At 45.2% G+C, this 129,149-nt stretch overlaps 2 protein-coding genes, 1 long non-coding RNA gene and 1 pseudogene across 4 annotated transcripts; 1 reads left to right on the forward strand and 3 right to left on the reverse strand.

The window, feature by feature from the left end:
• Window positions 1-3,227: 3,227 nt before the first annotated feature.
• Window positions 3,228-18,723, forward strand: LOC311120323 (uncharacterized protein; the record flags this gene model as incomplete). The annotated part of the gene is made up of 16 exons (XM_084194945.1): window positions 3,228-3,324; window positions 4,279-4,397; window positions 5,178-5,294; window positions 7,517-7,561; window positions 8,416-8,442; window positions 11,914-11,985; window positions 12,468-12,530; window positions 12,629-12,655; window positions 12,812-12,892; window positions 13,232-13,312; window positions 15,315-15,411; window positions 16,293-16,429; window positions 16,576-16,695; window positions 16,826-16,967; window positions 17,782-17,884; window positions 18,037-18,723. 16 exons carry the CDS (start codon window positions 3,228-3,230, stop codon window positions 18,104-18,106), a joined length of 1,398 nt encoding a protein of 465 aa, XP_084051071.1. The 3' UTR covers window positions 18,107-18,723.
• Window positions 18,724-28,579: 9,856 nt separating this feature from the next.
• LOC311120325 (2-hydroxyacyl-CoA lyase 1-like) lies at window positions 28,580-53,618 on the reverse strand (annotated as a pseudogene). Its single transcript has 24 exons — window positions 53,520-53,618; window positions 53,090-53,177; window positions 45,893-45,968; window positions 45,662-45,734; window positions 45,396-45,473; window positions 45,121-45,219; window positions 44,713-44,821; window positions 43,778-43,913; window positions 43,325-43,430; window positions 41,484-41,543; window positions 37,588-37,673; window positions 37,357-37,429; window positions 37,091-37,168; window positions 36,816-36,914; window positions 36,408-36,516; window positions 35,664-35,799; window positions 35,183-35,289; window positions 33,133-33,216; window positions 32,291-32,392; window positions 31,742-31,896; window positions 30,675-30,833; window positions 30,254-30,359; window positions 29,954-30,160; window positions 28,580-28,742 (listed from the first exon to the last, which is right to left on the reverse strand). The product of its transcript is annotated as a 2-hydroxyacyl-CoA lyase 1-like (transcript).
• A 6,834-nt stretch (window positions 53,619-60,452) lies between these two features.
• Window positions 60,453-67,465, reverse strand: LOC311120334. Its single transcript, XR_014612148.1, has 3 exons — window positions 67,384-67,465; window positions 62,805-62,887; window positions 60,453-60,485 (listed from the first exon to the last, which is right to left on the reverse strand). It is a non-coding gene; the product is annotated as an uncharacterized lncRNA (long non-coding RNA).
• A 1,858-nt stretch (window positions 67,466-69,323) lies between these two features.
• LOC311120320 (serine/threonine-protein phosphatase 6 regulatory ankyrin repeat subunit A-like) lies at window positions 69,324-111,721 on the reverse strand (the record flags this gene model as incomplete). The annotated part of the gene is made up of 21 exons (XM_084194942.1): window positions 69,324-69,746; window positions 69,952-70,043; window positions 70,172-70,254; window positions 70,349-70,431; window positions 70,558-70,703; window positions 70,917-71,082; window positions 71,938-72,157; window positions 72,381-72,498; window positions 72,721-72,808; window positions 73,291-73,492; window positions 74,382-74,456; window positions 74,633-74,659; window positions 74,876-74,987; window positions 107,402-107,542; window positions 107,876-107,944; window positions 109,378-109,524; window positions 109,793-109,907; window positions 110,097-110,175; window positions 110,563-110,775; window positions 111,011-111,153; window positions 111,634-111,721. The coding sequence occupies 21 exons, from the start codon at window positions 111,719-111,721 to the stop codon at window positions 69,454-69,456; spliced, it is 2,700 nt and encodes an 899-aa protein (XP_084051068.1). The 3' UTR covers window positions 69,324-69,453.
• Window positions 111,722-129,149: the final 17,428 nt, after the last annotated feature.

The following is a 129,149-nucleotide window of genomic DNA, read 5'->3' on the forward strand; positions in this document are numbered from 1 at the left end:
AAATGTAGCCAATTATTTCATTACTACATTTAGCTAACATTAGATTGTTAATCCAGAGATTCTTACCTTTGCCTCGATTCAGCAGTCTGTCCAGATCATCATGGCATGTGTAGTTCTTTATGATCGCCACATTACCAGCTAATTAGCATTTCATTTGTTGGGGGAAAATACAGGCGAATATACTGATAAAAGTCACCTTGTCCGAGAGAGATTTACATGGTTATTAAAACGGTAAGCCTTCATGAAACACAGCCCTTATCTTAAGGGTTTCTAAAACTGGAACCATTGGAACCATTTCCCTGTTTGACCGCTAGGTTTTATGGGTGTTTAAGGAAAACAGATTGAAGAGAGAGTTCTGCATCTCAGAACACCTGTGTGTAAACGGAAGAGGATCCCACAAACGTGTCGTCACTGAAAAATACTGTCGGCTGCAACTGTTAAAACAGTGTTCAGTAAATGTGTATTTTGCGTTTGATAGATTACACCAAGCAGGCATGGAAAGGGGAAATTTGTGAAAGTAATTAATTTGTGTGTGTATGCGTGCATGTGAAATTTTGGCCAATGAAACTGACAGCAAAATTCAAGAGAGTCATGTCAATCACCTACAGTCGTGGCCAAAAGTTTTGAGAATGATACAAGTATTGGTCTTCACAAAGTTTGCTGCTTCTGTGTTTTTAGATATTTTTGTCAGATGTTACTATGGTATACTGAAGTATAATTACAAGCATTCCATAAGTGTCAAAGGCTTTTATTGACAATTACATTAAGTTTATGCAAAGAGTCAATATTTGCATTGTTGACCCTTCTTTTTCAAGACCTCTGCAATCCGTCCTGGCATGCTGTCAATTCACTTCTGGGCCACATCCTGACTGATGGCAGCCCATTCTTGCATAATCAATGCTTGGAGTTTGTTTGTCCACCCGCCTCTTGAGGATTGACCACAAGTTCTCAATGGGATTAAGGTCTGGGGAGTTTCCTGGCCATGGACCCAAAATGTCGATGTTTTGTTCCCTGAGCCACTTAGTTATCACTTTTGCCTTATGGCAAAGTGTTCCATCATGCTGGAAAAGGCATTGTTCGTCACCAAACTGTTATTGGATGGTTGGGAGAAGTTGCTCTCGGAGGATGTGTTGGTACCATTCTTTATTCATGGCTGTGTTCTTAGGCAAAATTGTGAGTGAGCCCACTCCCTTGGCTGAGAAGCAACCCCACACACTATTGGCATGACACAGGACTGATGGTAGCGCTCACCTTGTCTTCTCCGGACAAGCTTTTTTCCGGATGCCCCAAACAATCGGAAAGGGGATTCATCAGAGAAAATGACTTTACCCCACTCCTCAGCAGTCCACTCCCTGTACCTTTTGCAGAATATCAGTCTGTCCCTGATGTTTTTCCTGGAGAGAAGTGGCTTCCTCACTGCCCTTCTTGACACCAGGCCATCCTCCAAAAGTCTTCGCCTCACTGTGTGTGCAGATGCACTCACACCTGCCTTCTGCCATTCCTGAGCAAGCTCTGCACTGGTGGTGCCCCGATCCCGCAGCTGAATCAACTTTAGGAGACGGTCCTGGCGCTTGCTGGACTTTCTTGGGCGCCCTGAAGCCTTCTTCACAACAATTGAACCTCTCTCCTTGAAGTTCTTGATGATCCAATAAATGGTTGATTTATGTGCAATCTTACTAGCAGCAATATCCTTGCCTGTGAAGGCCTTTTTGTGCAAAGCAATGATGACGGCACGTGTTTCCTTGCAGGTAACCATGGTTAACAGAGGAAGAACAATGATTTCAAGCACCACCCTCCTTTTAAAGCTTCCAGTCTGTTATTCTAACTCAATCAGCATGACATAGTGATCTCCAGCCTTGTCCACATCAACACTCACCTGTGTTAATGAGAGAATCACTGACATGATGTCAGCTGGTCCTTTTGTGGCAGGGCTGAAATGCAGTGGATTTTTTTGGGGGGGATTAAGTTCATTTTCATGGCAAAGAGGGACTTTGCAATTAATTGCAATTCATCTCATCACTCTTCATGACATTCTGGAGGATATGCAAATTGCCATCATAAAAACTGAGGTAGCAGACTTTGTGAAAATGTATATTTGTGTCATTCTCAAAACTTTTGACCACGACTGTACACAGAAATATACTGAACAAGAATATTAATGCAACATGCAACAATTTCAACGATTTTACAGTTCATAGAAGGAAATCAGTCAATTGAAATAAAATCATTAGGCCCTAATCTATGGATTTCACATGACTGGGCAGGGGTGCAGCCATTGGGAGAAAGGTCCACTCACTGGGGAACCAGGCCCAGCCAATCAGAATGAGTCTTTCTTCAAAAAAGCACTTTATTACAGACAGAAATACTGCTGATAATTCAAGACTTTAACTTTCATTTATTTAAATTGATACTGGCGTCTATATTGCTCCCCTGCCATGCCCAAGATTCAAGTGCCTCTTTGTAAATGCCTGGCCATTCATTTTGCTGCAGAGGCTGATAAAACCAATGGGGTGGTCTAATCGATATATATCCTCAGAGACCGATGCTGTAGTGAATGCTGTGTGACACTATTCATTGCGTATCCATGTGGTGCGTAAACCTTATTTTTCTGATAATAATCGTATAATCTAACAAATGTGTTGGATTATATTTTTTACAGTGACAACCGGTCACAGGTGTATTTGTGATTTGCGTGCATTCATGACAGAACCGTGTTTATTTTTCCTTGTCTTGTGCGACATGTACAAGGTCATCTACCTTGTGAAATTATGTTCTGTTTATTTGCTACAGTTGTGAAGTGACCACATAGTATTTATTTATACAGTGGTCATCAAGAGGCAAGTGTTTGTACTGTAGAGAGTATGGTCTTTCCAATGTCATTCCGGCCATGTAGTATATTTTGTAGTCTTGTATCCGTATGAGCGGAGAGGGAAACGATTAAGAAAGGCATCCCTTGCAGTAGTAAGATTCTAATATTGTCACAAAGGGCAGCTGACAGGCTGCCTTCTGTAATTTTAGTGTACACTGATGCAGGAGTGGGCAATGGTTGGCAGGCACCCCCCTCCTAAAGGCGCAGGGATACTGAGAGAGAGAGAGAGAGGGAGAGAGAGTCAGAGAGAGTGAGAGAAAGTCAGAGAGAGTCAGAGAGAGTGAGAGTGGAGTCATTTTGCTGTGGCTCTTCAGTAAACCCAAGTTAGAGACAGACAGGGTATTGTATTTACAGCAGCATGATCCTCATCACATTTGGACTCTATCTTCCACTATTGTTTTGTTATGTCCTGTCTCAGTCTTCTTTCCTGGACAATATTCTCTCATTCCCAGCAGGTAAGAGAGCCAGCCGTGTGTGTGTGTGTGTGTGTGTGTGTGTGTGTGTGTGTGTACATGCGCACACTCATGCATGTGTGTGTTTATATGTGTGTCTGTGTGCGTGCAGGAATATGTCATGCATGGTTTTGACAAGCTGCAGTCCGACCCTGGGTAAACTCAACATCATGTCTTATCACGATTGTCTCTGCACTTTGAAGTGTCTGTTGCTGTGTATTTTCCTGTAATTTATGGAATATGAAATGCTGTCAGAATGGAAATGTCTCTATAAATAGCGTCTGTCTACAGTTCCTGACAGGGAGGAAGGCATATGGTGCCTCATATCTGTATTCAGCCAGAGCCGGGAGCAGCTCTCTCCAGTGTGGATGCCGTGATGTCACTACACTCATCATGTTACTGTCATGTTACAGTTCCCTGTGTGATTTCAGTTCTTATTATATTCTAGTTATTATTTGTCTGATTTGTAGATGTATTTCAGTTTTTGTAGTATATACCTATATAGATACCATGTGTAGCTTCTAGTGTCTGCAATAACCTGCCAGACAGTGCATTTCCATACATTTACAGATTACTTTCAGTTCAGCTGATGTTTGTTGTGAAGGGGAGGATCTGCTGATTGAGTGGATTTGAACTAGGCAGCTGCAACACCAGTTCTTTGGCAATGCCCCTATGCAGGAGATTTTCCTTTATGGCTTGTTAGTGAGGTGTTGTCTGGTCTCTGCCTCAACAGGACGCAGTAACATACAGATTATTATACACACCTTACCATACACTTTGATGCTGTTAGAAATAAGCAAACATTGGGTTTTCTTTAAGCCCCTTCAACCAGTTTTGACACTGACTCTATTCGTTTAATTTCCCACTGATGTCTACATGACAAACCCCCTCTGCGGGGTCGGTGTGTATTTACTTCCCATGTGACTGACTTACCATACTGTCCACTACTTTCCCCAGCTCTCCAACAACAACCTGCCTTGGACCAGCAGAGGAAATTCAACCCCTGCTGTTTACTGAGTCCGCCCCCGCCCCCCCTGTTCCCTCCTCCCCCCTCACTGTGGCAACGCGGTGGTCATGTGAGTCCAAAGTCATGTGACTTGTCCTTGTGGAGTGTATGATTGTTGATTTGTCCTTGGGTGCTATCCAAACCTCACTCCCTGGCTATGTTCCAAATTGCACCCTTTTCCCTACATAGCGTACTACTTTTGATAGGGCTATGGTCAAAAGTAGTGGACTATAATGTATAGGGAATAGCGTGCCATTTGTGACTTAGCCTCACTCTTGCCCTCCTCTGCCCCTGACTAAGAGCAGTAGGGATTTCTGATGATAGAGTAGGTGTGTGCAGGAAGCGATGGATTAACTGGTCTCCCACCGAGTGCTGACTGCAGATCAGGGTTGATGAGGGGATACGACCTTAGAGGGTCCTCTTAGAGATACAACCCTCAGCCTATCCTGTTAGAGGGTCCTTAGAGATACAACCCTCAGCCTATCCTGTTAGAGGGTCCTTAGAGATACAACCCTCAGCCTATCCTGTTAGAGGGTCCTCTTAGAGATACAACCCTCAGCCTATCCTGTTAGAGGGTCCTTAGAGATACAACCCTCAGCCTATAGCCTAGACTGTAAACTCAAGAGGAGTGATGACCAGGAGTTTACGCTGAATGATTGTGTACAATCTCTAATTCAAACTGACAGATGACATGACACACAGCTGTCATTTTGATTGGCAAATAGTGTATAAGTGATCCACAATCTTAATTGTACTGTAATTGTACTTCAGTACCGCAAATAACTACTGATCATTTTATTATTAAATAAAGCAATTATTAAATGGAAGTGTTTTTGTTTGATTGGTTTAGAATGAAGAGTCCGATAATGGAGGAAAACATGGTGAAGATCCAGATCCAGGGACGGAGCTGAAAGGTCCCACCTGTGTCCCAGGCCCCCCAGGCCCCGATGGACCCCCCGGTCCTCAGGTAGGTAAACTTATCCACCCCGCAGCTGTCTCATGTTAACATTGTCATCCCGCTGGCTTCATCACTTTGTCTTTATAAGCCAGATATTTGGAAGAGTATTTAATCAGGGCTTATCAGGTGGACACCTCAGTTAGTTGCCTGAGCTTCCTTACTTTTCAGAAATGGCGGTATACAGGTGTTGGGGGTTGGCTATGTCCTCTATAGGCCCCTAGCAGCGCTTTACCATCTGAGACCCGTGTGAGTTCCTTCTCCTCCCTTCCTGTTGTACCTCTAGAGCTGGAGACAGGGACGGGGATGGGGACGGGGACGGGGACGGGAACGGGGACAGGGATGGAGACGAGAACGGAGACGGGAACGGGGTCAGGGACAGGGATGGGGACGAGAACGGAGACGGGAACGGGGTCAGGGACAGGGACGGAGACTGGGACGGAGACGGGAACAGGGATGGGGACGGAACGGGGATGGGGACGGAGACGGGGACGGAGAATTGGGATTACATGGAGCCCTCCAACACAGCATCCCATTAACACTCCACATTTAGACACGACGCAAATAGACTTTTTCCACTGGCTGCCACGGCTCTCTGTCCCTCCACACACCATTCTTAGAAACATCCCAAACAGCCCGGTCTGCTTGGAAAGGCATATTGAGTGGAGGGAGTACATTCCTGTATCGCCTTGTATACACAACAACCTGGTTAGGCTGCATGTGATTCATTTCCATGTGTTTCTGTGTGGAGGGTGGGTGGGTGGTGGTGGTGTTGCTGTGTGGAGGGTGGGTGGGGGTGGGTGGTTGTGGTGTTACTGTGTGGAGGGTGGGGGGTGGTGTTACTGTGTGGAGGGTGGGTGGTGGTGGTGGTGTATCTATGTGCGAAGGGTGGGTGGTGGTGTTGCTGTGTGGAGGGTGGGTGGGTGGTTGTGGTGTTGCTGTGTGGAGGGTGGGTGGTGGTGGGTGGTGGTGGTGGGTGGGTGGTGGTGGTGTTGCTGTGTGGAGGGTGGTGGTGGTGTTGCTGTGTGGAGGGTGGGTGGGTGGTGGTGGTGTTACTGAGTGGAGGGTGGGTGGTGGTGGGTGGTGGTGTTGCTGTGTGGAGGGTGGGTGGGTGGTGGTGGTATTACTTTGTGGAGGGTGGGTGGTGGTGGTGTTGCTGTGTGCGGAGGGTGGGTGGTGGTGTTGCTGTGTGGAGGGTGGGTGGTGGTGGTTGGTTGTGGTGTTGCTGTGTGGAGGGTGGGTGGGTGGTGGTGGGGTTGCTGTGTGGAGGGTGGGTGGTTGGTTGTGGTGTTGCTGTGTGGAGGGTGGGTGGTGGTGGTGGTGTTGCTGTGTGGAGGGTGGGTGGGTGGTGGTGTTGCTGTGTGCGGAGGGTGGGTGGTGGTGTTGCTGTGTGGAGGGTGGGTGGGTGGTTGTGGTGTTGCTGTGTGGAGGGTGGGTGGTGGTGGTGTTGCTGTGTGGAGGGTGGGTGGGTGGTGGTGTTGCTGTGTGGAGGGTGGGTGGGTGGGTGGTGGTGTTGCTGTGTGGAGGGTGGGTGGGTGGTGGTGTTGCTGTGTGGAGGGTGGGTGGGTGGTGGTGTTGCTGTGTGGAGGGTGGGTGGGTGGTGGTGTTGCTGTGTGGAGGGTGGGTGGGTGGTGGTGTTGCTGTGTGGAGGGTGGGTGGGTAGTGGTGTTGCTGTGTGGAGGGTGGGTGGGTGGGTGGTGGTGTTGCTGTGTGCGGAGGGTGGGTGGTGGTGGTGTTGCTGTGTGGAGGGTGGGTGGGTGGTGGTGGTGTTGCTGTGTGCGGAGGGTGGGTGGTGGTGTTGCTGTGTGGAGGGTGGGTGGGTAGTGGTGGGTGGTGGTGGGTGGTGGTGGTGTTGTAATGTAGCAGATCCTATAGTAATCCCAGAGTCCTATAAATTGCCAATTGCCTAGATGGCATTCTGTCAGGGAGAGGAGAGCATGGTTAGCAGACCCTTCAGATTGTTTTTCACATCAGTATTCATGCACAATTCATGCACAATTTAGCCTATACAGCATGGCACCAGAGTTAGCTGACTGCAAATGAAGCTAACAAGCACATTTAGTGTCAATATTGATCCTGTACCTGCTAATTGATATTACAGGATATTATGAAGGGAATTCAGAATATTATTGGGATTGTAAATAATCTGTCGATTGCCCCCCCCAAAAAAATTTTTTTATAATAATAACATGTTCTAATTGTTTATATATCTGATTATTGTTGACCTTCTACAGGGTCCAGCTGGGCTACCAGGTCTGAAGGGACCAAAAGGAGAAAAGGTAAGTGTCATTTATAAAATACATTTTTTTTTTACATTAGATGTTTAGTGACTGATTGAAAGTTGTCATTATACGAAGAGGAAAGGGCTTGTATGAAAAGCACTAGTTATAACTGTATGTCTCTGTCTCTGTCTCTGTCTCTGCCTCTGTCTCTGTCTCTGTCTCTGCCTCTGTCTCTGTCTCTGTCTCTGTCTCTGTCTCTGTCTCTGTCTCTGTCTCTGTCTCTGTCTCTGTCTCTGCCTCTGCCTCTGCCTCTGTCTCTGTCTCTGCCTCTGCCTCTGTCTCTGTCTCTGCCTCTGCCTCTGTCTCTGTCTCTGTCTCTGTCTCTGTCTCTGTCTCTGTCTCTGCCTCTGCCTCTGTCTCTGTCTCTGTCTCTGTCTCTGCCTCTGCCTCTGTCTCTGTCTCTGTCTCTGCCTCTGTCTCTGTCTCTGTCTCTCTGTCTCTGTCTCTGTCTCTGTCTCTGTCTCTGTCTCTGTCTCTGCCTCTGTCTCTGTCTCTGCCTCTGTCTCTGTCTCTCTACCTCTGTCTCTGTCTCTGTCTCTGTCTCTGTCTCTGTCTCTGTCTCTGTCTCTGTCTCTGTCTCTGTCTCTGTCTCTGTCTCTACCCCTGTCTCTGTCTCTGTCTCTGTCTCTGTCTCTGCATCTGCCTCTGTCTCTGTCTCTGTCTCTGTCTCTGTCTCTGTCTCTGTCTCTGTCTCTGTCTCTGTCTCTGTCTCTGTCTCTGTCTCTGTCTCTGTCTCTCTACCTCTGTCTCTGTCTCTGTCTCTGCCTCTGTCTCTGTCTCTGTCTCTGTCTCTGTCTCTGTCTCTGTCTCTGTCTCTGTCTCTGTCTCTGTCTCTGTCTCTGTACCTCCAGGGAGAACTGGGACGACCTGGACAAAAGGTGAGGGCGTCCATTGATCATTCTATTAGCTCTGCTAAGTGGATTTGCTCAAAAATGAGATCCAGTCCCTTCTCAGTCTGTCTGGTGGGCTGTAACTCACGTCCCCGCCGCCCGCCTGTCCGCCCGCTGCCTGGTTATGAACATTATGAAATGCAGAGGAAGACTAGCAGCACAACCTTGCCAGGATGCTAGGATAGCTAGGACACAGAGAGAGCCGCTGAGATAGAAGATGTATAGAAGCATTCTGCTGAGTTGGAGTGGAGAGTGGATGAACCTCCCACCCCGTCCCATGTCTCCTCTAACAGATGGGGAAGTATTGGTCACCCTGTTAGCTCCTGAAATCCATCCAGCTTCACTAGGCCCTGTTCAGGAGGGTGCATCGTTACAGCACCTTCACATAGAGATGTGTTGCATAGAAAATAGATGATTGTAGGTCGTATAGAATAGGGAATTCGAACTCACTCTATCTATTTGATTTATATCTGCAACATTCTGAACATTTAATCCCTCCGAATACACCCCCACTTTCCTGTCATGTGGTCCATCCCCGTTCCCATTGGTATTGGAGGATGGATCCATCTATACGTTCACTGCCCTGCTCTGTGAGCTGCGGGGCTGGCTGTGTGCAGCAGCAGCATTGCAGTGCAATTTAGCTTAGTGCTCGAGCCAGACCATAAATCATTTTATTTCCCACAAGCAGCGGGCCTCCTGTTCTATATGCGGCCTATCATTTCATTAAAGAGGGCAGAGTGACAGCCCTTGTTAAAGTCCTTCTCTCTCTCCACATGGCGGACCAGGGTAAAAACACTACACAGGTTGTCATGTCAACATCCCCACCAGCTCATGGAATTCTCTGTAACCATTCAGAACAATAATGTTTGTAACTCATGCTACATGTTACTTCTACTTTTACGATATTACACACGAAAAGATGATACTGCACAGTACACAGTTTACATGGAGAGCTGCTGATTCATTCAGTTGAATGGTTGTGTTCTAGCGTCTTGTATTTTTGTTTTTTTTGTTTATGACGCTAGGTCAGCTGGTAATTCTTTATATGGCCGTCTTCATGGCCTGTGTTTTCTAGTCAGTTCAGAACTTCTGGTCTGGTTAAAGTAGTGTTTTAAAGGTTCTGATATGGCTCAGCTATTCTCACATATACCCTATGTACCGTACACAGGAGGCTGCTGAGGGAGGACAGCTCATAATAATGGCCTTAATGGTACAAATGGAATGTCATCAAACTAATGGAAACCATGGAAACCATGTGTTGGATGTATTTGATACCATTCCACTGATTCCACTCCAGTCATTACCATGAGCCCGTCCTCCCCAATCAAGGTGCCACCAACCTCCTGTGGTACTATGTGTGATAACTGTAAAAGGTATGCTAAATCAGTCGTTCCCAAAGGGGGAGTACTGCAGGGGGTCTGCAGCCAGATCAAAAAAATATATCATAATAATAAAAATAACAAAAATCTATGAATATTGCTAGCAACAACAGCTTAAACGAATTTTGCACAACCGATCTGTGAAAAGAGTTTAGACTAGAGGGTGCAATTTATGTTCTTAAGCGTTAGACGCACAACATGGGCCGGGGAGGCTCACAGGGATATTGGTATCCACAGTACTCCATCAATAATACATTTGTTTAACTAAATTCTTATTTTATTCCCCCAAATTGTTGTTTTGAACATGAGTGCACTGTAATTTAAGCCAAAAACTGCAACATGGCAAAATGTGTAGAATTCACTGTTGATTTCGTCACATTTTTTAGATTTAGTTTTAGTCTTAGACCTACATTTAATTAGATCAAGTGTTAACAGGCGATAGCCGACACCTCATAGCTGATGTTTTGGCGGTGTCAGAGGTGGAACTGTGTTAGAGCTGTCAAATCAGTGAACGGCAGCTACTCATGTGGTCATTGTCACGAACATCCGTTCCACTGGCGTTAGTAGTTCAGAATGAGAATGTGTAGGCTATATAGAAATGACACTCACATTGAAAATCATTCAACTAAATAATGAGGATTTACACAGACTGACCAGGTGAATCCAGGTGAAAGCTATGATCCTTTATTGATGTCACTTGTTAAATCCACTTCAATCAGTGTAGATGAAGGGGAGGAGACAGGTTAAAGAAGGATTTTTAAGCCTTAAGACAATTGAGACATGGATTGTGTATGTGTGCCATTCAGAGGGTGAATGGGCAAGACAAAATATTTAAGTGCCTTTGAACGGGGTATGGTAGTAAGTGCCAGGTGCACCTGTTTGTGTCAAGAACTACAATGCTGCTGGGTTTTTCACGCTCAACAGTTTCCCATGTGTATCAAGAATGGTCCATCACCCAAAGGACATCCAGCCAACTTGACACAACTGTGGGAAGCATTGGAGTCAACATGGGCCAGCATCCCTGTGGAACACTTTCGACACCTTGTAGAGTCCATATCCCGACGAATTGAGGCTGTTCTGAGGGCAAAAGGGGCTGCAACTCAATATTAGGAAGGTGTTCTTAATAAACATTATTGTTTCTAGTTGAGGTTAGTTACAAGTGTTCTGGCTTCGCATCAGTTCAAAAAAGATTGAAGAATGACTGAAGAGACCACCTGGGAGCTGTGTGGGAGAGCCGGGCAGATCAGCCAATCAGATTGAAGAATGACTGAAGAGACCACCTGGGAGCTGTGTGGGAGAGCCGGGCAGATCAGCCAATCAGATTGAAGAATGACTGAAGAGACCACCTGGGAGCTGTGTGGGAGAGCCGGGCAGATCAGCCAATCAGATTGAAGAATGACTGAAGAGACCACCTGGGAGCTGTGTGGGAGAGCCGGGCAGATCAGCCAATCAGATTGCGCAACTGAAAGATGTCAACTCTGCCAATGAGAGGGTTGCATGAAATATTCTGCATTCATGCTCTGATTGGACAAAACAGATGAAAAGGAGCTTCATTTCAAATTAAATGTCCATTAATCTCACATGGAATTCTCGTCTGGCCACATTTTTGTCAACTAAAGTTAAAACGAATTTGTTACAGTTATTGGTTTTTTTTCCAGGGCATCTCGTCTCGTTATCGTCATAGTTTTAGTCAGGAAAAATAAGTTGTTGACAAGTATTTTTCGTCATAGTCATTGTTGACGAAATGTACACTTGTTGTACTAGAATTGCAAGAAATTAGCTTTAAAATGTTATCTATGCCCAAAGGCAAAATGTGTAGAATTGCAGGTAATTAGCTTTTTTTCTCTGACGCTAAGAGGGGGGCCTTTAAAAATGTGTTTCCCGTTGCCCAAGACTTGAAGTCATAGTAAAACTGCTTGTATGCTATTTGTAGTGCACTCTAAAGTAGGACTTGCATTCTGATATTATGAGGGGTCCCCGATTAATTTTCTATCACAATCCCCCACGCAAAACATAATAATGTGGGATCCTCTGTGCTAAATGACCGTATAATGTGTTAAATTATGTTGTGGCCCATCAGGGTCGGACGGGGCCTCCAGGTCTCCCGGGGCGCCAGGGACCAGCCGGGTGGCCAGGACCAAATGGGCCCAAAGTGAGTAAGTCCTATTTCATAGTGCCCATATATCAATATGGTATTTTACCGTACCATAGTATGGTGAAAAAAATAACATTAAAAAATGGTATGTGTGTTCCTGTACGTACAGGTGTTAGATCTTAATTTGGCCTGTTTCGTCACAGGAGTAAAATAATCCTGCAGCAGGAGGATTTGATTATTTTCTAACGAGAAATGAGAATAGTTTTGATAGGCTACAGTAGACTATATATTAGGATCTAGTAAGAGAAAGAGAAAGGGTTTTCAGTGAATTTATGTAAATCACGAGGCTCATTTGAATTTCCTACGGTGCAGGAAAATTCTCTGCGACAACAGAGTGATCAAATTAAGATACCACGTCTGTATGATATGATGTGTAAAGGTAGATGAAGACTGTGTTATCAGAGCCATGTCTCTGTGTGTGTGTGTGTGTGTGTGTGTGTGTGTGTGTGTGTGTGTGTGTGTGTGTGTGTGTGTGGCAGGGGGAGAAGGGAGATGGTGGATTGATGGGATTACCTGGAGTAAGAGGACCTCTTGGACCTAAGGTCTGTGAAGCTTCATCTTTCCCCGAGAAAATTGTCTGATTTCAACCATAAAGTTATTCATATTGTCTATACTTCAGACTTCTGATCTTCCTTCCTAGGGTTTACCCGGATACAAAGGAGAAAAGGTGTGTGATTACTTCAAATGTGTTAGACTGCTTTCTTTTATTCTATTACATTACATAACCATATCTCAGTTCCACTGGGTTGGTTCAACAACACTGTTTGTCTGTTTTCAGTGTTTACAGTTGGCTGTACAGTTGTTTTGTCTCCTGTCTCATCAGGGTTCCCGTGGTGACCGTAGTGAGGCTGGGAGGAAGGGAGACAAGGGCACAATGGGCTTCCCTGGAATGCTTGGACAGAAAGTGAGACATACATCTTGTGATCTCTTGATCTAGACATTATCTGATGTTTATCAGCTGCTGGGGTTGATGTGGAGGAGGAGGAGGAGGAGGAGGAGGAGGAGGAGGGGGGGAGCAGGTGAAGGAGGAGTGGGAGTAGGAGCGGGGGGGGGGGGGGGGGGCAGGAGGAGGTCATTGTAGGTGAAGTGTAGTGGAGGTTCATTGAACAACAGGATAGAACCAGAATCAACTGGCCCTCCATAATAACTCAATAACACAATTCTAAATTGGACCACAGTTATTTATATGATGTACCAGTATATGTTGTTATTGATGGAGTGCTGTGGTTTGTTATGTCTTTAGGGTGAAATGGGTCCAAAGGGAGAACCTGGAATCTCAGGGAATAGAGGACCGACGGGCAGACCAGGGAAGAGGGGCAAACAGGTGAGATATACTTTATTAAACAGGTGAGATATACTTTATTAAACAGGTGAGATATATTCTTTATTAAACAGTTGAGAGATATACTTTATTAAACAGGTGAGATATACTTTATTAAACAGTTGAGATATACTTTATTAAACAGGTGAGATATATACTTTATTAAACAGTTGAGATATACTTTATTAAACAGGTGAGATATATACTTTATTAAACAGTTGAGAGATATTCTGTATTAGGATCTTATTTGGATCTTAATGATGTAAAACAGTGCCTTGCAAAAGTATTCATCCCCCTTGGCGTTTTTCCAATTTTGTTGCATTACAACCTGTAATTTAAATGGATTTTTATTTGGATTTCATGTAATGGACATACACAAAATAGTCCAAATTAGAACTTGTTTCAAGAAATTCTAAATAAATAAATAACGGAAAAGTGGTGCGTGCGTATGTATTCACCCCCTTTGCTATGAAGCCCCTAAACAACATCTGGTGCAACCAATTACCTTCAGAAGTCACATAATTAGTTAAATAAAGTCCACCTGTGTGCAATCTAAGTGTCACATGATCTGTCACATGATCTCAGTATTTATACACCTGTTCTGAAAGGCCCCAGAGTCTGCAACACCACTAAGCAATGGGGCACCACCAAGCAAGCGGCACCATGAAGACCAAGGAGCTCTCCAAACAGGTCAGGGACAAAGTTGTGGAAAAGTACAGATCAGGGTTGGGTTACAAAAAAATATCAGAAACTTTGAACATCCCACGGAGCACCATTAAATCCGTTATTTAAAAATGGAAAGAATATGGCACCACAACAAACCTGCCAAGAGAGGGCCGCCCACCAAAACTCACGGACCAGGCAAGGAGGGTATTAATCAGAGAGGCAACAAAGAGACCAAAGATAACCCCGAAGGCGCTGCAAAGCTCCACAGCGGAGGTTGGAGTATCTGTCCATAGGAGCTGGGCTTTACGGAAGAGTGGCCAGAAAAAAGCTATTGCTTAAAGAAAAAAATAAGCAAACATGTTTGGTGTTCGCCAAAATTCATGTGGGAGACTCCTCAAACATATGGAAGAAGGTACTCTGGTCAGATGAGACAAAAATTTAGCTTTTTGGCCATCAAGGAAAACGCTATGTCTAGCGCAAACCCAACACCTCTCATCACCCTGAGAACACCATATTTTTCATCGGCAGGGACTGGGAAACTGGTCAGAATTGAAGGAATGATTGATGGCGCTAAATACAGGGAAATTCTTGAGGGAAACCTGTTTCAATCTTCCAGAGAATTAAGACTCGGACGGAGGTTCACCTTCTAGCAGGACAATGACCCTAAGCATACTGCTAAAGCAACACTCGAGTGGTTTAAGGGGAAACATTTAAATGTCTTGGAATGACCTAGTCAAAGCCCAGACCTCAATCCAATTGAGAATCTGTGGTATGACTTAAAGATTGCTATACACCAGCGGAACCCATCCAACTTGAAGGAGCTGGAGCAGTTTTTCCTTGAAGAATGGGCAAAAATCCCAGTGGCTAGATGTGCCAAGCTTATAGAGACATACCCCAAGAGACTTGCAGCTGTAATTGCTGCAAAAGGTGGCTCTACAAAGTATTGACTTTGGGGGGGGGGGTGAATAGTTATGCACGCTCAAGTTTTCAGTTTTTTGTCTTATTTCTTGTTTGTTTCACAATAAAAAAATATTTTGCATCTTCAAAGTGGTAGGCATGTTATGTAAATCAAATGATACAAACACCCAAAAAATCAATTTTAATTCCAGGTTGTAAGGCAACAAAACAGGAAAATGCCAAGGGGGGTGAACACTTTCGCAAGCCACTGTATCACATGCTGTTAGAAGCTGTGATTAAAAAAAGTTTTGCCGCTCTTTGAGCAACATACTGTAACTTCAAATCACTATGATGTGGTGACATGTTTTGACCGCTGAAGGTTTACCATATGTTTGTCTGTCGATGTTTTTACATGTGTTGTTTATCTTGTCTGATTTATCAGGGAGGGAAGGGCGACAATGGGATTATCGGCCCTCTAGGTCCAGCAGGTCCTCAGGGGCCCCCCGGCCACCCTGGTCCCCCAGGTCTGCCAGCCTCAGGTAAGGACCTCTCCACCACCTCCTCCATCGGCTCTTCCATCTGAGCTTGGCTGCTTTAGAGCCAGCTGTAGGGCTAGGGAGTGTGGCTGGGCTAACATGCTAATCTGTTGCCAGTCTGTAGATGCATGTTGAGTGTGTAGCTGGATGAATTCTAGGGAAGAGCATTGAGTCAGATTTAGAGTTATTGGTTTGTTCATTGTTGGAGGCTCTGCCCATTTTCTGGACTCTGAAGGCTAGTTTATCAGACCTAGATTATTAAACCTGGTCCTGTAATAAAAAGCATGCCCAATGGAGAATCTCACTGGAAAGTACATTTGAGGTTTAATGTGCGGTTTGGAAATCGTCCATATGTCCTGTCAGTGTGAGAAGCTTCAGGGATGGGTGTGAAGCTGTAGGCAGGCAACCTCCCGTGTCAGCATCTGCGAAAGGAAGCAGACATTAAAACACAGCAGGAGGTAACACCAGAGAGCTTATTTAGCTTCAGAGGAACCTGATCCCCCCCTTTCTATCCCCCCCCTGAGGTGAAACAGATGCCCAGAGGGGGTGGGGTGGCAGGGGGACACTGGGATGGGACGGATGATGAAGCCATGACATCATGTCCTTAAAACGGATTCATAGAGGGCCAAGAAGCTCCTTACATATTTACAAACATTATGTCACCATGTAATTAAACTGTGACAGCCGGTGTCTTGTTCAGGTTTCTGCTCAAATTGAGTTGATTGCTTTACCAACTTGATAGATAGACAAGGGGGCCCGGATAGTGCATTTATAACATACAGTCCCTGTGAATATGGTACTCTGTGCTTGTGTAATGTGTACATCACTTTTGTACATATGCCTACATCGATAATATATGATCTAAAGATGTATTTCTTGTTCAGGACTCTACGTGGTCGGAACGAAAGGTGAGAGGGGGCTACCAGGTCTTCCTGGAACTTGCAGCTGTAACTCTGTTAGTATTAACAGCCCACAGTTTGATGAACATAGTTCCAGGAGCGACTACGCCAAAGTGCCAGCGGTGAGCATGCAACACATGATCAACATTATTGCGAATCATAAACTTGCCTCAGCTAAGGCACTTGATAGACCAAATTAGTCTTTGTTGTCTCACCCAGAATGAGTCTTTATTGTGTCTCACCCAGAATGAGTCTTTGTTGTTTACAGATATTTGTGGTAAACAATAAAGAAGAACTAGATCGTCTTCATACGGACAACGCCCTAGCCTTCCGGAAAGACCAGAGATCACTTTACTTCAAAGACACCAACGGATGGCTGCCGATTCAGGTACCTCACCCGATGCACTATCTTCTAAACGTGATATGTCTAAGTGCTTACAGTATTGCCTGGCGAGGTTCATCTTTAAGTTACAGTTTTATTTAATTTTCTTTGTTTTAGTTTCTAATCTCTGTAATAGACTCCTTTCTTCCAGCTGACACCGTTCCAGTCTACGGAGAACGCTCCGGAACAGGAGGGTTACTGTGGCGACGGGATCGTTCAGATTCCCAACGGGGAGGAATGTGACGACGGGAATAGGATTGTCACCGACGGCTGCGTCAGTAAGTCACGTTATCATAGTGGATGAACAAGATCTGTGGTTTGGTTCTGCCGATGGTTCCGTTTGTTGGAGCCTGGAGTTGTGGGTTCGATTACCGCATGGGAAGTTGATTTGGATGAAGTAACTTACTAAATGATAATGCTATTGATGACATACAGAAGCACCGGTCTGGTTTGGATGGCAATTTATCTGTCTCTCTGTCCGTGTCTCTGTCTTTCTCTCTGTGTCTCTCTCTCCGTCTCTCCATGTCTCTGTCTCTCTCTCTGTGTCTCTCTCTCTCTGTGTCTCTCTCTCCGTGTGTCTCTCTCTCCGTGTCTTTCTCTCTGTGTGTCTTTCCCTCCTTGTCTCTCTTTCTCTCTGTGTCTCTGTCTCTCTCTCTGTCTCTCTGTGTGTCCCTCTCTCCCTGTGTCTCTCTCTCCGTGTGTGTCTCTCTCCGTGTGTCTCTCTCTCTGTGTGTCTCTCTCTCTGTATCTCTCTCTCTGTGTCTCTCTGTCTCTCTCTCTCTGTGTGTCCCTCTCTCTGTGTGTCTCTCTCTGTGTGTCTCTCTCTCCGTGTCTCTGTCTCTCTCTCCGTGTCTCTCTCTCTCTGTCTCTCTGTCTCTCTCTCTCTGTGTGTCCCTCTCTCTGTGTGTCCCTCTCTCTGTGTCTCTGTGTCTCTCTCTGTGTGTGTCTCTCTCCGTGTCTCTCTCTCTGTGTGTCTCTCTCTCCGTGTGTCTCTCTCTCCGTGTGTCTCTCTCACCGTGTGTCTCTCTCTCTCTGTGTCTCTCTCTGTTTTTCTCCCTCTCTGTTTCTCTCTCCATCTCTTCCTCCTGACAGAGTGTAAACATGCTTACTGTGGAGATGGTTATCGTTACGACGGGGCCGAGGAATGTGATGGAAAGGACTTTGGCTATCAGACATGCAACTCATATCTCCCAGGGTTAGTAGGACTACTGTCTTGATCCATTCTTGTCTGCTTTTCATATCTTACTGTATGTAACCTCATAACTGTGTGTTCCCTATGGAGCAGTAACACTGTCTGCCATTGTCATGATTAGTTGACAGAGGGTTCTATTTCTCCTTGATTCCCAGGTCTTATGGTCGTCTCAGATGCACTCCGTACTGTGTCATTGACTCTACAAACTGCAATTATTTCACATGAAGAGGAACCTGGACACAGCAGTGGGATCCTTCATGTCTTGTTTGCTTTGGCACTAAACAGGATGTCGGTAATGCAAAAAAAAAAAAAAAAAAGAAGAAAGATCAACAACAACACTGCAAACAAGAGACTCAAAAAGGAAGTGGTGACAAACTGGACTAAACCTGACAAAATGACTAAAACTACACACACTAACTCTGTTGAATCGCTGCTGAAGCCATGTAGTTCCCGAGGAGGTGGGGGTGGCGAGTAAAATGCCCCCTCACCCATTCACAGGAAACGCACAGGACAATTTCACTTTGTCTTAAATAAAACTCAACCCAAGACTGAAGAGGCTCCGCCCACACCATACCTGATAGGACCAGGGCCTGCCGCTGAACGAGAGGCGGTCAAATGAGAGAAGTGACAGACAGCCAATAGGAGAGCTCTGAGAAAGAGAGAGAGACTCGTGGGTGGAGCCGGAAGCCATATTTACCTCGACGTAGCACTGTTAAAGAAAAGAGAACCAGGTCTGGACAATCAGAAGCAGGATGCTGTGTATTTTACTGCAATGTGAATGACGTAATATAGCATTTGCATGAGGCTGAGATTGCTGTGTGACCATGGCAACAGATGTCACTACCTAGGCATGTTACCAATCACAATACTTACTATCGTTGTCATGAGCTTTGTGCTGTGTATATATAGTAGGTAGACGTCTCCAATTGTACGTAGGGAGTATATTGTATGTTATAATTTCACTAATCAGGACAGGAGGGGCATGTCATAATGATACTGTATTCAGGAGGATTCTGAGAGCCTTGTTCAATAGAGGCAGATCTTAAGCCTTGTTCTGTATGTTCTTAAGAGGTAGATCTTAAGCCTTGTTCTGTATGTTATGAAGAGGTAGATCTTAAGCCTAGGTCAGTCTGTACTGAAGAGGTAGATCCTCTTCAGAAGAACAGTAAAGCTATGTACTGTACAGTAGTAGCATAAAGCCAAGATGGCCGCTTGTGGAAATAGCAGCCAAGCTGACAGACCGGGATCCCTCACCACCTGGTAGAACTGAGCAGGGGCCTTGTCCCAAATTACACCCTATTCCCTATATAGTGCACTACTTTTGACCAGAGTCCTATGGGCCTTGGTCAAAAGTAGCGCACTATATAGGGGATAGGGTGCCATTTGGGACAGCCAGGCCTGTGCGCTCTATTAGCTTGTGATAGCACTGGACTGTAGTTCAAGAGGGCCGTTCAGAATCTGAACATTGTGGACATGGTCAGCTTTGCTTTAGTTTAGATTGACATTTCCACGATTTAACTCAGGAACCACTAACATAATGTAGCTGTGGTCGTGCGGTTTTCACAGACATCCTCCCTTATATCCACTGTAGACCACAGATGAGACCACCGAGTCTGTGCTGCACACTGACTGTTACACTGTCCCTCTCCTCACTCAGAAGTGCTTACTGTACACGTTGATGACTCATGCCATCAGTCCTCTAGGTATGGAGGAGGGCCTCAGTGCACTACGGTCTGCAGGGAGATATGACACGTGAAGGCTGGCAAACTGTTATTATTACCACTACTACATTTTCTCCAATAATTTCCTCATTGCAGAACAGGAAACCGTTTTAGCTGCTATTTGGTAGGAAGTGAATTCCGATAGTTAGATAGATAGGGTGGGAAACCTTAGGACAGTCTACGGTGCCTCAGTTAGAAAGCTCTGGACACATCTTTCTGTATCATATTGTAGCAGTACTCCTCTTGATACCTCTTTATCCAGCCTGCCTGCTTAAATAACTGGAGAAGAGCTACTGCACCACTCAGTGGTGAACTGAACACTACACAGTGCCTTGCAAAAGTATTCATCCCCCTTGGCGTTTTTCCTATTTTGTTGCATTACAACCTGTAATATTACATTGATTTTTATTTGGATTTCATGTAATAGACATACACAAAATAGTCCAAATTGGTGAAGTGAAATGAAAAAAATAACTGGTGCGTGCATATGTATTCACCCCCTTTGCTATGAAGACCCTAAATAAGATCTGGTGCAACCAATTACCTTCAGAAGTCACATAATTAGTTAAATAAAGTCCACCTGTGTGCAATCTAAGTGTCACATGATCTGTCACATGATCTCAGTATTTATACACCTGTTCTGAAAGGCCCCAGAGTCTGCAACACCACTAAGCAAGAGGCACCACCAAGCAAGTGGCACCATGAAGACCAAGGAGCTCTCCAAACAGGTCAGGGACAAAGTTGTGGAAAAGTACAGATCAGGGTTGGGTTATAAAAAAATATCCGAAACTTTGAACATCCAACGGAGCACCATTAAATCCATTATTAAAAAATTGAAAGAATATGGCACCACAACAAACCTGCCAAGAGAGGGCCGCCCACCAAAACTCATAGACCAGGCAAGGAGGGCATTAATCAGAGAGGCAACAAAGAGACCAAAGATAACCCTGAAGGAGCTGCAAAGCTCCACAGCGGAGATTGGAGTATCTGTCCATAGGACCACTTTAAGCTGTACACTCCACAGAGCTGGGCTTTATGGAAGAGTGGCCAGAAAAAAGCCATTGCTTAAAGACAAAAATAAGCAAACACGTTTGGTGTTCGCCAAAAGGCATGTGGGAGACTCCCCAAACATATGGAAGAAGGTACTCTGGTCAGATGAGACTAAAATTGAGCTTTTTGGCCATCAAGGAAAACGCTATGTCTGGCGCAAACCCAACACCTCTCATCACCCCGAGAACACCATCCCCACAGTGACGCATGGTGGTGGCAGCATCATGCTGTGGGGATGTTTTTCATCGGCAGGGATCGGGAAACTGGTCAGAATTGAAGGAATGATGGATGGCGTTAAATACAGGGAAATTCTTGAGGGAAACCTCTTTCAGTCTTCCAGAGATTTGAGACTGGGACGGAGGTTCACCTTCCAGCAGGACAATGACCCTAAGCATACTGCTAAAGCAACACTTGAGTGGTTTAAGGGGAAACATTTAAATGTCTTGGAATGACCTAGTCAAAGCCCAGACCTCAATCCAATTGAGAATCTGAGGTATGACTTAAAGATTGCTATACACCAGCGGAACCCATCCAACTTGAAGGAGCTGGAGCAGTTTTGCCTTGAAGAATGGGCAAAAATCCCAGTGGCTAGATGTGCCAAGCTTATAGAGACATACCCCAAGAAACTTGCAGCTGTAATTGCTACAAAAGGTGGCTCTACAAAGTATTGACTTTGTGGGGGTGAATAGTTATGCATGCTCAAGTTCTGTTTTTTTGTCTTATTTCTTGTTTGTTTCACAAGAAAAAATATTTTACATCTTCAAAGTGGTAGGCATGTTGTGTAAATCAAATGATACAAACCCCTCCAAAATCCATTTTAATTCCAGGTTGTGTAAGGCAACAAAATAGGAAAAATGCCAAGGGGGGTGAATACTTTCGCAAGCCACTGTAGTTGTAGTCTGCATTTCTTCCTGTATTCCCTCAATAGAATAAGAGAATGTTTCAGGATAAGCTGTTCTTTACCACAAGCTGTGGGTTGCCGTGCCAACGGAGGCCGACCTTTAACCTCACCCACACTTTGGGGAGTTAGGAAAATATTGTTGCTCATGTAAAAATTGATGTATACAAATGTGTAATTTCAAGACTGTTCTAATATTACATCTGCATGTTAGTGGTACTGTAACTTACAAGTTTAAAATGCAACCGATTTGCCAAAGATGGCTGTGAATGAAGCCTACATGCTATAAATAAATATTAGTCAGTTAACTCTCGACAAGGTATATGCTTTAAAGAAATATTGATGGTTCTTGTTAATATAACTGTATAACTTTAATGACTGAATATTACGTCAACTTTTGTATGACAGGTATAACTGTATTATCCATTGCACCATGTATAAACACATTAAATATCAATTTGTTTGGCTAATATAATAGTGTACTGTATACTGTAGGTACACTGGTAGCATGTGGTAACATTACACAATGCTTGGTGGTGGTGAATGCGCTCGCATATCAGGATTTCAGAACTCCTCTGATTTCATCATTCAGACATGTTTGACACAGTCATGCATTATTGAGAACCAAATAAAGATCAGAAAATGGAAGCTGTTGACTGTTACAAGCTATTCACTCTGCCAAGGAACTCAAATCAAATGTTCAAATCAAATTTTATTGGTCACATACAGGTAGACCATCATTGTAAATAAGAATTTGTTCTTAACTGACTTGCCTAGTTAAATAGAAAAAAATACACATTGTTGACCAGAGTCAATACTCTCTAGTTAGTGTCAGGGCATTTGGTTGGACTGACCGGCTGACTGACTGACATGGGGCTGAGAGTCAGGGGTTTGTCAGCATCCCTGAGTGGAGGAGGCTCCTCTGTCGTTGACAGTGATTGGATTGTGTGTGGTGGGCAGCAGACTGATAATGATGGAGATGCTATTGACGTTCTCTCAGGGAGGAAGAGCACACACTGCACAGCAGTGGACCTGCATCAAGCAGAGTAAAGACGTTGTCAGCAGGCAGCTGCTCACGAACTGCTGTGTCTGTGGGACTCTGCTATTTCATGTAGTGACAGGACATCAATATCCTCAGAGAGCCTTGAACTGAACACACCACAGCTAGAGTTGTCATTCAACACTCCCCGTTTGGCCTAGTATTCTATAGTCAGCCTGTAGGCCTACCTCACGAGCAGTAAAGTTATTCTGTGACGTTTTGTAAATGCCCTAATCAGATGAATAACTGAAATGCAAAACAAAAATTGTATTTTTTATTTAACCAGGTATGGTCTCTCAGAATGAGCTTGATCTGAGTTGGCAACCATAATCATGATACCTGTCTTTACATTAACTCACCCTGTGTGTGTGTGTGTGTGTGTGTGTGCGTGCGTGCGTGCGTGCGTGCGTGCGTATGTATGTATATATATAGACCTGAGGCAGAACATTGAGGGCTCAGGCCATGGCAGAGAGCCAGGGTATAGGACAGGAGTAGGTAGGATATGTTTGAAGCTGGCTGCAGTTCTGCCTTCCCCTCTGTCTCTAACTCCATTACCATGCCATATTTCTCTCCCATTATTTCATTAAGGTTCATTTGCCTGCAGAGATGCCCAAGTAAAAGCTTACATATGCTTTTCTTTATCCTACCACTCTGGGTTTCCAAACCAGACCAATGTGATTTGTGGGCAGTGCACAGATGTCTCTCTGTAGATGCCTGTGGAAATGAAGCAGCGAATGCAGCCGATTCTATTATCATCTTAATGAAGAGTTCTGAAGTTGACAAAAGAATGAAGAGGATTTTTTCCCTATAGCCATTTTGTGCTCTGTGTGACCCTAAAATACCCCCATTTGAGACGGCCAGTATGGGTGATCTGCATCAGTTTAACCTGGTGGGGGGGGGGGCTTTGACCTCTGACGCATCAGGATGCCTGAGTGAGACATGGGTGGTGGCAGGTCATGAAATAATGAACACAGTCACTGGCTTTTTGTTCCCAGAGAAAATGTATTATTTGAGAGCAGGTTGGGATGGGTTAAGTTATGGCTGTGGTGACAAGGGGAGGAGGGCGTGGGGGGGGCTGGGGAGGCCTCAGGGCAGGAAGCAGGCTGTCCACCCAGTCCCAGTGGAAATCCCTGACCTATAGGGAGGAATGACAGGCATGCAGGGTGCTGTGGGCCAATCCCTGACCTATAGGGAGGAATGACAGGCATGCAGGGTGCTGTGGGCCAATCCCTGACCTATAGGGAGGAATGACAGGCATGCAGGGTGCTGTGGGCCAATCCCTGACCTATAGGGAGGAATGACAGGCATGCAGGGTGCTGTGGGCCAATCCCTGACCTATAGGGAGGAATGACAGGCATGCAGGGTGCTGTGGGCCAATCCCTGACCTATAGGGAGGAATGACAGGCATGCAGGGTGCTGTGGGCCAATCCCTGACCTATAGGGAGGAATGACAGGCATGCAGGGTGCTGTGGGCCAATCCCTGACCTATAGGGAGGAATGACAGGCATGCAGGGTGCTGTGGGCCAATCCCTGACCTATAGGGAGGAAGGACAGGCATGCAGGGTGCTGTGGGCCAATCCCTGACCTATAGGGAGGAATGACAGGCATGCAGGGTGCTGTGGGCCAATCCCTGACCTATAGGGAGGAATGACAGGCATGCAGGGTGCTGTGGGCCAATCCCTGACCTATAGGGAGGAATGACAGGCATGCAGGGTGCTGTGGGCCAATCCCTGACCTATAGGGAGGAATGACAGGCATGCAGGGTGCTGTGGGCCAATCCCTGACCTATAGGGAGGAATGACAGGCATGCAGGGTGCTGTGGGCCAATCCCTGACCTATAGGGAGGAATGACAGGCATGCAGGGTGCTGTGGGCCAGGCAGGGACACATAGCCACACATTGGAAATGCACTAACGTACGCACACATACAGTGAGGGAAAAAAGTATTTGATCCCCTGCTGATTTTGTACGTTTGCCCACTGACAAAGACATGATCAGTCTATAATTTAATGGTAGGTTTATTTGAACAGTGAGAGACAGAATAACAACATAAAAATCCAGAAAAATACATGTCAAAAATTTAATAAATTGATTTGAATTTTAATGAGGGAAATAAGTATTTGACCCCTCTGGAAAACATTACTTAGTACCTGGTGGCAAAACCCTTGTTGGCAATCACAGAGGTCAGACGTTTCTTGTAGTTGGCCACCAGGTTTGCACACATCTCAGGAGGGATTTTGTCCCACTCCTCTTTGCAGATCTTCTCCAAGTCATTAAGGTTTCGAGGCTGACATTTGGCAACTCGAACCTTCAGCTCCCTCCACAGATTTTCTATGGGATTAAGGTCTGGAGACTGGCTAGGCCACTCCAGGACCTTAATGTGCTTCTTCTTGAGCCACTCCTTTGTTGCCTTGGCCGTGTGTTTTGGGTCATTGTCATGCTGGAATACCCATCCACGACCCATTTTCAATGCCCTGGCTGAGGGAAGGAGGTTCTCACCCAAGATTTGACGGTACATGGCCCCGTCCATCGTCTCTTTGATGCGGTGAAGTTGTCCTGTCCCCTTAGCAGAAAAACACCCCCAAAGCATAATGTTTCCACCTCCATGTTTGATGGTGGGGATGGTGTTCTTGGGGTCATAGGCAGCATTCCTCCTCCTCCAAACACGGCGAGTTGAGTTGATGCCAAAGAGCTCGATTTTGGTCTCTTCTGACCACAACACTTTCACCCAGTTCTCCTCTTAATCATTCAGATGTTCACTGGCAAACTTCAGACAGCCCTGTATATGTGCTTTCTTGAGCAGGGGGACCTTGTGGGCGCTGCAGGATTTCAGTCCTTCACGGCGTAGTGTGTTACCAATTGTTTTCTTGGTGACTATGGTCCCAGCTGCCTTGAGATCATTATAATATAATAATATAATATGCCATTTAGCAGACGCTTTTATCCAAAGCGACTTACAGTCACGTGTGCATACATTTTTACGTATGGGTGGTCCCGGGGATCGAACCCACTACCCTGGCGTTACAAGCGCCATGCTCTACCAATTGAGCTACAAGATCCTCCCGTGTAGTTCTGGGCTGATTCCTCACCGTTCTCATGATCATTGCAACTCCACGAGGTGAGATCTTGCATGGAGCCCCAGGCCGAGGGAGATTGACAGTTCTTTTGTGTTTCTTCCATTTGCGAATAATTGCACCAGCTGTTGTCACCTTCTCACCAAGCTACTTGGTGATGGTCTTGTAGCCCATTCCAGCCTTGTGTAGGTCTACAATCTTGTCCCTGACATCCTTGGAGAGCTCTTTGGTCTTGGCCATGGTGGAGAGTTTGGAATCTGATTGATTGATTGCTTCTGTGGACAGGTGTCTTTTATACAGGTAACAAGCTGAGATTAGGAGCACTCCCTTTAAGAGTGTGCTCCTAATCTCAGCTCGTTACCTGTATAAAAGACACTTGGGAGCCAGAAATCTTTCTGATTGAGAGGGGGTCAAATACTTATTTCCCTCATTAAAATGCAAATCAATTTATAACATTTTTTACATGCGTTTTTCTGGATTTTTTTGTCGTTATTCTGTCTCTCACTGTTCAAATAAACCTACCATTAAAATTATAGACTGATCATTTCTTTGTCAGTGGACAAACGTACAAAATCAGCAGGGGATGAAATACTTTTTTCCCTCACTGTGCGCACACACAATACAGGGGCCTTATTCCAATCAGTGGCGGTCGGTGCCGTTTAAGATGAGGGATAAGTATAAAACATTTTATGAGCATGGCCTTATTTCTATTACAGCATATTGGATGATTGTCATTCATATTCCATTCACCCAGCTCAATGTAACATTGATAGGTTTAGGCTACTCTAATTTTCCCTATACCCATCATGAGGTTGCTACAACCTAGCCTATGAATGAAAGTTTACAACGTAGGTGCACAGGTCGAGAGAAATTTGAGTAATCAAGGTGACAGAGTGACACATTCAATACCGCCTTGCACACTCTTGCCTGCATCTAGCTGATATAGGGTGTAATCATTAGTCCAACAGTTGCAAACAAGAGTTTCTATTGGACAAATTAATGTATGTTTATCCCCTTTTCGTTGTTTGTTTCCGTTTAAGAAATTTTTTTCAACAGAATCTGCGGAATGAATACACTCGATCACACAGTTCACTTCCATAGCAGCCATTTACAAACAGTGTGACTTTGATCGTTAGATAATTCCTTCTCGCATCTAGGCGCTCTCCTCATCTCACCTTTTTTACATTTTTTTAAACATTTTGTCATTTAGCAGACGCTCTTATCCAGAGCGACTTACAGTTAGTGAGTGCATACATTTTCATACTGGCCCCCTGTGGGAAACGAACCCACAACCCTGGCGTTGCAAGTGCCATGCTCTACCAACTGAGCTACAGGGGACTACAGGGGACTTTTCCCTTCGCTTGTGGACTTCAGTGCACAACACATCAGCTGTCTATGACCAGGCGAAAATAAATTGTTCCAAGCCAAACCTTCATATCATAACCACTACACACAGCCTACATTGTTGACACCATATTAGCTCACGTCAATTAGCAGTTACACCCCAGTGGCAATAAATTAATAAAACCAAAAGCTTACCTTGACTTGGAAGAGTTCCAGTGTTGGAAAGCCATAGCTAGCTAGGTAACATAGCATCCCTCTCTGTTTGAGCCGGGTGTTTGAGTAGGCTAAACTAGCTAGCTAAGTAAGTGAAAGTGGATAAAAATTATATATAGCTAGCGCTCTCTCTTGCTTCTTTATTTTTTTAGAAATGAATTTGTTCAATACTGTTCAACTATTGTCTTTCTCTCTCTTTGAGTCAACTACTTACCACATTTTATGCACTGCAGTGCTAGCTAGCTGTAGCTTATGCTTTCAGTACTAGATTCATTTTCTGATCATTTGTTTGGGTGGACAACATGTCAGTTCATGCTGCAAGAGCTCCGATAGGTCAGAGGACGTCCTCTGGAAGTTGTGTAAATTTATGGAAGGGGGTGAGAACCACGACCCTCCTAGGTTTTATATTGAAGTCAATGTACCCAGAGGAGGACGGAAACTAGCTGTCCTCCGGCTACACCATGTTGCTACCCTACAGAGTTATGTTGAGGCCACTGTCGACCTTCATTGCAACACTGTGTTTTAATCGATTATTTGGTGACGTGAATATATTTAGTATAGTTTTATCTAAAAAGGTTAACTTTTTTTATGTTTCACTATATTTTTATGAAATTCACTGAGGAGGATGGTCCTCCCCTTCCTCCTCTGAGGAGCCGCCACTGATTCCAACCCAATGTCACACAGACTGACATGGCACACATTTCTCATTAACCAATGACAGCCATGATGTTTCCTTGACAGGGGAACCCTGAAGAGGGGTAAGAGGTTAGTTTGAGGAAGGAGTTGCGTTGGACCACATGCTACACATGAGCTCATTTTCAGCTGGTGAGCCATACCATTCTAATACCAGCAGTTACCTGGGTATTGTTGGGGACAAGTCACAGGAAATTGACTGAGGGACTGGGGAGATCTTGAACAGGACCCAGAATAATTTCCTATACTCCCAAAGGAACTGGGAAAGCGTCCTATATTCTACAGCTCTGAAAGACATTGACATCACTTTATCATTTTCTAAAATAACTTCTATTATCTTGTAGTTTGTCTGCAACAAAGTTTATTTTCAATTCCACTTGTACAAGTATAGTAAATAAGCCAAAGACAAATATACCTGACATTTTGTCACAAATCTACATCTTAATCATGGTATAAATTTACAAAATCAAAAATGTAATACTACCGTGTAGTAAATGTGACTTGATTAAAACATTTCATAGAAACATTATTTTTTAGATACAAAAACACATTAAATGAGTGACAGCTGTCACTGTCTCCTAACACCATGTTATAGAGAGAGAAACTTCACTGACAAGGGCTGCATACCAAATGGCACCCTATTCCCTATTTAGTGCACTACTTTTGACCAGGGCCCATAGAAAATGAACCTTATAGAGAAGAGGTTGCCATTTGGGACGTACCCAATTTCTCCATCAGGTGGGAGAAGGAAGCAGGTCTTCCTCACTGTCCCATACAGCAGACCTCTCCTCTTGGGGCTACAGGTTGGAGCGAGTCAGCCATGGAAACTCCTAAGAGACACAGACAGACAGACAGACATACAGACAGACAGACAGACAGACAGACAGACAGACAGACCATGGACAGTCAGGAGAGGAATGATAAATGACGTGGTTGGATGCAGTCAGGCTCATGTGTCAAACTCATTCTACGGAGGGCCGAGTGTCTGCAGGTTTTTTCACTCCTCCCTTTTACTTGATTGATCAATGAAGGACACTGATTAGTTAGGAACGCCCTTAACCTGGTTGTCTATGTCTTAATCGGACAGGAAATAACAGAAACCAACAGACACTAGTTTGACAGCCCTGTTCTTAGGCAACATTAGCATTCAACATTCAGGTGAAGTGAGCTGACCGTAGCTACCTTGATGGTACAAAAAAGGTTCCATCTAGAACCTAAAAGGGTTCTTCGGCTGTCCCCATAGGGGAACCCTTTGAAGAACCCTTTTTGGTTCCAGGTAGAACCCTTTAGGGGTCCATGTAGAACCCCTTTCCACAGAGGGTTCTACATTGAGGGTTATACCTAAAATAATTGTCCTATGGGGACAGCCAAAGAACACTTTTGGAACCCTTTTTTATTAAGACTGTATATATATATATATATATTATTTTTTTTACCCCTTTTTCGTGATATCCAATTGGTAGTTACAGTCTTGTCCCATTGCTGCAACTCCCCTACGGACTCGGGAGAGGCGAAGGTCGAGAGCCATGCATCCTCCGAAACACGACCCTGCCAAGCTGCACTGCTTCTTGACAGACTGCTCGCTTAACCCGGAAGCCAGCCGCACCAATGTGTCGAAGGTAACACCGTCCAGCTGGCGACCGAAGTCAGCTTGCAGGTGCCCGGCCTGCCACAAGGAGTCACTAGAGCGATGGGACAAGGAAATCCCGGCTGCCCAAACCCTCCCCTAACCCGGACGACGTTGGGCCAATTGTGCACCGCCTCATGGGTCTCCCGGTCAAGGCCGCTTGTGACAGCCTGGGATCGAACCCAGGTCTGCAGTGACGCCTCAAGCACTGCGATGCAGTGCCTTAGACCGCTGCGCCACTCGGGAGGCCCCATTAAGAGCGTATTTGATGACTGCAGCCTTCCAGGACCAGAAATAAACAACACTTTCTTACACATTATAAACACTTTCCTACACTAGATACACATCATAAACAACACTCGAACTGGCTTTGAGGTCTTGATTTGAATTTGCCTGGTATAGACCAGGGAATACCTGTTGCTTCCTGTCTGAGGAGGGGTCTATGAGGACGTTGAGGAGACTAGGTCTCTCCCAGTCACTGAGGCTGAGCTGTAAGGCACTACGCAGCTCCTCCTCTGTCCGCACCAGGAACCCTCGTCCTCCAAAGGCCTTCATGATCTCGTCATTGCGGGCTTCAGGCAGCAGGGTCACAGGGGGGAGAGGAGAAGATGACCAACATACCTTCACTAGAGGGAATCCTGACCTGGACATAACCAGTCAGAGTAGGCCCAGTCCCACATTGACCTTTAAACCCAAACCCCTATGTACTCACACAGTGGTCAGATCTCCCATCTTCCCCATCATTTCCCACGTCGCTGCGTCCACTCCGCTGTAGATCCCATTGTTGTTGACCACGATGATGACCACTGGGAGTTTATACCTGGTCAGAGGGAAGAGCATCAATGACCTGGGAAAGCATCAATGGCCAGGGAAAGCATCAATGGCCAGGGAGAGCATCAATGACCAGGGAGAGCATCAATGACCAGGGAGAGCATCAATGACCAGGGAGAGCATCAATGACCAGGGAGAGCATCAATGACCAGGGAGAGCATCAATGACCAGGGAAAGCATCAATGACTAGGTTAGGTGGTTGACACTTAGGGAAAATTGATAAAAATTGTATTCTCCTATGCACCGGACCGGTGAATACTACAAGCACGTTTTGCTATGCGAGAGAGACCTTGACTGAACCAACCTGCACATGGTCTCCACCTCCATCCCAGAGAATCCAAAGGCACTGTCCCCCTCCACACACACCACCCTCTGGCCTGTGTTCTGGTTCCTCTGCACTACTGCAGCCGCGATGGCAAAGCCCAGACCCACCCCCATCGTCCCGAAGGTACCAGCATCCAACCTGCACACACACACACACACACACACACACACACACACACACAGACACCAGGCTGCGTTAATAAGAGTTCAGTGTGTGTAAAGGTACCATAGTTGGTGTGTGTGTGTGTGTATGTGTTAAGTAGGAAGCAATGAACAACATCTGGGGGGGTAAGATAATAAAAGAGTCCATCTAGTCAGCCTGTCAGTCAGCACTACATTGAGAAGTCCTCCAGTCAGCCTGTCAGGCAGCACTACATTGAGAAGTAATTTAGTCAGCCTCTCAGGCAGCACTACATTGAGAAGTAATCCAGTCAGCCTGTCAGGCAGCACTACATTGAGAAGTAATTTAGTCAGCCTCTCAGGCAGCACTACATTGAGAAGTAATCCAGTCAGCCTGTCAGGCAGCACTACATTGAGAAGTAATTTAGTCAGCCTGTCAGGCAGCACTACATTGAGAAGTAATCCAGTCAGCCTGTCAGGCAGCACTACATTGAGAAGTAATTTAGTCAGCCTCTCAGGCAGCACTACATTGAGAAGTTATCCAGTCAGCCTCTCAGGCAGCACTACATTGAGAAGTTATCCAGTCAGCCTGTCAGGCAGCACTACATTGAGAAGTAATTTAGTCAGCCTCTCAGGCAGCACTACATTGAGAAGTAATTTAGTCAGCCTCTCAGGCAGCACTATATTGAGAAGTCATCCAGTCAGCCTGTCAGGCAGCACTACATTGAGAAGTCATCCAGTCAGCCTGTCAGGCAGCACTACATTGAGAAGTCATCCAGTCAGCCTGTCAGGCAGCACTCCATTGAGAAGTCTTCTCAGGGAGAACTATCAACAGATCCCAACTCATTCCTACTTGTCTTCAGGGCAAAGGCACAGGATACTTGGCGGATTTGACCTTTGATCTCTGTGTGAGGCGGCATGCCTTGCCTGTGTCGAGGAAGGTAGTTGTTCAACATGGTGCGCCCGATGTCCATGGTGTTGGCCCCCTCACTCACGATGACACAGTCGTGGGGCAGCAGCTGGGAGATGTGGTGGAACACTTGGTAGTAGTTCATGGGTGTTGTCGACTGTAGAGCTAACGCCTGGAGAGAGAAACACAATCAAATCAGGGGTGGTAGGTACCCAAACAGCAAAGTTGTTGGACCTGACCGGACGGGATCATACATGCCTATGACAAGACTCAGAATACATCTGTACCATAATGTCTTCTACCTGTTGGATTTAAGAACAATACTACATCTGTACCATAATGTCTTCTACCTGTTGGATTTAAGAGCAATACTACATCTGTACCATAATGTATTCTACCTGTTGGATTTAAGTGCAATACTACATCTGTACCATAATGTATTCTACCTGTTGGATTTAAGTCAAGTTATTTCACAGATAACAAAGAGTCAGTAATACAGACACAAAGGCAGAATCTAACTTGCTTAGGTCACAGATCACAGGTCACAGACGGACACACCAACACACCTTTGTCACCTTTGTCATAGCAACCATCTTCTCTTTCAACGTGGTCCACCATTCTGTATCAGCTGGATACCTCCTGCCATCTTTGTGAACGTACTCCAGGAGCTGAACGTAAAGATGAGGAGTAGAAACTAAACAAACTGAATAAAGTACAGATGTAGGATCTTAATTTGATCACCTTGTTGCAGGAGAACTTTCCTGCAATGCAGGACATTTAAAACGTGTAGTGTATTTGAGGTTTAAAAAGGCTTCTGAAGTTTGTACTCTTAGAAATGTCAGACATCATTTTCCCTATCAACCCTTACATAAATGTCCATTAATTATAATCCATATAATAACTCACATTGCTGTGCTGCAGGACAATCAATGCTTGTTTCTTAAAAAAAGAATATGCAGATATAGGGCAGATATTAGATGCCTGTGTTGTGTTATCTGCTTGACAATAGCACTGATTTCCCCCAGGACTGAGTTGTGTTACCTGCTTGACAATAGTATTGATGTCCCCCAGGACTGAGTTGTGTTACAGGCTTGACAATAGTATTGATGTCCCCAGGACTGTGTTGTGTTACCTGCTTGACAATAGCATTGATGTCCCCCAGGACTGAGTTGTGTTACCTGCTTGACAATAGTATTGATGTCCCCCAGGACTGAGTTGTATTACCTGCTTGACAATAGTATTGATGTCCCCCAGGACTGAATTGTGTTACCTGCTTGACAATAGTATTGATGTCCCCCAGGACTGAGTTGTGTTACCTGCTTGACAATAGTATTGATGTCCCCCAGGACTGAGTTGTGTTACCTGCTTGACAATAGTATTGATGTCCCCCAGGACTGTGTTGTGTTACCTGCTTGACAATAGTATTGATGTCCCCCAGGAGAGCAGCAGCAGGTTGCACGTTGTTCCCCATCTCCTCAGCACACAGATCAACCTTGACATTGACCTTGACATAAATAACGTATGTGGAACGTTACTACAACATACCAGCAACGACACGACAGGAAGAGCGCCGTGCGTGACACATGTAACAGCAGCTGGAGGAGTGGCCAAACCTCAAGCTAAACACAACAGAAATAACCAGGCACCACCACATAATGCTAAGGCTGACACACACACGTTCCCTTTTATAAACCGGGTGACTCGAGCCCTGAATGCTGATTGGCTGAAAGCCGTGGTATATCTGACCGTATAACATGGGTCACGTTGAGGGAGGAGGTCAGAGACCTGGCCGTGTGGTGCCAGGATAATAATAATATGCCATTTAGCAGACGCTTTTATCCAAAGCGACTTACAGTCATGCGTGCATACATTTTTGTGTATGGGTGGTCCCGGGGCTCGAACCCACTACCTTGGCGTTTCAAGCGCCGTGCTCTACCAGTTGAGCTACAGAGAACTACAGTTGAGCTACAGATAACAACCTCTCCCTCAACGTGACCAAGACAAAGGAGATGATTGTGGACTACAGGAAAAAAAAAAGAGGACTGAGCACGCCCCCATTCTCATCGACGGGGCTGTAGTGGAACAGGTTGAGAGCTTCAAGTTCCTTGGTGTCCACATCACCAACGAACTATCATGGTCCAAACACACCAAGACAGTCGTGAAGAGGGCACGACAAAGCCTATTCCCCCTCAGGAGATTGAAAAGATTTGGCATGGGTCCTCAGATCCTCAAAAAATTATACAGCTGCACCATCGAGAGCATCCTGACTGGTTGCATCACCACCTGGTATGGCAACTGCTTGGCCTCCGACCGCAAGGCACTACAGAGGGTAGTGCGTACGGCCCAGTACATCACTGGGGCCAAGTTTCCTGCCATCCAGGACCTCTATACCAGGCGGTGTCAGAGGAAGGCCCTCAAAATTGTCAAAGACTCCAGCCACCCTAGTCATAGACTGTTCTCTCTGCTACTGCACGGCAAGCGGTACCGGAGTGCCAAGTCTAGGTCCAAAAGACTTCTCAACAGCTTCTACCCCCAAGCCTTAAGACTGCTGAACAGCTAATCATGGCTACCCGGACTATTTGCACTGCCCCCCCACCCCATCCTTTTACGCTGCTGCTACTCGGTTAATTATTTATGCATAGTCACTTTAACTCTACCCACATGTACATATTACTTCAACTACCTCAACTAGCCGGTGCCCCCGCACATTGACTCTGCACCGGTACCCCCCTGTATATATAGCCTCCCTACTGTTATTTTATTTTACTTCTGCTCTTTTTTTCTCAACACTTTTTTTGTTGTTGTTTTATTTTAACTTTTTTGTTAAAAATAAATGCACTGTTGGTTAAGGGCTGTAAGTAAGCATTTCACTGTAATGTCTGCACCTGTTGTATTTCGGCGCATGTGGCCAATAAAATTTGATTTGATTTGATTTGAAATGTATTTTGACTGTTCGAATTACGTTGGTAACCAGTTTATAATAGCAATAAGGCACCTCTGGGGTTTGTGGTATATGGCCAATATACCACGGCTAAGGGCTGTATCGAGGCACTCCGCGTTACATCGTGCTTAAGAACAGCCCCTAGACGTGGTATATTGGCCATATACCACACCCCCTCGGGCCTTATTGCTTAAATATAGATGTACTGTACAGAACTAAGACAGCCATGACATTATTTGAAGAGACCACAAAGACTTACAAATACTTATAGAGAAGCTATATAATTGATAGACTAAATCCAATAGACTGAGTCAAATACCTTTATACCTGGTTACAATGAACTGTAGTTCACTATGAAATGACCTGTGACTAGGGTTGCAAAATTACAGTTACTTTCCCAAAATTCCCAGAAATCCCTGTTGGAAGATTCCAGAAATCAGAACGGAATAAGCAGAAAATCTGGAATCCGAAAAAAAGAAGGAAAAAAAAGAAACCCTACTGGTGACCTTTGACCTAGCTGGATGACCTTTACTTGGGGGTCAAACCTGGGGGGAAGGCCAAAGTGCAGGATCCAGTTGAGTCTGGCACCAAGTAGGCACCACAACATCAGACTGGAGCAGAGCTCTGCAGTCCCCACCAAGACCATAGAACCAGGAGGATAGGAAGAGAGGAGGAGGAGGAGGAAGAGAGGAGGAGGAAGATAGGAAGAGAGGAGGAGGAGGAGGATAGGAAGAGAGGAGGAGGAGGATAGGAAGAGAGGAGGAGGAGAGCAGGGACAAAACAAAATGTAATGAAAAGAGGCTAGTTATAGGAGTAGTGTAGTTGTTTGATTGACACCAGTTTACATTGACATGACCTGGCCAGGAGAGACTAGTTATAGATAGGGATTTCAGGACTTTCCTGGTCCATTCAAATGGTCAGGGAAATTATTGGTCCTACTTATACAGTCAATGGTCTGTACATGAATATGATGCCAGCTGAGAGAAGGAGAGGCTGACCTGGAGCGGGCAGCAGCAACACAGTTGGGGTGATCGTCAGGCAGCACCCCTTTACCCATGGGGGTGGGCAGGAAGGGCAGGTCACACCCCTCCACCAGCTCCTTCAGAGCCCCCTCTGCTCTTCAATGGGCTGCACCTGCAGAGGGACACAGACAGAGGGCACTGCCACATGGATTTCAACAGACTGGCCTTCACAACTGGGATGCATTCAGCTGAGCAAAACGTTGTGCAACGTTCAGATAGAAATATAGCATGTAGAACGAACGTGCCTCTCTCGGACAGGTAGAATGAGAAATCATGTCAACAACATTTGTCGACTGAACGTGGCCCAGTTTTCAACTGAACCGTGGTACAGTGCTATATGTGTTACAGTGCGTCTCACCTGGCTATTGATCTCTCCTGGACAGACGCACGTAACATAACTGGAAGTAGCGTCTGTCAACAGAATGGGATGTGACAACTTTGTTCCGGTACGCTGATTTTTCACCACTAATCATTTGGACAAATCCCGATTTCGCAGGTGCTCGCATCTTTTCAATTTCAGAACGGGAGGGGACATTTGGCCCATAAACTTGCCTGAAACTTGCAGAGAGTTTCCGTTTAGGGGGGTGGAGAGTTCGCAAGTGGCGTTAGTATCTTTCTCTTAACATCTCCCCAGACCTTATCCAAGTATCTGACACAATTATGCAAGATTTTAGTTCTGTTTCCCCCAGATTATATGGCTATTAAAAAAGCAATGCCTACCTTTGCCAATGATGAGTAAAGGCCGTTTGGCTCCTTTCAGGACCGCCAGTGCTTCTGTGATCGCCATATGGTCAGCCATACTCACAGGAGGAGGTGGACTACAGGGCACCTCTCTGACAAAGGTAATAATAAATAATAGGTCAAACATTAAACATGTTACCTAGCAACTGTATTGCATATGTAAATAAATCATGAAGGTCTATCGAGGCTTATTGCTATTCTCTGATGAGAATATTTTGATATAGTGCTATATTTTCAAAGTAATTTAATTTCTGGTTCACTTCAGACGTTAAAAGGTATAACAAAATAAAATAAAAATGACTACGGTGATGTGAATTCAGAGGTATACATATTCAACAGTAACGCATTAGTATACATTTTAAATGGATGAAAGACAGTGATGGCCACTAACCTGGCTCTGCTCCTGTCCAATTTAGCATTGACCATGTCCCCAGATATGTCTACGTATACAGCACCTGGACGTCCATACATGCTAGTGCGTGCTGCCTTAGACAGACCAAACACCCTTCCATTCAGATCAATTAAGGCTGTGCTGTGCTCTTATGAAGCAGTTAAGGTACCTTGCTAAGCTGGAAAATTAGAGGTCAGAAAACAGACAATTGCAGGTGATACCAAATGATATGAAGAGGACTACACAGAGGGAGTCAGAGTAGACTGTATACCTTCTCTACCACTGAGGAGATCATATCCAGACTGCTAGACCTAGCAGAGAACTTACTGTACAATCTGCATGCCTCCACCTGACAGAGAAAGAGGACCACAAATAACAAATGATTTCCTCTTTCAGCAATTAAACTGCTAGGGCCAGTTTCCCAGACAGAGATTCTCTATTGAGTTTGCTTTTTAGGTCATGACTAGGCTTAATCTGTGTCCCGGGATACCATCCCCTAATGTTCAATAGTCATAAATGTCATGGTTGAATCGGTACCTGTGGAAACTCTTGAAACGCCCCAGTGGTCTCTTGGTTTTTATCAGAGGAGCCTCCAATAACAATCACAGGCCTACAGAGAGAGAGGTATCACACAATGACATCAACTGACAAGCTGAGATAGTTTGGAGTCCTCAGATCATTTTTTGCAGTGTGCGGATAGCATCCCTTCTTTTGAAAGGCCACTGAACATGAGTAGTAGGGTCTTCTGTTTGTGGAGTTCTAGCATACCAGCAGTTCATGTTAGCATTGGCCATTGCACCAAGTGAATGGATGAGTCCCGGTCCAGACACAACCAGACATGCACCTGGACTGGAGAGGAACAGACAGACAGAGGGAAAGACAGGAAGACAGGCAGACAGACACACAAAGGGTCAGACAGACAGGCAGACATAATTAGCAATGCAAAAAAGCTATGAAACTGACCCTCACACACTACACGCTCCTGTAGTCTATGTAAGGGTAGTTAATATCACATGATTTGGGGAGAGCTGGTTTAGTAATAAAAAGGTGGCTTAGGGCTTGTTCATTGCGCATTCCCACATACTTGATTCCTGAGGCTTGAGCTGCCATAGCTACTTCAATGACTGGAACACCAACTATTCCAAACATATATTCTACATTCTGTAGAGAGATACATGTAGATACAGTATATTTACATTTTTTAAAACATTTTTAGTCATTTAGCAGACGCTCTTATCCAGAGCGACTTACAGTTAGTGAGTGCATACATTTTCATTCTGAATTGTATATGAATTGTTACAATGTAGTTTAGATTTTCTTTGCATTGACACACACATTGGCATGCATCAACAAGGGTGTTAACACAGAGCTGCCAACTCTCACGCTTTCGCCGTGTGACACACGTTTTTGCCTGTTTTCACACGCACTCACGCCACACATCCAATTTCTCAAGCAAAAAAAATCGGCAGAGACTCGTTCGTTCCTTTTTTCAAACTCCCCGACGGTAGATGGCGCTGATGAGCGCCAATGAACCATATGTGCTGCACCCCGAAGTTAGCGACAGAAGAAGAGATACCATTGCCGTGAAAGTCAACATAAGATGAGCAGGTCACTACCTTTTTTTTTTTTTTGTCATTTAGCAGACGCTCTTATCCAGAGCGACTTACAGGAGCAATTAGGGTTAAGTGCCTTGCTCAAGGGCACATCGACAGATTTTTCACCTAGTCGGCTCGGGGATTAGAACCAGCAACCTTTCGGTTACTGGCACAACGCTCTTACCCACTAAGCTACCTGCCGCCCTGAAGAAGTCTGATAAGAAGCTGAGCTGAGACTAGGTATGTAACAATGAAATGTCGTCCAATTGAATACTCACTCTCTTAAACTTTAAATCTTGAAATAAATTATTTGTTTGTGCGTGTGAACATGATTTAGTGTGGTGAATGTAAACTCAGCTGATTTCGAACAGGTAAGATGTATTCCAAAGAATTTAACATAAATACAGGAAATGTGTGCAATAGAAGTAGGTATGTTTTTGTAACTGAGAGTAGAGTTATTAAACCAACATGACCATTTTAATTGTTTAAGGTTTCAAAGATGTCCCGTAAGAGACCTTTGCCAGGACAAAAGCGAAACCTTTTATTTTATTTAAAGAACCAGCCAAGTGAGAAAAGACAGACAAACACACTGACAGAACAGCCAGAACGATTGATAGAAACGACAGGACAACAGACAGAGGAGCAACACAAAGGACAGAGAGAGCAGGAGACAGGACAGACTGACAAACAAGCAGAGGAGCAACAGACAGGACAGATTGACGCACATGCAGAGGAGCAACAGACAGGACAAATAGAACAACCAACAGGGCAGATGGAAGAAGACACAGAGGGACAGAAAGAAGAGACCCCCCCAATCCAACAGCAGGGCCAGAAGAGTCGTGCTCTGGCTGGAGCAGCAACATATAGATCCATTTTCAAAAATGAGTGGACCTCTTCATGGCCATTTATTACCAGAGGGAGCCTCAACACGCACTACTGGTGTGCAGTCTGCCGTATTGAAAACTCATGTTGCCACCAGGGTGTGACAGATGTAGTGCGCCATATAAAAAGCAAAAGGCCACCAAGATAAGCAACGAGCTCTCCTGTCCACAGCCACAATATCCCAATATGCAATGGCCGTTCCATCTGTTGGGGGTATGTCTGCACAAGAGGTTAAGGTATGATATGTGTAATGATTCTGTCAAGGTTCAATCAAGAGTTTTGTGTTCTAGTTGATCACGGTAAAGTCATGGTTGATAGTTTTGACTAATTTGTGGTTTGTATTTCAGTGTAATACAGTCCAGTTTTCTTAATTTGAGATCTTAGTTGCTGAATGTGTTTTTTACCTGTGCCCTATTATCGCAGGCGTCTATTTTAAATAAACTATGGTCTTTTGGGAGCATCAATAAAGGTTGACCCACACTGCTCAGGCAGGGGAAACTGCTGGGGTTGGTGAGGGGGACGGGCAGGAGAAAGACTTGAAACCCCAGGCTGCAGTAAACTCGCTCTGATAGATTCTCCTATCTCTGAACCAATCTGCTTAATAAGGTCACTAAGCTGACTCGGAGGCATCCCATTATCACCGAGTACTGTGGATGATGGTACTTCAAAAGACAGAGGTGGGATACCCTGGTCAGGTGGAACAAACAGCCTACCCCTCCCAGTGCTTGCAAACTCAGGACTAGCAAACGCTCTACTCCCAGGAGCTGACTGTACAATTGGTGTAAATGGAAGGACACCCCTCCCTCTACCCACACTAAAATCCCCAGCATAACACGTCTTATGGATTTGAGAATCTTCCATGGCTCAACAGAGCACTAAAATACAATGTAATTTAGTGCATTCAAATACCAAAAAAAATAAATGCAATAAACAAATTCATCCAAAACATACAAATAAGCACGAATACCTGTATCTAATGAATATGCTACATTCACTTTCACTGTTTACAGTATATATTCACTTACAGTAAGCCATCAACAAATTCACATGCGCAGGTCGTGCACCTCATCCACATGCACAGCTCCGGCGGTCGGCTTGAGCTGACCAGTCGGCAGGTCACGTAATTAGGACACTGCCACAACTGGAATTCTGATGGTTGGATAATTTTTATTCGACCTGCACACGAAGAGACAACACACAATATGTTAGCTCTTGGTGCAGCCACAGCTCTCGGGCACCTTGCTAGTTGAAGGTCAGGCAAAAGAGAACAGGTGCTGCATGCACACATTCAGTGCCTAACAACACACTATACAATACAAGTAAAATGATATACAACATAATTCTGACAAAATAAATGACATACCTGTACACGAAGAGACAACACACAATAGCTTAGCCCTTGGTGCAGCCACAGCTCTCGGGCACCTGCGTGAGCACATAGAAACTCACTGTCTAATCAGAGACTTCAACACATTAGTTCCCACAATGAGTTCATCAACCTGCCCATCAACAATAAGCACTGGGACTACATAACAGAAGCCATAAAGTTGCATTTTTAAGTCACACATGCCCACTGGGCTAGTTTGTTCCCACCACAACCCACCAGGATGATGTCTGAAGGAGCTAGAAAGTTCCCCTCTACCACTCCTGCCTCCCTCAACCGAGGTACAATATCTGCGCGCAGAGTAGTAGCCATGGACCCACTATCTAACATCCCCTTCAGCTCAACTTTATCCTGTACTAGCACAGTGGTGTAAAACAAACTGTCATTCTGAGTAATTCTCATTGTGTTCTGAAAAATGACTGTGTTGTTCTTGGGTACTGACTCACAAAAGTAAGAATAAACAGATTGGATATCATCATCAGTGGAGGAAAAATAAGAATGCCCCACATTGCCCTCATTTAGCAGACGCTCTTATCCAGAGCGACTTACAGTTAGTGCATACGTTATAAAAAAATGTCATACCCCCCGTGGGAATCGAACCCACAACCCTGGCGTTGCAAACACCATGCTCTACGAACTGAGCCGGCCATTCCCTCCACTACCCTAGGCGACGCTGGTCCAATTGTGCGCCGCCCCATGGGTCTCCCGGTCGCGGCCGGCTACGACAGAGCCTGGATTCAAACCAGGATCTCCAGTCCCCCAGGACTGTGTTGTGTTACCTGCTTGACAATAGTATTGATGTCCCCCAGGAGAGCAGCAGCAGGTTGCACGTTGTTCCCCATCTCCTCAGCACACAGATCAACCTTGACATTGACCTTGACATAAATAACGTATGTGGAACGTTACTACAACATACCAGCAACGACACGACAGGAAGAGCGCCGTGCGTGACACATGTAACAGCAGCTGGAGGAGTGGCCAAACCTCAAGCTAAACACAACAGAAATAACCAGGCAGCACCACATAATGCTAAGGCTGACACACACACGTTCCCTTTTATAAACCGGGTGACTCGAGCCCTGAATGCTGATTGGCTGAAAGCTGTGGTATATCTGACCGTATAACATGGGTCACGTTGAGGGAGGAGGTCAGAGACCTGGCCGTGTGGTGCCAGGATAACAACCTCTCCCTCAACGTGACCAAGACAAAGGAGATGATTGTGGACTACAGGGAAAAAAAAGAGGACTGAGCACGCCCCCATTCTCATCGACGGGGCTGTAGTGGAACAGGTTGAGAGCTTCAAGTTCCTTGGTGTCCACATCACCAACGAACTATCATGGTCCAAACACACCAAGACAGTCGTGAAGAGGGCACGACAAAGCCTATTCCCCCTCAGGAGATTGAAAAGATTTGGCATGGGTCCTCAGATCCTCAAAAAATTATACAGCTGCACCATCGAGAGCATCCTGACTGGTTGCATCACCGCCTGGTATGGCAACTGCTTGGCCTCCGACCGCAAGGCACTACAGAGGGTAGTGCGTACGGCCCAGTACATCACTGGGGCCAAGTTTCCTGCCATCCAGGACCTCTATACCAGGCGGTGTCAGAGGAAGGCTCTCAAAATTGTCAAAGACTCCAGCCACCCTAGTCATAGACTGTTCTCTCTGCTACCGCACGGCAAGCGGTACCGGAGTGCCAAGTCTAGGTCCAAAAGACTTCTCAACAGCTTCTACCCCCAAGCCTTAAGACTCCTGAACAGCTAATCATGGCTACCCGGACTATTTGCACTGCCCCCCCACCCCATCCTTTTACGCTGCTGCTACTCTGTTAATTATTTATGCATAGTCACTTTAACTCTACCCACATGTACATATTACTTCAACTACCTCAACTAGCCGGTGCCCCCGCACATTGACTCTGCACCGGTACCCCCCTGTATATATAGCCTCCCTACTGTTATTTTATTTTACTTCTGCTCTTTTTTTCTCAACACTTTTTTTGTTGTTGTTTTATTTTTACTTTTTTGTTAAAAATAAATGCACTGTTGGTTAAGGGCTGTAAGTAAGCATTTCACTGTAATGTCTGCACCTGTTGTATTTCCGCGCATGTGGCCAATAAAATTTGATTTGATTTGATTTGAAATGTATTTTGACTGTTCGAATTACGTTGGTAACCAGTTTATAATAGCAATAAGGCACCTCTGGGGTTTGTGGTATAGGGCCAATATACCACGGCTAAGGGCTGTATCGAGGCACTCCGCGTTGCATCGTGCTTAAGAACAGCCCCTAGACGTGGTATATTGGCCATATACCACACCCCCTCGGGCCTTATTGCTTAAATATAGATGTACTGTACAGCACTAAGACAGCCATGACATTATTTGGAGAGACCACAAAGACTTATAGAGAAGCTATATAATTGATAGACTAAATCCAATAGACTGAGTCAAATACCTTTATACCTGGTTACAATGAAATGTAGTTCACTATGAAATGACCTGTGACTAGGGTTGCAAAATTACAGTTACTTTCCCAAAATTCCCAGAAATCCCTGTTGGAAGATTCCAGAAATCAGAACGGAATAAGAAGAAAATCCGAAAAAAAGAAGGAAAAAAAAGAAACCCTACTGGTGACCTTTGACCTAGCTGGATGACCTTTACTTGGGTGTCAAACCTGGGGGGAAGGCCAAAGTGCAGGATCCAGTTGAGTCTGGCACCAAGTAGGACCACAACATCAGACTGGAGCAGAGCTCTGCAGTCCCCACCAAGACCATAGAACCAGGAGGATAGGAAGAGGAGGAGGAGGAGGAAGAGAGGAGGAGGAGGATAGGAAGAGAGGAGGAGGAGGATAGGAAGAGAGGAGGAGGAGAGCAGGGACAAAACAAAATGTAATGAAAAGAGGCTAGTTATAGGAGTAGTGTAGTTGTTTGATTGACACCAGTTTACATTGACATGACCTGGCCAGGAGAGACTAGTTATAGATAGGGATTTCAGGAGTTTCGTGGTCCGTTCAAATGGTCAGGGAAATTATTGGTCCTACTTATACAGTCAATGGTCTGTACATGAATATGATGCCAGCTGAGAGAAGGAGAGGCTGACCTGGAGCGGGCAGCAGCAACACAGTTGGGGTGATCGTCAGGCAGCACCCCTTTACCCATGGGGGTGGGCAGGAAGGGCAGGTCACACCCCTCCACCAGCTCCTTCAGAGCCCCCTCTGCTCTTCCATGGGCTGCACCTGCAGAGGGACACAGACAGAGGGCACTGCCACACGGATTTCAACAGACTGGCCTTCACAACTGGGATGCATTCAGCTGAGCAAAACGTTGTGCAACGTTCAGATAGAAATATAGCATGTAGAACGAACGTGCCTCTCGGACAGGTAGAATGAGAAATCATGTCAACAACATTTGTCTACTGAACGTGGCCCTATTTTCGACTGAACCGTGGTACATTTACATTTTAGTAATTTAGCTGACGCTCTTATCCAGAGCGACTTACATGAGCAATTAGGGTTAAGTGCCTTACTCAAGGGCACATCAACAGATTTTTCACCTAGTCGGCTCGGGGATTAGAACCAGCGACCTTTCGGTTACCGGCACAACGCTCTTAACCACTAAGCTACTTGCCGCCCCGGCTGTGGTACAGTGCTATATGTGTTACAGTGCGTCTCACCTGGCTATTGATCTCTCCTGGACAGACGCACGTAACATAACTGGAAGTAGCGTCTGTCAACAGACTGGGATGTGACAACTTTGTTCCGGTACGCTGATTTTTCACCACTAATCATTTGGACAAATCACGATTTCGCAGGTACTCGCATCTTTTCAATTTCAGAAGGGGAGGGGACATTTGGCCCATAAACTTGCCTGAAACTTGCAGAGAGTTTCCGTTTAGGGGGGTGGAAACTTCGCAAGTGGCGTTAGTATCTTTCTCTTAACATCTCCCCAGACCTTAACCAAGTATCTGACGCAATTATGCAACATTTTAGTTCTGTTTCCCCCAGATTATCTGGCTATTAAAAAAGCAATGCCTACATTTGCCAATGATGAGTAAAGGCCGTTTGGCTCCTTTCAGGACCGCCAGTGCTTCTGTGATCGCCATATGGTCAGCCATACTCACAGGAGGAGGTGGACTACAGGGCACCTCTCTGACAAAGGAAATAATAAATAATAGGTCAAACATTAAACATGTTACCTAGCAACTGTATTGCATATGTAAATACATCATGAAGGTCTATCGAGGCTTATTGCTATTCTCTGATGAGAATATTTTGATATAGTGCTATATTTTCTAAGTAATTTAATTTCTGGTTCACTTCAGACGTTAAAAGGTATAACAAAATAAAATAAAAATGACTACGGTGATGTGAATTCAGAGGTATACATATTCAACAGTAACGCATTAGTATACATTTTAAATGGATGAAAGACAGTGATGGCCACTAACCTGGCTCTGCTCCTGTCCAATTTAGCATTGACCATGTCCCCAGATATGTCTACGTATACAGCACCTGGACGTCCATACATGCTAGTGCGTGCTGCCTTAGACAGACCAAACACCCTTCCATTCAGATCAATTAAGGCTGTGCTGTGCTCTTATGAAGCAGTTAAGGTACCTTGCTAAGCTGGAAAATTAGAGGTCAGAAAACAGACAATTGCAGGTGATACCAAATGATATGAAGAGGACTACACAGAGGGAGTCAGAGTAGACTGTATACCTTCTCTACCACTGAGGAGATCATATCCAGACTGCTAGACCTAGCAGAGAACTTACTGTACAATCTGCATGCCTCCACCTGACAGAGAAAGAGGACCACAAATAACAAATGATTTCCTCTTTCAGCAATTAAACTGCTAGGGCCAGTTTCCCAGACAGAGATTCTCTATTGAGTTTGCTTTTTAGGTCATGACTAGGCTTAATCTGTGTCCCGGGATACCATCCCCTAATGTTCAATAGTCATAAATGTCATGGTTGAATCGGTACCTGTGGAAACTCTTGAAACGCCCCAGTGGTCTCTTGGTTTTTATCAGAGGAGCCTCCAATAACAATCACAGGCCTACAGAGAGAGAGGTATCACACAATGACATCAACTGACAAGCTGAGATAGTTTGGAGTCCTCAGATCATTTTTTGCAGTGTGCGGATAGCATCCCTTCTTTTGAAAGGCCACTGAACATGAGTAGTAGGGTCTTCTGTTTGTGGAGTTCTAGCATACCAGCAGTTCATGTTAGCATTGGCCATTGCACCAAGTGAATGGATGAGTCCCGGTCCAGACACAACCAGACATGCACCTGGACTGGAGAGGAACAGACAGACAGAGGGAAAGACAGGAAGACAGGCAGACAGACACACAAAGGGTCAGACAGACAGGCAGACATAATTAGCAATGCAAAAAAGCTATGAAACTGACCCTCACACACTACACGCTCCTGTAGTCTATGTAAGGGTAGTTAATATCACATGATTTGGGGAGAGCTGGTTTAGTAATAAAAAGGTGGCTTAGGGCTTGTTCATTGCGCATTCCCACATACTTGATTCCTGAGGCTTGAGCTGCCATAGCTACTTCAATGACTGGAACACCAACTATTCCAAACATATATTCTACATTCTGTAGAGAGATACATGTAGATACAGTATATTTACATTTTTTAAAACATTTTTAGTCATTTAGCAGACGCTCTTATCCAGAGCGACTTACAGTTAGTGAGTGCATACATTTTCATTCTGAATTGTATATGAATTGTTACAATGTAGTTTAGATTTTCTTTGCATTGACACACACATTGGCATGCATCAACAAGGGTGTTAACACAGAGCTGCCAACTCTCACGCTTTCGCCGTGTGACACACGTTTTTGCCTGTTTTCACACGCACTCACGCCACACATCCAATTTCTCAAGCAAAAAAAATCGGCAGAGACTCGTTCGTTCCTTTTTTCAAACTCCCCGACGGTAGATGGCGCTGATGAGCGCCAATGAACCATATGTGCTGCACCCCGAAGTTAGCGACAGAAGAAGAGATACCATTGCCGTGAAAGTCAACATAAGATGAGCAGGTCACTACCTTTTTTTTTTTTTTGTCATTTAGCAGACGCTCTTATCCAGAGCGACTTACAGGAGCAATTAGGGTTAAGTGCCTTGCTCAAGGGCACATCGACAGATTTTTCACCTAGTCGGCTCGGGGATTAGAACCAGCAACCTTTCGGTTACTGGCACAACGCTCTTACCCACTAAGCTACCTGCCGCCCTGAAGAAGTCTGATAAGAAGCTGAGCTGAGACTAGGTATGTAACAATGAAATGTCGTCCAATTGAATACTCACTCTCTTAAACTTTAAATCTTGAAATAAATTATTTGTTTGTGCGTGTGAACATGATTTAGTGTGGTGAATGTAAACTCAGCTGATTTCGAACAGGTAAGATGTATTCCAAAGAATTTAACATAAATACAGGAAATGTGTGCAATAGAAGTAGGTATGTTTTTGTAACTGAGAGTAGAGTTATTAAACCAACATGACCATTTTAATTGTTTAAGGTTTCAAAGATGTCCCGTAAGAGACCTTTGCCAGGACAAAAGCGAAACCTTTTATTTTATTTAAAGAACCAGCCAAGTGAGAAAAGACAGACAAACACACTGACAGAACAGCCAGAACGATTGATAGAAACGACAGGACAACAGACAGAGGAGCAACACAAAGGACAGAGAGAGCAGGAGACAGGACAGACTGACAAACAAGCAGAGGAGCAACAGACAGGACAGATTGACGCACATGCAGAGGAGCAACAGACAGGACAAATAGAACAACCAACAGGGCAGATGGAAGAAGACACAGAGGGACAGAAAGAAGAGACCCCCCCAATCCAACAGCAGGGCCAGAAGAGTCGTGCTCTGGCTGGAGCAGCAACATATAGATCCATTTTCAAAAATGAGTGGACCTCTTCATGGCCATTTATTACCAGAGGGAGCCTCAACACGCACTACTGGTGTGCAGTCTGCCGTATTGAAAACTCATGTTGCCACCAGGGTGTGACAGATGTAGTGCGCCATATAAAAAGCAAAAGGCCACCAAGATAAGCAACGAGCTCTCCTGTCCACAGCCACAATATCCCAATATGCAATGGCCGTTCCATCTGTTGGGGGTATGTCTGCACAAGAGGTTAAGGTATGATATGTGTAATGATTCTGTCAAGGTTCAATCAAGAGTTTTGTGTTCTAGTTGATCACGGTAAAGTCATGGTTGATAGTTTTGACTAATTTGTGGTTTGTATTTCAGTGTAGTACAGTCCAGTTTTCTTAATTTGAGATCTTAGTTGCTGAATGTGTTTTTTACCTGTGCCCTATTATCGCAGGCGTCTATTTTAAATAAACTATGGTCTTTTGGGAGGATTAATAATTTTTAATTTCTTACAGACAAGAAGGGCTGAGGTCAAAATGACAGCTGGGTTGGTAGTTCACAACGTCCCCCTAGCCTTTGCGGACCACCTGGGGCCTCTCCTAAAATAATGTTTCGGAGATTCGAAGACAGCGCAGGAGTACAGGTGTGCCAGGACTAAGTCATCCTGCATTACCAATGAAGCACTCGCACCATATTTCACACAGGAGCTTGTGAAGGAGATGAAAAAAGCCCCGTATACCCTTGTTACGGATGGGTCGAATGACACTGGTATTTCACAAACTATTTGAGATTTTTCTCATCTGCAAAACATGTGCTTTGTGTATTTTTAAACATCTAATAACATGAACATCTGTATGATTCTAACTTGTCATTATAGGAGTGGAAAAGATGAACCCGCTTACTGTCCGGGTCTTCATGGGCAGCAAAGTTGTCCACCAGTTCTTAAATATGTGCACAACAAGTGGGAGGAGATGTGGGCCAGCAAGTGAGATCTTCACCAAAATTAACTCCACCATAGAGGAGCATGGCATCCCTTGGGAGAACTGCATTGGTCTCTCAGTTTACAATGCAGCTGTGAACATTGGACCACGTAATCCCATTGCCTCTAGGGTGCTCCAGAAGCATTCCAACACCTATATTCATGGTTGTCCTTGTCATGTGGCACATAACACCGCCAAAGCTGCAGGAGTGGGATTTTTTAAAGATGTTTTAAAGTGAGTTAAGGCCTGATTTATCTTTACATGTAACTTTTTATTTGTATCCTAATTACGTGCATTGACTGAATGCGTTACGATTGATTTATGCATTGCAGGTGTCCGGTTTTGATTTTGAGGATATGGTAGTGGACATCGGTTACTGGTTCAAGGGTAGCTCAAATCGGAAAGGATACCTGTCAGGTATGCATGTTTGATACTATTAAGTGTAATACTGAAATGCTGAGCTGTAGAAAATATATGATATGGATTTAATGTCTAAAACAGAGTTTTGTGAGCTCCATGAAGCGGAGTACATGGAGGTCCTCCTGCATATCTCGGTTCGTTGGCTAAGCCTTGAACGTTGTGTGACCAGGATCCTGAGGCTGTATGAACCTCTGGCCAGCTACTACAAATCTGCTAGTATGGTCATCAATTTTCAATTTCATTATGCAGCAACTACATGGATTGTTAGTCACATACTTGTATCAATGACAACCTCTTGTTTTGTGTTATTTATTGATTGATTCAAGATGAAAATCAGGCCAGGTTCAAGAGACTTGTGCAGACATTCACTGTCCCCATGACAGAAGTGTACCTGCTGTTCTTCCAAGCCACCGTACCAACTTTCACTTCTTTCAACTTGCTGCTTCAGAGAGAGCAGTCATCAAAATTTTTGTTACATGATGAGGTGGGATTGGATTTTGCAGTTTTTTTCCATTCTGTGTTTCTTGCTGATATCTGCAGGGGTCCTCTAAAACAGGTTTCACCTACTATTTTTGTAAATGTCTGTTATAGATGGTGAAATTCGTACGCAAGCTATGTTCCAAGTTTATGGTTCCAGCAGCTCTGCAGTGCCATGAGGAGCCTTGTGAAATTGCCTTTGAAGAAAAGGCTAACCATTTACCAGGTTAGTATTTGACTATTATTATGATCAAACACTGTGATATGTGATATTTAGCCTTGTACATTATACCGATATGCTGTATTGGGTTCACAACCAGGGCTAAAATTAACAGATTACTCGACGAGGGTGACATCACACCACAGCAGGTGGATTCATTCCATGAAGCTGTGTTGTGTTTCCTGACAAGTGCTGTGGACTATGCACTTAAGAAGCTGCCACTGGAAGAGCCACTGATCAAGCACGCACAATTTGTAGATGTACGGCAGAGGGCTGAAAGTGACATCGAAGATGTCCTGTACTTTGTTGAAAGGTTCGTTTTTTTTCTCTAATTATTGTCTTTCATCTTAGCTAAAATACCCTGTGTTTTATGATGAGGTGTGTTCACTCCTAAACTGCACATGAGATATTCTTATGTGGCTTCTCCTCAAAGATGTGTATGAACTGCTGCTGGTTGATGACTATATACCTAAAACGTAACAACTTGTAACTCTACTTTCATAAATAGGTTTCCCCATCTCCTCCCATACCATTGGCCAGAGGAGCATGACCTTCTGGGTGAGGAGTTTCTAAATTATCAGACCATGCCAATGATATCCCTGCAGGACTGAAATGGAAAGCTTCTGGGCTGAAATGGCAACCCGGAAGCATAATGTCATTTTTTTTTCCTTTTTTGTCTTTTCTTTTGGCAGGTGTGGCTTGGCTACATCTGTTGCTTAAAATTGTTGCATGCATATATGTGTCATGCATGTTTCAAATTATGCATGTTTTTATCTGAACTTTGTTAATGGATCAACCTACAGTATATTCACAGTATTAATCAATAAAAAATCAAGGTATGTTTTTCCATTGTGTTTTGGTGCATTTTCCATAGGTGACAGGAGCCAAAGAATTCGAGAGGCTTGCTGCCGTCGCCAAGCTTGTCCTGGTGTTGCCCCATGCAAACGCAGATGCTGAGAGGATGTTTTCAGTTGTGGGACTGAACAAAACCAAGAGAAGAAACAGCCTAGCATTGGATGGCACCCTGTCCTCAATAATGACCATAAAGATGGCCAATCTGGAGCCCTGCTTCAAATGGGAGCCCCCCTCCGATATCATCAAGGCCTCCAAGAAGGCCACAGGCCAGTATAACCATGCCGACAGATCATAGACAAGAGGCCCATTTGAGATGAGCCAGGTCTGCGCAGAATCGATTACCAGCGATCACCGCCCAATGCATGCTGGTTAGATTTGTGTCCGACTTGATCCCGACTTTCTCTGACGTCATGCACACGCGGGCAACGATAACCTCATGAGATCAAGGCAGCCGCAGTTCTGAGATGCAGGCAGTGCAATTGCTTTTCACCGACTGCAGGACCCAGGCGGACCCAGGACAAAAACTCACTATGTTAACATATGCTATTCCACATAAACATCTAAATGTTTTTCTACAACAATATGAATAGTTAGCTATACCAGTGCAATGACCTATGGCACACTTTCACAACTCGTAGTGCTACATTCTCACTGCCAAGGACATGATCAGCGACTAATATATTCTTAGCAACACGGTTACACAGTATAACACTGTTTTATATAAATTGCACACACTTCACCTGAGCTTTTAGTGCCTCTGCAATGAGCTGAGCCCCAGTCACATCTTCCATTATTATTGTCGAGAAATCTGTTCAAAGTGCAAACGCGGTTAGCAATGCTTTCTTGGACTTGTTGTTCAGTAGCTTATAAATCGTGTTTAGATCTCTTGCAAATCATTAGTTTTTGTCTGCTTTCCAGCATGCATTACATGAGTAGCTTTTTCTTCTTCAGTGGGGTTTATAGACAGTTGGCATCCAACGTTATGGTGCATTACTGCCCCCTATTGTACAGAAGTGTGGACATGAGCCGTGCAATAGCAGTCATGAATATTTAATAAACTAGTAGCATTTTTCTTTTTTTATTGCAAGAAATACATAATAAGCCCTCATTATGTGTTTATAACTGCACTTAACTTAACACTTAACTCAATTAAGTCATTATGAGTGTATGACAGTATGAAAAAAAATAAAAATTATGCACTCACTAACTGTAAGTCGCTCTGGATAAGAGCTTCTGCTAAATGACTAAAATGTAAAATGTAAATGACTTGAGTGTATGCATTATAGATATAGGCTTTTTTTTTTTTTTTTTTTTTTTTTTTTTGTCATTTAGCAGACGCTCTTATCCAGAGCGACTTACAGTTAGTGAATAAATATATATATGTATATATTTTTTTTTACTGGCCCCCCGTGGGAAACGAACCCACTCCCCTGGCGTTGCAAACGCCATGCTCTATCAACTGAGCTACATCCCTGCCGGCCATTCCCTCCCCTACCCTGGACGATGCTGGGCCAATTGTGCGCCGCCCATGAGTCTCCCGGTCGCGGCCGGCTGCGACAGAGCCTGGATTCATAGAAAGTGTTACAAATGTTCTCCTGTCATCTTATAGGAGATCCATTCATGGATTTAGTTATGGCTTGAGAATGTGACTGGTCTACGGAGTTCTCCTTTATGTCTGTCTTTGTATGTGACAACAACTTTTCTGTATTATGTGTATTTCCACAATCAATAATCATAAACGGTACTTCACTATGAATACTTTTGACTATGTGATTTGAAGTACTTTACCGTTATCTTGCACATACATGAAGACTACTATAGACAGAAATCAATGCAGTAATGTTTTATTAAATAAAGGCTCTGATTAAAATATAATATTAATAAAATCAGGCATTTGGCTAATTCTTCTTCCCAGAAGCTCCTCTGAATGGTTTGGAGATGGCTCTGGAGAGAGCGTGTAACACCCTGACTATGAGTGGGCGTTTACGGGACTGGGACTCCTGGGGAGCAGGGGCCGGTGTGGTTGTCAGGTCCTCCTTGGGAGGGGAAGTGGATGGAACCTCTGGAACCTCACACTCAGCATCTGTCATAAGAACATTTCATAATCAGAAAATGAATGTGTGTGTTTGTGTCTGTCCGTCTGCCTGCCTGTCCGTCTGCCTGCCTGTCCGTCTGCCTGCCTGCCTGTCTGTCTGTCTGCCTGCCCGTCCGTCTGCCTGTCCGTCTGTCTGCCTGTCTGCCTGTCTGTCTGTCTGCCTGCCTGTCCGTCTGCCTGCCTGTCCGTCTGCCCGTCTGCCTGTCTGTCTGTCTGTCTGTCTGTCTGTCTGTCTGTCTGTCTGTCTGTCTGTCTGTCTGTCTGTCTGTCTGTCTGTCTGTCTGTCTGTCTGTCTGTCTGTCTGTCTGTCTGTCTGTCTGTCCGTCTGCCTGCCTGCCTGTCTGTCTGTCTGTCTGCCTGCCTGTCCGTCTGCCTGTCTGTCCGTCGGTCTGCCTGTATCTGTTGTCACTGTTTTAACAAGCTTGTCATAGGGTGATACATCAATATGACATTATCGATGCTTATCACTTACCCTGTGAAATATGAGTCTCTCTGAGACGTTTGGTAGGCAGTGCATCCTGTTTAGGGTGGCTCTTCGGTTCCCCTTTTGTCTTGAACAGCTGTTGACAAAACACATCAGGACAACTGAGCCTGTGTAAAATACAGAGTGTGCATCCCAAAATGCACCCTATTCGCTACGTAAGGCACTACTTTTGAAAAGGGCCCATAGAGCGCTGGTAAAAAGTAGTGCACTATATAGGGAATAGGGTGCCATTTGGGACATAGCCATTGACTCTCTCCCATGTGTATTAGGATTGCATTACAGCGTCCTCACTCAACCTCCTAAAGACAATGACAACAGTTTTGTTCTAATGCTGAGAGACAATAGGGGTGTAGTGAATCTGTAGGGTAAAATTCAGCCCTGCCTTACAGATGTAATCTCAAAACACAGAGCACCCTACCTTAATCATGATCTTTGGAAACTTATGCATTTTCGGTAGGAAACGCCACTTCCTGTTCTTCTTAGTCTCTTCCCCTCTGGCAGAGGGAAGGCGGGCCATGCCGTCAGCCTTTACATCAGCCGGGCTAAGGCTCCTGGCAGGGAATTCCTCAGTAGCATTAAGGTCAGCTACAACACCATGAGTGATGTCACTTGTGGCATTGCTGGTGTCTGAGTGAGAAGAGCACGCTAGTGTGACCGACCTGTGTACAATAACTGGGAGAAGAGGACGCAGCCATTGAAGTCAGTCACTGCATCCCAAATGGCATTCTCTTCACTTTATAGTGCACTACTTTTGACCAGGACCCATAGGGTCTGGTCAAAAGTAGTGCACTAAATATGGAAGAAGGTGCCATTTTGGACACAACCAGTGAATTTTACATCATAAAACGCAATGTATTGAGCATCATGTTACAATTAAGTCCTATGCAGATGAAAAGAGGTACTTTCACTTACCATCCTCCATTGTAGACTTGGACACATAAGTCAGGCTGTCCATCACCACGTCTGTCATCAACTTGATGACCTGATCCAAAACCATTTCAGCTGATGGTGGCAAAGGCCTTCCCATACACTGCCCCAGGAGTCTCCTAACAGAAGTCTGGGCAAAGTTGTAAATGAGCTCTGAGGCATCGTCCTTTGACAGCTTCCTCAGGGCTGGTTTAGGCAGCGCTGGTTGAGAGAGGCTTCTGTGGCCAACCATGGATTGAAGCTGACGGTTTATGGTTATCTCCTGAATGAGACCATGGACCTTTGCGATCAGGTTGCCAGATGCACCTTGAAGGGCTTCAACTGACAGGAGCCTATCCAGATGTTCTTCTGCTGAAGTCATCTCTGGGTCGTCCGTCTTCAATGTGTCCATTATAGTTTTCACTATGATATTGGTGTCAGATATGTTTATTTCTTGTTGGCTCACAAGCATTGACCGTGAACCTGTCTCGTCCATTGCGATAGAGGTATGGGATTCTGTCCTTGTGATCTCATCGGCAGCGCTCATGTCAGGCAACTGGTCAAGGCTCTCCAGTACAGAGTCTAACATGTTAGTGGCTATCAGACACTCCTCACTTGCAATCTGCCCAACAGATGAACTCTCAGAGTTGGCCACTCTACACTTGATCACATTTAGGATCAAGCTGAGCGTCTTCTTTGCAGTTTTGCTAAAGCCTTCTTGGCTGACTGCCACTGTTACGTCTTTTAGAGCCACAAGAGGTTTGCAACTTTCACTCAATCCACTGCCGTGGAGAGGAGAGGCTCTCTTCAAACTGTTGTTGCTCACAACTGACATACTCCTGGTGGGCAGAGTGACATCCTCACTGCATGTGTCAATTACATGGTGGTCTGTTGAAGAGCCACTCGAAGACAGAAGGGTTTTAGACCTTTTAGCCAAACAGACTTTTGACAAAGGCTTCTCACTTCTCACAGACGGAGGGCGGCTCCTGTCCTCAACAAGAGCAGTGTCAGCGGACTTAGAACGTCTGAGTGTCTCCACAGGGGTGGAGTCCAGCACATATTTGGCTGTGGTGACTGACACTGGTGGAAAAGAGAAAAATATGTTCAGTCTATCCTTTACTCTGTGGTACATGGTTTGAGCAGCATCCAATAAGTTGTCAAAGACAACTCTGGGTTTGAGCTGGAACTCCAGCTTTTTCTCTCCTAGTGGGAAGGAGTCTGCGTCGTCCACAGTGAACTGGGATACACTTTCAAGGTCTTGCATGATAATATTTACTATATCTTCGGCTGTAGAAACCGCATGGTGTGAGAAGGTGGTGCTAGGCATGCTCTGTAGCAAAGAATGGCTGGCTTTGCTAGCAGCTCTGAGAATGGTCTCATTCACAATGTGTTTGGCCTTAGCTCGGAACTCAGCACTGTGAAAGCTCTGGATAGAAATGTTAGAGGTTCTGCTGGCTGCACTAAGAGATCGCGTGAGTGTGGCAATCTCGGCTGACGTCACATCACTCGAAATGGTGAGGTCCTCCAATTTCGAAATTATCGAGTCCAACTTCTGGTTGAAGTTGAAGGATGAATTTGACGTGCTCTCCCCAACGGAAGCGGAGCAGTTTTCCTTTGAAGTGTCCACCCTCAGCACCGAGATCACCTGTTTGATTACCCCTTTAGTGCAGGTGTCGAGGGTGAGCTGGTAGGCTGAGGCTGAGGACTTAGAAGGGGTCTTACTGTCTGTCTTCTGTACAGGAGACACTGCCAAAGTGGCCTCAGTTACAGGAGATTCCTGCACAGTGGCCTCAGTTACAAGTAGTCCAGTTGCAGAAAGCTCGATTTGCACAGGAGTATTTTTTCCCTCAGTGAGATGGTGGGAGGTGAACAGCTTCCTTAGTTTGTCCAGGGTTTTGGTATAAATCTTCTGGGAACCTGAACTCACTTCCACCCAGAACATTTTGCGACCTGATTTCGTACGCTTGGAGGCCTTATTGACCTCATATACCTCAAGCAGGTCGGAAATAATTCCACCAAAGAGATCAGAGGATGCCTCCTCAATATTCTCTGAGGAAACATGGACAGATAGGATTTCCGACAGTTTCCCACAAGTGTCGGTTTTATCCAGCGCAGCAGTATATGTCACAGCTGCATCCTGAATGACCTGAGTGATGCATTGCTCAGCTTTGACAATATACTCCTCCACTGGTTGACCATGGAGGATGTCAACTTTATCAGCAGGGAGCTCCTTCTGAATACTCACATTCTCCTCTGATGGGCATGGGTTGTTGAAGATAATGCTCTCAGTGACCATCTTAGAGGAGGCGAGAGATGAGTCGAGAAGCAGAGATCTGTATATTGTCGAGGTGGACATCTCTGGGTGCTTTATCACAGCAGCCACCTCCAAAATGGCCGACGGGCCCCGGAGGATGTCAGAGATATCCATGTCCTCAATGGTCTCTACCAGAGACGATAGTAGGTCTCTGGCTGCCAGGTTGGTAGGTCTCTGGTTCTCGAGCTCTGTTTTGATTGCTTGACAGGCAGTTACCAGAGCAACAACAGAGCGAGAACACAACTGCTTCAAGGTGGAGTCAGAAAAAGATGATGACAGATCTGTCATGGACATGGTGGAGAGTTGACTCTCAGAGACAAACGGGCTGAGTTTGACAGACACCTGTCTGACCAAGTCCCCAGCAAGAGCTCTCATATCTATTGCTCCACTAGCTGAGTTGTGGGAGCAGGCACTCTGTGGCCTTGACGGGTTCCTGTTATCCAAAAATCCTGTTATCCAAAAAACCTCAAGTACAAGATCCACAACATCGGATGACACTTCTATCATTCTGTTGTCGGACAGAAATGTACTTGGATGAATGGTGCCTGCATTCACAGTCCAGTCGCAAATGGAGTTGTTGGACTGACTCTGGACTAGTGGAACTAGACAGGTTTCACTTGGACCTTGGCCAAAGAGCTCTGCCATTTTGAGCAGAACTGATCTTAAGACCTTCGACTTGGAAATGTTCAGCAGTGGGTCGTTGTTGGACAGTCTGGTGGATGGTCTGCTAGCCGATCTGTGAACCACTAGGCTTTGTATTTCTGCCGAAATGGCAGTTAGAAAATAGGTCAAGGGGCTGGTCGCTCTCCCCTCATTTCCTCCGTTGGTTTTAGCCTTGATGATGCTATCTATGATGATGACTATGACCTGTCCAGCCAGAGGACCCAAGATGGCCTCAAGCTCCCTCTCTAACTCAAGGGGAGACTTGTGGCCGAGCGCAATATGCTCTATGGCATGGGAATACATCTTAGAAGTCGCCATGCTTAGCATCTCTTGGGCAAACTGTTGACTTGCTGAGATACTTCCAGTCAGCAGAACTAGAGTTCCCTGACTGACACTTCGCATTAGCTCAGCCCATCTGGAGTTGAGAAGGTTTATAACCAACTCGACAATACCCATCATAAACTTGCCGTCCGTTGACATTTTGCTAGGTCTGTATTTCTCCTGTCTACTCCGTTTGGGCGGCGGTACGATGTCGCCCTGCGACTGGCCGCTCTGGACCATGTCGAAGACAGAGTCCTCAGAGATGCCAAACACAGATCTCAGTGGTGCTGAGTGTGGTCTGTGTCTCATCTCTCTATCGCCACCCTCAGGTGAGGAGACATATCGCTCATTGTCCTCACTCAGCAAAGAGGTCAAACACCTGCAGAATGCACAATAGAAATTAATAATACATGGTAACAAAATAAAAAAATATGATCCAAGAATTTGGGACACAAACTCAACCTTGTTATTGTTATTCAAAGGAAGCATTGTGAACCATCTCAAACCACACTCAGTCCAAACATTAACATTTAGAGTAAACTTTTTAGAGTGGTTGTGTAGTATCTAAGTAGTATTTCTCACTAAGTGGATCTGGAATGGATATTTGTACCTATAACAGGAAAGACCTGCAAAAAGAGGAGGGGATAGAGCTAGGTATCTGTGAGAGGAGGGGATAGGGCTAGGTACCTGTGAGAGGAGAGGATAGGGCTAGGTACCTGTGAGAGGAGGGGATAGGGCTAGGTACCTGTGAGAGGCATGGATAGGGCTAGGTACCTGTGAGAGGAGGGGATAGGGGTAGGTACCTGTGAGAGGCATGGATAGGGCTAGGTACCTGTGAGAGGAGGGGAGAGGGGTAGGTACCTGTGAGAGGCATGGATAGGGCTAGGTACCTGTGAGAGGAGGGGAGAGGGGTAGGTACCTGTGAGAGGAGGGGATAGGGCTAGGTACCTGTGAGAGGAGGGGAAAGGCGTGGGAGTGCGTGTGCTGCAGGCGGTTCTGGCGCTGGTGCACCTGCTGGGTCCTCCACTACAGCTGAATCTGACGCTGCGGCCAAGAGAGGTCACCTCTCCTGCCTCATTACTTCCTGATCCAGAAGAGCTTGGCGAATCAGAGAGCTCTATCTGCATGGTGAGGTCAAGGGCGGGAACAACCACAGTGGATGTAGACTCCATCACCCATGCTACAATATCCATGCACTTGGCACTAAACTCATGTCTGCTCATCTGCAATGTTAAAAGACCATCCAGAGTTAGTTTGTTAAAGGGGCTGCACTGATATAAAACGTAGAACCATTTACTCAAGCTAGTCAATTAAAGCAGTGGTTCAGGATTAAAGGTCCTGCAGGATTTCCACAAATGAATGTTTGGTCCATTTTACCAACATTAACTACTTTAGAGGTGACTATAACTCACCCCGGCACGCATATTCTCACTCAGCAGATTCCAATGGCTGAAAAGTAAATAAATGCAAGTACACAATGAACTACATGACATTACCTCTATTATCTTAGACTACGTTATGGATGGACATGACCTCTATTATTTTAGATTACGTTATGGATGGACATTACCTCTATTATTTTAGATTACGTTATGGATGGACATTACCTCTATTATTTTAGATTACGTTATGGATGGACATTACCTCTATTATCTTAGATTACGTTATGGATGGACATTACCTCTATTATCTTAGACTACGTTATGGATGGACATTACCTCTATTATTTTAGATTACGTTATGGATGGACATTACCTCTATTATTTTAGATTACGTTATGGATGGACATTACCTCTATTATCTTTGATTACGTTATGGATGGACATTACCTCTATTATCTTAGACTACGTTAAGGATGGACCTCTATGGAACTAGGCCACACCCAGACATCCCTGATTGGTTATTTGGTCCGTTGAGTCCTTTGTATTGGCCCGAGACTATGGGAGACTCTCAATCTCCTCACCTCCTTCTCAAAACCCATTGGATGAGAAGGTCAGAAGGGCGGGACCTCTGGCTTTCTCATCCAATGGGTTTTGAGAAGAGAGGACACGAGGAGTATGCAATTGAGATAGGGAACATATCTAGGGGATGCATGGGGAAGCCAAAGAGCAACTTACTCGTCCTTCATGTCCTGCACAAAGGTGTGTAGGTCTGGGTAGCTTCTCTTTCCCCTGCTGAGGGTGAGACTGGTCTGGGAAGTTTCATCCTTGTGGGTCACGGTAGTGAAGGTCACCACTGCAGCCTGATGGCGACAACAGAAAGCAGAGTTAGGCTGGAATTCAATTTTGCGTCATTAAAACACAAAATATCTCAATGAAATGTCATCCATGTAATAGAAAAATACATCATACCTCCTGTGACTGAGATGGGATGGCAACAGCCTCGTCCAACTCACTCTCTCCTTCAACCTCCTGTGACTGAGATGGGATGGCAACAGCCTCGTCCAAATCACTCTCTCCTTCAACCTCCTGCGACTGAGATGGGATGGCAACAGCCTCGTCCAACTCACTCTCTCCTTCAACCTCCTGCGACTGAGATGGGATGGCAACAGCCTCGTCCAACTCACTCTCTCCTTCAACTTCCTGCGACTGAGATGGGATGGCAACAGCCTCGTCCAACTCACTCTCTCCTTCAACCTCCTGCGACTGAGATGGGATGGCAACAGCCTCGTCCAAATCACTCTCTCCTTCAACCTCCTGCGACCGAGATGGGATGGCAACAGCCTCGTCCAACTCACTCTCTCCTTCAACCTCCTGCGACCGAGATGGGATGGCAACAGCCTCGTCCAACTCACTCTCTCCCTCAACCTCCTGCGACTGAGATGGGATGGCAACAGCCTCGTCCAACTCACTCTCTCCTTCAACCTCCTGCGACTGAGATGGGATGGCAACAGCCTCGTCCAACTCACTCTCTCCTTCAACCTCCTGCGACTGAGATGGGATGGCAACAGCCTCGTCCATCTCACTCTCTCCTTCAACCTCCTGCGACTCAGATGGGATGGCAACAGCCTCGTCCAACTCACTCTCTCCTTCAACCTCCTGCGACTGAGATGGGATGGCAACAGCCTCGTCCAACTCACTCTCTTCTTCAACCTCCTGTGACTGAGTTGGGGTATCTGTGTCTAGAACAGCCTCGTCCAACTTGGTCAGTCTCTCAGCCTCTCTGTGATCTTTATGGGATCTAGATAGATAAAAGGAATATCTCTTAGGTCACTGCTATAATGTGAGTGTGAGGATGTGTAATTATAGAATTAGAATCACAGAATTAGAATGAATCATTCTAGAATTAGAATAGAATCACTCAAATTCTATGGCTCCAATACTCTTGAGATGACTCGGCCTATCCAGAGCCAAATATTTAGAGAATTCTGCCAACTTTTAAAAGGACTCCATGTTAGCGCCTTGGAGCCTTTCATTTATCCTTTCATTATAAGTAAATTCTAATTATAGATGTTCAGTTACATAGCATTGTTTAAAATGTCAACATTGCCCATGGGGAGCCAGCTGTCATATGGATATCTACTGTGTCATGTAATGTATACATAAACTCAGCAAAAAAAGAAAACGTCCCTTTTTCAGGATCTTTCAAAGATAATTCGTAAAAATCCAAATATCTTCACAGATCTTCATTGTAAAGGGTTTAAACACTGTTTCCCATGCTAGTCCCCTGTAGCTCAGTTGGTAGAGCATGGCGCTTGCAACGCCAGGGTTGTGGGTTTGTTTCCCACGGGGGGCCAGTATGAAAATGTATGCACTCACTAACTGTAAGTCGCTCTGGATAAGAGTGTCTGCTAAATGACTAAAATGTAAAATGTTGTTCAATGAACCATAAACACTTAATGAACATGCACCTGTGCAACGGTCATTAAGACACTAACAGCTTACAGACGGTAGTTATGAAAACTTAGGACCCTAAAGAGGCCTTTCTACTGACTCTGAAAAACACCAAAAGAAAAATGCCCAGGGTCCCTGCTCATCTGCGTGAACGTGCCTTAGGCATGCTGCAAGGAGGCATGAGGACTGCAGATGTGGCCAGGGCAATAAATTGCAATGTCCGTACTGTGAGACGCCTAAGACAGAGCTACAGGGAGACAGGACGGACAGCTGATCATCCTCGCAGTGGCAGACCACGTGTAACAACATCGGCACAGGATCGGAACATCCTGCGGGACAGGTACAGGATGGAAACAACAACTGCCCGAGTTACACCAGGAACGCACAATCCCTCCATCAGTGCTCAGACTGTCCGTAATAGGCTGAGAGAGGCTGGACTGAGGGCTTGTAGGCCTGTTGTAAGGCAAGTCCTCACCAGACATCACCGGCAACACCGTCGCCTATGGGCACAAACACACCGTCGCTGGACCAGACAGGACTGGCAAAAAAGTGCTCTTCACTGACGAGTCGCGGTTTTGTCTCACCAGGGGTGATGGTCGGATTCGTGTTTATCGTCGAAGGAATGAGCGATACACCAAGGCCTGTACTCTGGAGCGGGATCGATTTGGAGGTGGATGGTCCGTCATGGTCTTGGGCGGTGTGTCACAGCATCATCGGACTACGCTTGTTGTCATTGCAGGAAATTTCAACGCTGTGCGTTACAGGGAAGACATCCTCCTCCCTCATGTGGTACCCTTCCTGCAGGCTCATCCTGACATGACCCTCCAGCATGACAATGCCACCAGCCATACTGCTCGTTCTGTGCGTGATTTCCTGCAAGACAGGAATGTCAGTGTTCTGCCATGAAGAGCCTGGATCTGTTGGATCGGAGGGTGAGGGCTAGGATTTAGCCATTCCCCCCAGAAATGTCTGGGAACTTGCAGGTGCCTTGGTGGACGAGGGGGTAACATCTCAGTTTATGTCTCAGTTGTTGAATCTTGTTATGTTCATACAAATATTTACATTACATTTTTACATTTTAGTCATTTAGCAGACGCTCTTATCCAGAGCGACTTACAGTTAGTGAGTGCATACATTCTTTTATTTGTTTATTTTATTTTTATTCTTTTTTTATATATATATATATTTTTTTTTCATACTGCCCCCCCGTGGGTATCGAACCCACAACCCTGGCGTTGCAAACGCCATGCTCTACCAACTGAGCTACATCCCTGCCGGCCATTCCCTCCCCTACCCTGGACGACGCTGTGCCAATTGTGCGCCGCCCCATGGGTCTCCCGGTCGCGGCCGGCTACGACAGAGCCTGGATTCGAACCAGGATCTCTAGTGGCACAGCTAGCACTGCGATGCAGTGCCTTAGAACACTGCGCCACTCGGGAGATGCGTTATTTACACGTTAAGTTTGCTGAAAATAAACGCAGTTGACAGTGAGAGGACGTTTCTTTTTTTGCTGAGTTTATATCTCAATGTCCCAACTCTCTAAATACATGGCTCTGGGCCTACCTCTCCATAGGCGGTGACCTTTGACCTACTACTGAATCTGTATCTGTAGGCCTATGTGATCCTGTAACCAGTCACAAATGTGTCATTAGTGTAAATCACTTACCTGACTTCCTTCATAACATCAGCTTCATTGATGGGGTCATCCAGGTCTATGAGGGTGAGGTCATTTCCATTGACCTCTGACCTCTGAAAGACAGCACAAAGTCATGTTTAGATGTCACCTACTGTGTCGCCTTTTGCCGTGTTCAAAACAACTGGGAAATCTCTGACTTCCGACTTCAGTGCGTTCAAGACAACTGGGAAATAGGAAAAAAAAACAAGCTCCGACTGGGAAAAATCGTTTTGAACAGTCATCCAACTCGGAATTCCAAGTCGGAAGCAGCGCGGCTTGGCGGGTCATGTTTTGGAGGACGCCTGACTCAACCTTCACCTCTCCCGAGCCCGCTGGGGAGTTGCAGCGATGAGACAAGATCGTAACAAGATCGTAACTACCAATTGGATATCACGAAAAATTGGGGAGAAAAAGGGGATAAAATTACCACCACAAAATGTAAAAAGGAATTCCAAGTCGGAAACTCTGGCATCTTTCTAGAGCTCCGACTTTCCGACCTGAAGATCACGGACATGATTTGACCTAGTTATTTTTTTCGAGTTCCCAGTTGCCTTGAGAGCACCATTAACCCAACTCTCATTGTCACATCATAATGCATCATATTCAGAGAAATAGAATCACCAGAACATCATATCAGGTGTGCAGTTCAGTTTACCAGTCAAATTGCCAAGGTCAGAGGCTCTATCCTTTCTAGTGATTCTATTTCTATGGTCACATAATAATGCATCATATCTATGCTTGTGTCCGAAATAGCACCCTAGTTCCAATATAGTGCACTTCTTTTGGCTGGAGCCCTATAGAGTCCCACAGTATGAGTCATAATACCCATAAAACCTAGTGGTCTGGCAGCCTCTGGAACTGCCGTTCTGCAGCCAACAAGGCAGAGTTAATCTCAGCCTATGCTACCCTCCAGTCCCTCGACTTCTTGGCGCTGACGGAAACATGGATTACCACAGAAAACACTGCTACTCCTACTGCTCTTTCCTCGTCTAACCATGTGTTCTCGCATACCCCGAGAGCATCTGGTCGGCGCGGCGGTGGCACAGGAATCCTCATCTCTCCAAAGTGGACATTCTCTCTTTTTCCCCTGACCCATCTGTCTATCTCCTCATTTGAATTCCATGCTGTCACATCACTAGCCCATTCAAGCTTAACATCCTTGTCATTTATCGCCCTCCAGGTTCCCTTGGAGAGTTCATCAATGAGCTTGACGCCTTGATAAGTTCCTTTCCTGAGGATGGCTCACCCCTCACAGTTCTGGGTGACTTTAACCTCCCTACGTCTCTGCCTTTGACTCATTTCTCTCTGCCTCCTTCTTTCCACTCCTTTCCTCTTTTGACCTCACCCTCTCACCGTCCCCCCCTACTCACAAGGCAGGCAATACGCTTGACCTCATCTTTACTAGATGCTGTTCTTCTACTAATCTCACTGCAACTCCCCTCCAAGTCTCCGACCACTACTTTGTATCCTTTTCTCTCTCGCTCTCCTCCAACACTACTCACTCTGCCCCTACTCAGATGGTAATGTGCCATCACAACCTTCGCTCTCTCTCTCCCGCTACTCTCTCCTCTTCCATCCTATCATCTCTTCCCTCTGCTAAATCATTCTCCCTCCGATCTCCTGATTCTGCCTCCTCAACCCTCCTCTCCTCCCTTTCTGCATCTTTTGACTCTCTATGTCCCCTATCCTCCCGGCCGGCTCGGTCCTCCCCTCCTGCTCCGTGGCTTGACGACTCATTGCGAGCTCACAGAAGAGGGCTCCGGGCAGCTGAGCGGAAATGGAGGAAAACTAGACTCCCTGCGGACCTGTCATCTTTTCACTCCCTCCTCTCTACATTCTCTTCCTCTGTTTCCGCTGCTAAAGCCACTTTCTACCACTCTAAATTTCAAGCCTATGCCTCTAACCCTAGGAAGCTCTTTGCCACCTTCTCCTCCCTGCTGAATCCTCCTCCCCCACCCTCCTCCCTCTCTGTGGATGACTTCGTCAACCATTTTGAAAAGAAGGTTGACGACATCCGATCCTCATTTATTAAGTGAAATGACACCGCTGGTCCTGCTCACACTGCCCTACCCTATGCTTTGACTTTTTTCTCCCCTCTCTCTCCAGATGAAATCTTGCGACTTGTGACGGCCGGCCGCCCAACAACCTGCCTGCTTGACCCTATCCCGTCCTCTCTTCTCCAGACCATTTCCGGAGACCTTCTCCCTTACCTCACCTCACCTCACCTCCCACATCAACTCATCCTTGACCGCTGGCCATGTCCCTTCCGTCTTCAAGAGAGCGAGAGTTGCACCCCTCCTCAAAAAACCTACACTCGATCCCTCCGATGTCAACAACTACAGACAAGTAAGTATCCCTTCTTTCTTTTCTCTCCAAATCTCTTGAGCGTGCCGTCTCTAGCCAACTCTCCTGCTATCACTCTCAGAATGACCTTCTTGATCCAAACCAGTCAGGTTTCAAGACTGGTCATTCAACTGAGACTGCTCTTCTCTGTGTCATGGAGGCTCTCCGCACTGCTAAAGCTAACTCTCTCTCCTCTGCTCTTATCCTTCTAGACCTATCCGCTGCCTTTGATATTGTGAACCATCAGATCCTCCTCTCCACCCTCTCCGAGTTGGGCATCTCCGGCGCTGCTCACTCTTGGATTGCGTCCTACCTGACAGGTCGCTCCTACCAGGTAGCGTGGCGAGAATCTGTCTCCGCACCATGTGCTCTCACCACTGGTGTCCCCCAGGGCTCAGTTCTAGGCCCTCTCCTATTCTCTCTATACACCAAGTCACTTGGCTCTGTCATATCCTCACATGGTCTCTCCTATCATTGCTACGCAGACGACACACAATTAATTTTCTCCTTTCCCCCTTCTGATAACCAGGTGGCGAATCGCATCTCTGCATGTCTGGCAGACATATCAGTGTGGATGTCGGATCACCACCTCAAGCTGAACCTCTGCAAGACGGAGCTGCTCTTCATCCCTGGGAAGGACTGCCCGTTCCATGATCTCGCCATCACGGTTGACAACTCCATTGTGTCCTCCTCCCAGAGTGCAAAGAGCCTTGGCGTGACCCTGGACAACACCCTGTCATTCTCTGCTAACATCAAAACGGTGACCCGATCCTGCAGGTTCATGCTCTACAACATTTGCAGAGTACGACTCTACCTTACACAGAAAGCGGCACAGTTCCTAATCCAGGCACATGTCATCTCCCGTCTGGATTACTGCAACTCGCTGTTGGCTGGGCTCCCTGCCTGTGCCATTAAACCCCTACAACTTATCCAGAACGCCGCAGCCCGTCTGGTGTTCGACCTTCCCAAGTTCTCTCATGTCACCCCGCTCAGTTGAGGCTCGCATCTACTACAAGACCATGGTGCTTGCCTACGGAGCTGTGAGAGGAACGGCACCTCCTTACCTTCAGGCTCTGGCACCCCAATGGTGGAACAAGCTCCCCCACGACGCCAGGACAGCGGAGTCACTGACCACCTTCCGGAGACACTTGAAACCCTACCTCTTTAAGGAATACCTGGAATAGTATGAAGTAATCCTTCTACCCCCCCCCTCCCCCCCCATAAAAAAAAAGAAGAAAAATAAGTGGTTGTCCCACTGGCTATCATAAGTTGAATACACCAATTGTTGAATGCACCATTGTAAGTCGCTCTGGATAAGAGCGTCTGCTAAATGATATAAATGTAAAATGTAAATATACTGATAAAAGTCAACTTGTCCGAGAGAGATTTACATGGTTACAAAAACGTCACGCCAGGGTAAGCCTACACGAAATACAGCCCTTATTTTATGTGTTTCTAAAATCGGCTATGGGAAAAATGAATGGTGGAAAAACGATTGGAACCATGTCCCTGTTTGACCGCTAGGTTTTTTGGGTATTATCACACCTCCACTGTGGGACTCTATAGAGGGGTTGGTTGTTAAGCAACAAAACTGGCATGCAACTATGGGGCAAAATAGACAGGGTTTGACTTAGACTGTTGACAACATGTAAACTATATTTAGTCTCTAAATGTTTAATGCAAACATAAATACATTTGAACAATGAACTCGTCTCAAATACATTGTTACAGTTGTTGTTGGTTAGCTAGGTAGCGAATTTGAGTCATTGCATAGACATGATATCAGTCAAAACACCTCAAAACAAGACATGGTATCAATAACACCATACAACAAGCTGAAACATGCCACAGAGCTACGATTCCCCACATGGCAGCTTGTTGTTAGCTGAGGTTCAGAATCATAACAAGATACACGACTTCCGGCCATCGATGCGCGGGCATCGTTTTCGTGACGTCAGCCAACCCTTCTATGGCTCCTGGTCAAAAGTAGTACACTAGCCTACATAGGGAATAGGGTGCCATTTTGGACGAATTCATGAAGGTGCTGTCATAACCTTTGACACCCATTTGACCCTACTGTACCTTTAGCCAACTCTCATGACTCCCCGGCCATAGACTTTCTAGTTTGATATTACAGCATGAATAGCACATTATTTCATTTGTTAAACAATATTTAATCCACAGTAATTAATATAATTGAAGATTTAAAAATAAATAACATGCCTACCTTGAACTCTTTATTCTCCATCTCCTTGCAAAATCAGCACATTTCCTTGCCAAAATGAACGCGCATCCAGAGCGAAAACAAACGCAATCCTCCAGCACTAGGGAGGTTTAGACTGAACTGCTCCAGCGGTTTTTCATCAGTTTCAACGTTTATCAGTGATGACGTAACAATGACCTGTACAGATTTGACGCACTTTCGATCTCGTGCTGATGCAACACTCTGTGTTGTTGAAAGCTCATGTATGGAAATCCTGCGAGTTGTAAACAAATTTAGGCTATTGTTGCCCTTAAAACTGTAATGTTGAGGACGCCATGAAAAATAAAATACATAACCCACACCGTTAGGCCAAGGTACATGCAATATTCATCACTTTGCCAATAGACTTCTTGTTCCTTGTTGTATGTAGCCTTTCTTTTGGGATTAGCACCACTGTCACCTAGAAATTGATACTGCGGTTGTCACATAAAACAGATAACCCATAGTTCATTATTAAATAACATAACTCATTTCTTTATTTTATTACTCATAAAATATACAGCAATCTTCAGATACTGAAAGAATTCATGGGAGTTTCGATTCAGTCACTATTTCATATGTACATGCTAGTTTCATCCTTTTAAAGAAAAAAAGGACACGAAAAAACCTGTGAACCTCCTGATCCTGATTTGACGAACATAGCATATGTATTATACATATTTCCAGTTAAAATTATTTTAAAAAAGAGACAAAAACGGGGGTTTGAACAAGCAATCACATAAAAGGTTTGAGTGGTTTCATTTTTTTGAAGAAGTTAAGCAAGCAAAACCTGTCAAAATACATTGATTATAAGACCAAGACAAATAATATATATATATTTTTTTCAACAGAAGAAAATCTAAATGCTGCTGTCCTACCATTGGTTTACAGTGTTTCTCCTCTCCAAGGGAGGCATGTTTTCCCCCTCGTATGCCTCGGAATAGTATCAGTGCTTTTCACAAACGTTGTATTACTTAGTGTGCATCATTGTTTTCGCTCATACAGCTGCCCCTACTCTCCTAACCTCCCCTCAGTAACTAAAGAAGGCACAAAATGATGACATAAATATCACAAGAAAGAATACATGAATTAATAATTTACTTTCTAAAATATTTTCTAGAGGGCAAAGGACAGGTAGGTTTAATAACGCAAATGTAAAAAGTCCTGTCGCTCACATACAAATGCAAAATCTAAATGGCACCCTATTCTTTATAGAGTACACTACTTTTGACCAGAACCCTATGGCCCTGGTCAAAAGTAGTGTACTATAAAGGGAATAGGGTGCCATTGGGGATGGAAATTCTTTGAAATTACTCATGAGAGCAAATACTACGATTCTTTGGTTCCCACAGAGGGTCAAGAGCTTAAGACATGAATGATATTATTAAAATGTTTGTTCATAAAAAATAAATGATTTCCCCTCCTCCCACATGGATTACAGACAAGAGGCTAGGTGCGTTCTGACTGTCTTAGTGTGCGGATAAACATGACCATCACTCTCATAAAACTTAAATGAAACATCACTCCTTATGTTTTTTCTCAGGCCAAAACGCTCAATCCCATTTCTACTGTCAAAACAGGTTTTGAAAAGGCTTCTTCCGCATCTTTTGGTCCATGTCTGTTTTTCACTCAGTGAAGTGCTACTATCCCCTTGGACTACAGGTTATTGCCGTCATAAGGTGTCCGTCTGTCTGTTGGCTGGACAGTTTCTACCGTTTAGGACCTTTGTGGGTAAAGGTAAAGGTGGGGTATAGCAGCAGCAGTTCCTCTGAAGTCCAGTATCTGCTGGAAGGACACCTGGTGGTACGAGAGGATGAGTGTGGCCAGCCAGCCTGTTGTGCCTCCCCCTCTCCCTCCCTCCCTCCATTTCTCTCTCTCCATCTGCAGGACTCTTAAGGCTCCTGTGCGGACTGTCTCGGCTCGTGCCCTCCCAAAGCTGGCTGTGGTGATTTAAGACACGGTGTGTATGTGTGGATTTGTTTGTGGCCTCTGCCCCACTTCACTGTCCATCCGCCTACCCTTGGCTCCCCTCCTGGGCAGCGACCACCACCCCCCTCAGTATGTCTCTGAGTCTGAGTCGTTGAGTTCCTCATCCTTGTAGAAGCCTCCATCGTGGTCGCGGTGGCCGATGTTGTTGAAGCTGCAGTAGGAGCTGTGCTCGCTGCGCAGCACGGGTAGGCTGTCGAAGGTCACACTCTTGGAGGGGCTGGTGGTGTAGTGGTTAATGGCACTGAAGGACAGGCTGGGCGCCGGGTTGCAGGGGGACACGGGCATCATGGTGGCCAGGATCAGCGCCAGGCAGTCCGCCACGTCTTTGTTGGGGGCGCAGGCCAAGGCAGGCGTGTAACCTGAGGGGTTCAAACAGAACAGCAGAGGGTCACTTCAGGAGCATCACCGTTTACTATAACACTTTTGGTGAAAAACATGAAATAACAGCAGGCTAGGAGATACAAAGTTAAGACAATAACCAAGCAGTGGACTAGAGAGAAACATTTGTGGACACATTGAGAAGAGAAGTACAGAAGAAAACGGTGTTAGCGTTATGGATCTTACCATTGTCATCGACTGCTAGCACGCTAGCACCCTTCACTAGTAGCTCCTGAACCACCACCGTCAGACCATTTCTGGCTGCAACGTGTAACGGCCTGAGGAGAAAGTACCGTCAGATTAGCCAGCAGCAAATGAGGATACCTCCCAAATGCCAGACTATTCCCTATATAGTGCACTTCTTCTAATTCTTCTGGCCCAATTAATACAGCTGAACCATACGTACGTCTGTAAGGCTGCGTTAGTCGAGTTGATGAGGTTCCTGTCTGTAATCTTATCCAATATCAACAAAGCACTGGTTTCATGCCCCTTTAAAAACCAGAGTCAAACATGTCAGACCAAAATGTCAACCAGAGAGAGCCAACTGTTCAGATGAACGTCATCTTCATGTGGGGATGCTCACCTTACTGCAGGCCAGATGAAGAGCAGTGTTCTTGACTGCATCCTGCAGGGTGAGCTCTGCTTTGGCACTGCTCACCAACAGCTCTGACACAGACAGAGAAACATAAAGAAACTCAATTAGGAAATGAAGCGACTTATTAAAATGTAAAACAGACATGTTGAACTTAAGCCGGCTGGGCGAGGCAAAGCGGAGGAGAGGGGGCTGCGTACCGACAGCGTTGGTTTGTCCGTTCTCAGCAGCCATCATGAGGGAGGTCTTCCCGGAGGCATCGGGGGAGTTGACCTGGGCGTTGTGGCCTAGCAGCAGCTGAAGACACTCCACGTGGTCCGTGAAAGCCGCCGCATGCAGGGGGGTCCTGGAGAGAGAGGAAACTTATTTCACCGATATCATGTAGGACTGTTATAAACAAGTTTGTTCAATTAACCCTGTTTATACCATAGAAATATAAAATCACTAATAGATGTATTAAAAGTAATCTACAATCCCTCATCCAACCCCAGAGGTCATTTTATTCCCAAGACAACATTATTCTCCAGAAGAAAAGGACTTTGTCATGTGCTGTAGTTACCGGTTCTTGGTGTCAGTGGCGTTGACAATGGCCGGCCCCAGAGTGTCAATCAGCATCTCTGCAGCCCCCTCGTTGTCATTGATCACAGCACAGTGGAGGGGGCTGAACGAGTTGCCCTCGGTGACATATGCTATGACAAAGTCCTGTTTCAGTGTAAGGTCCTCCACTGAGAGTCATAACCCCTAATTCTGTTGTAGTCTTGTTCATTCCCCCACATGGCTCCGTCCACACCAATCGAATGCTTTTCAAGCCACAAGAGGGAGTGAATGAGTGTACACTTCATGGAGGAGAGAACAGAGCTACAGTCCAGTTAGTCAGTACGTACCGTTGTATGTAGGGGTGTAACGATCCATCTACTACATCGATGTATCGATTTATATTCCTATGATCCAACTACATCGATCTGTGCTCGGTGAGTTGGCCTTTTGGACAACATATATCACTCTAACATCGTTTTAAAATGTAATAAATCGATTGTATCGATACTAGGAAATAACCCATTGGATTTAAGCACGTCAGACTTTATATGGATGTTTTTTCTTAGCACTTTTAATGATAAAGGCTTTAAACATTACTCGATTCAGTCTGCCTATCCGTGACGTCATCGCCCCACGCCAGCAGCAGCGCAAAGGCGCAAAGACAACAAAACATAGCATGGCGGACGACAGAGGAGAAGCCGACGAGCGAGAAATTATCAAGCCACCATTGCGGTCCTTACAAGAAACAGGAATCTAGGAAACTTCACCTGCACTGTCCAGTATCCAGGTATTTATTTCAGTCACACTGGTTGAATTTTTGGCTAAAAGGTTACTGAATCGATTTCAAGTCACTGAATCGTTTCGGATCGTATCGTTCTAAATGAACCAATATCGTCCTTGAATCGTATCGACAACCACGAATCGTGATACAAATCGAATCGTTACACCCCTAGTTGTATGGCCTGCCTAATTCAGGGACATGTTTACGGTGCTGAAGAGAGAAAATCAGAAAATATCTAGTGTTCCGTTAGTCCAGTACGTACCGTTGTAGCAGGCCCAGTGTAGTGGCGTGTAGCCCTGGTTGTCTGTGATGACGGGGAGGGTCTCCACTGACTGGGCGGCGTGTAGGAGTCCCCCCAGCACCCCGATGTGTCCGGATGCCGCCGCCAGGTGGACAGGGGTCCGCCCCTTACAGTCCCGAACCAGGAAGCTGGCGCTGTGCTGCAGCAGGGCCTCCACACACTCCTCATGACCCGTCAACGCCTGGGAGGAAGGGCAGGGAGACAAGAATGGATTTGAATAACTAATAATCAATGATATAATAATGAATCATCAATTATTACAAATGATGTCTGGAGGCAGGTCCCCCTACAGGGATGAATACACCACTACCCATGGACAACTACTTTTCTGAAGATAATATGTATATTTGAGCCTCCCCGTCTCTTTCTGTGTGTGAGCGTATACAGCCAGCTCTCCTCCTCACCCCTCTGTGTAGCGCTGTTCTGCCCCACTTGTCTTTGGCTTCTACGCTGGCTCCCTTGTTGAGCAGTGAGTACACACAGTCTGTGTGTCCGCTCAGCACTGACAGCATCAGAGGGGTTCTGATACACAAGACAACAAGGTCATATTACAAACTGGTAATAACCAGGCTGAGTCCCAAATGGCAACCTATTCCCTATATGGTACACTACTTTTGACCCGAGCCCATAGGGTTCTGGTTTAAAGTAGTGCACCAAGTAGGGCATAGGGTGCCATTTGGGACGTAGAACTAGTGTCAAAATCTCTTTATTTCAGGAATTGTATCCAAAACCCAATTGACTTACTGTCCATTCCCGTCTTGAACGTCCACTGGACTCTGGAGGTCAGCATTTCCAATCAGCAAACGCAAACACTCCGAATGACCGTTGGTAGCTAGAGGAGGATAAACAGAGAGGATATAAGAATGTGAGATGATTGACCGTTGGTAGCTAGAGGAGGCTAAACAGAGAGGATATGAGCTGATTGCTGGACGACTATTACCTTCACATGAACAGACAGATTTCTAGAACAGTGGTATTGGTAGATGACATCCTCATGATGTTAACACAGCAGATAATAAAACATTTTGGGGCTGAGGCCCTCGAAGCCTGTCACCTGCTAGCTGTGTACCTGGCTCTGGATAGAAGTCCCCCTGTGCACTGATCTAGGATCAGCTTACCCTCCCCAGATCCTCAGCAATAATGACAAAAAATGACCTTAGATCAGTGTGTAGTGGGCATTTTCACACTATGCTATATAATATCCCTAGAGTGGACATTGGCGTCCTAGCAACATGACCAAACAAATGTCCATCTTGGTAAGGAAAACTTTTGAATTACAGAATCTCTAGGTCTTACGTGATATCCTATGCGTACCTGCAGCGTGGATGGGGGTCCTCTTCAGGGTGAAGTCTTTAACCAGGATGGAGGCTCCCTGGTTGATGAGGACGTCAACACACTCCACATGGCCTTTAAAGGCAGCCAGGTCCAGAGGGGTGCGCCCCTGGCTGTTCCTCACGTCTAGATCCAGCAGAGACTGAACCAGGACCTCCATAGCATGGTGGTGGCCGTGGTACGCCTGAATGGAAACAAACACACAGTCTGAAGCAAAGTCCAGTGGTATGCCTGAACAGATATACACTCCTAATATAATCAATGTCCTATAGTAGACCAGTGGTATGCCTGAACAGATATACACTCCTAATATAATCAATGTCCTATAGTAGACCAGTGGTATGCCAGAACAGATATACACTCCTAATATAATCAATGTCCTATAGTAGACCAGTGGTATGCCTGAACAGATATACACTCCTAATATAATCAATGTCCTATAGTAGACCAGTGGTATGCCAGAACAGATATACACTCTTAATATAATCAATGTCCTATAGTAGACCAGTGGTACGCCTGAACAGAAATACACTCCTAATATAATCAATGTCCTATAGTAGACCAGTGGTGCGCCTGAACAGATATACACTCTTAATATAATCAATGTCCTATAGTAGACCAGTGGTATGCCTGAACAGAAACAGTCCTAGACCCCTAAAGTAGACCAGTGTCTCTCAAATCGGGTGCCCATTTTTTCTCCCGCCCAGCATCAACATCGAAGGTCCCTGCCAAGCGTGAGATTTAGAAACACTCTACTTCTCCTCTGTTGGAGGTTGATTAACTCAAATGGCAAAATAAGGAAATCATCCTCATCATCACCGTGTCAAAATATGCATGTATTTTACACTAATCAGGAACAGATAGGAACATGGTGTGTGAGTGTCTGGACAATCAACTTTTCGTGGAAAAACAACACCATGCCTGCATCCCAGATAGCACCCTATTTCCCATGTAGTGCAGTACTTTTGATCTGGGCCCATAAGGCTCTGGTCAAAAGTAGTGCACTAAATAGGGAATAGGGTGCCATTTGTCATGTGGCGAGACCCCTACAGGAGCAGGTAGGCTTTACTCACAGCTAAGTGTAGGGGGCTGATGGGAGCTCTGACATCAGAGTCGTTCAGGATGTCTGTCCCTGAGGTTTCCATTAGCTGGGGAAAGACAAGGACGGGCCAGTTTAGACTTGTAACATATTTACTTTGAAGGTTAGTCTAGTAGCATGTTTCATGTTGTAAATCTCAGTGACCAGCCCCTGCAGACATACTGGGGTGTTGCATTTGTATCTTAAACAAGCTAGTGTGAGGAAAAGTAACCAACTGGTACTTACCACATCTAAAGGTGTTTCACTTGCAATCTGGAAAAAGAACATCAAGAGTGACGATGCGGCCACGACAAACATGCAACCACACCTTAAAACCTACTGAATATCAACGTCTGTCCCAAATGGCACCCTATTCCCTATATAGTGCATTACTTTTGACCAGAGCCCTATGGGCCCTACATTCATTTGGGACGCAGACAAAATGGTCTGTGAATGCAGGGCGTCTAGTCCCCTGTGGTTCTGACTCACCAGCTCCAGACAGAGGCGGTGTCCGTACGCAGACGCGTAATGGACTGCGTTGTAGCCCTGATTGTCCCTGATCCCTGGGTTAGCGTCGTTTCGCAGCAAATATTCCAGACACCTAGAGGTCAGAGGTCAAGAGTTCACTAATCATTATACCAACATCAAGACAGACAGATAAGCAAGCAGAGACACTTTCCCAAAGGAGACGTGGCCAAGCTTTCACACTGCAGATTTAACACTAGTATGTATTCAAACACGACCAACAACATACTCTAGACTACAGTGAAATGTGAAAGGTCATGGCACCACAACATACTCTCCAGACTACAGTGAAATGTGAAAGGTCATGGCACCACAACATACTCTCCAGACTACAGTGAAATGTGAAAGGTCATGGCACCACAACATACTCTCCAGACTACAATGAAATGTGAAAGGTCATGGCACCACAACATACTCTCCAGACTACAGTGAAATGTGAAAGGTCATGGTACCACAACATACTCTCCAGACTACAGTGAAATGTGAAAGGTCATGGCACCACAACATACTCTCCAGACTACAGTGAAATGTGAAAGGTCATGGCACCACAACATACTCTCCAGACTACAGTGAAATGTGAAAGGTCATGGCACCACAACATACTCTCCAGACTACAGTGAAATGTGAAAGGTCATGGCACCACAACATACTCTCCAGACTACAGTGAAATGTGAAAGGTCATGGCACCACAACATACTCTCCAGACTACAGTGAAATGTGAAAGGTCATGGCACCACAACATACTCTCCAGACTACAGTGAAATGTGAAAGGTCATGGCACCACAACATACTCTCCAGACTACAGTGAAATGTGAAAGGTCATGGCACCACAACATACTCTCCAGACTACAGTGAAATGTGAAAGGTCATGGTACCACAACATACTCTCCAGACTACAGTGAAATGTGAAAGGTCATGGTACCACAACATACTCTCCAGACTACAGTGAAATGTGAAAGGTCATGGCACCACAACATACTCTCCAGACTACAGTGAAATGTGAAAGGTCATGGCACCACAACATACTCTCCAGACTACAGTGAAATGTGAAAGGTCATGGCACCACAACATACTCTCCAGACTACAGTGAAATGTGAAAGGTCATGGCACCACAACATACTCTCCAGACTACAATGAAATGTGAAAGGTCATGGCACCACAACATACTCTCCAGACTACAGTGAAATGTGAAAGGTCATGGCACCACAACATACTCTCCAGACTACAGTGAAATGTGAAAGGTCATGGCACCACAACACACACAACAGTAAGAGAGGTGTGAGACGTACTTTCCGTCTGTGTCGGAGGCAGCAGCGTAGTGGAGCGGGGTGCAACCCCTTTTATCCAGATCGTTCACACTGGCCCCAGACCCCACCAAGGCAAACAGACACTGGTAGTTACAATTGGCTGCCGCATAATGCAGAGGACTCCTAGAAGAACGCACAGAAACCATTCAACATCAACAACAGAAACAGCTTATTGGAGCTGTATAACATTTACATTTTACATTTACGTCATTTAGCAGACACTCTTATCCAGTGCGACTTACAGGAGCAATTAGGGTTAAGTGCCTTGCTGCAGTGCACATAGACACATTTTTCACCTAGTCAGCTAGGGGATTTGAACCAGCAACCTTTCGGTTACTGACCCAACGCTCTTAACCGCTAGGCTACCTGCCGCCCAATATTTCCCATAATAATTCCTATATGCCCCTATACTATATTCCCCATTATCATAAAGATCACATATGAAAGTTATTTGATGCCACAGACAGACCTTCCGAAGCTGTCCTTTCTGTTGAAGTCTGCCCCTGTGTTGAGCAGCAGATTCAGACAGTCCAGGTTCCTGGTAACAAGATATCAAGTTCAGAAAGGCTCTCGTACATCTGAGCTATCAGGTGGATGGTAACAAGATATCAAGTTCAGAAAGGCCCTCGTACATCTGAGCTATCAGGTGAATGGTAACAAGATATCAAGTTCAGAAAGGCTCTCGTACATCTGAGCTATCAGGTGGATGGTAACAAGATATCAAGTTCAGAAAGGCTCTCGTACATCTGAGCTATCAGGTGGATGGTAACAAGATATCAAGTTCAGAAAGGCTCTCGTACATCTGAGCTATCAGGTGGATGGTAACAAGATATCAAGTTCAGAAAGGCTCTCGTACATCTGAGCTATCAGGTGGATGGTAACAAGATATCAAGTTCAGAAAGGCTCTCGTTCATCTGAGCTATCAGGTGGATGGTAACAAGATATCAAGTTCAGAAAGGCTCTCGTACATCTGAGCTATCAGGTGGATGGTAACAAGATATCAAGTTCAGAAAGGCTCTCGTTCATCTGAGCTATCAGGTGGATGGTAACAAGATATCAAGTTCAGAAAGGCCCTTTCACATCTGAGCTATCAGGTGGATGGTAACAATGAGAACCTTAAAGAAAAGAGAAACCCGTACACTGCTCTTGCTAGTATCACTGTTTTTATAATGCTAATAAAAGCTATAATAAAAAGTGATACTAGCAAGAGCAGTTTGCAGGTTTCTCTTCTCTTTCAAGAAGATATAAAGACAATTTAGACCAGAGCGCAAGTCAATACCACCATGGCATGGAACCACATTATACAGAAATGATACCGCACTAATGATCTAAACGATTTTTTTATACTGCTAAACAATGTGAAATGTAAGAGTGTGAATATGTGTTTGTTCTTTCTGGTGGCTTTCCAGTTCATGAACTAAATATTCCTTGGTGTAAAGCCTGGACCAGTCCACTCACCCAACAGCTGCTGCAGCATGTAAACAGGTCCTTCCAAAGTCGTCAGGGGTGTCTATATCAAAGCCTGATGAGAGGAGCTTCCGACAGCAGTCAGAGAACCCACTGAGAGCAGCCAGGTGGAGGGGGAACATCCCATGGACGCCTCGCCTGCAACACATTTTTACATTTTAGACTTTAAGCAGACACTCTTATCCAGAGTGACTTACAGTTGATTCAGCTAAGATTGGAAACAGCACCACATCACAGTCCTCATTAAACCCCACAGCAGATCAACACATCAGCATGCTGCAATGCCCTGTCTATCAACCCCCCACACACCACAATGTGTTGAGCATAGTCTCCAAGCGGCAATTCGGTCAATGACAGAATTGCAGATGCATGTTGCATTATTGCTGGAAACTGTGTGTGTGTGTGTGTTCTCACTTGGCTGTGTCAGCTCCGTTCGTGATGAGTGTATTGATGAGTAACTCGTGGCCGTAGCGAGCAGAGATGTGCAGGGGTGTGTTTCCATTCTTTTCTTCACAGTCGATCTCAGCACCTACAGAACACACACACACACAGACACACACACACAGACACACACACACACACACACACACACACATACACACACACAGACACACACACACGTCAACCACTTGACCCTAGAGGCCTCATGAAGCTTCATGTTCAACCACATTGCAAGTAACATTGCTCTGTGCCAGTGAATCATGGTTTGAAGACTAAAGACAATGCTGAAGAGCCTACTGGTTCATATATATTCAGTTGAGAGCATTCACAGCGACTCACCATTCTGGATGATGGCTTGAGATCTGGAGAAGCGTCCGTGGATGGCCGTCATGTGGAGGGGGGTCTTTCCATCTTTACTCTGCAGATAGAAAGACAAAGATGGTTCACACGGCAGTCTGTGCTGCTGACCACAGGCAAAATCAAACACGTATTGGAGGAGCGCTTGATTGCATTTAGTTTGCATTGTTAGGCCTATTCCATTGGTATTTGAATGTAGACCAGGGCCAAATACTAAGCCATGTGCTGCGTCAGTGTGTGCGTCGCAAATGGCACCCTATTCTCTTCATAGTGAACTACTTTTTGAACCAAAGTAGTGTACTTATAAAGGGAACAGGGTGCCATTTGGGACACAGCCAGTGTCACCACGGCTCCTTGCTCTATGGGCCCCTGGTCAAAAGTAGTGCACTACATAGGGAATAGGGTGTTATTTAGTTCAGACACAGTGTTGGTCATCCGGTCTCCTCACCTTGATGTTGACGAGGGCCCCGTTGCCCACCAGCAGCTCCAGGCAGAGCGCCCCATGGCACGAGGCGGCCGTGAAGTGGAGTGGGGCGAAACCCTTCTCGTTCACCTGGTTCACGTTGGCGCCACACTCGATCAGCTCATTCACCACCACGTCCTGCCCGTTGTAGCATGCCACGTGGAGGGGGGTGTTACCGTACCCATTGGGCTCATTTATCTGGAGGGAGCAAGGGAGGGAAAAGAGTGGAGAGAGAGAGGGGGGGGGGGGGGGGGGGAACAAAACAATACATTCCTGATCAGGTCACTTGGTTCTGAAAACCCCCTGGCCCAAAACACTGGCTCCAACCTCCATCTCTTCATTACTTGGTTATGAAAACCCCCTGGTCCAACCTCTCTCTCTTCATTACTTGGTTCTGAAAACCCCCTGGTCCAACCTCTCTCTCTTCATTACTTGGTTCTGAAAACCCCCTGGTCCAACCTCTCTCTCTTCATTACTTGGTTCTGAAAACCCCCTGGTCCAACCTCTCTCTCTTCATTACTTGGTTATGAAAACCCCCTGGTCCAACCGCTCTCTCTTCATTACTTGGTTATGAAAACCCCCTGGTCCAACCTCTCTCTCTTCATTACTTGGTTATGAAAACCCCCTGGTCCAACCTCTCTCTCTTCATTACTTGGTTATGAAAACCCCCTGGTCCAACCTCTCTCTCTTCATTACTTGGTTATGAAAACCCCCTGGTCCAACCTCTCTCTCTTCATTACTTGGTTCTGAAAACCCCCTGGTCCAACCTCTCTCTCTTCATTACTTGGTTCTGAAAACCCCCTGGTCCAACCTCTCTCTCTTCATTACTTGGTTCTGAAAACCCCCTGGTCCAACCTCTCTCTCTTCATTACTTGGTTCTGAAAACCCCCTGGTCCAACCTCTCTCTCTTCATTACTTGGTTATGAAAACCCCCTGGTCCAACCTCTCTCTCTTCATTACTTGGTTCTGAAAACCCCCTGGTACAACCTCTCTCTCTTCATTACTTGGTTCTGAAAACCCCCTGGTCCAACCTCTCTCTCTTCATTACTTGGTTATGAAAACCCCCTGGTCCAACCTCTCTCTCTTCATTACTTGGTTATGAAAACCCCCTGGTCCAACCTCTCTCTCTTCATTACTTGGTTATGAAAACCCCCTGGTCCAACCTCTCTCTCTTCATTACTTGGTTATGAAAACCCCCTGGTCCAACCTCTCTCTCTTCATTACTTGGTTCTGAAAACCCCCTGGTCCAACCTCTCTCTCTTCATTACTTGGTTCTGAAAACCCCCTGGTCCAACCTCCATCTCTTCATTACTTGGTTCTGAAAACCCCCTGGTCCAACCTCTCTCTCTTCATTACTTGGTTATGAAAACCCCCTGGTCCAACCTCTCTCTCTTCATTACTTGGTTATGAAAACCCCCTGGTCCAACCTCTCTCTCTTCATTACTTGGTTCTGAAAACCCCCTGGTCCAACCTCTCTCTCTTCATTACTTGGTTCTGAAAACCCCCTGGTCCAACCTCTCTCTCTTCATTACTTGGTTCTGAAAACCCCCTGGTCCAACCTCTCTCTCTTCATTACTTGGTTATGAAAACCCCCTGGTCCAACCTCTCTCTCTTCATTACTTGGTTATGAAAACCCCCTGGTACAACCTCTCTCTCTTCATTACTTGGTTATGAAAACCCCCTGGTCCAACCTCCATCTCTTCATTACTTGGTTCTGAAAACCCCCTGGTCCAACCTCTCTCTCTTCATTACTTGGTTATGAAAACCCCCTGGTCCAACCTCTCTCTCTTCATTACTTGGTTCTGAAAACCCCCTGGTCCAACCTCTCTCTCTTCATTACTTGGTTATGAAAACCCCCTGGTCCAACCTCTCTCTCTTCATTACTTGGTTATGAAAACCCCCTGGTCCAACCTCTCTCTCTTCATTACTTGGTTATGAAAACCCCCTGGTCCAACCTCTCTCTCTTCATTACTTGGTTATGAAAACCCCCTGGTCCAACCTCTCTCTCTTCATTACCTGGTTATGAAAACCCCCTGGTCCAACCTCTCTCTCTTCATTACTTGGTTCTGAAAACCCCCTGGTCCAACCTCTCTCTCTTCATTACTTGGTTATGAAAACCCCCTGGTCCAACCTCTCTCTCTTCATTACCTGGTTATGAAAACCCCCTGGTCCAACCTCTCTCTCTTCATTACTTGGTTCTGAAAACCCCCTGGTCCAACCTCTCTCTCTTCATTACTTGGTTCTGAAAACCCCCTGGTCCAACCTCTCTCTCTTCATTACTTGGTTATGAAAACCCCCTGGTCCAACCTCTCTCTCTTCATTACTTGGTTATGAAAACCCCCTGGTACAACCTCTCTCTCTTCATTACTTGGTTCTGAAAACCCCCTGGTCCAACCTCCATCTCTTCATTACTTGGTTCTGAAAACCCCCTGGTCCAACCTCTCTCTCTTCATTACTTGGTTCTGAAAACCCCCTGGTCCAACCTCTCTCTCTTCATTACTTGGTTATGAAAACCCCCTGGTCCAACCTCTCTCTCTTCATTACTTGGTTTTGAAAACCCCCTGGTACAACCTCTCTCTCTTCATTACTTGGTTATGAAAACCCCCTGGTCCAACCTCTCTCTCTTCATTACTTGGTTCTGAAAACCCCCTGGTCCAACCTCTCTCTCTTCATTACTTGGTTCTGAAAACCCCCTGGTCCAACCTCTCTCTCTTCATTACTTGGTTATGAAAACCCCCTGGTCCAACCTCTCTCTCTTCATTACTTGGTTATGAAAACCCCCTGGTCCAACCTCTCTCTCTTCATTACTTGGTTATGAAAACCCCCTGGTCCAACCTCTCTCTCTTCATTACCTGGTTATGAAAACCCCCTGGTCCAACCTCTCTCTCTTCATTACTTGGTTCTGAAAACCCCCTGGTCCAACCTCTCTCTCTTCATTACTTGGTTATGAAAACCCCCTGGTCCAACCTCTCTCTCTTCATTACCTGGTTATGAAAACCCCCTGGTCCAACCTCTCTCTCTTCATTACTTGGTTCTGAAAACCCCCTGGTCCAACCTCTCTCTCTTCATTACTTGGTTCTGAAAACCCCCTGGTCCAACCTCTCTCTCTTCATTACTTGGTTCTGAAAACCCCCTGGTCCAACCTCTCTCTCTTCATTACTTGGTTCTGAAAACCCCCTGGTCCAACCTCTCTCTCTTCATTACTTGGTTCTGAAAACCCCCTGGTCCAACCTCTCTCTCTTCATTACTTGGTTCTGAAAACCCCCTGGTCCAACCTCTCTCTCTTCATTACTTGGTTCTGAAAACCCCCTGGTACAACCTCTCTCTCTTCATTACTTGGTTCTGAAAACCCCCTGGTCCAACCTCTCTCTCTTCATTACTTGGTTATGAAAACCCCCTGGTCCAACCTCTCTCTCTTCATTACTTGGTTCTGAAAACCCCCTGGTCCAACCTCTCTCTCTTCATTACCTGGTTCTGAAAACCCCCTGGTCCAACCTCTCTCTCTTCATTACCTGGTTCTGAAAACCCCCTGGTCCAACCTCTCTCTCTTCATTACTTGGTTCTGAAAACCCCCTGGTCCAAAACACTGGCTCCAACCTCCATCTCTTCATTACTTGAAAGGAAATCATTCGCCAACCCACTAGAGCTCTGTATTTTCATTGAGTTGTAATTGAACAGTGACTACACATTTGAATGCGTGTTGACTCACATCCACTCCAAGGTCCAGGAGGTACTTGACCACACTGATCATTCCACTGGAGGCTGCAGAGTGGAGAGGGGTGTAGGCCTTCTTGTCTTTACAGGACACCTCTGATCCATGAGAGGCCAGCAGTTTCACCACCTCAATGTGCCCTATGGTAGGTAGAGAGAGCGAGAGCGAGAGAGAGAGAGAGATTAGTTTACAGTGGTACACAGCACCATAAGCAACACCTACATCATGTTAGTACAACTGAAAACATCTAATCAACCTACTTAGTACATGATTCTGACATAATAACACACTAGACGTGGCTCATACAGCTGAGCTGTGAGACTAACACACAGTCCATTCATTCATTCATTCATTGGTATAAAGGACATTAGTCAGAATGTAAATGATGTGGTAAACTCATCACCCATGTAAGCAGCCCAGTGGATTGCTCGGCGATCCTTCTTGTCAAAGGCATTAATGTTGGCTCCTCTGGAGAGAAGCAGCCTCACCATCTAACAGGGAGAGGAGAGAGAAACAAAACACAGGTTGAGGAAAACTAAACAGCAAAATCCGCTAAATCTGGCTTCAAAGCCTTCCCTTTAAAATTATATATTTTGTATTCACAATGAATGAAAGATAACATGTAAAGACATGGTACATTTCTCCCCTTTTAGTCCCCCTTTGACCTCCCCCTCCCCCCAGAATGCCTCCAAACACATTTAAAAAGAAAGGGAAAGTAATTGACTTACATGTCAGAAAACAAAACAAAAGTATACAACAACGTTACTTCAAGCAAAAATGTAATAGCCTAACAATTTCAGGTGATTAAGTGATTTTATAGGCCTATATAGCAGTAATCTCAAGGTGGGGCCAAGAGTACTAATCTGGAGGAAGTGTTTGGAGCTGTTCAAAATAGGATATCATCGGGTCCCAGGAGGAATAAAATGAGTTGGTTGACCCTCGAATGGTAACTTCATTTTTTCTCATTTTAGGAACAGCTTCAGATCTTCGAGCCAAAGAGAGGCTAAGGGAGGATTGATAGATTTCCAATCCAATAAAATCCTTCTGCGGGCTAACAGGGAGGCAAAGGCAATGGCATCTAGCTGTCTATTGGTCAGAGAAGGATTGTTGTTTGGTACTCCAAAAATAGCAATTTCTGCACTAGGCTGCAACTTTATATCAAATGCTTCAGAAAGGGTTTTAAATAGTGGACAAATAATCTGCCAGACGGGGACAGGACCAGAACATGTGGGTCAAGTCCACCAAGGAGCTTTTACACCTGTCACATGTACCATCAATATTTGGGTAGAATTTGGACAATCTGGCCTTACTGAAATGGATACGGTAAAGTACCTTAAACTGTATAAGGCTGAGCCGGGCACAAGAGGAGCTTCCATTTACCCTCAGTAAGGCATTTCACACTCAGATCGGATTTTATTCAAAGCCTCCTCTGAACAAACTCAAGCATACAACTAGGGCTGTGATGGTCATGGAACTTCAGGTGTCGGTGATTGGCGTGTCTTATGTACGTGGTCATCGACAAAACTGACAGCTGACAGGGGGGCGGGACGGACATTAGCAAAGGAAAACATTAGCGCGTTTAGGCCAGTCTTGCTCTCAAGTTTGGGGAAGCTAATTTTCTCCATGAAAAATATCAAGCATTCCATGCATCATCACATTTGCAAACTTATTTAAAAAATTAAAAAAAATTCACCTTTATTTAACCAGGTAAGCCAGTTGAGAACAAGTTCTCATTTACAACTGCGACCTGGCCAAGATAAAGCAAAGCAGTGCGATAAAAACAACACAGAGTTACATTTGGGGTAAAAAAACAAAGTCAAAAATACAACAGAAAATATATATACAGTGTGTGCAAATGTAGCAAGTTATGGAGGTAAGGCAATAAATAGGCTATAGTGCAAAATAATTACAATAGTATTAACACTGGAATGCTAGATGTGCAAGAGATTATGTGCAAATAGAGATACCGGGGTGCAAAAGAGCAAAATAAATAACAATATAGGGATGAGGTAGTTGGGTGGCCTAATTTCAGATGGGCTGTGTACAGGTGCAGTGATCGGTAAGGTGCTCTGACAACTGATGCTTAAAGTTAGTGAGGGAGATAAGAGTCTCCAGCTTCAGAGATTTTTGCAATTCGTTCCAGTCATTGGCAGCAGAGAACTGGAAGGAATGGCGGCCAAAGGAGGTGTTGGCTTTGGGAATGACCAGTGAGATATACCTGCTGGAGCGCAGACTACGGGTGGGTGCTGCTATGGTGACCAATGAGCTAAGATAAGGCGGGGATTTGCCTAGCAGTGATTTATAGATGGCCTGGAGCCAGTGGGTTTGACGACGAACATGTAGTGAGGACCAGCCAACAAGAGCGTACAGGTCACAGTGGTGGGTAGTGTATGGGGCTTTGGAGACAAAACGGATGGCACTGTGATAGACTACATCCAGTTTGCTGAGTAGAGTGTTGGAGGCTATTTTGTAAATGACATCGCCGAAGTCAAGGATCGGTAGGATAGTCAGTTTTACGAGGGCATGTTTGGCAGCATGAGTGAAGGAGGCTTTGTTTGCGAAATAGGAAGCCGATTCTAGATTTAACTTTGGATTGGAGATTCTTTATGTGAGTCTGGAAGGAGAGTTTACAGTCTAACCAGACACCTAGGTATTTGTAGTTGTCCACATACTCTAGGTCAGACCCGTCGAGAGTGGTGATTCTAGTCGGGAGGGCGGGTGCCAGCAGCGTTCGATTGAAAAGCATACATTTAGTTTTACTAGTGTTTAAGAGCAGTTGGAGGCTACTGAAGGAGTGTTGTATGGCATTGAAGCTCGTTTGGAGGTTTGTTAACACAGTGTCCAATGAAGGGCCAGATGTATACAAAATGGTGTCGTCTGCGTAGAGGTGGATCTGAGAGTCACCAGCAGCAAGAGCGACATCATTGATATACACGGAGAAAAGTGTCGGCCCAAGAATTGAACCCTGTGGCACCCCCATAGAGACTGCCATAGGTCCAGACAACAGGCCCTCCGATTTGACACACTGAACTCTATCTGAGAAGTAGTTGGTGAACCAGGCGAGGCAGTCATTTGAGAAACCAAGGCTATTTAGTCTGCCAATAAGAATGCGGTGGTTGACAGAGTCGAAAGCCTTGGCCAGGTCGATGAAGACGGCTGCACAGTACTGTCTATTATCAATCGCGGTTATAATATCGTTATCCTATGTTGATTTATGACAAGTTCATTGACTAGGGCCCTATAAAATAAGCGTTGCGGACCGAATCACGGAATCCAGACATTAAACCGAAATTCAACAATATTCAAACATTTATTGACCTTAGTAAGAAATCAACTAAATCTATTCAACTTGTTAGAAAACACATTCATTTGCCCAAGTCAATCATAAGACATGAACAAAATGCATCAGTGATTCGTATTTCCATGAACTTTCTGAAACGGCACAGGAATGCCCCTGTCTGTGTGCATGTGTGCGGTGCGCGCGTATGTCTACACTTTGTGTAGCCGTTAGCGATGATGCTAATGATAACCTTCTTCTGGTAGGGAAGGAATGGCTTTCCCCAAAACCTTTGCAAGTAAATGTTAACTACAAAGTAGCCTATGCCTGCCTGGCAGAATTATACCGTAATCATTTGCATCACTCCAGTGGCCATTTGTTCTACAGCAACACCGCTTAACCAAACAAAGGTCTCTTCCTGGTGCACGCTTGCATTTAAGGGTAACTACACCCCAAAATCTAAATGTCTTACATTTTTCCCAGACCTCACAAATGGTCACCTGATAGGGTTTAAACATTGTTGTGGACATAGAACATCCAATTGTGCTGTTTTGCTATTAAAAAGGTGTACTTTTGAGAGCGAAAACCTGCCAAAACAGGGACAAACGGTCAACGGGGAAATCTAAACGGAGAAAAGGGAACTTGGGAATTAACGGAATCAGGCAAAACATTGAAGGGATTTTATAGTGCCCTAATGGACTACAGACATTGACTGTCTCCTAGACTAAAAACTAAGATTGCATGTACTGCCTATATTTTGAGGGAAACGCACTGTCCATTATTTGATTTGATCAGGGCAGGGCAGGGCAGCACACAAACTGCATTTAGTCCAATAACAATCCATGATATTATTAGGGTGATAAATAAAAGGCAGTTGCTCCATGACACAAGAGCACGCTCTACTGGGACAAAAAGCTTACAGCACCTGGTATTCCCAGGCGGTCTCCCATCCAAGTACTAACCAGGCCCAACCCTGCTTAGCTTCCGAGATCGGGCGTATTCAGGCTGGTATGGCCGTAAGCGAGGGAACAACTCTTGGTACACTATATAAAGTAAATTTGTCACTCACTCTGAAAGGGACACAGAAACTTATCCACTTTGTGACACAAACTGAAGAAGCTCAACCCTTGCTTACATTTCCTATATATATATATATATATATATATATGAGTCTTGTGGGGGGGGGGGGGGGGGGGGGGGAAGAGGGCCTATCCTATGTTGATTTATGACAAGTTCATTGACTAGGAATCCTCATCTCATTCCCAGACCCAGTGTAACCCCTCTTCTCTAGGTAGACTTCCATTAACTCCTCCCACTCCAGGACAGAGTACTTATCTGAGCCATCACCCCTAAAAAGAGGTGGAGCACTAACATCTGACTTCACAACCAGATTCAGCTTGGACGCATCAATAAAGGTTGACCCACACTGCTCAGGCAGGGGAAACTGCTGGGGTTGGTGAGGGGGACGGGCAGGAGAAAGACTTGAAACCCCAGGCTGCAGTAAACTCGCTCTGATAGATTCTCCTATCTCTGAACCAATCTGCTTAATAAGGTCATTAAGCTGACTCGGAGGCGTCCCATTATCACCGAGTACTGTGGATGATGGTACATCAAAAGACAGAGGTGGGATACCCTGGTCAGGTGGAACAAACAGCCTACCCCTCCCAGTGCTTGCAAACTCAGGACTAGCAAACGCTCTACTCCCAGGAGCTGACTGTAAAATTGGTGTAAATGGAAGGACACCCCTCCCTCTACCCACACTAAAATCCCCTGCATAACACGGGTGCATTTAGTGCATTCAAATACCCCCCCCAAAAAATGCAATAAACAAATTCATCCAAAACATACAAATAAGCACGAATACCTGTATCTAATGAATATGCTACATTCACTTTCACTGTTTACAGTATATATTCACTTACAGTAAGCCATCAACAAATTCACATGCGCAGGTCGTGCACCTCATCCACATGCACAGCTCCGGCGGTCGGCTTGAGCTGACCAGTCGGCAGGTCACGTAATTAGGACACTGCCACAACTGGAATTCTGATGGTTGGATAATTTTTATTCGACCTGCACACGAAGAGACAACACACAATATGTTAGCTCTTGGTGCAGCCACAGCTCTCGGGCACCTTGCTAGTTGAAGGTCAGGCAAAAGAGAACAGGTGCTGCATGCACACATTCAGTGCCTAACAACACACTATACAATACAAGTAAAATGATATACAACATAATTCTGACAAAATAAATGACATACCTGTACACGAAGAGACAACACACAATAGCTTAGCCCTTGGTGCAGCCACAGCTCTCGGGCACCTGCGTGAGCACATAGAAACTCACTCAAACACTGACCCAAATACTCCCGAGTTACAATAGGTACCCTAATTAGCGAGCTCGGTGAAAGTTGTTAACATACATCTTTATATTGTCCACATTGTAACAAAACCTGTAGTTGCGTAACAGCACTTTGTGTAACTTTACCACAGTTTTATATCGACAAATTACGGCGCCAAGGACAACATACCTTGCTAGTTGAAGGTCAGGCAAAAGAGAACAATAAGAGGGTACATAAATACAGATAACCCGCGATGGACCAAACCAAAATATACACAACTTTTACAATTAGGTGTATTAACAATATAGATACATAAAAATGTTTGTACACCAAAAAATAACATTAGCTATGGAGCTGTAATTAAATAAAGAAACCACATTGAATTACTATTATTATTAACTTTTTAACATCCCCTCTTGACCTGGCCTACTTGAACTGTCCTTGTGTGCAATTTGGTGCATAATCTAGGGGAACAACATCACACTACTACACATATAATTCAAGTCATACCTTTATTGTCATTCATGCTCTTATTTTTAACCGAGTAGTTTTGCAAAAGTGTAACCTGCGTCAATTCTAGGAAATATTGGAATAACGTGCTTAAGAGGACACCTGACACGCACAACAGGATAACACAACAACCAGATTTTCAATTGACAATCATTGATTTAAATGGACGTGGTCAATAGATTTGTATAGGCATATATACTAATTTAATTTAACTTGTAAGCCAAGGTTTGATTAGTAGGTCTATGCAACTTGCACCTGGATAACCGCGTCATGAATCGGAACGGGCTCCAACGTCCTCATATACACATTATGACAAAAAAAAGATCTTAATCTTTCACGAAATAAAGATATAGAAGAAAACAGGTTCTAGAAACTCAATTTCTCCATGGCAATAGAATGTAAACATGTATGTTGCGCCAAACATATCCAAATATCGCCTACAACTCAATTCTCAGCGCAGCAAATTGGACGATTCCACAGGCATTGATCATTCGCGACTTTAAGTAATTCCTGTTATCTCTAGAGCATCCCGTATATTTATAGCGCTGCATTTCGTCCCCCTCTGACCATGGATAGGATTGGGAGCATTCCTGAGTTCACTTATGGTCCCACTAAGGTAATTTTAGGAGATATTCCTTTTGGCATACTGTAAATGCCTGTGCATAATGTACCTAATAAAGCATACTTATTTTAATTATTTTCAAAGGAATTCTGTAGAAGCAGCCTTTATTTTCAGACTCTGCAGGCCTGCTGGGAGGAAGCATATTACAATAAACAGGTAAGATTCATCCCACAAAAACAGTAACCACAGAAAGAAAGAGATAGATTTAATCCCAAAACAAGAGTTTTATTTCAAGACAGTTTAGAGAAGATGGTCATAAGAGTTCTTAATATCACTTGCAAATTGTGAGACATGAGCAGTTGTGAAATGTTACGAGAGGCCCTTCTGAAAGCACATTATATGGTCTTTAGTGGCACGGTCTCACAACTTACCTCATCTTGCAGAAGAAGCTCATGGTCCACTATCTGCTGCTCCAGAGTCGAGGCCAGGTCTCGCCCCATGTCACCATGGAGCACATGAGCGACTGGCTGGTGTCTCAGGGCAAAAAATCCCTTAGGGAGAGGTGAGTACCACGTCAGCTCTCACCTTCACTGCCATTCTCTGTCACCAGCAGCACTCCAGGAGGTGTGGGTAAAATAAACAACAGATAAATAGGAAGCCAGGAAAGTTGAAATGCTTTGTGTTTTATTTGAAGGGTGTGGAAGGAAACCCTGGAGGAGGGGAACGAACTCGCTCGGCTGGTAAGAGAATGAGAGTTAGAGACTTAGACTATCAGTCAGTGAGCTCTTTTCTAGCCTTTCAACAACTAGTTAGTACAGCAGAATATATCTGTTGTGAAATTACACTAATGGGACTTCCTGTTTCCTACGGCAGACCTGGGAAGTAAACACCTGCCTAAAAATGATTGACATGGAGCACAAGGCTGTCTGCAAGCTCCGCCGCTCTATGCACCCCACCTCTCCAGCTGGCGCTGACATGTGAGTTCCATGTACTGCCCCGCATACGGCTTGCTCCATTCATCTACACATCTGGAGCTATGCAGAAAAAAACTAGGGCAGTGTTCTCTGTGTGAACATTGCACATTGTTTAGCTTTCTCTGCTGCTTTTTGTTGATTTCAGCGACCCCAAGGTCCACATCATCATGGAGAGAGCTGTGAGGAGCATTCAGGACAAGCTGTCCAATAAGCCCTGTAGCAACCTGCTCAGCCCATCCCAGGTGGTGGTGGAGCTGGTGCCCAGGATCCTCCTGGCCCTGTGGCTTCAGCCAGAGGAAGGCCATTCAGATCACCCCATCCTCCTAAGCGGGATGGCTGTGAGTATGGTGGTGGCCGTAGGGGAGAAGCTCTCCAGCATGTTGAAGGCCTCTTCTCCTCACACCCCTTTCTCCCGGGCTGCTACTTTTGACTCTGTGAGGTCGATCCTTGGGAGAATCAGCCAGTCCTTCTCCCTGGATGACCTCACAACCCCTTTTTTTATGAGCTCTGTCTGTGCCTTTGTGGCGGACGAGGTGAAAAGCTACTTCCAGCCTACTGCAGACACCCTGCCAGTTCCCCCTGTCCTAGTGGTGGCCGTCTCCGCCACACTACCAGCTGACATCCAAGCAGGTGAGTAGCACTCATAGAGAACACTCTGACATATGCCTTTTGTCATGACATCCTGGTGCCTTGTAGTAGTAAAGCCAATCAGGATTTTAATTGTCACCCCAAACACAGATGCAGACCAGGATTCTTCCCACCTGGAGGTTGTGGAAATCCCCCATAACACAGAGGCAGACCCAGCTTCTTCCCACCCATTGGTTGTGGACATCACCCCTAACACAGAGTCAGACCCTGCTTCTTCCAACCTGGAGGTTGTGGACATCACCCATAACACAGAGGCAGACCCGGCTTCTTCTCAGCTGGAGGTTGTGGACATCACCCCTAACAAAGAGGCACACCTGGCTTCTTCCCACCTGGAGCTTGTGGACATCACCCCTAACACAGAGGCTGAGACGGCTTCTACCCACCTGAAGTTTGTGGTCATCACCCCTAACACAGAGTTAGACCCGGCTTCTTCCTATCAGGAGGTTGTGGAAACCACCCCTAACACAGAGACAGACCCGGCTTCTTCCCACCTGGAGCTTGTGGACATCACCCCAAACACAGAGGCAGACCCGGCTTCTTCCCACCGTATGGTTGTTGACATCTCCCATAACTCAGAGGCAGACCCAGCATCTTCCCACCTGGAGGTTGTGGACATCACCTCAAACACAGAGGCAGACCCGGCTTCTTCTCACCTGGAGGTTGTGGACATCACCCCTAACAAAGAGGCACACCTTGCTTCTTCCCAACTGGAGGTTGTGGACATCACTCCTAACAAAGAGGCACACCTGGCTTCTTCCCACCAGGAGCTTGTGGACATCACCCCTAACACAGAGGCAGACCCATCTTCTTCCCACCAGGAGGTTATGGAAATCATCCCTAACACAGAGGCAGACCTGGCTGCTTTCCACTTGGAGCTTGTGGACATCACCCCTAACACAGAGGCTAAGAAGGCTTCTACCCACCTGAAGTTTGTGGTCCTCACCCCTAACACAGAGTTAGACCCGGCTTCTTCCTATCAGGAGGTTGTGGAAACCACCCCTAACACAGATGCAGACCTGGCTTCTTCCCACCTGGAGCTTGTGGACATCATCCCAAACACAGAGGCAGATCCTGCTTCTTCCCACCTGGAGCTTGTGGACATCACCCCTAACACAGAGGCAGACCCGGCTTCTTTCCACCTAGTTGTTGTGGACATAACCTTTAACACAGAGGCAGACCCGGCTTATTCCCAGCTGGAAGTTGTGGAAATCACCCCTAACATAGAGGCAGACCCGGCTTCTTCCCACCGTAAGGTTGTGGACATCACCCCTAATACAGAGGTAGACCCGGCTTCTTCTCACCTGGAGGTTGTGGAAATCACCCCTAACAAAGAGGCAGAACCCGTCTCTTCCCACTTGGAGATTGTATTCGTCACACCTAACACAGAGGCAGAACCCGTCTCGTCCCACTTGGAAGTTGTGGACATCACCCCTTACACAGAGGCAGACCCGGCTTCTACCCACCTGAAGGTTGTGGACATCACCCCTAACACAGAGGCAGATCCGGCTTGTTCTCAGCTGGAGGTTTTGGACCTCACCCCTAACACAGATAAATACCCTGCTTCTGCACTCTTGGAGGTTGCGGACGTCACACCTGAAGAAAAGCCTCTCATGGTGGCCGTCTACGCCACTCTGCCATCTGACATCCAAGCAGGTGAGTAAGACTTATAGAAAGCACTCTGACAGGTGCCGTTCATCATGATAACATGTAAAGTGTTGGTCCCATGTTTCATGAGCTGAAATAAAAGATCCCATTCAACTGGCCAGTGTTTAGAACCTACGGTTTGCATTTATTTACATTCTGCCCCACTTTTGTCCCTTTCCAGAGGATGTTGCTGTGGTCACCCTGGACGTCACCCCACACGTCACCAAGGAGGTGACCCTGGATGTTCCATGCAGGGCGAGGAAAGGGGCAGTCCGGCGTTTTTTTTGCAGGCTTTGGAGGGCAGTGTGCTGCTGCGCTTGCCACAAGGAAGAGGAGGAACAATATTAATTATTCATTAGACCAGAAACAGGATTGAACCATAGACCATTAAATTCTTTGCATTATAGTTGCCTTCAATTCTGATTTTCTTCTGTTTAATTCTTAATTAATTTCAGAACATTTCTCTAAACTTTGTGGAGTAGGTTGTATAAATAAGTGGGAAACATCCCAATCCCAATTTTAATGCTTTTAATAATTAACTTATTACATTTTTTTTAGATGTATTATTTGACAAAAAAAGTGGAGGGCGCGACCAAAAAACTTTAATCATCATAGAAAACTCTTGCTCACTATGAAAAATGCATTGTTTTATTTAAGCAAAGTTAAAAGATGAACGTTTCCGCCTAGTCTATGACGATATGCAAGTTGTGTTTGCCCAGTTAAAGGGGGACCCAGACTCACCCTGGTTCTTGAGGGTTGCAGACACTGAATAATTATCATTTGAAATAAATGGCACTTTTCAAGTCTTGACTAAAAATCTTTAATGAATATGAATTTAAATACAATTGACTTGAGGATCAGAGCAGGCAGACTGACTGGCTTGCCCTGAAGGCCCTCTACCTCTACCTCTGTGTGGTTAATCTCAGCCAAGAGGTTGTATGGGTTGTCTGTCTCTCTCTGGGTGTGAATCACTATCACTATGACCTCTCGCTCCGCCTGCCCGTTGGCCTGATCACAGGAGCAGGGGTGATGGCATCCGGGGTAACCTCCTCCTCTCCTGTATCTAACCCATCTTTCTGGCTATGAGTTCGACTGAGGTCACTCGTTCTCTCTCCCAGGGTGTTGGATAGTTTCTCCTCCTCTGTGTCTTGTGTATTTTCTACATTGTAGAATAATAGTGAAGTCTTCAAAACTATTAAATAACACATATGGCATCATGTAGTAACCAAAAACGTGTTACACATATCAAAATATATTTCAGATTTGAGATTCTTCAAAGTAGCCACCCTTTGCCTTGAAATGTTTTGAGACCAGGTTGCGCTTTCACCTCCCTCGGTAAGAGGGGAATAAGGCAACCTCAGAGTTACATCCAAGGATACTTTATTGACACAAACGGATGAAATGGACATGGAAAGGTAGTGGAATGATAGTGGTCCTGTAATGGACAGATAACAGGGGTAATGAATATGCACAATAACTGATAGCACAAGTAGAGCAACAACGCTATTAACAAAGGAAGGGCTGTATTAATGGCATAATGCTACCTGCGGAGTATTACACAACACAGTAAAACACAGAGAGGCAACTTACAATAGGCAATGGTAGTAACTATAAAGAACAACAAGCAAGAATGATATACATGTTACAAACTCACTTTGTGCACGTACACTATCCCACGGTATCTCTGTGCATTCAAATTGTCATCGATAAAATGCAATTGTGTTCATTGTCCGTAGCTTATGCCTGCCCATACCATAACCCCAATGCCACCATGGGGCATTCACAACGTTGACATCAGCCAACAGCTCGCCCATATGCTGCTTTACAAGTGGTCTGAAGTCGTGAGGCCAGTTAGAAGTACTGCCAAATTCTCTAAAGCCGCCTTGGCTTATGGTTGAGAAATTAACATAAACGTATCTGGCAACAGCTCTGGTGGACATTCCTGCAGTCTGTAAGCCAATTGCACGCTGCCTCAAAACTTGAAATTTCTGTGCATTGTGTTGTGTGACAAAACTGCACATTTTAGAGTGGCATTTTATTGTCCTCAGCACAAGGTGCACCTGTGTAATTATCATGCTGATTAATCAGCTTCTTGATATGCCATATTTGTCAGGTGGATGGATTATCTTGGCAAAGGAGAAATGCTTGCTTACAGGGATGTAAACAAATGTGTGTACACAATTTGAGAGAAATAAGCTTTTTGTGCAAATGGAACATTTCTGGGATTTTGGGACCAACACTTTACATGTTGCGTTTATATTTTTGTTCAGTGTAGTTATTAGGTTGGGAGATTGGGATCCTATCTGGGCTAGCTAAAGCCAACTTCATGGTTAGTAGTATGACAGAGAAAATATAACAAGACAAATTTAAACATCACAAATCTGAGGGGGCAAGTGACCCTGTGCCCCCTTTGGGCATGACGTCTCTGCTATCAACCACATCATTCTGTCTCCGTGAATATTCAAAACAGACACATTCATTCAGGTCTGGTACTGGTCCTACCATATAGATCAGGGATGGACAATTCCAGTCCTTGGGGGTCGGAGGGGTGTCACACTTTTTCCCCATCCCTAGCAAACACAGATGATTAAACTTATTGCATTCTAAACTGAAACCCATGAGCACTTGATTATTAGAGTCAAACGTGTTAGCTGGGGCTGGGGAAAAAGTGTAACACCAATCAGGTCCCGAGGACTGGAGTTGCCCATCCCTGATATAGATGCTCTGTTTGCACGCATCGAGGGATGTGGTGACAGTGGAGACAAGGGAACACACATAAACAGCTTTGTCCTTTTAGAAAGTCATCATAATCCTTACATAAATATGATATGTATGCAAGAAATGCAGAGCCACTTCCAAAAACATATTGACAGAGTCTAGTATCTAGTAATCTAATCAATTTGTTTTCAACCCCTTTGTTATGGCAAGTGTAAATAAGCTCAGGAGTAAAAATGTGCTTAACAAGTCACATAATCAGTTAGATGTACTCACTATGTGTGCAATAATAGTGATTTTTGAACGAATACATAATCTCTGTACCCCACACATGCAATTATCTATTAGGTCCCTCAGTCGAGCAGTGAATTTCAAACATAGATTCAACCATGAAGACCAGGGAGGTTTTCCAATGCCTCGCAAAGAAGGGCACCTTTTGGTAGATGGGTACAAATAAAGCAGACATTGAATATTCCTTTGAGCATGGTGAAGTTATTAATTATGCTTTGGATGGTGTATCAATACACCCAGTCACCACAAAAATACAGGTGTCCATCCTAACTCAGCTGCCAGAGAGGAAGGAAAACGCTCAGGGATTTCACCATGAGGCCAATTGTGACTTTAAAACAGTTAGAAAGTTTAATGCTTTGATAGGAGAAAACTGAGGATGAATCATCAACATTGTAGTTACTCCACAATACTAACCTAATTGACAGAGTATGCACTCACTAACTGTAAGTCGCTCTGGATAAGAGCGTCTGCTAAATGACTAAAATGTAAATGTAAAAGAAGGAAACCTGTACATGCATTGTGTTTGCAATAAGGCACTAAAGTAAAACTGCAAATAATGTGGCAAAGAAATGAACTTAATGCCCTGAATACAAAGCCTAATGTTTGGGGCAAATCCAACACAACACATCACTGAGTACCACTCTTCATATTTCCAAGCATGGTGGTGGCTGCATCATGTTATGGGTATGCATGTCATTGGCAAGGACTAGATACTTTTTTAGGATAAAAATAAACGGCATAGAGCTAAGTACAGGCAGATTCCTAGAGGAAAACCTGGTTCAGTCTGCTTTCCAACAGACACTGGGAGACAAATTCCCTCTTCAGCAGGACAATAACCTAAAACACAAGGCCAAATATTCACTGGAGTTGCTTACCAAGACGACATTGAATGTTTCTGAGTGGCTTAGTTACAGTTTTGACTTAATTCGGCTTGAAAACCTATGGCAAAAAAAAAATGTCTGTCTATATATTGTATAATGCATATATTTTACAATCCAGTTGTGCAAAGCTCTTGGAGATTTATCAAGTAAGACACAGCTTTAATCGACTCAGGGGTGGGAATACTTATGTAAATGAGATATTTCTGTATGTAATTTCCAATACATTTGCAAAAATTTCAAAAGCGTGTTTTCAATTTGTCATTATGGGGTATTGTGTGTAGCTGCGTGAGAGAAAATGTTATAATTGAATCCATTTTGAATTCAGGCTGTAAGAAAGCAACATGTGGAATAAGTTAAGGGGTATGAATACTTTCTGAATGCACTGTATATCTGCAAGAAAGTGATAAATAAGTGACTGTTTGAAAGGGGGTCATATAATGTCACGCTCGTCTACGAGAGAGGACCAATGCGCAGCGTTGAAGGTGAACATAATATATATTTATTAACTGATCAACACGATCAAAACAATAACCAACGATGCGTGACGTCTAAGGTTACAACACGAACAAACCTTAACGGAACAAGAAACCACAACACAAAGTGAAAAGACCGATAGTTAAATATGGCTCCCAGTCAGAGACAACCAGCTGACACTCGTTGCCTCTGATTGGGAGTCACTCAGGCCAACATAGATATACAAACATAGACTTACACACCCTGGCTCAACATAACATAGTCCCCAGAGCCAGGGCGTGACATATAAACATTGCCTTATTTATATTTTTACATATAACATAAAGTTAATTTTGTCTGAAATAGTCATGCTAAAATGGGCGTCGTTTCTCAGACCAAATTTCCATTCTGGCTCAAACAAAGCAATCGGATCATGCTCCAGTCAAAAACAGCTATAGGGAATGCCTATACATTGTCCAATCTCCTTCCACACATTGATTTCATCTTATTCAGAAAAAAACAAACTTGAAATTAAGTGTTGTTTCAGTGTCTTGTTGCAGGTTGTGCAATGTTCAAAAGTGTGTGAGAGAAAAAGCATTAACTTGTGTGTGTGGTGTCAAGTGTGGATGGTCCTATGTATGCAAATAGCTCGAGATTGGATATTTCAGCACCATGGACAGCAGCGACATTGGGATAGCGAGATCTGTAATTCAGCAACACATGACACTGGATAGTGGCTGTCTCAGGTGAAGTTGGCATTGGGAAAATCCCATCTAATGGGAAACGAGGCATAGGAGGCAAAAAGACTGAAGGAGAAGACTCCCACAGGAACTCTTGGCTTAACTGTTCTGTCACATTCATTTCAAATGTTACATTTTTCGATTTGTAAATAAAAGGGAACACATCTGCAAATAATGTAAACTGACTTTTCTAACTACACTGTACAGCTTTAGTGTGTCTGTGTGTCGGTACAACTGCAAGCAATTCGCTTCTCAAATCCTTCTCAAATGTCTGTTTAATGTGAGAAATAAAATAAATGAAAACAATAAAATGAAAAACAACTGTTAGACTAATGATTAACTAACTAAGGCTCCTCTGTCCTCCACTCGTTACCTGTATTAATGGAACCTGTTTGAACTTGTTATCAGTATAAAAGACACCTGTCCACAACCTCAAACAGTCACACTCCAAACTCCACTATGGCCAAGACCAAAGAGCTGTCAAAGGACACCAGAAACAAAATTGTAGACCTGCACCAGGCTGGGAAGACTGAATCTGCAATAGGTAAGCAGCTTGGTTTGAAGAAATCAACTGTGGGAGCAATTATTAGGAAATGGAAGACATACAAGACCACTGATAATCTCCCTCGATATGGGGCTCCACGCAAGATCTCACCCCGTGGGGTCAAAATGATCACAAGAACGGTGAGCAAAAATCCCAGAACCACACGGGGGGACCTAGTGAATGACCTGCAGAGAGCTGGGACCAAAGTAACAAAGCCTACCATCAGTAACACACTACGCCGCCAGGGACTCAAATCCTGCAGTGCGAGATGTGTCCCCCTGCTTAAGCCAGTACATATCCAGGCCCGTCTGAAGTTTGCTAGAGTGCATTTGGATGATCCAGAAGAGGATTGGGAGAATGTCATATGGTCAGATGAAACCAAAATATAACTTTTTGGTAAAAACTCAACTCGTCGTGTTTGGAGGACAAAGAATGCTGAGTTGCATCCAAAGAACACCATACCTACTGTGAAGCATGGGGGTGGAAACATCATGCTTTGGGGCTGTTTTTCTGCAAAGGGACCAGGACGACTGATCCGTGTAAAGGAAAGAATGAATGGGGCCATGTATCGTGAGATTTTGAGTGAAAACCTCCTTCCATCAGCAAGGGCATTGAAGATGAAACGTGGCTGGGTCTTTCAGCATGACAATGATCCCAAACACACCGCCTGGGCAACGAAGGAGTGGGTTCGTAAGAAGCATTTCAAGGTCCTGGAGTGGCCTAGCCAGTCTCCAGATCTCAACCCCATAGAAAATCTTTGGAGGGAGTTGAAAGTCCGTGTTGCCCAGCGACAGCCCCAAAACATCACTGCTCTAGAGGAGATCTGCATGGAGGAATGGGCCAAAATACCAGCAACAGTGTGTGAAAACCTTGTGAAGACTTACAGAAAACGTTTGACCTGTGTCATTGCCAACAAAGGGTATATAACAAAGTATTGAGAAACTTTTGTTATTGACCAAATACTTATTTTCCACCATAATTTGCAAATAAATTCATTAAAAATCCTACAATGTGATTTTCTGGATTTTTTTTCTAATTTTGTCTGTCATAGTTGACGTGTACCTATGATGAAAATTACAGGCCTCTCTCATCTTTTTAAGTGGGAGAACTTGCACAATTGGTGGCTGACTAAATACTTTTTTTCCCCACTGTACATACATACATATACACATACACATATATATATACATACATATATACACATACACATATATACATACATATACACATACACACACACACACCATTACACATCACTATTATTAAAATACCAGTGGCATTAAAATAAAGGATAGTTGTAAACAAATTAATAAGAATGGCCCAAAAAATAAGTACAAAGCAATCTGCAACCCTGTGTCTGTGTGTGTGCGTGTGTGCGTGCGTGTGAATGAAAGGGTCTGTTTATCCCAGTAGTCTGCATATTAGATGCAGTAGTTGGCGCACCTCTCCAATCTCTGATAGTTCTAGGTGTCTTTTGCCAGAGGTTACCTCAGCATATGTAGGCTGATGATCTGAATGATACATGGTGTGGACTGCATCATGTGGTGTACTTCTCTGAAGGACAGTGTTCTGCCCGACCCTGGAGTAGTGGGCAGTGCTGTGTTGTGATGGGCCAGGTCTAGTAGAGCTGTGTTGTGATGGGCCGGGTCTAGTAGAGCTGTGTTGTGATGGGCCAGGTCTAGTAGAGCTGTGTTGTGATGGGACGGGTCTGGTCGTGCTGTCCTGAGGCGGGTCTGGTCTGGTAAATCTGTGCTGTGTTGGGCCTGGTCTTGTAGAGCTGTGCTGTAATAAGCCGTGTCTGGCTATTCTCTCTTGGGGATGGTGGGGGTACTGTTGTTTCAGAAGGTGGGGCGGGGGGAGTGGGGGGGGGGAGGGGGGGGGGCTCTGTTGCTGAGGTGATGGGTGTGTGGGTCCCTGCCAAGTGTTGCATCCTTTAGGTCCTTGGCAAAGGTTCTGATACTGTCCTGATCAAGATGTACATTATCGTATAAATGTTCACATGTCAGAGTGGGGTGGTGAGCCGTTGAGCAGTGAGGCACAGTCCACAGTGATCTGTTGATTTATTTTTTCGATCAACTTTCCTGGGAAGTGTGGATGATGACGTTGTCGGGGGTGTCAATCCTGGTCTGACTGAGTAGCTGCATTGCACTCTCAGTTGTAGGACACCAGAACTTATACACCTGGTGTCTAGGGAATAATCTTTCCTGGACTAAGAACTTCCCATTTGAATCAATAAGGATTGCAGTTGTGGGTGACTGTCTGGGTGGAGCAGACTGGGAGACTGGTATTCTGACCTGGGCTGGAGCAGACTGGGAGACTGGTATTCTGACCTGGGCTGGAGCAGACTGGGAGGCTGGTTGGCTGACCTGGGCTGGAGCAGACTGGGTGGCTGGTTGGCTGACCTGGGTTGGAGCAGACTGGTTTGCTGGTTGGCTGACCTGGGTTGGAGCACACTGTGCTGGAGCAGACTGGGAAGCAGGTAGGCTGACCTGGGCTAGAGCAGAGTGGGATGCTGGTTGGCTGATCTGGACTGGAGCAGACTGGTAGGCGGGTGCAGTGTCATCAGGCTGTGTGGTGGAGGCCATGCTGGTCTCAGGTTCTGCTTGTGTTGTACCAGGCTGGTGGACATGTTCTCTAGATGCAGAGGACATATTGACTAGCTGCTGGTTGAGGGTCTCAATGTACCTCTCTCTTTGTTCTAGCTCCTTTCTTGTTGTGCTCAGATGGTCTCTGAGGTCATCATTTGTCTGATTGAACTGTTTCATCTCTTCTTTTAGTTTCTGGACAGTGTCCTCCTCCCTCTCTTTGAATTATATGACCTCTGCTTCAATTAGAGAGAGGGTGTTGTGGAAACATTGCATAGCAGGTGTTCTTGGTGTCGTAGGCATGTCCTTGGCTTTGTCTGCTGCAGGTGAGGTAGGTAGAGGGACACTGAGGGCTTCTTGCTGTGTCACAGAGACCGTTGGGGCCTGCTTTTCTCCATCTCCCTCATTGACTTTTTCCTCAGTTTCTGAGATGAGTTTAGCTTCTGCTTTTAGGGTAGCAAACATATTCTAAAAATCCTGGAGGCTTGAATCATTGCCTTGTATCAATACAGTTCCATTATTATATAAGTTTACTGTTTAATACGTGTTGCTCTTGTCAGCTTCTTCAAAAATGCTGATCTGACATCCTTGGCTGATGCCTCTCTTTTTTGAGAAAGGGAAATTGTTGCAAATAACCCTTTTTCATATGTGCCCTTGTTTGGTATTAAATATTACATTTGCTCTTGTTTTGCAACTGGTAAGATCTGCAAACAGGCATTCATGGTTCTGTTCCATCATCAAACCTTTGAAACTTTTCTTAGCTTTCTCCGTCTGGATGTCTGGTGGGTAAACAATTTCACACAATGTTGCAATAGAAGCGTTGTTTCTTGTATTATTCTCTCTTGTGTCTTTTAGAGGACTGTTTTACTTTGATGTCATTTGTCTTCTGTCCTTATTTTGTCTTATTTTGTCTTTCTTTTCTTCAGTTAACTAGATAGTCTTTGTTAGCTAGCTAGCTTCTTCCAGGAGAGTCCCTAGCAACTGCTTAGCAACTGGTAAACAATTCAGCTAGCTAAGATAACTGTACAGTTTTATGAAAAATAGTTACTTTTTCAAAAGCCTTTCTTCTTTGTTTGTTGCTTGTTTTGTCTCTTATTCAGTCTTGCAGTTTTCTTTTGGTTTTTTTCCGATGTACTTCACTCTAAAAACTCATTTTTTCATTAGCTGCTGCTCTATTTGAAATTTTTTGAATAGTATCTCTCTCTCTCTCTCTCTCTCTCTCTCTCTCTCTTGCCATCTCTCTCTCTCTCTCTCTCTCTCTCTCTCTCTCTCTCCCTCTCCCTCTCTCTCTCTCTCTCTCTCTCTCTCTCTCTCAATCGCCATCTCTCTCTCTCTTTCTCTCTCTCTTTCTCTCTCTCTCTCTCTCGCCATCTCTCTCTCTCTCTCTTTTTCTCTCTCTCTTTTTCTCTCTCTCTCTCTGTCTCTCTCTCCAGTCTCTATCTCTCCAGTCTCTCTCTCTCTCTCTCTCTCTCTCTTGCCATCTCTCTCTCTCTCTCTCTCTCCCTCTCCTCTCTCTCTCTCTCTCTCTCTCTCTCTCTCTCTCTCTCTCAATCGCCATCTCTCTCTCTCTTTCTCTCTCTCTCTTTCTCTCTCTCTCGCCATCTCTCTCTCTCTCTCTATTTTTCTCTCTCTCTTTTTCTCTCTCTCTCTCTGTCTCTCTCTCCAGTCTCTATCTCTCCAGTCTCTCTCTCTCTCTCTCTCTAGAGACTGGAGAGAGATAGACTGGAGAGAGATAGACTGGAGAGAGAGAGAGTGAGAGAGTGAGAGAGAGAGAGAGAGAGAGAGAGAGAGAGAGAGAGAGATACTATCTTACTCAAACTTGATCTTTATCCATAGATTACACATTGATTTTGGATTTTAGATTAATCCATAGATTAAAGTCCATACCAGACAATAGAATGGTTCAAGAGTGCGTCTGTTCATACCGCTAAACTGTTTAATGAGCACTAGGTGGCAGTGTTTCATCGTGTTTGTTTGTAATATAGTGTGTGTTACAGTTTTTTTTTGTTTTATTTCACCTTTATTTAACCAGGTAAGCCAGTTGAGAACAAGTTCTCATTTACAACTGCGACCTGGCCAAGATAAAGCAAAGCAGTGCGATAAAAACAACAACAACACAGAGTTACATATGGGATAAACAAAATGTACAGTCAATAACACAATAGAAAATCTATATACAGTGTGTGCAAATGTAGTAAGTTATGGAGGTAAGGCAATAAATAGGCCATAGTGCAAAATAATTACAATTTAGTATTAACACTGGAGTGATAGATGTGCAGAAGATGATGTCAGTTACTTGTTGCCTGTCCAAAATTGTAATCAGTAACGTAACTTTTGGATTACCCAAACTCAGTAATGTAATCTGATTACTTTCAGTTACATTTTGATTACTGTCCCCTTAAGAGGCATTAGAAGAACACAAAAAGGATCCATCAAACGCATTTGGTGTGTTATCATAGTGGTCTCTGATTGGTGGTCATCATTTGGTGTGTCATCATAGTGGTCTCTGATTGGTGGTCATCATTTGGTGTGTCATCATAGTGGTCTCTGATTGGTGGTCATCATTTGGTGTGTCATCATAGTGGTCTCTGATTGGTGGTCATCATTTGGTGTGTCATCATAGTGGTCTCTGATTGGTGGTCATCATTTGGTGTGTCATCATAGTGGTCTCTGATTGGTGGTCATCATTTGGTGTGTCATCATAGTGGTGTCTGACTGGTGGTCATCATTTGGTGTGTCATCATAGTGGTCTCTGATTGGTGGTCATCATTTGGTGTGTCATCATAGTGGTCTGTGATTGGTGGTCATCATTTGGTGTGTCATTTTAGAGGTCTCTGATTGGTGGTCATCATTTGTTGTGTCATCATAGTGGTCTCTGACTGGTGGTCATCATTTGGTGTGTCATCATAGCCGTCCGTCCGCCCGTCCGTCCGTCCGTCCGCCCGTCCGTGTGTGTGTTTAACACTCTGCACCCTCAGCAGTAAAGTGAAATATTATGACTCCAGTTCTGAGAAGATGAGACTTTGTATCCCAGAGCTGATGTCTTTACAATATCCCTCCTGTCATCTGTCTGACATCACTTTCAATTTCCTTTTCAGTCTTTTTGTAGTGTAGTCCTATTCTATTACCCCAGTGATATCTGAGACGTGCTGAGAGCTAGTCACATAGTAAAGGAGACATACAGTTGAAGTCGGAAGTTGACATACACTTAGGTTGGAGTCATTAAAACTCGTTTTTCAACAACTCCACAAATGTCATGTTAACAAACTATAGTTTTGGCAAGTCGGTTAGGACATCTAATTTGTGCATGACACAAGTAATTTTTCCAACAATTGTTTACAGACTGATTATTTCACTTATAATTCACTGTATCACAATTCCAGTTGGTCAGAAGTTTACATACACTAAGTTGATTGTGCCTTTAAACAGCTTGGAAAATTCCAGAAAATGGCTTTAGACGCTTCTGATAGGCTAATTGACATTGTTTGAGTCAATTGGAGGTGTACCTGTGGATATATTTCCAGGCCTACCTTCAAACTCTGTGCCACTTTGCTTGACATCATGGGAAAATCAAAAGAAATCAGCCAAGACCTCAAAAAAAAAATGTGTAGACGTACACAAGTATGGTTCATCCTTGGGAGCAATTTCCAAACATCTGAAGGTACCACGTTCATCTGTACAAACAATAGTACGTAAGTATAAACACCATGGGACCACGCAGCCGTCATACCGCTCAGGAAGGAGACGCGTTCTGTCTCCTAGAGATGAACGTACTTTGGTGCGAAAAATGCAAATAAATCCCAGAACAACAGTAAAGGACCTTGTGAAGATGCTGGAGGAAACAGGTACAAAAGGTACTGAAAGGTCAATCAGCAAGGAAGAAGGCACTGCTCCAAAACCGCCATAGAAAAGCCAGACTACGGTTTGCAACTGCATATGGGGACAAAGATCGTACTTTTTGGAGAAATGTCCTCTGGTCTGATGAAACAAAAATAGAACTGTTTGGCCATAATGACCATTGTTATGTTTGGAGGAAAAAGGGGGTTGCTTGCAAGTCGAAGATCACCCTCCCAACCGTGAAGCACGGGGGTGGCAGCATCATGCTGTGGGGGTGATTTTCCAAGCTGTTTAAAGGCATCTGGGGAGATGGCGCCGGAGAAGATGGCTGCCGTTTTACAGCCCTCTAACCAATTGTACTATAATGTGTGTTTTTTCGCGTTATTTGTAATTTATTCTGTACATAATGTTTCTGTCATCGTCTCTTATAACCAGAAAGAGCTTCTGGATATCAGGATAGCGATTACTCACCTCATATTGGACGAAGATTTTTTCTTCAACGAGTCGGACGCGAAGGATATCCTACAGACACCCGACAAGGACCAAATCCCCGTCATTCGCAGGAGAAAGAGACGGAGATATCGTGGACGTAGGTCAGGGTGCCTTGTAAGAATCCGACGGCGAGCAAGTAAACTGCCTCTTCAATCAATCCTATTAGCCAATGTTCAATCATTTGAAAATAAATTAGAAGACCTACGATTACGGTTATCCTACCAACGGGACATTAAAAACTGTAATATCTTATGTTTCACCAAGTCGTGGCTGAAGGACGACATGGACAACATACAGCTGACGGGATATACGCTACATCGGCAGGAAAGAGCGGCTGACTCCGGTAAGACAAGGGGTGGCGGTCTGTGTATATTTGTAAACAACAGCTGGTGCACAAAATCAAATACTAAGGAAGTCTTGAGGTTTTGCTTGCAAACGCCATGCTCTATCAACTGAGCTACATCCCTGCCGGCCATTCCCTCCCCTACCCTGGACGACGCTGGGCCAATTGTGCGTCGCCCATGAGTCTCCCGGTCGCGGCCGGCTGCGACAGAGCCTGGATTCATAGAAAGTGTTACAAATGTTCTCCTGTCATCTTATAGGAGATCCATTCATGGATTTAGTTATGGCTTGAGAATGTGACTGGTCTACGGAGTTCTCCTTTATGTCTGTCTTTGTATGTGACAACAACTTTTCTGTATTATGTGTATTTCCACAATCAATAATCATAAACGGTACTTCACTATGAATACTTTTGACTATGTGGTTTGAAGTACTTTACCGTTATCTTGCACATACATGAAGACTACTATAGACAGAAATCAATGCAGTAATGTTTTATTAAATAAAGGCTCTGATTAAAATATAATATTAATAAAATCAGGCATTTGGCTAATTCTTCTTCCCAGAAGCTCCTCTGAATGGTTTGGAGATGGCTCTGGAGAGAGCGTGTAACACCCTGACTATGAGTGGGCGTTTACGGGACTGGGACTCCTGGGGAGCAGGGGCCGGTGTGGTTGTCAGGTCCTCCTTGGGAGGGGAAGTGGATGGAACCTCTGGAACCTCACACTCAGCATCTGTCATAAGAACATTTCATAATCAGAAAATGAATGTGTGTGTTTGTGTCTGTCCGTCTGCCTGCCTGTCCGTCTGCCTGCCTGCCTGCCTGCCTGCCTGCCTGCCTGCCTGCCTGCCTGTCTGTCTGTCTGTCTGCCTGCCCGTCCGTCTGCCTGTATCTGTTGTCACTGTTTTAACAAGCTTGTCATAGGGTGATACATCAATATGACATTATCGATGCTTATCACTTACCCTGAGAAATATGAGTCTCTCTGAGACGTTTGGTAGGCAGTGCATCCTGTTTAGGGTGGCTCTTCGGTTCCCCTTTTGTCTTGAACAGCTGTTGACAAAACACATCAGGACAACTGAGCCTGTGTAAAATACAGAGTGTGCATCCCAAAAGGCACCCTATTCGCTACATAAGGCACTACTTTTGAAAAGGGCCCATAGAGCGCTGGTAAAAAGTAGTGCACTATATAGGGAATAGGGTGCCATTTGGGACATAGCCATTGACTCTCTCCCATGTGTATTAGGATTGCATTACAGCGTCCTCACTCAACCTCCTAAAGACAATGACAACAGTATTGTTCTAATGCTGAGAGACAATAGGGGTGTAGTGAATCTGTAGGGTAAATTTCAGCCCTGCCTTACAGAGGTAATCTCAAAACACAGAGCACCCTACCTTAATCATGATCTTTGGAAACTTATGCATTTTCGGTAGGAAACGCCACTTCCTGTTACGCAGACGCGTAATGGACTGCGTTGTAGCCCTGATTGTCCCTGATCCCTGGGTTAGCGTCGTTTCACAGCAAATATTCCAGACACCTAGAGGTCAGAGGTCAAGAGTTCACTAATCATTATACCAACATCAAGACAGACAGATAAGCAAGCAGAGACACTTTCCCAAAGGAGACGTGGCCAAGCTTTCACACTGCAGATTTTAACACTAGTATGTATTCAAACACGACCAACAACATACTCTAGACTACAATGAAATGTGAAAGGTCATGGCACCACAACATACTCTCCAGACTACAGTGAAATGTGAAAGGTCATGGCACCACAACATACTCTCCAGACTACAATGAAATGTGAAAGGTCATGGCACCACAACATACTCTCCAGACTACAGTGAAATGTGAAAGGTCATGGCACCACAACACACACAACAGTAAGAGAGGTGTGAGACGTACTTTCCGTCTGTGTCGGAGGCAGCAGCGTAGTGGAGCGGGGTGCAACCCCTTTTATCCAGATCGTTCACACTGGCCCCAGACCCCACCAAGGCAAACAGACACTGGTAGTTACAATTGGCTGCCGCATAATGCAGAGGACTCCTAGAAGAACGCACAGAAACCATTCAACATCAACAACAGAAACAGCTTATTGGAGCTGTAAAACATTTACATTTTACATTTAGCAGACACTCTTATCCAGTGCGACTTACAGGAGCAATTAGGGTTAAGTGCCTTTCTGCAGGGCACATAGATTTTTCACCTAGTCGGCTAGGGGATTCGAACCAGCAACCTTTCGGTTACTGACCCAACGCTCTTAACCGCTAGGCTACCTGCCGCCCAATCTTCCCCATAATAATTCCTATATGCCCCTATACTATATTCCCCATTATCATAAAGATCACATATGAAAGTTATTTGATGCCACAGACAGACCTTCCGAAGCTGTCCTTTCTGTTGAAGTCTGCCCCTGTGTTGAGCAGCAGATTCAGACAGTCCAGGTTCCTGGTAACAAGATATCAAGTTCAGAAAGGCTCTCGTACATCTGAGCTATCAGGTGGATGGTAACAAGATATCAAGTTCAGAAAGGCTCTCGTACATCTGAGCTATCAGGTGGATGGTAACAAGATATCAAGTTCAGAAAGGCTATCGTACATCTGAGCTATCAGGTGGATGGTAACAAGATATCAAGTTCAGAAAGGCTCTCGTACATCTGAGCTATCAGGTGGATGGTAACAAGATATCAAGTTCAGAAAGGCTCTCGTACATCTGAGCTATCAGGTGGATGGTAACAAGATATCAAGTTCAGAAAGGCTCTCGTACATCTGAGCTATCAGGTGGATGGTAACAAGATATCTAGTTCAGAAAGGCTCTCGTACATCTGAGCTATCAGGTGGATGGTAACAAGATATCAAGTTCAGAAAGGCTCTCGTTCATCTGAGCTATCAGGTGGACGGTAACAAGATATCAAGTTCAGAAAGGCTCTCGTTCATCTGAGCTATCAGGTGGATGGTAAAAAGATATCAAGTTCAGAAAGGCTCTCGTACATCTGAGCTATCAGGTGGATGGTAACAAGATATCAAGCTCAGAAAGGCTCTCGTACATCTGAGCTATCAGGTGGATGGTAACAAGATATCAAGTCTAGAAAGGCTCTCGTACATCTGAGCTATCAGGTGGATGGTAACAAGATATCAAGTTCAGAAAGGCTATCGTACATCTGAGCTATCAGGTGGATGGTAACAAGATATCAAGTTCAGAAAGGCTCTCGTACATCTGAGCTATCAGGTGGATGGTAACAAGATATCAAGTTCAGAAAGGCTCTCGTACATCTGAGCTATCAGGTGGATGGTAACAAGATATCAAGTTCAGAAAGGCTCTCGTTCATCTGAGCTATCAGGTGGACGGTAACAAGATATCAAGTTCAGAAAGGCTCTCGTTCATCTGAGCTATCAGGTGGATGGTAAAAAGATATCAAGTTCAGAAAGGCTCTCGTACATCTGAGCTATCAGGTGGATGGTAACAAGATATCAAGTTCAGAAAGGCTCTCGTTCATCTGAGCTATCAGGTGGATGGTAACAATGAGAACCTGAAAGAAAAGAGAAACCCGTACACTGCTCTTGCTAGTATCACTGTTTTTATAATGCTACTAAAAGCAATAATAAAAAGTGATACTAGCAAGAGCAGTTTGCAGGCTTCTCTTTCAAGAAGATATAAAGACAATTTAGACCAGAGCTCAAGTCAATACCACCATGGCATGGAACCACATTATACAGAAATGATACCGCACTAATGATCTATACGATTTTTTAAATAACTCTAAACAATACTGCTAAACCATGTGAAATGTAAGAGTGTGAATATGTGTTTGTTCTTTCTGGTGGCTTTCCAGTTCATGAACTAAATATTCCTTGGTGTAAAGCCTGGACCAGTCCACTCACCCTCCAGCTGCTGCAGCATGTAAACAGGTCCTTCCAAAGTCGTCAGGGGTGTCTATATCAAAGCCTGATGAGAGGAGCTTCCGACAGCAGTCAGAGAACCCACTGAGAGCAGCCAGGTGGAGGGGGAACATCCCATGGACGCCTCGCCTGCAACACATTTTTACATTTTAGACTTTAAGCAGACACTCTTATCCAGAGCGACTTACAGTTCATTCAGCTAAGATTGGAAACAGCACCACATCACAGTCCTCATTAAACCCCACAGCAGATCAACACATCAGCATGCTGCAATGCCCTGTCTATCAACCCCCCACACACCACAATGTGTTGAGCATAGTCTCCAAGCGGCTATTCGGTCAATGACAGAATTGCAGATGCATGTTGCATTATTGCTGGAAACTGTGTGTGTTCTCACTTGGCTGTGTCAGCTCCGTTCGTGATGAGTGTATTGATGAGTAACTCGTGGCCGTAGCGAGCAGAGATGTGCAGGGGTGTGTTTCCATTCTTATCTTCACAGTCGATCTCAGCACCTACAGAACACACACACACACACACACACGTCAACCACTTGACCCAAGAGGCATCATGAAGCATTATGTTCAACCACATTGCAAGTAACATTGCTCTGTGCCAGTGAATCATGGTTTGAAGACTAAAGACAATGCTGAAGAGCCTACTGGTTCATATATATTCAGTTGAGAGCATTCACAGCGACTCACCATTCTGGATGATGGCTTGAGATCTGGAGAAGCGTCCGTGGATGGCCGTCATGTGGAGGGGGGTCTTTCCATCTTTACTCTGCAGATAGAAAGACAAAGATGGTTCACACGGCAGTCTGTGCTGCTGACCACAGGCAAAATCAAACACGTATTGGAGGAGCGCTTGATTGCATTTAGTTTGCATTGTTAGGCCTATTCCATTGGTATTTGAATGTAGACCAGGGCCAAATACTAAGCCATGTGCTGCGTCAGTGTGTGCGTCCCAAATGGCACCCTATTCTCTTCATAGTGAACTACTTTTTGAACCAAAGTAGTGTACTTATAAAGGGAACAGGGTGCCATTTGGGACACAGGCAGTGCCACCACGGCTCCTTGCTCTATGGGCCCCTGGTCAAAAGTAGTGCACTACATAGGGAATAGGGTGTTATTTAGTTCAGACACAGTGTTGGTCATCCGGTCTCCTCACCTTGATGTTGACGAGGGCCCCGTTGCCCACCAGCAGCTCCAAGCAGAGCGCCCCATGGCACGAGGCGGCCGTGAAGTGGAGTGGGGCGAAACCCTTCTCGTTCACCTGGTTCACGTTGGCGCCACACTCGATCAGCTCATTCACCACCACGTCCTGCCCGTTGTAGCATGCCACGTGGAGGGGGGTGTTACCGTAACCATTGGGCTCATTTATCTGGAGGGAGCAAGGGAGGGAAAAGAGTGGAGAGAGAGAGGGGGGGGGGGGGAACAAAACAATACATTCCTGATCAGGTCACTTGGTTCTGAAAACCCCCTGGCCCAAAACACTGGCTCCAACCTCCATCTCTTCATTACTTGAAAGGAAATCATTCGCCAACCCACTAGAGCTCTGTATTTTCATTGAGTTGTAATTGAACAGTGACTACACATTTGAATGCGTGTTGACTCACATCCACTCCAAGGTCCAGGAGGTACTTGACCACACTGATCATTCCACTGGAGGCTGCAGAGTGGAGAGGGGTGTAGGCCTTCTTGTCTTTACAGGACACCTCTGATCCATGAGAGGCCAGAAGTTTCACCACCTCAATGTGCCCTATGGTAGAGAGAGAGGGGGAGGGATAAATAGAGAGAGAGAGAGAGAGAGAGAGAGAGAGAGAGAGAGAGAGAGAGAGAGAGAGAGAGAGAGAGAGAGAGAGAGAGAGAGAGAGAGAGAGAGAGAGAGAGAGAGAGAGAGAGAGAGAGAGAGAGAGAGAGAGAGAGAGAGAGAGAGAGAGGGAGGGAGATAGTAAGGGGGTTAAGAGAGAAACAGAGATACAAACACAGAGAGATAGGCAGAGAGAGGGAGAGATAGATTAGTTTACAGTGGTACACAGCACCATAAGCAACACCTACATCATGTTAGTACAACTGAAAACATCTAATCAACCTACTAAGTACATGATTCTGACATAATAACACACTAGACGTGGCTCATACAGCTGAGCTGTGAGACTAACACACAGTCCATTCATTCATTCATTCATTGGTATAAAGGACATTAGTCAGAATGTAAATGATGTGGTAAACTCATCACCCATGTAAGCAGCCCAGTGGATTGCTCGGCGATCCTTCTTGTCAAAGGCATTAATGTTGGCTCCTCTGGAGAGAAGCAGCCTCACCATCTAACAGGGAGAGGAGAGCGAAACAAAACACAGGTTGAGGAAAACTAAACAGCAAAATCCGCTAAATCTGGCTTCAAAGCCTCCCCTTTAAAAAATATATTTTGTATTCACAATGAATGAAAGATAACATGTAAAGACATGGTACATTTCTCCCCTTTTAGTCCCCCTTTGACCTCCCCCTCTCCCCAGAATGCCTCCAAACACATTTAAAAAGAAAGGGAAAGTAATTGACTTACATGTCAGAAAACAAAACAAAAGTATACAACAACGTTACTTCAAGCAAAAATGTAATAGCCTAACAATTTCAGGTGATTAAGTGATTTTATAGGCCTATATAGCAGTAATCTCAAGGTGGGGCCAAGAGTACAAATTTGGAGGAAGTGTTTGGAGCTGTTCAAAATAGGATATCATCGGGTCCCAGGAGGAATAAAATGAGTTGGTTGACCCTCGAATGGTAACTTCATTTTTTCTCATTTTAGGAACAGCTTCAGATCTTCGAGCCAAAGAGAGGCTAAGGGAGGATTGATAGATTTCCAATCCAATAAAATCCTTCTGCGGGCTAACAGGGAGGCAAAGGCAATGGCATCTAGCTGTCTATTGGTCAGAGAAGGATTGTTGTTTGGTACTCCAAAAATAGCAATTTCTGCACTAGGCTGCAACTTTATATCAAATGCTTCAGAAAGGGTTTTAAATAGTGGACAAATAATCTGCCAGACGGGGACAGGACCAGAACATGTGGGTCAAGTCCACCAAGGAGCTTTTACACCTGTCACATGTACCATCAATATTTGGGTAGAATTTGGACAATCTGGCCTTACTGAAATGGATACGGTAAAGTACCTTAAACTGTATAAGGCTGAGCCGGGCACAAGAGGAGCTTCCATTTACCCTCAGTAAGGCATTTCACACTCAGATCGGATTTTATTCAAAGCCTCCTCTGAACAAACTCAAGCATACAACTAGGGCTGTGATGGTCATGGAACTTCAGGTGTCGGTGATTGGCGTGTCTTATGTACGTGGTCATCGACAAAACTGACAGCTGACAGGGGGGCGGGACGGACATTAGCAAAGGAAAACATTAGCGCGTTTAGGCCAGTCTTGCTCTCAATTTTGGGGAAGCTAATTTTCTCCATGAAAAATATCAAGCATTCCATGCATCATCACATTTGCAAACATATTTTTGTTTTGTTTTTTGTTTTCACCTTTATTTAACCAGGTAAGCCAGTTGAGAACAAGTTCTCATTTACAACTGCGACCTGGCCAAGATAAAGCAAAGCAGTGCGATAAAAACAACACAGAGTTACATATGGGGTAAAAAAACATAAAGTCAAAAATACAACAGAAAATATATATACAGTGTGTGCAAATGTAGCAAGTTATGGAGGTAAGGCAATAAATAGGCTATAGTGCAAAATAATTACAATAGTATTAACACTGGAATGCTAGATGTGCAAGAGATTATGTGCAAATAGAGATACCGGGGTGCAAAAGAGCAAAATAAATAACAATATAGGGATGAGGTAGTTGGGTGGCCTAATTTCAGATGGGCTGTGTACAGGTGCAGTGATCGGTAAGGTGCTCTGACAACTGATGCTTAAAGTTAGTGAGGGAGATAAGAGTCTCCAGCTTCAGAGATTTTTGCAATTCGTTCCAGTCATTGGCAGCAGAGAACTGGAAGGAATGGCGGCCAAAGGAGGTGTTGGCTTTGGGAATGACCAGTGAGATATACCTGCTGGAGCGCAGACTACGGGTGGGTGCTGCTATGGTGACCAATGAGCTAAGATAAGGCAGGGATTTGCCTAGCAGTGATTTATAGATGGCCTGGAGCCAGTGGGTTTGACGACGAACATGTAGTGAGGACCAGCCAACAAGAGCGTACAGGTCACAGTGGTGGGTAGTGTATGGGGCTTTGGAGACAAAACGGATGGCACTGTGATAGACTACATCCAGTTTGCTGAGTAGAGTGTTGGAGGCTATTTTGTAAATGACATCGCCGAAGTCAAGGATCGGTAGGATAGTCCGTTTTACGAGGGCATGTTTGGCAGCATGAGTGAAGGAGGCTTTGTTGCGAAATAGGAAGCCGATTCTAGATTTAACTTTGGATTGGAGATTCTTTATGTGAGTCTGGAAGGAGAGTTTACAGTCTAACCAGACACCTAGGTATTTGTAGTTGTCCACATACTCTAGGTCAGACCCGTCGAGAGTGGTGATTCTAGTCGGGTGGGCGGCTGCCAGCAGCGTTCGATTGAAAAGCATACATTTAGTTTTACTAGTGTTTAAGAGCAGTTGGAGGCTACTGAAGGAGTGTTGTATGGCATTGAAGCTCGTTTGGAGGTTTGTTAACACAGTGTCCAATGAAGGGCCAGATGTATACAAAATGGTGTCGTCTGCGTAGAGGTGGATCTGAGAGTCACCAGCAGCAAGAGCGACATCATTGATATACAAGGAGAAAAGTGTCGGCCCAAGAATTGAACCCTGTGGCACCCCCATAGAGACTGCCATAGGTCCAGACAACAGGCCCTCCGATTTGACACACTGAACTCTATCTGAGAAGTAGTTGGTGAACCAGGCGAGGCAGTCATTTGAGAAACCAAGGCTATTTAGTCTGCCAATAAGAATGCGGTGGTTGACAGAGTCGAAAGCCTTGGCCAGGTCGATGAAGACGGCTGCACAGTACTGTCTATTATCAATCGCGGTTATAATATCGTTTAGGACCTTGAGCGTGGCTGAAGTGCACCCATGACCAGCTCGGAACTTATGTAAAATAGCTGACTATTCCTAATGTGATTAGTAAATTGGATAGTCATAATTTAGGCTAATAATATAACTCAATCACAGGCTGTTCAATGCAGCGGGTGGTGGAGTAGGTTTCTTTTCACTGGAAAAATGTGGCCTTTTATTATTTTAAAATCACGCAATTCTACTACACTTTATATGACTAGAGAGATTAGCAGAATATTTTTCAACACGACTTTCAAGTGGCACTGACCCAGTGATAAAGACAGTGAATATGCACACTCACCAGGGATATAGCCGATGCCAATGATACTGTTCCCTCAATTAAGTTGAGGATTTTGATCATTAAAAAGACATTAGTATTTTCATCTTCTTCTCTTTGAAGCAATAAGCCAATTGCTTTCCAAACTGTTTTCCCTCCATTGTATTTTGAAAAATTGCGATATGCCTGGTTGAGCCTCTCTTTCACTGACATTCACAACTCAACAGTCATCTATTTGGAAGCCTATTCGCCGCACCCGCTGCCTTCCGACAGGCTACGCGATTTAAAACAATCCAGAAGAAGCTAATGATCATGCTTTCTGGTATAGTATACACACGTAACATGTAGGATTCCCAGAATATGTTCTATATTCTCATTATTAACTCATTATAATCAGTGGTTTAATTAGAGTATGATTGGCTAAATAAAACAATGGGCCTATGGTAATGCAACATTAAGTGATTCAAGGAAACTAGCCTATTTTGTTTGTTTATTTGCTCGGGCATCTGAATTACAATTATTCATGAACAATCATTTTGCATAGCTTATTCTTTTAATATTGAATAGCCTATAAATGGTTATTACAGCTTAGTTATTAAAACTTAATTTCTCACAAGAATGAGGTTGTGAATTGGGAGGTTCAGCTCGGTCTGGGCCTTACTAGGTCCCCCTGTTAAATCGCCAGCTCTGCTAAAAAGTGCCCACCAGAGTTCTACATAGGCCTAGAACACGGCCTGTGCTCTAGCTTCACATTGATGGTGACAGCGAGATGGAGATTGTGGCCAAAGCAATTTAGCCAAGGCCAGTTCAGTTGCCTCACTTCAGCCACAATGTTGGCCCTGTTGTCTGTGGCGATACAGGACATTAGATTTTCATCAAGGGCCCAGTCAAGGAATTCCGAACGCAGGGCTTCGGAGAGTTTGTCGGCTGTGTGGTATTCCGGAATGTAGGTTGTTTCCAAACAGTTGGATTTCAGTGTCCAGTCTTTCGTCAGATAGTGCACTGTTAGGTTCATGTAAGGAGTCATATTTACACTTGACCACATGTCCGTATTCAGTGCAAAAATAAACAAATCTACGTCCTTTAGCTCTGTCTGAACCTCCCCCTTCACCTTGTTGAACAAGGTAGGGACCGCTGTTTGAGACAAATACTTTCTCCCCGGTAACTCGTATAGTCTGTCAAATTTCCAGAGCATTTATTTGAAGGCGGGTTTCTCCACCGTTCATAAAGGCACCATTCCTATGACTAAATAACGAGTTCCAGTGTCTGGCAGTGCTCGCCACTTATCGGTGTCCCGTTTGTGGTGCTGGAATTCTTAGTAGGTAGCCTATGGGTTTGGCGCATATTCTGCAAACAGGCTGGCCAAGTCATCTGGTTCTCCATCGTCATTAGGTGTGAAACTGAAATGTGCCCAAACAGGTTGTTATGGGTTTTTTTTTGCAATGAGAGCCATCTTTTTCACCTCACTCCTCTGATCTACTGTAACAATGAAAAAGGTCAGAGGTGAAGGTCAGAGGTCAGAGGCTACCCACCCACCCCCAGCCTGTAGGCTATAGATCTAGAGGTACTATAGTTACCCCCGGTCCCCACTTTTCACCTTACCCCCCCTCTTCAATTAACCTGAATTGACCTTCAAAGATTCTCTCCTATTCGCACATAGAGCAGATTTGGTGATTGCGGTGCATCAAAAGATAGTCCATCTATTAAACTGTCTATATCTCCTCCAACTAAGTCAGCAAAACAATACCATATAATCAAGAGTTAACACTCCCGCTATGGATAAAGTATATCTACATTAAAATAAAAGGTGATAAAACATTTTATGGAGAGAAAATCATACTTGGTTTTGACGGTTATTTTATTTTCATGGCGTTCTTCATCCAAAACCGTCAATGTCACGGTTATCCAATTACCGTCACAGCCCTACATTCAACCAATATAAGTAATCGGATGCACAGTAAGCTCAACGTGGGGATAGGACAGGTATAAAGTGTAGACTACAGTGTGTAATCATGTCCATGCTAATTGCTAACCTCCTGGTGTCCACTGAAGGCTGCATGGTGCAGCGCCGTGCGCCCGGCCCGGTCTGACACGTTCACGTTGCTGAGGAGAGGGACCAGGGCCTCGGCACAGCGGACTGCCTTATTGGCCGCAGCGATGTGGAGCGGCGTTTGCCAGTTCTTGTCCCTGGCGTTCACGTCAGTAGAGTGTTTCAATAACACCTGGACAGCCTCCTACAGGAACACAGTTCAAATCATGTTCAACTTTGTTTAAAGTGCATTTAAAAATCACAACACACTTAACAGTCAAACACATATGCACAGGAGTGTGTGTGAGGGCTGACAGTATCAGTACACGTACCTCACTGCAGGAAGCCACGGCCCGGTGCAGAGGAGTGAGCCACTTGTTGTCTTTGGCATTTACTCTGGCTCCTGGGACACAGACAGAAAAACAGGTGACAGACTGACAGGGGGACAGACCGACAGGGGACAGACCGACAGGGGACAGACCGACAGGGGGACAGACCGACAGGGGACACATTCAGTGCCTAACAACACACTATACAATACAAGTAAAATGATATACAACATAATTCTGACAAAATAAATGACATACCTGTACACGAAGAGACAACACACAATAGCTTAGCCCTTGGTGCAGCCACAGCTCTCGGGCACCTGCGTGAGCACATAGAAAATCACTGTCTAATCAGAGACTTCAACACATTAGTTCCCACAATGAGTTAATCAACCTGCCCATCAACAATAAGCACTGGGACTACATAACAGAAGCCATAAAGTTGAATTTTTAAGTCACATGCCCACTGGGCTAGTTTGTTCCCACCACAACCCACCAGGATGATGTCTGAAGGAGCTAGAAAGTTCCCCTCTACCACTCCTGCCTCCCTCAACCGAGGTACAATATCTGCGCGCAGAGTAGTAGCCATGGACCCACTATCTAACATCCCCTTCAGCTCAACTTTATCCTGTACTAGCACAGTGGTGTAAAACAAACTGTCATTCTGAGTAATTCTCATTGTGTTCTGAAAAATGACTGTGTTGTTCTTGGGTACTGACTCACAAAAGTAAGAATAAACAGATTGGATATCATCATCAGTGGAGGAAAAATAAGAATGCCCCACATTGCCCTCCTCAGAACGGAGGCTTTCTAGTTTTCCTGAGACCTGCCAGTCTGTCCACATCCAGGGTTCTGTCGCTGCCCAGCCTCACTACAGTCAAAGCTCATGTGGCCCGGAGAAAAGCACTTGACGCACAGCTGGTGCATCTGACAGTGAGCTTTGGTCCAGTGATTAGTGCTTCCACAGTCAGAGCACTCATGCTGACGTTTGTGGAACTGTTTACGGGGCCCTCTACATTTAACATGTTTAAGTCATTTAGCAGACGCTCTTATCCAGAGCGACTTACAGTTAGTGCATACGTTACTTTTTTTTCTTTCATACCCCCCGTGGGAATCGAACCTACAACCCTGGCGTTTATTGGGGATTTATTATTCTCCTAAATTGATGGGATGACTAACTTAGAAAGAATGCATTCTTGACTGGGCTAATGTAGGTTGTGACACCTGGCAGGCTGTGATTGATGTGAAGAGCTGTTTTAGGGGGTAAAATGAGATAAGGATTGTTTCTCCAAATGCTAGACTATGCTGGTTCTTTGTGATCTGTGAACCTTCCTTGGACGTAGGAATGAGGTCTAAGGGAGCTGGCTCTTCTCACTATGACAGGTTGTTATGATAAACTTGTGCCTGGCTGAAGTGTGCAACAAATGGCGCCGAGGAGATGGGACCAACACCTGAACCAACGGATTGGCTGAGTAAAGTTAAAACCACACTCAGTCCTTTACTCTAATTGGCCAGCAGAGAAGTGGGAAACTTTCTCTGTCAGAGTATTTGAGTATTGGATCTGAAACAATGTTTTAGTTCTCTGAAGTGCCCTGCGAGGTATTTCAAAGAGTCCGTATATACGAAACATCATATTTACCATTGAAGTTTTTTGCATTAATTAAAATAACTAGTATATCTTAGAAGTCGTGTTGACCTCTTTTGTTCCTAATACCAGATTTGAATTGACGCGACTTTGACAATTGGTGACCCCGACGTGATCTGGTAGAAGGGACTTCGCTGGATACTGTCCGGCCCATTTGGTCACCTCTTTCATCGAACCGTGTGTTTCACAAACTGCCCGGGCTTCTAAAAAGGTAAGCAGATACCTATTGTTAAATAACTAAAGATCTGCACATTGGCTTTATCCAAATTAATTTTGTGAAACACCTGTCTGATGTAAGTGAACTCAATTATGAAACTATTATGAGTAGATAAGCACAATATTGTGACATGCAAGCCTTTAGTAAATGTGATGTTTAAACCATGGTACCAGAGAGTATTGGTTCTACCGGCAAGGTCCGTGAGATACGGCTAGGTTCAGGAGACAATACTGACATCTACCGGCAAGGTCCGTAATTGCGACAATACGGCTAAGGTTCGGAAGATATAGGGAATAATTGGTTTAAATAATTGCTATCGGCAAGGTTCGTAACTACGACAGTACGACTAAGGTTCGAAGAATTATACCGGCAAGGTCCGTAACTGAGATACGGCTAGGTTCGGGAAATTTTTGATAATACTGGTGACTGGCAAGGTCCGTAACTAAGGGTTGCGGCTAGGTTCAGCACAGTGTTTTGAATAAAATAGACGCGGCTGTGTGCCCAAATAGATTGTGTGTGGAATATAAGTGTGTCATTTATGACTGTGTGACATATTTGACTGTATGATAGGATTATGACTGTGTATTGTGAGTGAGTGCGATAACTGTGTACTATTTTTGCTGTGTGATAACTGTATACTACGTTTAACTGTGTACCATTTTTGACTGTGAATACAAAGAATATTTTAAAACAGTAAATGATGAGAATTACAATTAGGAAATAAAGTTTAAAGTGTGCAAACGTTAACAAAAGACACCCATAGGAGGTACTATAAAAGTTAGACAGTGCGAGTGTTGTCGTATGCATGAAAGTGTGAATGATAAACCTGTATACCTTGATAGAAAACAAATTGGGAATCAAAAGACGTTTGTGGCTGTCCAAACGGTATAATTTGGGAATAAATGTTGGATTTGTGTTTACTCAAACCATATAACCCGTCAGTAACAATCGAAAACATGAAATGAAAAGTGATGAATGAGTGTGACTGAACTAAAACGTTTGAACTGATATATTTGAAATATAACATTTGATGTTTGACATAGCGTAATACTGCTTTTAAATAAGTAAATTGAAGTGATTTGGTGTGGCGTTTAATTTGATGTATCAACCATTGGTTAAATAATTGAAAAACTTGGGTTTATTCGTTCAATTTACCAATTGATGTGTGGCGTTTAATTTGATGTATCACCACATTGGTTAAATTATTGAAAAACTTGGGTTTATTCGTTCAATTTACCAATTGATGTGTGGCGTTTAATTTGATGTATCGCCACATTGGTTAAATAATTGAAACAATTGGGTTTATTCCTTCAATTTACCATTTGATGTGTGGCACTGTAAGAATACTGCTTTCAAACAATTAAGGTTGAAATAACCTGGCGCCGAGTTTAACTAATTAGGTGGGAATAATAGATAGATGTACTTTAAATAACTAAATAGCGGACGAATATTACAAATTAAAACGAAAAAAACATGACTACCAGCGGAGAAGCGGAAAGAATATTGAAGGCTCTAAAATCCACACTTGAAACAAACGGAGGAAAAGATGGAAAAGAATGGAGCAGGCGAGGAGAAAAACTTTATAGAGAATGGATAGACGATGGTTGTATACTGTCCCCCGATGGAGTGCCTGTAGAAGGCGAACCAGGGAGAATACTGGAGACGTTGAAACGGAAAACCCAGAAAGCAGAAGGCGAATGGAAAAGTGAAGGAGAGCCCCGCAGTGGCAAAATTAAAGACGCAATGGAGAAAGCAAAGCTAAAGGAGAGGATTGGCCTAGCAATGCTTGGAAAATTGAAGAAACTGTGTGCGGAGAAAACAGGACAAAAGGAAAGGACCCGTTTATACCCACCCTTACCAACAGCGCCACCACCATATGAAGACCACCCAAAAACAATGGCTCCGGTTCTGGATATAGCGGGAAAAGTCCACTATCAACAAAGGACAGATGAGGGGGAAGAAGGAGTGTGGGTCAGAAAGAGCGATATGACTGACAGAAGGGGAGAAGTGGATGTACTTCTAAAAGCTGCAAGAGCGCTAGAAAAAGGAGTGTTTGAACTGAGTAGAATTGAGGGAGAGACGGGGAACAGATGCGGAACAGAAGGAGGAGGGAGTATTTACGGTGACGGTGAGAGTGAGAAGGAAGAGAGAATGAGCCTAACTGGAGGAAACGTAAGAGGTGGTCTAGCCCAGGGGGAGTGGCAACGAAACAAGGATGCTGAAGAAGGGGAAAGGAGGGAGAGACTTGAGAGACAGAGAGATGAAGAACGACTGGAAGAGTTGAAGATGATAAAAGAGGAAGTACGACACCAGGAAGCACAATTGCAAAAGTAAAAAATGGAGCTCAAAGCGAACAAGAACGGAAGTGAAAGTGAACGCTCACCAGTAAGGGGACACTGTATTGACCTCAGAGATGAGGAGGAAAGAGGGAAACAACAAAAACTAATATGTGGAGCTTTTGATGGAGACATATGGGACAACAATGATGGACCTGCATACCATACCCGAGCCAGGGCCCAGTCCAGAGAAGGACACAAAGGGGGGCAGTACCCGTTGAGGGAGACCCCAGGGGGGGTCTCAGTTTACAAGCCATGGTCTCACAGAGACATACAGACACTGGTGGACAGTCTCCCCCAACCTGATGAATCTGGACACAGATGGGTGAAGTCTTTTGAGAGTCTCACAGCAGCGGATGAACTCACCATAGGTGATATGGTTACTGTAATGAACAGGTGTATGGGAGACCAGGAATGCAGAGAGATAATGACCTCTGGGGGACTGAGAGGGCAAGTGTGGTCGGCTACAAGATTTGACCCCCACCGCAGTGACGTATGGAATGTCATAAGGAGGAAGTATCCTACCCAGGCCAGACCCGAACTGATGAGAACTCTGATATTGAATGACGATGAAACCATACCAGCATACATGAAGAGGGCTAAGTGCCTCTGGAGGCAAGCATGGAATGAAGAACCAGGAAAAGACACCATGAAGCACCTCTTCCTGACAAACTGCTTGGGGGGACTCCCGGATCAGGCTCGAGCTGAATGTGAAAAAGTTGTGGCAATCACCGCAAAATCAATTCCGGAATTTACCGAGATAGCACAACACCATGTGGAACGATGGAGAGAGGGTAAGCGAAAGGAAGAGGATGAACTCAAACAACTTCAGAAAAAGGTTCTGAAGAAGCAACTGACAGAGGACAAGCCGGGAAAACAAATGGTGGTAACCAGTACCCCAACATCTAATCCTACCACTCCTGCACCCGGAAATGATACTACTGCTGCAGTTACTGCTGTAATACAGGCAATGACGGAAATGATGGCACCTTCTGGTCCTCCTGGATATGGTGCACCCGCATACCAGCAATCCTATATACCACCACGACAACAGGGATACACCCCTAGATACGCTGACCAAGGGTGTTTTAACTGTGGGATGCATGGCCACCTGGCAAGACACTGTTATCTCCCAAGACAGGGACAACAAAGAGGGAGGGGTTACATGGGACAGTCCAGAAGACAAGCACCGAGATACCAACAAGGATGGGGAAACTGGCAAGGAGGAGGAATGCCAGTCCAGCAGCACCAACCACCACAACAGCAGAACCGAAAACAAGACCCAGCAGTGCCTAACGCTGCCTTCCTGCCCAGCATGTCATGGCTGGGTGATGAACACAATTACCAATGAAGCTGCCCAGAAACCCATAAGGATCCCACCACCAACATTTACACTTTCCCACCAGGTTCAGAGCCGATAGTGACATGTTCGATTGGAGGAAGACAACATAATATGCTGATTGATACAGGATGTACATGGTCTTCTGTACAAGCAACATATCAACTCACTACCAAAACACAAGCTTTCTCTGGGGTTTCTGGGGCTATAATGAGAAAGCCATACACAGTTCCATTGGAGGTTGTATGGGATGACCAACAGGTTACCCATCAGTTTCTATACAACCCGGAATGCTCAATGGGGCTCATGGGGAGGGACCAGCTTTCCAAACTGGGATGTAGTATCTATTGTAACCAGGAGGGTTTACATGCATCCATCACGCCCATAGATGATCTCATGCCAGTAATCATGAAAAAACTCTCCGACCCCCCTCACATGCTATATGTGGGAACACACCTAAACGAGGAAGATGAGGAGGAAGCATATGTTTACTGGCTGAAGCTCATGGATACTGACCCTGATGCTCCCCGAGTATGCAGAGAGTTCCAACTATGGAAGGCCTGGATACAGACCTTAAATGCATACTATCCACCTGAGGACCCTCCGCACATGACAATGAACTATACCAGGGACTTGGATGAAGCCTGGGAGGAGGAAATGGACGATAGGCGCCCGATTGTGACCAGCAATTATATGTACATACTCAAAGAAGGAGTGGCTACCAGCTGCATGGTCATGGATGGAGACGTGGTACTCACAGACAAATGGTTTGCTCTTCCTAATGATTCTATGCCGCATGTTACCCTTCTCGTGGGATTTGGATATGAGGCAAGATCTCTGGGACCAGCGGTAAAGGCAGCAAGTTGCCTACGGTGGAACAAAACCTCTTGTTACAAAGTGGAAAGCGCATTCCTTGAGGGAAATCAAGTATGGAGAATTAAACTCAATGTGGATGATGTGTCAAAACCAGAGGTTGTGAGGAGATCACGTTACCATGGCAGGGAGATGACTGATCATCCGGATACTCCTAACATTTTCAATCAACTACCAGAGGAACTGTGGACAACAAGTGCTGAAGATGTGGGGCTGGTTGATGTAGAACCAGTGGTTGTCTCCATTCGAGAAGGAAGTGAACTCACTATCCCAGTTCACAAATCTCAATACCCTCTCAGTGAAGAGAAGACGAGGGGTATTGAGCCTACGATATCAGGACTCCAAAAAGGACAGGTTATATATCCAACCTGTTCTGTGTGGAATACACCCATCCTTCCAGTAAAGAAAGGTGACACTGGGAAATGGAGGATGGTGCAGGACTTCAGACCAATCAACGAAGTAACTGTACCAGATGTTCGACCTGTACCAGACCCATATCTGGCCTTACAGAACATTTCACCCACCCAAGATTGGTTTACAGTAGTGGATCTCGCCAATGCATTTTTCTGCATCCCATTACATCCAGAGTCCCAACCACTTTTTGCATTTACCTATAGAGGGCAGCAATTTACGTATTCCCGACTTCCACAAGGCTACCGTGATTCCCCGGGAATCTTCAACGCTATCCTGAAGAGCCACTTGGAAGAACTAACATTACCTGAGGGGGTGACACTACTCCAATACGTTGATGATCTTCTGTTGGCAGCACCCACTGCTGAGTCTTGTTTGCAGGCCACCAAGTCCCTTCTCCTGTTGGTGGCCAAAAAGGGATACAAGGTAAAGAAAGAGAAAGTGCAGTGCTGTCGGAGAAGTGTCCAGTTCCTGGGAAGAGTGCTGTCAGGGAAGGGACAAGCTGTGTCTGTGGCTCAGAGGACCTCCATCTTGGAACATCCCAAACCTACTACTGTACAACACCTTTTGTCATTTCTTGGCCTTACTGGATATAGCAGAACGCATGTGCCAGAATACTGTCTTAAAGTGGAACCACTGCGGGCAATCTTGAGAGAAGCAGGAAACAGAAACCTCACAGCAGTCCTTAAGTGGACTCCGGAAGCAGAGGCAGCTTTAATCCAACTCAAACAGATGCTGGCACAGGCTGAAGCACTGTCCTTACCCGATTACACCACGCCATTCTGTTTGGATGTTTCGGAGCAGGATGGTTATGTACATTCCATCCTGTATCAGAAACAAAAGGGGGAAAGAAGAGTGTTACACTACTATAGCGCGAAACTGGACAACATTGAAACAGGACAGACTGACTGTGCCAGACACATGGCTGCCATTGCAAAAGCTATAGGTAAAACAGCCCACATTGTGATGAGACATCCACTTGAAATCAATACAGATCATGGGGTGACCGCTTTTATAGGCTCCAAACTTTTCACAATGTCCAGTAAAAGAAAATCCAGCATAACAAAGGCCATCACTGCAAAGCACATTACATATGTGACAACAGCAACCAATATGACCGATGGTATGGGTTTTGGAGAACCACATGTCTGTGAGGATAGAGCAGCCAAACAGATTAAAGTCCGAATGGACCTGCAAAACTCACCCTTGGAGGGGAACAAAATCACCCTGTTCACTGATGGATGCTGCTACAGGTCAAAGGACCCAAAGGAAGGAAACACTGCTGCCTATGCAGTGGTGAAACAAGACACAGAAGGAGGACATTAAGTAATGGAAGCAGAGAAACTTGGTCCCAATGAAGCTTCAGCACAGTTAGCTGAACTTAGGCCGTTGAGGAGAGCTCTACAACTAAGTGAAGGAAAGAATGTGGACATCTACACAGACTCTGCCCATGCACATGGGATTGCACACATTGATGGACCACAATGGATGAGAAGAGGCTAGGCTAGATATTGCAAAAATCAGATATACAGACTACATGCAGGCACTAATTTCTCTTGTTGAAAGATTGTCTAAACAGGTGGTGGAAGTGCGCACTCCTGCTGTTGAAACCACGGACGAGAACAGAGACATCCTGGTGGGAGATTGGGTGAGAGTGAAGGTGCATTCCAGGAAGTGGACGGAGCCAAGGTGGGAAGGGCCTTTTCAGGTGAAAGAGGTATCAAGTCACTCGCTGAGGGTAAACACGAGTAAGAAGGACGTGTGGTACCACAGACCACATTGTGCCAAAGATATAGTTCCAGGAAGAACTCTAGATCAAGTACAACAGGACTTGGCTGCAGACGGGGAGGATGGTATGGTTACTAGCGGGGCTGGCCCTATGGGGAACAGTGACATCCAGTCAGTATCATAATATAGTCATTACCTTACAGGAAGGGGAATCTCAAGTGATGTCCCTAGAACCATGTAAGATCTGGTCATGGAGGAATAGGGCTAGTGGAATTGGGGACACTGGTTGCAATTGGAACCAGAAGGAAAACTGTAACAAAATGTATCCCCATGTGTTAAAGAGAAGTACTTATCTGTGTGGGGGAAAGTGGTGTCCATATTGGGATTTTATGATTACAAATGTTGGCACCTTCTGGGAATGGCGTAGAGGCTATCCATATGTAATAGGAGATGCTTCTAAAGCAGCTAGGTTTTCAATGATAAGGGGTGTGCAGGGGTCAAAAGGGGGTGCATGTAAAGGTGATGAAATCCTACTAACCATCCAAGACATTAAACTTACAGACGCAGGTGTGTACACCTTAGCAGCAGTACGATCCGGACCAGACACCATGGGTGTGTTCACCATCGTGGTCACACCCAAACCTGCAGCTGGGGAGAGACAGACCCAGTTGAACCACATCACCACTCCAGGACCAGCTCAGCTTCAATCCACTAAGGTCCACTGGAGAGTTCATCAATGAGCTTGACGCCTTGATAAGTTCCTTTCCTGAGGATGGCTCACCCCTCACAGTTTTGGGGGATTTCAACCTCCCTATGTCCACATTTGACTCATTTCTCTCTGCCTCCTTCTTTCCACTTCTCTCCTCTTTTGACCTCACCCTCTCACCGTCCCCCCCTACTCACAAGGCAGGCAATACGCTTGACCTCATCTTTACTAGATGCTGCTCTTCTACTAATCTCACTGCAACTCCCCTCCATGTCTCCGACCACTACTTTGTTTCCTTTTCTCTCTCGCTCTCCTCCCACACTACTCACTCTGCCCCTACACAGATGGTAATGCGCCGCCGCAACCTTCGCTCTCTCTCTCCCACTACTCTCTCCTCTTCCATCCTATCATCTCTTCCCTCTGCTCAATCCTTCTCCCTCCAATCTCCTGATTCTGCCTCCTCAACCCTCCTCTCCTCCCTTTCTGCATCCTTTGACTCTCTGTGTCCCCTATCCTCCCGGCCGGCTCGGTCCTCCCCTCCAGCTCCGTGGCTTGATGACTCATTGCGAGCTCACAGAACAGAGCTCCGGGCAGCGGAGCGGAAATGGAAGAAAACTAAACTCCCTGCCGACCTGGCATCTTTTCACTCCCTCCTCTCTACATTTTCTTCATCTGTTTCTGCTGCTAAGGCCACTTTCTACCACTCTAAATTCCAAGCATCTGCCTCTAACCCTAGGAAGCTCTTTGCCACATTTTCCTCCCTCCTGAATCCTCCCCCCCCGCCCCCCCCCCTCCTCTCTCTCTGTGGATGACTTCGTCAACCACTTTGAAAAGAAGGTTGACGACATTCGATCCTCGTTTGTTAAGTCTAATGACACTGCTGGTCCTACTCACACTGCCCTACCCTATGCTTTGACTTCTTTCTCCCCTCTCTCTCCAGATAAAATCCTGCGACTTGTGACTGCAGGCCGCCCAACAACCTGCCCGCTTGACCCCATCCCCTCCTCTCTTCTCCAGACCATCTCCGGTGACCTTCTCCCCTACCTCACCTTGCTGATCAACTCATCCTTGACCGCTGGCCATGTCCCTTCCGTCTTCAAGAGAGCGAGAGTTGCTCCCCTTCTCAAGAAACCAACACTCAATCCCACTGATGTCAACAACTACAGACCAGTATCCCTTCTTTCTTTTCTTTCCAAAACTATTGAGCGTGCCGTCTTTAGCCAACTCTCTTGCTATCTCTCAGAATGACCTTCTTGATCCAAACCAGTCAGGTTTCAGGACTGGTCATTCAACTGAGACTGCTCTTCTCTGTGTCACGGAGGCTCTCCGCACTGCTAAAGCTAACTCTCTCTCCTCTGCTCTTGTCCTTCTAGACCTGTCTGCTGCCTTTGATACTGTGAACCATCAGATCCTCCTCTCCACCCTCTCCGAGCTGGGCATCTCCGGCGCGGCTCACTCCTGGATTGCGTCCTACCTGACCGGTCGCTCCTACCAAGTGGCGTGGCGAGAAGCTGTCTCCGCACCACGTGCTCTCACCACTGGTGTCCCCCAGGGCTCAGTTCTAGGCCCTCTCCTTTTCTCCCTATACACCAAGTCACTTGGCTCTGTCATATCCTCACATGGCCTCTCCTATCATTGCTACGCTGACGATACACAACTAATCTTCTCCTTTCCCCCTTCTGATAACCAGGTGGCGAATCGCATCTCTGCATGTCTGGCAGACATATCAGTATGGATGACGGATCACCACCTCAAGCTGAACCCTGGCAAGACGGAGCTGCTCTTCCTCCCGGGGAAGGACTGCCCGTTCCATGATCTCGCCATCACGGTTGACAACTCCGCTGTGTCCTCCTCCCAGAGTGCGAAGAGCCTAGGCGTGACCCTGGACAACACCCTGTCGTTCTCCGCCAACATCAAGGCGGTGACCCGCTCCTGCAGGTTCATGCTCTACAACATTCGGAGAGTACGACCCTGCCTTACACAGGAAGCGGCACAGGTCCTAATCCAGGCACTTGTCATCTCCCGTCTGGACTACTGCAACTCGCTGTTGGCTGGCCTCCCTGCCTGTGCCATTAAACCCCTACAACTCATCCAGAATGCCGCAGCCCGTCTGGTGTTCAACCTTCCCAAGTTCTCTCACGTCACCCCCCTCCTCCGCACACTCCACTGGCTTCCAGTTGAAGCTCGCATCCGCTACAAGACCATGGTGCTTGCCTATGGAGCAGTGAGGGGAACGGCACCTCTGTACCTTCGGGCTCTGATCAGTCCCTACACCCAAACGAGGGCATTGCGTTCATCCACCTCTGGCCTGCTGGCTCCCCTTCCTCTGCGGAAGCATAGTTCCCGCTCAGCCCAGTCAAAACTGTTCGCTGCTCTGGCACCCCAATGGTGGAACAAGCTCCCTCACGACGCCAGGACAGCGGAGTCACTCACCACCTTCCGGAGGCATTTGAAACCCCACCTCTTTAAGGAATACCTGGGATAGGATAAAGTAATCCTTCTACCCCCCCCCCCAAATTGTAAAGTGGTTATCCTACTGGCTATAGGGTGAACGCACCAATTGGTGCGTCGCTCTGGATAAGAGCGTCTGCTAAATTACGTAAATGTGCCCTTGAGCAAGGCACCTAACCCTAATTGCTCCTGTAAGTCGCTCTGGATAAGAGCGTCTGCTAAATGACTAAAATGTAAAATGTAAAATGGGGGGAAGAGGGCATATCCTATGTTGACTTATGACAAGTTCATGGACTAGGGCCCTATAAAATAGGCGTTGCGGACCGAATCACGGAATCCAGACATTAAACCCAAATTCAACAATAT

The sequence above is a fragment of the Coregonus lavaretus genome (genome assembly GCF_964263955.1).
Source record: "Coregonus lavaretus genome assembly, contig: HAP1_SCAFFOLD_166, whole genome shotgun sequence".
Lineage (NCBI taxonomy): Eukaryota > Metazoa > Chordata > Actinopteri > Salmoniformes > Salmonidae > Coregonus > Coregonus lavaretus.